The following is a 144179-nucleotide window of genomic DNA, read 5'->3' as shown; positions in this document are numbered from 1 at the left end:
GAGGAAAAATGCTCACGGTCTGGGCCGCCAGTCAGGTGTCCAGGAGAGGCGCCCAGCACAACCACCATCTTCCTGCGCTCTCTCTCCACTGCTTCCTACCAGAGGGCAGCCGCATCACACCACGGCCTCTCTTTAGAGGGCTTGTCAGCAGGGAACTAAACCGCATTACCTGTCTAGGGAGAGGCTTAGAAACGGAAGCTGTACGTGTCCCTGACTCTAACGCCCTTTGAAGCTTCAACTATCCAAAAGCCAACCGCAAACATGTATACACCCTGCAAAGATCTTTGACACTAATAACTCCCCCAGCCGGCCCTCCCCCTGATCAGCCCCCCCCCCCCCCGAACTAGGGGTGGGCGGCCGGACCCCATCCATGCACGAATTCATGCGCCGGGCCTCTAGTAATAATAATAATAACCCTGGCCTATGATAGCAGTGGTTAACATTATTGAGCATTGTTCCAGGTACTCTGCTAAGCAGTTTCCTGCATTAAACATATTTAATCCTTTCAACTGTCTAATATGATTCACATACCATACTTCTATTTGAGAAAAGTGGCTCTGAGCGACTAATTTGCCTAAAGTAACCCCCATTAACAAATGATACTGCCAGGATTTGAACCTGGGACTGACTGATGAATAAATGAGATATTGTGAGGACAAGCCTGGCCTGATGCCTGGCAGATAATAAGCCTTTGGAAGTGGCTTGTAATAAATGGTTTGTAATATCCTTATTGCGCTTAAAAAGTCAGGCCCACAGGAAGCTGTTATTGGGGTGGGTTACTATGAGGATGATTGAGTAGGGAAGTGAGCAGGGCTGGGTCCCTGAGCCCCTGGCACAAGCCAGAGGCAGGAAAGGACCCACCCTGTCAGCACCGCTGCTTGAACTCCTCTTGCATGCCACTTCCCAGACACAGGAGTCATCACCCCATACCTCCCACCCTGGGGAAACCTAGCATCTTAGGGTTAGAAAGGCCTCACAGGTCACCCAGTCAGGGTGCCCGTCTGGTGCATGCATCCTCCTACCTCATCTCTGCCAAGTGGCTGTCCCTACTTTCATCCTGGTCTTGACCATACTCCCCATCTGCACATACCTCTTCATTGCTCTTGAGCAGGGCGGGCAGGGGTGGTGCCCAAGCCCCAGGTGTCATCGCTGGACAACCCTTTCAGGATCATCTGAATCAGCCCCATGTATTCCTGCCAGGAGGGGGAGTAGCAGAGACATGACCTTGGGAGAGTGCTGGAGGCTAAAGAACAGTAGTTAGCATCATAAATGGGAGAAGTTCCTCAGAAGGCTGATGGACATCTTCAGCAGGGCTGAGGATCTGCACATTATTACCTGCTGCCAAACAGCTGAGGGCAATTTTCCCTAACCTGATAGTCCTTTATTGTTTACCAAATCTTACCTTTGATATGTATATCTGCTTTGCTAAAGGGCAAACTGTGTTAATAAAAAACCCGTGTGGGTCTCGAGACTGGAGATTCGAGGAGCTTAGTCACTAGAGCTAAGTCTCTGCCTGGCTTTCCCCCATGCCTTCCAAATGTGTATTTCTTGTCTAGTCTCTCTTCATTTATGCGTCAGCCCCTTCTCCAGATTCCTGAACCCTGGCTGCAAAAGGACTGCGGCAGGAGAGGCTGGAGCAGAATGAGTCACTGGTTCCCGTTCCCACTTCACTCCTGTGCCCCCAGAAGGCAAGGAGAGGCAGGCAAGTGTCTCATGTTTATGAGTCCAAATTAACACTGGCCCAGGCAAGAGAGGTCCTGAGTCCTGGGGAACTGGCGTGGTTGCACCACCACTGAGAGCTGGAAGGTGCTGTCAGCAGGGCGAGCTCAGCACTGGCATCCCGAAGGCGAGGGACACGCAAACTTGTGCCCACGGGGTCTGGACGCTATACTTCCCACACTTCCAGCTGGCACAGGCCCTCCTTACAGCTCCCTCCCGGCTACAGAGAGCTCACCAATGACTAATTTCAGCTCCAGGGCTGTTCTCGCCTTTCCTTTCACCAACATGAAGCTGGGGAGGGAGGTGTCAGCATAGCATTTCCTGCTGCCTGAACCCTCTAGTTGAGCTCGCAGCACAGAGGTCATCGGTGAGGGCAAGTGAATAAAATGCCGCTTCCTGCTGTATTCATACACGGGCTGTGTGTTGTCTTATTTCCCGTTTTCTCCCAGCACACAGCCGTCAAGACCTTCCCATCCCTGGACGAGCCAATCCATCGGTCTTCTTCATAGCGCAGGTGCCTCAGAATGAGGCAATCCTTCAGGCCCTCCAGCCCCAGCTCTCATGAAATAGACCACTTCCTGACATCCTGATGGTCGTACTCACGAACCTGTTACCGTTTGGTAGTTTGTGTCTTTAAAGGGGCTCGATGAAAGCAAAACTGAATTGAATGAGTGTGAGTCCATTCTCAAAACCCCTGCTATGCCCCACAAGGCCCTTCTCACCCAGGGCACCTCACCCCCCCTCTGCTCTCCCCTTCTGTTGAGGTCCAGCGGCTCCTGCAGGGCTTTGAATTTCAATTGTGAAAACCCTCCCCATCTCATCACCAGTTTTCCTAACATCCAATGTTTTCATTGCCTCTAAGACTTGTGCTTAGGCTATTTTTAACTGTCCTTTCTTTTTTAAAAAAAAATTACACTAAAGGAGTTTAATGAGCCCCACTTAGCATTTTCGAGAAAAAGAAATTTTGCAACCAAAAAGTGATGCAGAACACGGAGCTGGCTGGCACACCTCTCACGGCCAGCCCCCTCTTCCACGCAGTTTGGTTTATTTTTGGACAGCAGCCTCCACACAACAGCACAAACATGCCACGCCAGGGTTTATCGTTAACTTACAGGAAGGAGGAGACTTAGGTGAGAGGCTGGGAAAAAGAACTCGGGATTGCAGAGGGCAGGGTGGGGGAGGAGGGAAGAGTTCCTGTGTGATGGGAAATCCTAAACTGCTTTCGGCACCTCTCACCCACAGGGTTCTTTGCTTCTCACCAGCTGGTGGTATGATGATATCCACTCATGGGAGAAAGAGTGGGATTTCAGATCTTGGTCAGTTTGATGTAACTCTCTCTCTCTCTCTCTCTCTCTCTCTCTCTCTCTCTCTCACTCACACACACACACACACACACACACACACACACACACACTAGTAAACAACAACAACCACAACAAACAGCAAACCTAAAAGAGCATTCAAGTGTTGATGTGGAGGGTAAGATATTATGGCGATAAATATCTCAGCCATTCATCCCTCCCCCCCCACCAAACCCCAGAGTCCCTGGGGGTCAAGCGGATTCCAGGAAAATGTTCTCAGCTGTTCTGCAGGGCAAGAAGTCCAACTCGCACGTTATTGCACTGCCCCCAGCAGGGTCAAAGCAGCCAGGGCATGGCCATTTGCTCTCTGGACTTTGAAGCATCCTGGAGGCCTTCCAGGCGTGAAAGCACAGCCCCAGTCTCCCTGATGCTAACGCCCAGCCATGCGATTGTTCTAAAGTCCGCCCAGTCAGGGCACATGCATTCTCCACTGGGGCTTGGCCATGGCTGCACCTGGGGACTGGCAGGGAATGCTCCCTGGCCTGGAGTTTCTGCACGCGTGAGAGGCACATGCATACAGTCTGGAGCTGCCACTGGTGTGTCGAAGGTCTGAGGATAAGAGAAAGAGAAGCTTAGACTTCAGCAGCAGGAAAATGTCCTCCTTGGATAAATAGCCCACTCTCTCTGAAATGAGATCGTGTTACAATGTACCATTCTTTAGAACCCATGCTATTTCAAGCATTCCGTATCTTAAGGTAAGAGTGCTTGCTCAGAGCCAGATAGAATGCAGTTAGAACATCTTGGTTAAATGAAAAGATTTTCGGGATTCTGAGAAATAAAGCATAAATTTGCAGATAACAGGAATTCTTTTTAAATGTTTTATTGTAAAAAAAAAAAGAAGTGTTGGGCCCTGGCTAGATTGGCTCAGTGCTTGGAGCATCAGCCTGAGGACCAAAGGGTTTCGGGTTAATTTCCTGGTCAAGGGCACATACCTCAGTTGCAGGTTCCCCAGCCCCATGGGGGCACGTGTGGGAGGCAACCAATAAATGTGTCTTTCTCACCTTGATGTTTCTCTCTCTCTCTCTCTCTCTCTCTCCTCTTTCCCTTGCACTCTCTCTAGAAACCAATGAAAACAATATTCTTGGGTGAGGATTTAAAAAACGTTTTTTGGTCAAAATGAATGCAAAGTATTTACTCATGATGTATATAACTTCAATTAATTAATCAAAAGCAGACAAGAGGAGAAGAGGACCTTTTTTGAGTTGCCACTCAAGTCTGGTGCTTATAATGAAAAAGGTAAAGAATCTCGTGTTTAGACCCTTGATGAGAAATTAAAAACTCAACAGCCTCATCAAAAAAACCAATTGGCTGAGGTCTTTTCTCCCGTGTTTGCTAGTGAGACAAAAGAATAAAGCCAAGGCTTTCACTTTCTGCACAGTATAAACAGAAACTGTGTATTTGTCCTTATTCAACGACTCACTGGATTGAGGTGTAGAGAGGCCTTGTCCTTTGTCCTATGGCTACTGCCTCGAATGGAGATCAAGTTTCTAGCTCTGTGCTGTGCCTGTACTGTTCCCTCTGCCTTTAGGACTTTGGCTGCCCTCTCTACCAAGTAAACTCCTATTCATCCAGCACAAATTTCATCTCTTCTATGAAGCCTCTCTTTTTTTTTTTAGATTTTTTTTTTATTATTAGTTACGGTATTACAAATGTGTCCTCATCCCCCCCCCCATTAACCCCTAACCTCCCCCCTACCCTCGCCCCGCACACTCATGCTCCCATCCCCCTGTTGTCCATGTCCATTGGTTTGGCTTATATACATGTATACAAGTCCTTATGAAGCCTCCCTTGACACATCAGGCAGAGGATATGTTTTCTGTTTGATTTCTGTCTCTCCCCACCAGACTGAGCTCCTCAAGGACTGGGAGTATGGTTTACCGCTGAGTTTCAGTAATGAGCACAATGCTTGACTCACAGTTAATAAGTACTCAATCAATGTTAACATTACTTACAATGTATAAGAATAAATTCTTGCTGAATGCATGCATGTCTGGCGGTAGCAAGGAGAACAAATAGTAAAAGGATCGATGGTGGCAGACATTAATTCATAAGTTAATAACCACTGACTCATCACTGGGCAAGGCAATGGGAGAGACCGAAGAAACCTAAGACAGAATCGAGAGCCCAGCTGGGAGAGGCAAAATAATCACACATGAAACAGTAGGGGAAGCACAAACAATACAGACCATGTCTTATAGCGAATGGTTCAGAATAGTAGGCGGTGGGTGTCAGAGCTTGGCTCTTTGAGTCCTACCCACCCCTACAACCAAGAGAATGATCCTAAATTCATGCTTAAAAGTCAAATAGCTGTCAATACCCCCTTCTTTGAGTTGTTCCTGACCCCACTTTGCACCCATACCTTGTTCTACTTTGTCTGTTCTCTGAAAGGCCCACCCCCTTTCTCATCTCCTCAATCCCACACTCCTTCCTGCCTTTGTCCTTGGGTTCTCTGCGCTTCCAGCCCCAACCCCCTGGCCCTCCACTCCCAGCTTGTGACTTCTCTCCTCCTTCCTGGCTGCCCTCGTCAGGGACACCCAGCAGGTGTCCGTGCTACCTGGCATGACCTCAGAGCCCTCTTTCATGAGCCAGGGCAGACCTGGCATTCACCCTTTCCCTGCCATTCGAGGGTTTTCCATGAGGACTAGAGTAGGTATGAAAGATACTCAAAGGAGCTGCCTCACCCTGTCACGCCTCTAGGCTCCACAGAGAGAAATGATCTGCCTCGATCCCAGGGTTTGCAGAACTGGTGTCTCAACTGCTAAACCCCACCCACCTTGCACTTGTTCTCACCATTATTTTACCCTGTTCTAGTCAATGAGTCTGCCTCCGGTCTACAGCTTGATGCCAGTGTTGGCTTTCTGATGCCCAATTCCATTTCCCGTGGTGCACCTAGCCCTAGAGTACTTATGAGAGAGACAGTTACCTTGGGGTTTAGCCAGGCCCCTGGCACCACAGTGCTCTATCGTGCCACCTCGGCACTTGCCACCCTCTATCCAGGTGTCCTGAAAAGTGGGAGGCTTCATGATAAAGGCAAGTCTAGGGACTAGGTCAGATTCACAGAGGTGAATAGGAAAGGTTGGCAGGCAGTGAGAAAACAAAAAGTGAGCGTGAGGAAAACAAGTTCTTTATGAGATGGGACCTTTGGATCAGGCTTCTGGGGGTTTCTTCCTGGAGCGAGATCATATTTCAGTGCAGCCACTGCTGATGCTGTTATCCAAACTAAGGACACCACAGTACTCAAAGCAGCCACCGGGTCCACAGCTAGAGGTCAAGACGTCATAGAAATCACCCAACTTTGAGCAAATCACTGCTCACTTCTAAGAAAGAAGTTGTGGGTTCTGAAGCTTACTACCCCATATGTAATCTTGGATAGCTACTAGTAGACATTTAAGGGCACTGCTATGTTTGATCAGTGCACCAACTATTTGGTATGAAGGGTTGGGTTGTATGATCATTCCATTGTGTGCACTAACAGAAAATGTAAAAAGTTGTAGATTTCGTCTTGCCCTACCCTAGAGAACTTGGGTAGAGCCAGCGATCTCTAATTTGAACTCATCTTCTGGAACTGAGCTAATACCAAACAAAATGATAGGTCTAAGTTGAGTGGCTCTAATTCAGTGAGAAAAGCTGTGGGCAGCATATACCCCAGTACAGAGTCCAGGAACATAGTGTGTGGAATTGAGGAAAAAAACTATGGAGGCCGTACTAGTCAGCTTTCTCTGGGTTAATCTATGATAAACACCTTCAAACTCTCAGTGGCTATAACAGTAAAGGCTGGCTTCTCACTCATGGTATATATGTCATCTCCGATAAAGAGGCAAGTCTCCTCCCACAGGTTCGCATTGCCCTGGGATCAGCTTCACTGCTGGTTGTAACCCCGTTCCACATTTCCTTCATCCCAAGATCCAGGCTGAGGAACAGCTCTCACCGGGCACATTACCATTTTCCAGGGAAAGAGGAAAGACAGATGATGAGAACCCACAATGTCTCTTAGGCTCTTCCTGAGAAGTGGTCCATGTTGTTCACATTTCATTGGCCAAAGCAAGTCATACAGACAAGCCTGAGCTCACTGGTTGGGCAAGTATAATTCTCACACAGAGAAGAACAGCAGATATTGGGAACAATATCAGAGCTACAAGGACAGACTTTGAATGTCAGACCCAGTGGTTTATAGCTAACTAGAGGCCCAGTGCACGAAATTCATACACAGGTAGGGTCCCTAGGCCTGGCCAGAGATCAGGACTGATCTGTGGGGCGACTGGTGGGGTGATCCGGGCCTCCCCTCTCACTGGCCTTGGCCTGGTGCTGCCTGCTCAGTTGCTCCACCATCCCACCACAGTCCCGTCCTTGTCGGGGCCCATTGGGGTTGGCAGCACCTCCACTGCCGCCCACTGCCAGTGTGGTGTTGCTGATGCCCACCATGTTCTGCACTGCCCCCTGGTGGTCAGCACATGTCTAACTCCTGGTTGGTCGAACTCCTACCCATGGGGACAATTTGCATATTAGCCTTTTATTATATGGGATGTCTTCAGAAATCACTGCAAGTTTCTGAGACAAGCACTGGCACCATAAAGTTGTACTGCAAAACCATCTACTTTGCCTATAGATATAAGTTGGAGGGACAGAAAGTGTATGTAAGGGCCTCAGTTGGAGACCATTATACTAATTCAAGGGTGAGTCAATGGATTTGAGAGGAAGAGGTAATGGAGAGAAATATTTGGGTAAAATAGTTGTTTTAAAGAATAGATGGGCCCTGGCTGGTGTACTCAGTGGTCAGAGCATTGGCCCACATACCAAAGGGTCGCAGGTTCAATTCCCAGTCAAGGGTATGTATCTGGGTTGCAGGTTTGATAGAAAAAAATATCCTTGGCTGGGCTGGCATGGTTCAGTGATTGAGCGTCAATTTATGAAACAGGAGGTCACAGTTCTACTCTCGATCAGGATGTATGCCCAGGGTTGCAGCTCAACCCCAGTGTGGGGCATGCAGGAGGCAGCTGATCTCTCATCATTGATGTTTCTAACTCTCTATCCCTCTCCCTTCCTCTCTGAAATATATATATATATATATACACACACACACACACACACACACATATCCTCAGATGAGGATTAACAAACAAAGAAAAACAAATACATAGACAGAAGCATTCACCATAATAGATAGATAAGGAATGGTGCTGGAGGGGTAAGAGTCAAAGATGACTCCAAGATTTCTCTTCACTATCTGGTGTGAGTCATTGAAAAATGTTACCGAGAACATTCTAAAGATTTCTCAGCACACCGATTTTTAAAAATGATAATGCAGTAGCTTTGATGTGCCATAAAGAGCACTGAAGTTGGCCTCAAAAATCTGGGCTGGGATCCCAGGTCCACCCTCCATTACCTGGGTGGCCACGGGAAAATCCCTTCATTTCTCCGTGCCTTGGCTTTTGCATTTACAAAAATGGAGGTAATAATATATACCTCACAGGACTACATCAAGACTAATTTCTGTGACAATTATTTGTAATTACTTATAAGGTATCAATATCAGAGTCCTGGTTGGAAGGCCTTCCTCAGTCTAACCACCTGATAATAATTATATACTGCCCTGGGTTGTTTGGGGCTTACAGCATTCATATCCTATCTAATAAAAGAGAAACATGTTAATTAGCTGTACATCCACTACCCTTCCCATTGGCTAATCAGGGTGATATGCAAATTAACTGCCAGCCAAGATGGCGGCCGGCAGCCAGGCAGCTTGAAGCGAACATGAGGCTTGCTTGCTTCAGTGACAATATTCCCCGCTTGCCGCTGCCGGCCTCTGAGCTTGCAGTTTAAAACATGGTTACAAATATAGAAGCTAAACAAAACCCCAGAAACCTGCTTTCAGCCAGCTGGGATCTCACAGCTGGAGTTGAAACAGTGTTTCGATTATAGAACCCAAACAAACCAGATACCTGCTTTCAGCAGCAGAGGCCTCAGAGCTGGAGCCAGAGCTAAAGCTGGCCCAGAATAAAATAAAAAAATAAAAAAAGGAGCGATTGGGAGCTTCGGTCACCCGCCAGCCTGAAAACAGCCCTCAGCCCCTCACCCAGACTGGCCAGGCACCCCAGTGGGGACCCCCCCCCGAAGGGGGTGTGACCAGCTGCAAACAGCCATCATTCCCTCACCCAGGCTGGCCAGGCACCCCAGTGGGGACCCCCACCCTGATCCAGGACACCTTTCAGGGCAAACCAGCCAGCCCCCACCCATGCACCAGGCCTCTATCCTATATAGTAAAAGGGTAATATGCCTCCCAGCACCAGGATCAGCGGAGCCGCGAGGCCTCCCGGCACCAGGATCAGCGTGACAGGGGGCAGCGCCCAAACCCCCTGATCGCCCTGTGGCTCTGTGTGTGACAGGGGGCGGGGCCACAACCTCCCTATCTGCCCTGCTCTGTGTGTGACAGGGTGCGGCGCCCAACCCCCCTCCACGGGCCCTGCTCTGTGTGTGACAGGGTAGAGCCATAACCTCCCCATCGGCCCTGCCCTGAGTTTGATAGTGGCGGCACCCCAACCCCCTGATCAGCCCTGCTCTGTGGGTGATAGAGGGCGGCACCCCAACCGCCCCCCACAGTCCCTGCTCTGTTTGTGACAGGGTAGAGCCATAACCTCCCCATCGGCCCTGCCCTGAGTGTGACAGGGTGTGGTGCCGCGAGGCCTCCTGGCACTGGGATCAGTGTGACAGGGGGCAGCGCCCAACCCCCTGATCGCCCTGCAGGTCTGTGTGTGACAGGGGGCGGGGCCACAACCTCCCTATCTTCCCTGCTCTGTTTGTGACGGGGAAGGTGCCCCAACCCCCTGATCAGCCCTGCTCTGTGCCTGATAGAGGGGAGCTCCCTAACCCTCTGATCACCTTGCAGCTCTGTGTGTGACAGGCTGCGGTGCCCCAACCCCCTGATTAGCCCTGCTCTGTGTGTGACAGGGTGAGGTGCCTCAACGCCCCCCCTCCCCCGCCACAGGCCCTGCTCTGTGTGTGACGGGGTAGAGCCATAACCTCCCCATTGGCCCTTCCCTGAGTGTGACAGAGTGCAGCGCCCCAACCCCCTGATCCGCCCTGCTCTGTGAGTGACAGGGGGCAGCGCCCAACCCCCTGATTGGCCCTGCTCTGTGCATGACAGGGGGTGGCGCCCCAACTCCCCAATCAGCCCTGTTCTGAGCCCGACCAGGGGCTGTACCTAGGGATTGGGCCTGCCCTCTGCCACCCGGGAGCAGGCCTAAGCCAGCAGGTTGTTATCTCCCGAGGGGTTCCAGACTGCGAGAGGGCACAGGCCGGGCTGAGGGACACCCCCTCCCCCCTGAGTGCACAAATTTTTGTGCACCGGGCCTCTAGTATATATATATATATATATTTGATTTCAGAGAGGAAAGGAGAGGGAGAGAGAGAGAATCATCAATGATGAGAGAGAATCATTGATTGGCTGCCTCCTGCATGACCCGTACTGGGAATCAAGACCGCAACCCAGGCATGTGCCCTTGACAGGAATTGAACCAAGGACCCTTCAGTCCGAAGGCCGACGCTGTATCCACTGAGCCAAACCAGCTAGGGCAGACCACAACTTCACTTTTTTTTCTTTCTTTCTTTCTTCTTCTTCTATGTAGGAGAAATATACTACTACTCAACCTCTACTGTAAGGTTGGCAGCCCTGAGAACTCCTTTCATGTAGCATGTTATGGAGGTATTCCTGCTCCCAAAGGAATTTCACTTTTGAATTCTATTTAGATGTTTCCTTGTTGAAAACCTGATGGGCAGAGGCGGGGGGGGGGGGTGGGGGGGGGTGGGGAGGGCGGGGGCAGGGCAGATAACATAAAGCATGGATCACAACCTCAAACGTCTGGAGTCCCAGATAGGTGGATTCAATGTGGGCTGAGTTAAGGAAATGTAAAGCACGTTGTAGGAAACATGATGACATGGTACAAAGAAATATTTCTGTCAGAGGAAAAGACAATAGTGCACACAATGATGAAGGGCAGCTGCCCCGCCGCTTGGGACCAGGGAGTGGCTGGGGCCTGGTGCGCTTGCAGGGAGACCTGGCTCAAAGGCGGCGGCGGCCACTCAGCCCCAGCAGGATTTGGCTCTTCAGGTTTGCTAGATGTCCTTTCTGGTTATTAAAAGTGCTGGACGTCTGAATATTAATGTGACATTTACTAATTCTTAAGTATAGGCAGTGAACTGAAAATTTTTTTTTTTTTTCAGAAAACCCTCTGCAGTTAATTAAAACACATATAGGTTGTGGGTCTACAGGTTGTCACCCATGTGTCACACTAAAGAGAAAGGATATGAACACAGCTCACAAAACTCTTACTCCACTAGCAAGAGAGAAAGGAGTAGAGATGGTAGGAGCTGAGGCAAACATTAATGAGGAAGGTAGCAAGACGAGCTATGTATTAGTACGCTGGAGATCAATTGGGAGGGGACATCACAGAATCTCAGGAAGGGAAGGTTCCTGGTGACCCAGTTTCATGTATTCAGGTTTAGATTCAGATGCAGGCTCATTGCCTCAGCTCCCCCTGGGCTCCTGTTCCCTGCCTGGGCTGAGCAAGGGCACTGACTTCCAGAATGATCAGGAACCGGAGATGGGACTGCTGCCTCCTCTTATACATCTGCCTCGCCCAAGGAGCAGCTGGTGTTAAGACAACGCTGACTGCCCTAGTCGGTTTGGCTCAGTGGATAGAGTGTAGGCATGAGGACTAAAGGGGCCAGGGTTTGATTCCCATCAATGGCATGTACCTTGGTTGCAGGCTCCTCCCAGGCCTGGGCCCTGGTCGGGGCCCATGCAGGAGGCAATCAGTCGAAACACATCGCCAGTCGAAACACATCGATATTTCTGTCTTTCCCTCTCTCTAAAAGTCAATGGAAAAATATCCTCAGGTGAGGATTAAATTTAAAAAAAATTAAAAAAAGGAAACGCTGACTTGCAGTCCCATGATTACAATCTCTCTGTCTAAACTTATTTTCAAATCCTCCCCGGCCACACTGTTTTGAAGAGCTGTCAGAAGCTGCAGACAGGGCTCTAACACAATAGTCTTTCCAACCCAGAATGCTAGAATGTCACCCCTGAGTAAGAAAACCTCATAGGCTGGCTTCTCTCTTCCTGTCCTCTGCATTCCCCGCTCCGGCTCAGGCACTGCTCAGCCTCATGTTGACATTTAAGGTTTCTGGCTGTGCTCATCTTCTCTTCCCACAGGCCAGGCCTCGGAGGAGACATCCTAATGAGTGAGTTCCCTGTGGATGTTTAAATGTGCAATTCATCATTTGGAAATAGCAATTCCTCTTCCGTCCTCTTTGCAATTCCTCTTCTGTCCTCTTTTCAAATGACCAAACAAATCAGTTTGCTTTGGGGGCTGGTTTTGTTTTGTTTTAAAGTATTGCCTAATTGCTTTTATGGTGCTTGTTTTTGGGATTTTTGTATCATTTCAACTTGCATGTGCAAAACTATAATTAAAATTCCCACTTGCTATTTTATGTCACATCTATAGTCTTTCATTTCACTTAAGCCCTTTCTTTTAGCTAGATTACAATACATCGTAACTTTACAAAAGACAGTTTTAAAGTAATATGTTACGAAGAAGTGAATGTTTAATCTGCTCTAACTTATTTTCATTATTGTGTTACTTTGCTTAACTATTTCCTTAATAAGAATAAAATTTAAGACTTTGTATTATTATTTTGCAAATTTTTTGTTTGTTAACTCATATTGTTTTCCTTTTCTTGTTTGTTAGGGGACTAGCAAGAAGGTAATATTTTCCACTAAGTTTCTTATGTTACCAAATAAACTACTAGGTGCTGTTTTAGTAAATGGTCTGGGTTTGGAGACTCTGAATATGAATGCTTTTCTCAATTAAAAAATACGTAGAGAACAGCATGATATGAAAAAAAAAACCTCTTTCTGGGAAGTATTTTCCTGAGTTTATATTGATATCTGGAATAAATTCATTCATTCATGAAAACATAATAATTAAGTGCATACTATGTGCCAGACACTATTCTAAATACATCAGTGAGCAAGACAGGTAAAATCTCTTGTCTTTAAAAGGCTTATATTCTAGCAGGGAAAGATAGATATTAAACAAAAAATATTTAATAAGTAAATGATGAGTGCTCAAAGGAAAATAATAAAGCAAGGTAAGCAGAATGGGAGTGGGCAGGGCGTTTCAGTTGTAGCTATGGCTGTCAGAGTTTGCTGCCCTGAGTAAGTGAGATTTGTGGGTGGGGGATGCAAATCGTGTTCAAGAACCTTGCAAACCACTATGGGAACTTTGGCTTTTCTCTGAGTAAAGTGGGGAGTCATGACAGGGTTTGGAGACAGGAATGAGCTGATTAGATTTACATGTTAAATGAATCACTTTGGCGACTGTTGAGAATAGACTGCGGGGAGGGATGGCGCAGGAGTGGAAGCACATGAGACTAGTTAAATGGCTAATGAAGTAATTCAGGAGATGATAGATGATGGTGTAGCAGTGGAGATGGATATTTAGAAGGTAGAGCCAACGGGATTTCCTGACAGTTCCAATGTAGGTTGTTAGCAAAAGAGAGGTATCAAGGCTTTTAGCTCCAAACATTGAAAGAATGGGTCTGCCACTTACTGAGGGAGGAAAGCTGTGTGGGCTGCACTGGTTTGCAGGGGAGGAGAGGAGGGGAGAGAGCTGTTAAGTTTGATATATCTATTACATGTCTAAGTAGGAAAAGCAAGTAAGGTGTTAGAAATGCAAATTGGATGCCCTGACTGGTTTGGCTCATTGGATAGAGTGGCAGTCTGCAGACTGAAGGGTCCCAGGTTCGATTCCGGTCAAGGGCATGTACCTTGGTTTCGGGCACATCCCCAGTAGGGGGCATGCAGGAGGCAGCTGATCAATGTTTCTCTCTCATCGATGTTTCTGACTCTCTATCCCTCTCCCCTCCTCTCTGTGGAAAAATCAATAAAATATATCCTATCTAATAAAAGAGAAACATGGTAATTGGCGTACGACCGCTACCCTTCCCATTGGCTAATCAGGGCGATATGCAAATTAACTGCCAGCCAATATGGCGACCAGCAGCCAGGGAGCTTAAACTAAACATGAGGCTTGCTTGCTTCAGTGACGGAGGACTGCAACGTTCCCCGCCTGCCTTGCCGGCCTCTGAGCCTGCAGTTTGAAACATAGTTACAAATATAGAAGCTAAACAAAACCCCAGAAACCAGCTTTCAGCGAGCTGGGATCTCAGAGCTGGAGTTGATACAGAGTTTCAATTATAGAACCTAAACAAACCAGATACCTGCTTTCAGAGGCTGAGACCTCAGAGCTGGAGCCAGGCTAAAGCTGGCCCAAAATAAAAAAAAATAAAAAAGAAAAAAAGGAGCAGTTGGGAGCTTCAGTCCCAGCCTGAAAACAGCCCTCAGCCCCTCACCCAGACTGGCCAGGCACCCCAATGGGGACCCCCACCCTGATCCAGGACACCCTTCAGGGCAAACCAGCCAGCCCCACCCATGCACCAGGCCTCTATTCTATATAGTAAAAGGGTAATATGCCTCCCAGCACCGGGATCAGCAGAGCCGCGAGGCCTCCTGGTACCGGGATCAGCATGACAGGGGGCAGTGCCCAAACCCCCTGATCGCCCTGCGGCTCTGTGTGTGACAGGGGGCGAGGCCACAACCTCCCTATCGGCCCTGCTCTGTTCCTGACAGGGGAAGGCGCCCCAACCCCCTGATCAGCCCTGCTCTGTGCCTGATAGGGGGGGAGCTCCCCAACCCCCTGATTGCCCTGCGGCTCTGTGTTTGACAGGGGGCAGGCCCCAACCCCTCTGCCCGCCACGGGCCCTGCTCTGTGTGTGACAGGGTAGAGCCATAACCTCCCCATTGGCCCTGCCCTGAGTGTGAGAGTGGCGGCACCCCAACCCCCTGATTGGCCCTGCTCTGTGGGTGATAGAGGGCGGCGCTCCAACCCCCTGATCGGCCCTGCTCTGTGTGTGACAGGGGGCGGTGCCCCAACTCCCCTATTGGCCCTACTCTGTGAGTGACAGGGGGGAGCTCCTCAACCCCCTGATGGGCCCTGCTCTGTGAGTGACAGGGGGGAGCTCCCCAACCCCCTGATGGACCCTGCTCTGTGCGTGACAGGGGGGAGCTCCCCAACCCCCTGATGAGCCCTGCTCTGTGCGTGACAGGGGGCAGCGCCCCAACCCCCTGATTGGCCCTGTTCTGTGTGTGACAGGGTGTGGCGCCGCAACCTCCCCATCGACCCTGCCTTGAGTGTGACAGGGGGCGGTGCCCCAACTCCCCAATCGGCCCTGGTCTGAGCCCGACCAGGGGCTGCACCTAGGGATTAGGCCTGCCCTCTGCCACCTGGGAGTAGGCCTAAGCCAGCAGGTCATTATCTCCCGAGGGGTCCCAGACTGCGAGAGGGCACAGGCCGGGCTGAGGGACACCCCCTCTCCCCCGAGTGCACAAATTTTTGTGCACCGGGCCTCTAGTATATATATAAAAGAAATGCAAATTGGAGCCCTGGCTTATTGCTCAGTAGTTAGAGCTTCAGACCAAAGGGTCTCTGGTTTGATTCCTAGTCAAGCGCACATATCTGGGTTGCAGATTTGATCCCTGGTACTAGTTGGGGCCTGTGTGGGAAGCAACTGATCAATGTGTTTCTTTCACATCAATGTTTCTCTCTCTCTCTCTCTCTCTCTCTCTCTCTCTCTCTCTCTCTCTCCCTCCCTTCCACTCTCTCTAAAAATTAATTGGAAAGGAATTGTATGGTTTTGAAAATAGAAGGTATAAGGCATGAAGATATATCTTGGAGGAAAAAAGTGAGTTCTAACATTAGTTATTTCTGAGTGGGTAAAAACGTTTGTGAAAGTTGTAGGAAGGTTTGTAAGGGTTACAGGTTTATAAAGAGAAATGTTAAAAGGAAGTTATATAAATGATGCAGGCTAGTAAGCCAGGGCAAGGGGAATAGGGAAACTGAGACAGGTAAACAGCAGTTTGCAACCATCCAGTAAATCTTAGGAGTAAATGATTTGCACTATTCCTACCGTATTTACCCAGCCAGAGGGTAAATAGTTATTTTAGCCTCTGATAGCAGAGACTGATAGCAGAAATCCAAGTAGTGCCATTTGTCGACCACACCCAAGGACAAATGAAGTTAAGACAATAAACCTCATTTTGGTATATCAGCATAAAGCTAATTAATTCTTTTCTTAAAAACGTTTTTATTTATTTCAGAGAGGAAGGGGGAGGGAGAGAGAGAAACATCAATGATGAGAGAAAATCATTGATCGGCTGCCTCCTGCACGCCCCACACTAGAAACTGAGCCCACAACCCGGGCATGTGCCCTGACTGGGAATTGAACCATGACCTCCTGGTTCATAGGTTGACACTCAACCACTGAGCCATGCTGGCCAGGCAAAGCAGATTTTAAAAGAGCCCATACAATCAATTGCTATTTCTGATTGTGTTTCATACAAACAATCAGCCCAAATTGAAACTAGACTTAATGCAGTAAATAAATTGGTCTTAATTTGGCTCTTTAATAAAAATGAGGGTGATTTTAGGGGGGAAAATTGTTTCAGAAGACTCTGTAATACACAGTTGTGACTATTAGACTCTAATTCAATTAGTTGTCTTCAAAGTGTTATTTTTCACCTATGAGTTAAGTGGACCCTGAATTTTGCTAATGTTCTAAAATATTTGGCTACAACTCTCCAAACTAACGTTTCCATTTTCTCCTGTCCTTTTACTTGGAATTATTGGAACTAAAACTTTTTCCTTCCACTGGACCATTTGTCATAACTCCGCTGTTCTAGCTTGGCCCCAATAGTACTAGGATTGATAACAATTTGTCCCCACCAGGTTACAAGCCTCACTCATACTCAGTGAATACCACCTCTAGACACCATTGCCACCTCCTTCTGTGCCCAGGCCTCATTGTCCCTCTGACAGAGCAAGGACCTCTTGGCTCTGAAGAAAGATGTTGCCCCCTTTCAGCAGGAAGCAGCTACAGAAGAGACCCGGCACCCCTTTTCTCGGAAAGATTTCAGAGCCAAGATCCTGGAGGGGGGGGGGATGTTGTAGGCAGTGAGACAGACATGAGCAGAGCAAGGATGGTGGGCCAGGTACAGAAGGTCACCAGGGTGAAAAGACCCAGGTGCCTAGCAATGAACAATCAATTGTAGAGTGGGACCTTGCCCCCAGGGCAATTTTGCCACCCCTAGCATATGGCTGGTCTTTCCGTTTGGACCCCCTGACCTTTCCTCCTTAGAGATAACATCTAGGCCTCAGTTGTATTTCAGCTCTAGTCCCAGCTAAGCAACAAAACCAGCCACGGCTGACCTCAGGACCAGCTGCCTTGAATAATGCCCCCCTGCCCTGGTGCCATCCAATCAATCCGTGGAGACCACAATCCTGAAAGGACACACCTGGAAAACTGCTGAATATTCTATTGAGATCTTCCCCTGGGACCGACCCTAAAATCTCCGCCCTTAAATCCTTTAGGATGGAGAACCCAGTGCACGCTCCCTCCAAGAGACACGACCTTGCCTTTTTCTCCCTGCCCCTCTCCCTGGCCCAGGCACGTTACCGTTAGCTTCCTCACTCCCAGCTCCAAGGGCCCTTCCTTTGCCTCTGTACCTTGTTTCCCAAGCCCATTTCTTCTAGGAATTACTTCTTCGACCTCTATAATTCACCCAATAAATGTTCTTTTTACAAAACAAAGCAAAAACAGAGAAAGAAAGGAAAAATATCCTCAGTAGAGAATTAACAAAAGAAAAGAAGAAATGCAAATTGGAGCTCAGGAGAGAGAACTATGCTGGAGATATATATGTAGAGTTGTTGGCCTGGAGAGGAAAATCAAAACTATGTGACTGGAGGAGCTCCTTGAAGGGAGTGAGTGAGGTGTCTTGGGAGGCAAGAGATGGAAGTTTACCAAAGAGGAGGGAGTAGTCCATGGTGTCCGATGATGCTGAGAGTCAATTAAGAAAAAAGAATTGATCCCTGTATTTAGCAAAGTGGAAGCCATCACTGGAGTAGAAGAGGGAGGGGGTGTGTGACATATTCCATGAGGTGGAGCATATTTGGAGCCAAGTTTAGGGGGTCTGTCAGGGGCAGGGTGTTTGCGGGGGCAGGAGGATGAGAGAGAGAGAGAGAGAGAGAGAGAGAGAGAGAGAGAGAAGGCCCTCGGTTCAGTCCTGACTATGACTTTCTGGGGCACGCCACGCCAAGCCCGGTCGGTCGCCACCAGTGGGGTGGTTTGTGGTTTCCAGCAAGGTCAGTTTCAATCATGCACTGGGAGGCAAATCCCTGATTAAAGTGAGTTGAAGCCTTTTTATACTTGTTTTTAAAGATACAAACCTACAACTAGAGTTTAGGGGCGATTTGGTTAAGTTGTAGGTTAAAAAAAGAAAGATTAACCTAAGAAAGCTTTAGAATGTCTACTAAGACAACATAAGCCTGCCTTTATAACTGATACAGGACATGTAGCCCGTAAGTTACTTAAAAGGACCAGGGCATCCAGTTCTCGACAGTTTTCCAGTTCATCTTGGTGCCATTCAGGTCTCAAGTTGTTTACAGGAAACACAATTTCCTTAGCAAAATAATTCTTCCTTTTAAAAACTATTGACTTCAGCTTAAGATACACAATAAATATGCGTAGCTTGTCAAGCAGTATATATTTTCTGTATTAATGCAGTAGAAGGGGAATACCTGAAGCAAGAAGAAAACCACAAGACTGTCAGACCTAGAGCTTTAGACCGTGGCTTGAAAAAGTAGTAGGAAAGAACAAACCAGAACAAAGTTCTGTTTTTCTTGTTATAAGAAAATATTTTTCTTAGTGAAAATGGACAGTGCTTTGTGGTTTCAAAAACGTTCTTGGTCTGTTTGTCAGTATTTTTTTCAGTTAGTGCACCGCTGCCACCTGGGAGATGTGATATTGCCACTGTCGTTAAGATGCATTGATTTTTACTTATGAAGTGTATGATTTTAAACATCCGAATGCTGTATGAAATGGCTTGTTTTAAAGGAATAAATGAAGTGAAAAAATATATTTAAAAAAAAGTGAGTTGAAGAAAAATGGGAAGGAAGGAACTGGAGACAGTGAGTATAAACAATTCTTCTGAGATGTTTAGATGCGAAGGGCAGTAGAGAAGTGGAGTGGGAAGCAAGGTCAAGAGACACTTTATTCCTTAAGATGGGAGAAATAACAATTTTTAAAAATAGTGATGGCAATCATCCAGTAGAGAGTCAAAAAAATTAATGTATAGGAGATGGGAAACAATTGCTGGAGTTATCATTTGAAATTGGATCGGATTGGTACAAAAGTGAAAAGACTGGGTTTCCATAAGAGCATGGGTAATTCATCACTAGTAGTAGCAGGCAGGAAGGCAAAGGATATGGGTACAGATTCTCAAGTGGTTAAATATGATTCCTTTATGATTTTTAAAAATAAATTTCCCAAGTGAGGAAAACACTGGGTTCCAGGCTACCAATTAAGAAGCACTGGCTTACTTGGAGAGGCAACCCTATTTTTTTCAGGCTATGAATCCATTCTAGAAGGTATAGATCCACTTCTTTCTTTCTTTTTTAAAATATATTTTATTGATTTTTACAGAGAAGGGAGAGGAATAGAGAGTTAGAAACATAAATGAGAAACATGGATCAGCTGCCTCCTGCACGCCCCCTACTGGGGATCGAGCCCTCAACCAAGGTATATACCCTTGACCAGAATTGAAACCAGGACCCTTGAGTCCGCAGGTCGACACTCTATCCACTGAGCCAAACCGGTTAGGGCTAGATCGTCTTCTTTCTTCTCATTGTGGTTGATTAAGACATGTGCCCTTAGTTTTTCTGGTTTCAATTTCATCATATCGCTTCTAACTACAGCAGTCTGAAATTTCCCTTCCTCTTTGGAGCTTGTTACCTCAGTACTCATGGAGAATTACCCACACACTTCACCCAGTTTCATTTCCTCCACACTGTTCTCCCTCCACCTGCTCATTTCCAATCTAGTCTTCAGCATGTCAACTTCCTCAGCTATGAAGGAGGGAGAGAATTTGCTTCCTACCGCCAAGCTGAGGGTTTAAGTCTAAGAAGTGAAATGGTTTTAACCTTCTAAAGAAATAGAAGGGGAAAGTAGGAGGCAGTGCACCAGAAGAAATCAGGAGTTTGGTTTGGAACTTGTTAAGTGTGAGGTTACTGGAAACCAAGTAAGCAGTCAGAAATGTAAACTAGAGCTCAGGAGAGAGAACTATGGTGGAGATATAAATGTGAGTTGTTGGCATGGAAAGAGAATTCAAAGCTCCATGACTGGGTGAGGTCCTTGAAGGGAGTGAATGTACCATCTTGGAAAAGAAGAGAAAGCTGAAGATTACTTTTACTATTTGCTTAGGCTGAGCCTCTACTATATAATTTCAAAGCATTTTATGTATATGAGCTCCCAGCTGTTGTACATTATGTTAGCTGTGGTATTTATAGTCATAATACATTAAGAAATCAGGTCACACTTATAATAAGTGGACACATATAATAGATAACAGTTTCTGAGCAATACCTATGTTCTAGGTACTGGGTTAAGCCATTGCCATGTCATTTAATCCTTGGCATCACAATAACTGGAGATATATATTATTATTACCCCCATTTAAAAAACCAATAGAGGTGAAAGAAAGAGACGCTCAAATAATTTGAAATTATGTATCTCTTCAGCATTACTGCCACTTTCCAAGCAAGTATGTTCTACATTTATTTATGTATGGTTATGTAGGTGTGTCCAGATTTAGTCCTGCTTCCCAGGGCTATTCTTCACAAAAAATTCACCATGGTATTCATAAGCTATACCAGTGTATTTGGGATCAATTTATACTAGCAAAGCCTGATTTCTTTACAATTTTTCAACATCTTTAAATTATTGAGATTCATATTGCTTACCACATGTTGGACACTCTGATTAGGTGACGAGAAAAGGGAGAATGCAAAATTACTCCTCCAAGGAGCTCAGTTTCACCTTGGATAGAAAAGTCCTTAATTAATTCATTCAATGTGTATGGAGAGCCTTAGGGCATGGCACATGCTATCATTATATATAAAAGGCTAATATGCAAAGTGTCTCCTCAGGAGTTCAACAGGGAGACTGGGAGTTTGATCGCTCACTATGATGTGCACTGACCACTAGGGGGTGGCATGGAATGAAGGAAGGCCCTGGCCAGCAGCTAGAAGACCCCCCCCCCCCCCCCCCCCCCCCCCCCCGCGCCCGATCGACCCTGATCACCAGCCAGGCCTAGGGACCCTACCCATGCACGAATTTCGTGCATTGGGCATCTAGTAGTTTAGATAAGCACAAATCAACTTAGCATTTCAATTCTTGGTACAAAGAGATGCACATATAATGGCCTTTATCTTACTTGGCTCTTTAAACAGTGCCTCCAGTAAGTGTTTGAGCCAGGCTGCCTGACTTAAAAGTCTTGCTCTGCCACTTAAAGGCTGGGTGATTTTGAGCTACTTCTATGACCTCTCCAGGCCTTCATTTCCTGTCTGAAAAATGAGGATAGTGACAGTATCTATCTCATAGGGCTGTGAGGAGGACTGAAAGTGAATCTCTGTAACATACGGTAAAGAAGTGCCTGGCCCCTCATCAGCACTGTAGCTATTTTATTATTAGTGTGATACAGATTTACCATGTGCTGGAACAGTTGCCCTTCCTGAGCCTAACAACTTAGTAAAGGACAGTATGTGCTCTGTAAGTTTTTGTTGAGTAGAGCTTCCTTGACACATTATTGTGTTTCTGCCACCTCATTTCTGTAGACATGTCTAGTGTAGCCTCAGAATCCTTTTTTTATTGTATTTCTTAATTTTGAATCCAATGTCAAATCAGTTATTGTCCTTTGCTGCCTCCTTCCCATTTGTCTTCCTTGGGGAGTAGGAGAAGCTGACATCTTTTTATATCCTAGACCAGTGATGGCGAACCTATGACACGCGTGTCAGAGGTGACATGCGAACTCATTTTTTTGGTTGATTTTTCTTTGTTAAATGGCATTTAAATATATAAAATATCAAAAATATGTCTTTGTTTTACTATGGTTGCAAATATCAAAAAAATTCTATATGTGACACGGCACCAGAGTTAAGTTAGGGTTTTTCAAAATGCTGACAGGCCGAGCTCAAAAGGTTCGCCATCACTGTCCTAGACCTAGACCATTAGAGTGACCTTTCCTTATTTTGTCATTGGTAGAGCTCTTACCAATTTCACCTTCAAAATACTTCTATTATTTTTCTAATATGTGCTCAACATAAAAGCAATTCAAACATAAAGAACTTTGCAACAGAAAGTGGAACAGCCAGGATGTGGTAATCCCACATCCAGACATAACCACTGCTATCTACTTGTTACGCATACTTCCAAATATCTTACAAGCATACATTTAATAACATGAAATACAAATAAAAATGGCATCATAAAATTCATATTGTTCAACTTGCTTATTTCACTTACAGATTTTAGACATTCTTCCATGTTGGTACAAATAGATCTCTTATTTTTATTAATAGCTTTTTACGGTTTTTCTTCTACAGATCCAGCATAATTTGCTTAACTAGTTTCCCAACTGGAATTTTATTACTTTTACATGGTTACAAGTTTTCACTATTATAAACAGTGCTACAAAAAATATACCTATATACATATTTTTTTGTACATAGGTGCATTTCGGAAATACATAAATTTGGCATAAATGTGTTCAAAGTATAAATTCCTAGATGTCATATTGCCTGGTCAAAAAACACACATTTTATAAAACACTGCCAAATTGTCCTCCAAAGGAGTTCATCCAATTTATACCCACAATCCTAGTGGATGAGAATGCCTATTTGTCCACATTTGACTGTTTCCTGAGTGTTACTTTCCCTTTTCTCAATTTATAGCAATCTTTTTTTTAAATATATTTTTTTTATTGATTTCAGAGAGGAAGGGAGAGGGAGAGATAGAAGCATCAATGATGAGAGAGAATCATTGATCAGCTGCCTCCTGCATGACCCCCACTGGGGATCGGGCCCACAACCCAGGCATGTGCCCTTGACTGGAATTGAACCTGGGACCTTTCAGTTCGCAGGCCGATGCTCTACCCACTGAGCCAAACCGACTAGGGCAATTTATAGCAATCTTGAAAGCACATTTGTCTCACATCTAGAACCATAGTTTAAAACCCAAGGAGAACCAAAACATGGAACAAAGTGTTTTTACCGACCGCAAAGCATTCCAAATTAATTCTAATAGTGAGGTGTTTTTAATAAAAATATTACACCACTAGATGATAGTCTTCAAACTGCTCTAACCTCACAGTTCAGCAAATCTGGCGCTGTGATTAGATCACTTACCACACAGCTCCTGCCCACACACCTCCTTGGCTGGGCGTGTGGAATAGGAGAGGCTGCTGGCATGAGGGACAGGGCAAGGAAAGTGAGACAGCAAGAGGTCAGGAGGGCTCAAAATCTAGTGTCATCTCGTAACTGGTCTAGCACAGTCCCTTGAGTGTGCTCCGGACCTCTCTGTCCATACTCCTCCCAGTCGGGGCTGCCTCCTTCACTTCCAGCGCCTGAGGAACGAGGGCTCAGGACCCAAGGGTCAGTTCTATCACCCCCTTCTCTCCGAAGCTTTTCCGGAAACCCTAGAACACCACTCTCTTTAGTGGCTCACCATATCTGAACTCACACCTTCCCCAGGAGCTGTTCACATTTGGCGTAGAATGCCTCCGAACATTTTAGGTGCTGAATTAATGTTGATTGAACATTCGCTGACATGGAGAAATTTTGGTAGAAGAGGGGTGAGATTTCCCATTGTTCCCAGAAATGCGTGGCTTCAGATAAGGGGAGATATCGAGTATTGGGCTGGAACCATTTGTCTTGTTAAAACCCAACAATTCCAACCTCCCCCCGTCCCCCGCCACACACACTTTATTTCTTGACCCCTGCTCCTCCCACTCACGAAAATGACTGCAAATATGTGTACTTTGACCTCACAACAAAAACAAGAGGGAAAACTATCCGGTTGGAAAACACCTCTTAGCAGAGGTCAACCTTTCTTCATCTGCCTGCTTCAGATACAAGACATTTTTGGCAGAAAAGGAATGGGGGGGGGGGGGGGTAGAGAGTAGACTCAGAACACAAGAACTGACTCTCCAATATATCTTTATTAGAAGAGACAGAACAAACGAGGCTGGGAAGCTATTCGTGCCAGGACAAAGTTGAGTGTGCCCCAAATCCTAGGTAAGTACTTTCTCCTTAGGGTTGGAAGCCGCTTACAGGATTTTTATGCAAATTCCCCCCGATTTCATTGCATTTCTCCCCAAGTCTGAATATGAGAGGTTTAGGCAACGGCTGGATCTAGGAAGGGCGAAGGTTCCTGACCTTTCCTCGCTCCCCCTGATGACAGCGGCAGCCTGGAACCACGTCCTGCCCAGGTGGGCGTTCGGACAGTCTTTCGGCGACAACGGTCACGGCTGCCGCTCTGGCCCGCCCCGTGCACCTGCTCGGCGTCCAGCGGCCTCTCGCCGCCAGTCCCCGACCCTGGGCTCCCGCCTCGCCACACACCTAGCCCGGGCCAGCCGACCGGCGGGGCTGCGGAAGCGCCGGACCCTCGGAAGGCGCGACGGAGCCCCAGGGCCCAGCGCTCGCAATCACATGGAGGCCCGCGCCCGCCCCATTGGCTGCGGCCGAGCCAGTCGCGGCGCTCGCCGGCTGCGGTTGGCCCCGGAGCAGCAGCGCCTGCACGGACCCGGAGTCCATGTTACGCTTTGTCTAATTCCCCCCGTTACAGAGTCATGTGCTGCTGCTCCGCTCGCCGCCGCTGCCGCCGCCCGGGGTGCCCCGGCTCCTCCGCCGCGCTTCCAGGTGGCCGCCGCGGGCGCGGCCGCGGGAATAGGGTCCAGGGCGCCGCGCGCCTCCGCCGCGTCCCGGTGCAGCGCCCGCCGCAGGTGATGCCGCCGCCTCCCGCCTCCGCATAAGCCGGGCTCGGCGGCCGAGCTGCCCGGGCTGTCCCCCCAGGTGGGTGCGCACCTCTCCCGGGCCGGGGCCGGGCTGCGCAGGTGGGAGCCGCGCCCGAGCGCGCCGGCGCGACGCAGGCGTCCTGCCCCCCGACGCCGCGGCCCGAGCGGAGGCTGCGGCCGCGAACTGGCGGCGAGGGGGCGAAAAGGGGCGTAGCGGACAGCGCGCGGGCCCGGGCCGGGCTCCCGCCTCTGACCCCCCGCGGGCCCGGAAGCTTGTTCCGCTTTGGGCAATTGTAGTGACGGGCGCCGCGGGCGCCTGGGCCGCGGGCGGTGGGCCCTGCGGGGGAGAGGCCGTGCAGCCTCCCTCCGGCTCCTGGCGCGCGCTCCGCTCGCCTCCCTCCGCCCAGTCGGAAGGGCGGGGACACCCGGGTGCGGCTCCGCTGATTCCTCCCGGAGGTGGGTGTTTGGTGTCTGGCCTTGCTGGCCGGGTGCTCAGAAGGTGAGCCCTTGAACTTCTCCAGAAACGCCTCCCCGTTTTCTCCCCGCGCCGGGTGGGCTGGGAAGTGGGGCCGCGCCCCGCCCCCAGCGCGGGGCGGAGGGAGCTGGAGGCGCGCAGGTGCACCCAACCCGCTGCGGGCCATCTCCGGGTTGGGTACCGGTAAAATCCGCTTCTAGCTTGTTTTGCAGCGTGGGCACTTGGGAGCGGGACTTGTGCTGGAATCCTGTCCCGGGGCTTGGAAAGGAGGAGGGCTGGGGGATGGTTGCCCAGCGAGCCGTCACCTCCGCTTGCTGGAGGGTAGAGAGGGGCCTTTCTCTCTCTGGGGTCCTTTACTTGGAGTATCTCTTACGGATGAAGAAATAAGGTTTTGGTTTCTTAAAAAGTCGGCCGCAGTGAAGAAAAGCCGCTACAGGTCGAGGGAAGGAAGGTAGGTCCCTGTTGGAGAGGGGAGGTCGGGTGTGGGGGTCCCACCCGGTACACAGTTGGGTGTGTGTGTGTGGCAGTGGCAGAGGTGGGAAGGTAGGGTTTTCCGAAAGAAGAAGCACAAATATGAGAGGAAGGGATCTCTCAGGAGGTAAACAGAGAAGTAGGGAATAGGTGTTGGGAAGTCCTCGCCCATGGTGGGGCCCACTTGTTCTCATACATGGCTCCTTCAGCTTTGCAGATTCCTTCTTGAGTTTGAGAAATATTTCTTGTTGGGCAAGGAAAGCTATTAGGACATACTCTGAAAGAGACACAGTAGTAAGGAGATAGCTGACGCCTGGAAACTTTCCTCAGCGGCTTTGACAATAAAACGCCATTCAGTCAGCGTTTATTGAGCACCTACTATGTGTTCTGTGCTGGGCGTTGGAAGAGTCTGGGACCGGTAGGGGATTCCTGTCTGCAGAAATGGTGAGCGCTGTTTACCTCATAAACAACCAAAGGGCACTTCCAAGTGCCAAGAATGACTGTGATTCAGACCTTCCCCGCTAGCGCTTTTGGGGCCTCTGATTCTTACAAACTTGTGGGAAGAATCCTGGACCATACCCAGTAAATGGGGTCTTCAAAGAACATTTGTATATACAGTTTATAGGTACTTGACTAAACACCATCAGCTGGGACAGGATTAGAGTTGTCGCCTCTGTTTGACATTAAAAATGCAAGAGCAAGATAGGAAAGATCCTGAGGTGAAAGAGGTAGTTAAAATCTGGCAGAGTTTGATTTGGAGTGGTTGGTCTCGCTAGGTCAGCGGTTCTCAACCTGTGGGTCGCGACCCCTTTGGGGGTCGCCTAAGACCATCGGAAAACACATATATAATTACATATTGTTTTTGTGATTAATCACTATGCTTTACTTATGTTCAATTTGTAACGGTGAAATTGGGGGTCACCACACCATGAGGAACTGTATTAAAGGGTCGCGGCATGAGGAAGGTTGGGAACCATTGCTCTAGGTTGTTTGGGAGCCTCCCATAAGATGAGTAGGTAGTCCATGGAGCTGGAGGGGAAAAATTCACAATCATGAATTGACATGGTTTATTTATGTTCTTAAACATTTCACCTCAGATTTTTCTACTTTGCATTGAAGTGTGGGTGTGTGTATGTACTTTCTTGATTAAAACATAACACCTTAAGGCTGGAGAGGAAACTGACCTTAAGTGACCATTCCCCCAGTGTGTTCCATTATGATGAAACAGTAAAAGTATTGAGCCATATTCATATCTTTTTCGCCCCACCAAGGTTTCCAGAATTATATATATTAAAAAAAAAACACAAAAAACAACTTGGTCAAAACTTGGCCTTTTTTCTTTTATTTTGTGCAGAGCTTTTTTATTATTATTTTTAATTTTAGAAAATTTTGATGTTTGGTATATCGCCATAGCTAAATTGTTTTGGTAACTGTATTTTGGAAATTAGACTTGGTTCAGTCTCAGTAATGTAGGTAAATTGGCAGTGGTTATGAAAAAGTAGTTTCATCAAAACTGTACTCATGGCCTGGCTGGTGTGGCTCAGTGGTTGAGCATCGACCTATGAACCAGGAGGTCGTGGTTCCATTCCTGGTCAGGGCACATGTCCGGGTTGTGAGCTTGATCCCCAGTGGCGGGTGTGTAGGAGGCAGCCAATAAATGATTCTCTCTCATCATTCATGTTTCTGTCTCTCTCCCTCTCTTTTCCTCTCTGAAATCAATAAAAATATACTTAAAAAAAAACTGTACTCATGATCATATGTTCTTAAAATGGTATTTGGTAAGGGGTTTCACATATAATGGGAGCTGCTCTTTGACATCTAAGAAATGGCAGCCCATATTTATTTAGTACCAGCAGGAAGCAGAGAACCGGAGTAGGTGCTGCGATGCCTTAACGAGGAAGGAGAGGATTCTTGAACTAATAGAGGGCAGGTAAGAGGTGCATGTGAGGATGCCACCAGAAGGAAACGTTGCATTTGCCTAGAACAGTGGTTCTCAACCTTGGCTGCACATTAGAATCACCTGGGAATCTTTTTAAAATCCTGATTTCTGGGCCGCATCCTCCGGAAATTCTGTTTCTTTGTTACGGGGTGGGACCAAAACATTAGTAACAAAGAAACAGAATTTCTGGAGGATGAGGCCCAGAAGTCAGGATTTTAAAAAGATTCCCAGGTGATTCTAATGTGCAGCCAAGGTTGAGAATCACTGGTCTAGAAGGTCAAGGAATACTGTAAGTGGAAATGGTGTTTGGAGCCGGATGAAGTGCTGTGTGTGTTGGAGAAGCAGGAAGGAGAACACCCATTAGGGGAAGCTTTGAGATCTGTCATAGGTCAAAAATAGTAAGTAGGTTTGCTGGCTGGAGCTGAGAACATGACTAATGAAGGAAGGCAGAAAGAATCTAGTTAGTGGAAAACTTGAACCACAGGACAGTGGTGTTAATCATTTGCCTCAAGAAGAGTGGTTCTCAACGAGGGGTGGTTTCGCCTCCCAGCAGACATTTGGCAATGTCTGAAGACATTTTTTGCTTGTCAGAGCTGAGAGGCAGGTGCTACTGACATCTAGTGGGTAGAGGCCAGGGATCCTGCTAAACATCCTGCAATGCCCAGGTTATTGCCCTGCAACAAAGAATTATCCTGTCTAAAATGTCAGTAGTTCAGGGTTGAGAAACCCTGTGCAAGAGTGAACAGAAAGGCCACTGTGAAGTGAAGTTACATCTCAGAATAGGCCTTGAAGGGAAAGGCCTTGACATGTGGGGAAAACAAGGGTTAGAAAGCCAATCTAGGAGACTTCTGCCGTGCTGAGGCCTGATGTGATTAGGATCTAGGTCAGTGATGGCGAACCTTTTGAGCTCGGCGTGTCAGCATTTTGAAAAACCCTAACTTAACTCTGGTGCCGTGTCACACATAGAAATTTTTTGATATTTGCAACCATAGTAAAACAAAGACTTATATTTTTGATATTTATTTTATAGATTTAAATGCCATTTAACAAAGAGAAATCAACCAAAAAAAAAATGAGTTTGCGTGTCACCTCTGACACGCGTGTCATAGGTTCGCCATCACTGATCTAGGCAAATCCTAATAAGCAAAGGGCATTCTTGAGATCATGGCAGGTGAGCTAGCCGGGCAGTATATCTAATGTTGGGTAAGTGGGAACTGGAATTTTAGAGAGATCCTGATCTAACTATAGTACATTTTTTGAGGGGGGGGGGGAGAATGATGATTTTTATTTTTTTAATATATTTTATTGATTTTTTACAGAGAGGAAGGGAGAGGGATAGAGAGTTAGAAACATGAATGAGCCCTAACCGGTTTGGCTCAGTGGATAGAGCATCGGCCTGTGGACTAAAGGGTCCCAGGTTCGATTCCGGTCAAGGGCATGTACCTTGGTTGCAGGCATATCCCCAGTATGGGGTGTGGAGGCAGCTGATCGATGTTTCTCTCTCATCAATGTTTCAAACTCTCTATCCCTCTCCCTTCCTCTCTGTAAAAAATCAATAAAATATATTAAAAAAAAGAAAAGAAACATGAATGAGAGAGAAACATCCATCAGCTGCCTCCTCCACACTCCCCACTGGGGATGTGCCTGCTACCAAGGTACATGCCCTTGATCGGAATCGAACCTGGGACCCTTGAGTCTGCAGACTGACGCTCTATCCACTGAGCCAAACCGGTTAGAGCCTGTAGTACATTTTTACACTTGCTAGGCAGCCCCTGTTTAAACTCCCCAAGGAACAGGGAACTCTGTTAAGTGACCTCACTTAACATCTTCAATAGGTTCTGCAACTCTAAGTGAAACAATATATAATGAAGCTTGTTTTATCATAGGCTAATCAATATAAACAAGATTTTAAAGTTCCTACGGCATCTCATCAATGTTATAACAAAACGACTTTGAATGAAATGATGTTATTCGAGGTCCTGCTGTATTTTGAAGGCATGCCATTATATCTTTGGACTGTATAAGTTTATTATTTGAGCTGAAGACTGCCTCCTTGAAACTTCCATCCATTGATTCTATTCCTCTGGAACTACCCACTTCCACAGAACAAGGCTTTCAGTGCACAAAGACAGTATGATGTCTCCCTCCCCCTAATTAATTTTTCTCAATGCAAAATAGTCCCAACTCTTTTCACAGTCCTGGGTGGGACATGGTTTCTAGGTGTCTTCTCAGTCTGTCAGTGTCTCTTGGAGAGTAATGATTGTCTGGAATTGAATATGGTAATTGAGAAGGGATCTGGTCAGCCAAGAGTACAGTAGAACAGCTGTTTCCTGACACCAAAGCATAAGTACCTACTTAGTGCAGCTTAAGGTCAAAACACTGCCTTAAAAAAAACAAACAAACCAAAAAAACAACATAGTGTGTAGCACAGACTCATGTATAGGTTCTGGACAGTAAACACTGCAGATATTTGTTGCCAGAGTTGCTCCATCCTGTATTCATTGGGCAGATTCTTTGTGTGTAAAGTTGAGTGGAAGTCTTGGTTTGTTTGTTTTTGTTCCCTCTCGGTGTTTTCCTGTTTATTGTGGTCCGGTCTTCGGGTCTTTAGAGATTTTTAAAGTCTTGATTCTCTCTTCTAATCATGAGGTAGGGATAGAGGATGACTTTGTCAAAAGCTTTGTTGTCACTAATATCAATGCTACATGAAACCTAGTAGTTTGGTACTGCCAGTCCTATTTGAGAGCTGGGGTGCTGAGTGATAGAGGTGAATTCCAGGGGTTGGTAGTCCTTAGTTAACTTCTGAAAAATCTGTGTTTGTGGTCATGCTCCATTGCATTTAGTTCTTGCTCATGTTTGCACCTGAGGTGCCCTTTTGAAATTATTTGAGTCTGTTGCAAGCTTCTGAAATCTGTGCTCCATCCTCTGGGGTTTTTGTAATTCTGTTAAGAGAATTTTTAATGTTGTGTGCACATCTGAAGCTTGCCAGATCAGTTGCTTTTGAAATTTGTGAAGAAGCAAACAGGATAACTGGTACTGGCAACAACCATGCATGAATTTGGTTCCCACTCAGGCTAAGGTATGTGTTTTTTTCCCCCCCCTTTTCTTTTTGCTAGTATGCCCAAAATACTTAATTAGTGATAGCTTTACATTTGGAGAAGGAGAGAGGATTTGGGCTTAGAAACAAGCCATTTTTCAGAACTAGGCTTTAGCTTGTCATTGGTATAAATTTCATACTTATCAGATTTCATTGAGAAGATAATATGAAATTGCCATTCTCAGATGTCTTTGGAAGCAGGCAGGTCAGAAATCCTAGGTGACTCAGTGCCAAGTTCTTCAAATGTTCTAGATTTCTCCAACAAACTAGATTTAAATACACTTCTTGGTTCAGGTGGCAGCCATCCAAAATTTCAGATCTCATAGCCAATGTGTGCAATGTGTTGTCTGTCCAAATGGTACAGTGTGTCTACTCTCACCTCTGCACTGTATCTGTATTCTCTGGCCATGAAGGATATTATTATGAGAAGAAGGGGTGTTTTGTGACTATGTGAGACTTTTTTTGGGAGGAATATTTGAAAACTTTTAGATACTGTTCTTTTATACTTTCAGAGGTTGAGTCAGAGTTGAAGTCACCTTGGGATTAAGGATGCAGTGTATCATTTGGAATAAAAAGAATTTTATAGATGGGAGGGATCAACACTTGGATTTTATAGATGAGAAAATCGAGGCTCAGGGAGGTGATGTGATTAGGTACAGCTTACACATATAGTGACAGCATAAGCATTTGACTCCATCTACCTTAAAGACCACAAACAAAGATTTCTAAGGATAAAGATTTCCCTTCTGCTTAGACCTGTGTAAACAGTGGGGTCCCTCGGGTCTTATTTACATAATTGCTCCAAAAGAAGGAGTCCACAGTGGAATTCCTAGGCCTACAGATGACAACAGTAAGCTCTTGTGAATTATGAAATATCTAACCAATGGGGATTTATTCCAAGGAAACCAAACTGGGATATGTTAGTAATCAGATTTGCAGGTGAGTTTCTTTGTGGGCAAATATGAGGTCAGGTATTAAGGGGGAAATTATGGAACTGTCATAGGATGGTGTTTTGGTGGGCAAACCCAGGAAAAGGCTTCAAACATACTTTCAAAATGTTGGCCCACTTGCAATTACAAAGGATGAGAAATGCTAAGCTTCATTAAAAATATTTTGGAAACACAGTCTTAATTGAGTTTCCACTGTGCTTTGTTCAAAGCATGGGCACCTGGCTTTAGGAAAGACACCAGCACCAGAATGACCAATGTAATCGTTCCCAGGAAGCAGATATTCGGAATCTACAATCCATTCTAGGAGGCTCCATGAGACTAGGCCTTGCCCATTTGTGTTTCTGGTAAAAATATTAGGATTTCCAGCACCTGGAAAGAAGAGAGCTGGGAGGAGATGTTATCGAAGCCCATGAAACCACTAGGGTAGGGACAGAGGAAATGAGGATTATTTACCTTGTGGTATTTCAGTTGCCTGCTTCCTATCTGTGTTGTTCTCCACTGATTTCCTGGTGTCCTACCTATGGCATGCCCTCCTGCAAGGATGCATGAAGAGGTATAGCTTAAAGCTTTATAAGACATAAATTCAGGATGAATGCAAGAAAATATGGTACTAGTTTTCCTTTTCTAATTAAATTTATTAGGATGACATTGGTCAACATGAATGTATAGGTTTCAGGCATGGGTTTCTATGTTACAAAATCTGTATATTGCACTGTGTGCCCACCACTCAAAGTCAAATCTCCTGTCATCATATGGTACCAGTTTTTCTTAATGCTGATTGGCATCAGAATCAGTGCGGGGAATACATAGTTTCCGTCTGAAGTTGGGAACCCTCCAGTGTGGTAAGCCAATTTAAGTTACAGGTGGATTTTTGATTGCAGGGGTGACCGACACCCCTAATCCCTCTGTCATTCCAGGGTCAACTGTATTTTAAAGTTACATGAGCCCGGCCCCTATTGAATCAGAATGCCTGGGAGTGGAATTTCAGTCTGAAAGGAGCTTTCCCCACTCCTAAGCGATTCTGATGTGCAGCCAAAACTGAAAACCACTATCTTACATACTTGTACATAAAGGATAGGTACCAACTGAAGACACCTTTAAAAAGGTTTCGAAACATTAGTAGTTTTCAGTTGGTTATTAAGACAAACAAGGAGCTTTAAAGATACATCTGTATCCTTGGAAGGGATAACCAAGATAGAAGATGCTTCACAGTGTGGCCCTTGATGTCCCCATGAGACACTGCATACTGGTCTGGCTGCCATGATGGGCCCAACTCACAGTTCTTTTTTTTTTTTTTTTAAAGATTTTTTTATTGATTTCAGAGAGGAAGAGAGAGGGAGAGAGAGATAAAAACATCAATGATGAGAGAGAATCATGGATCGGCTGTCTCTTGCACGCCCCACACTGGGGATGGAGCCTGGAACCTGGGCATGTGCCTGACCAGAAATCAAGCCGTGACCTGGTTCATAGGTCAACACTCAACCACGGAGCCATGCCGCCAGGGCCACAGTTCGTTTTTGAGCAGCCGCTTCCGGAGTGGGTCCCTGATGACAGCTGCACCAGACTGTGCAAAAATAAAAATCAAGATAATATACAGCAAGCTTTTCCGTTTTTAGTGCTAAGTTTATTCAATATAAAGAAACAATCTTGGGTTGTCCTTTGTACTTTGAGGTGTTAATATGTATTTTTTTTTCCTTTTAAGAAAGGGTGGTGATAGTTTGCTCTTTGGCGTCATTCTTTAGTCACTTGAAACTTGGCAATTTTATGACATTCTTCCTTTTGAGGTTTTGCTAGTCAGTGAAATCAGAAGTATGGCCACTGCTCCTGCTCTGAGGTGCTCAAGATGTCGGAGTCCTCCTCTTGACACCTGCTGTTGGGGCAGGCTCACCAATATTGATGCTAGCCTCCACTAGGAACATTTCATTTCTTAAAGATGTTTTGACTCTCCTCCTCTGCTTCCTGGTAATAGTTAGGAACACTGCCAGAGAAGGCTTCCGTTCCCCAGCAACCCATAAATCCCATTGCCAAATCTCAGCATCGACAGATCACCAACACTGCAATGAATTCTGCAGAGCGGGGCGGAGAAGGAACGCGAGGAGGACCGCACTTCTCTCTCAGGGATGTTGACCACCAGAAGCTGCCTCTCCAGGTCTCACACAGGGAGACAGGACACATTCATGCCCATCGCCTTGAGTGGGAAAGCCATTAGTCAAAATTCTCTCACTAATTGTCCCCAGCCCAGCTCTGAGAAATGTTTGAAAATTCAAATTCTTTGGAAAATGGCCTCCATGATGCTTTCAATAGCACTCCACAGAATAAACTTTTATATTATAATTAGTTATCAGATATAAAAGTTAATGTAAAACTTAATTGGTCAAGATGTAATTGAACAATTTATGGAATAATCAAGGTTAATAATAATAACTACTTATTAGACATTTACTGATTCTCCAAACCTGTGCCCTAGAATTTAGTCCTCAAAACATTCCTGAGTGGAAGATGGGCTTATTCCCATTTTACAGATGAGGTTATTGAGGCTTGAGAGGTTATGTGATCGGAAAAACACACACACACACAAAAGGTAGGTTTTAAAACTAGTCTTGTTTATTTCAAAATCAATTCTAATCTGTATTCTCATTTAGATTTCTATGTATTCATTTTATAGTATCTATTAATATTTTTGTTAAAAATAAATAAGAGAATCAGACTTTGAGGTGTAAAGGGACCTCACAACTCATATAGTCTGTGCTCTTCACTTGTAGATCAGATCTGAAACATGGGGAAGAGAACTGTAGTGGCACCCAGATCTTTAAGCTTCAAGCTTGTGTTCTTGTCAGCACACATTGGTTTTAGAAAATACCAACCCGTTGGTAAAACCACTGGAGTGAAAGTTCACCCTAGAATTGAGAGGGTAATTTTAAATCACTTGTTTTGGTGTTTTCTCTGACCCTATTCTATTTTAACAGTAATTGGTGGTAGAATGCCAATAGTACCCTCCTCCTAATTAGGTTTGTCCTTATGAAAACTAGTGTACATAAATATATAAAGATGTAGCTAATAAGCAAATATTTGTTAGGGGTTATGTCCAAATGCTTCCTGAATAGATGCTATACCAAAGATAGGCATTCAAGACAATCATTCATATCCTCTAAGTAAAGAATGAATTAATAAATAGCCACATATCTATCTATCTTATATTTATAGTCTGTTGTATTTATAGATGTATTATGCTCAACTATTATTTCATTGAAGTGAATTCATTCTGTTACAGTTTTTTGGTTATGAAACATTTTTGTTTTTGCTTAGTTCTAAGTTGTTTTTCTTATAAATTATATTTGTACCTGGAAAATTCTGTACCAATCAAAAGCTTTATAATTACACCTGTAATTTTAGTACTAAGCAAAGACAGAGAAAGATAGAATTGGAAACTAGCTAATGGCTCCCGGGGGTCTCAGGCAAATACCACCACGCACTGCCTGAAGTGGGCCTCAGGTACGATGATTTGTGGCAGCTGGCACTCAACCTTAGGGTAGGGTGGTCAGGAGGGAATGGGGGTGGGCCTGTGCTGAACAGGTCCTGTCTAAAGAGGGTCCTTTTAGCAGATCTATTGTTACCATATAGGAATGTGGGTCAGTCTTACCAGATCTTTTGATTTTTTTAATATAACCCAGAAATCTGAATTATGACATAAACATCTGATTTTACAAGATTGGCTAACTCAACACTTAAAATCCTTCCTGCAGACCAAACAGAATAGCTTTGTGGGTTGGATACAGCCTGTGAGCTTTGGTCCTTAGAAATAGAGAGACCTTTAGTGGCCAGGCAAACAGAAGCATAGGATTTGAATAAAAGCACAATAGCAATTCTTAAAAATATATATATTTTATTGATTTTTCCACAGAGAGGAGGGGAGAGGGATAGAGAGTCAGAAACATCGATGAGAGAAACATCAATCAGCTGCCTCCTGCATGCCGCCTACTGGGTATGTGCCCGCAACCAATGTACATGCCCTTGACCGGAATCGAACCTGGGACCCTTGAGTCCACAGGCCAATGCTCTATCCACTGAGCCAAACCGGTTAGGGCACAGTAGCAATTTTTAAGTTGAAATGAATCAAAACTTGATTTTATTATTTCGTGTGCTCCTCTCACACCTGTACCTCGCCCAATCCTAAAGCCCCATACTTGTAATGGTAACAGTTTCTGCCCTTTACATTTGGTATGTTATGTCTGGAGTGGCTGCATTTGAAGGGGTTGTCTTGCCTGAGGAGTAATATTTTCCAGTGAAAATATGTAGAGTACTAGAGGCCCGGTACATGGATTCGTGCACTGGTGGGGTCCATTGGCCTGGCCTGCAGGGATTGGGCTGAAACCGGCTCTCCAACATCCCCTTGAGGGGTTCTTGATTGTGAGAGGGCGCAAGCCAGGCCGAGGGACCCCACCGGGCTTCTAGTATGCATATAAGATCTTTGGTTAATCTCTTCCTACCCCCTTTCCTCTTCCCTCTGAGATTCATCAGTTTGTTCCACGTTTCCATGCCTGTGCGTTGCACATCTGCCCCCTGGTGGTCAGTGCACGTCATGGCTACTGGTCGAACGGTTGCTTAGGCTTTTATATATATATAAATAAGAACAAAGCATCTAGCACAGCAGTTCTCAACCTGTGGGTTGTGACCCCTTTGGGAGTCGAACGACCCTTTCACAGGGGTTGCCTAAGACAGGGGTGGGCAAACTTTTTGACTCTGGGGCCACAATGGGTTCTTAAACTGGACCGGAAGGCCGGAACAAAAGCATGGATGGAGTGTTTGTATGAACTAATATAAATTCAAAGTAAACATCATTACATAAAAGGGTACGGTCTTTTTTTTTTTAGTTTTATTCATTTCAAACGGGCCGAATCCGGCCCGCGAGCCGTAGTTTGCCCACGGCTGGCCTAAGACCATCAGAAAACACATATATAATTACATATTGTTTTTGTGATTAATTACTATGCTTTAATTATGTTCAATTTGTAACAATGAAATTGGGGGTCACCACAACATGAGGAACTGTTATTAAAGGATTGCGATATTAGGAAGGTTGAGAACCATTGATCTAGCAGATTATAGGAGGGAAGGGGATAGGTGGGACTGGTGGTAGAGAATGAAGGGTAAGTGCCACTTGGAGGTGAAGAAAGAGATCACTTACCCAGAAGATAAGGGTAAAGGAAGATTTATTTGTATCTTAAAGTTGATTTGGGAGAGAACAAAGAGGAGTCCTTACATAGGGAAAATTGTGACCCAATAAATATTTAGAAATAGTGCAGAATCCATGTGGATAGGCAGAGCGCTATTATTTTGCCATTTCTAGTGCATGTATGATAATTTGTGTGTGGCTTCTGCAAAAGGAGAATTGGAATGAAAAGGAAGGGAGAGTTTAGATCAGAAAGGAGAATATAGAGTAAGGAAAAGAAGAGAGGACTGTAGAACACCTGATATGAAAATGAACCAAGAAAGCTGGAAAATGCTTGTAGAAAATTGGCCAACACTCATCTCATCCTCCTCCCCCAAACCACTGCATAGTCTGCAGGGGTATGCATGGCAGCCCCCCCCCCCACGCCCTCTGTCTTCCCCCCCCCCCCCCCCCCCCCCCGTGGTTCTGACACCAGCTAGTGGAGGGCTGGTGTGCTGAGTGCCACTGGGAGCAGCCCACACCCTCCCTTTGTGTCCCTTTGTGTGAGGTTAGTGGCAGCATGCTGCATCTGTCCTGCAGGGCACACTCTTGGAGAACAGTGCAGGCTGAGTTTGAGCCGCTCTCCATGGCTGGGTGCCCTGTGCAGGGCACAGCCTCACATCTGTAGCATTGTGATCCTGCTAGTGCTCCTGTCTTTAGTTATATCTACTCTTCTGTAGAAAATCCTTCCATCGTTTACATATAATTTGTTGTACATGCGAAGAGAAGAAAAAGGTGGTATCTTAGCAGATCTCTGTTACCGGCCGAGTCTAGACTCCTAGCCTGAGAGGGGATTTTTAAAAAGCATTTTTCTCTTAATTATCCCAAGTATAGCACACTGTTCCTGGAATTTCTGCATTTTCTGAGAAAGGAACCTTTTGATTCATCGGCAGGTTTTATTCCAGGCCTCAGGACTGTCATCCCTGCATGATCTGAACCCTGTCTTTCTCAGCTGGTGTAACTTTACATTGTTAACACTTTGGTTGCTTTCAGAATAAAAACTGCATTTTTAAAATGTGCCCCCGCGTTAGTTTAATGCAATAAGTGTCTTTGTTCTTTCTCATTATGGGAGCTGGTTTGTGGTAGTGAGAGAATGGGTACAGTTTTGCTTGCACTGTTGCTGGGAGGAAGAAAAATTCTTCAAATTCCACTGTTTGTTCTTCTAGGGACTCGAGTCCACAGATGGAAATCCTGGAAGATCCTTTCAGGAAGTGAACCTTGTAAATAATCTTTGTGCTGGTTTGGGGCACTGTGGATTAACACCTTGTACAAGAAGTCTTCTTTAACCTTCTTACAAAACGTACTTTAAAAAGAGCACACGTAGAGACTAATCTGGAAATAATCATAGGAAACACTTACGTAGCACTCACACGTGCCTGGCACTGTACGTGTTGGGAGCACTTTACACGTATTAGCTCATTTACTCCCCACAACAGCCTATTTTGTAGCCGAGGACACCGAGGCTCTGGCCCCCAGTCGGGCTGCACTTGCCCATCACCGTGAGCAGCCTAGGAACTCAAGGCTGTGGTTGGAACCCAAAGCTCAGAATCTGGACTTGAATCTGGACTTTTTAGGACTGGTTTACTGCCTCTTACACTCGCTCAGAACAAGAACCTTCTTTGCTTTCCACATCACCTCCGCTTGAAACTCAGGGTGAGGGTTTGATTTTTTTTTTAAAAAAGAGAAAATTATGCTCCTTTTCTAATGCCTCCTCCCCAAACCAAACAAACAAAATTGTCAGGAAACAATTTCCATCTAGGAACAGAAAGCTAGAGTATCTTTGTGGAACACCATACTAAAATGCTGGACTGAAAATTCTCAGGGCTGCGGTTGGGGTCTTGTTGCTGTGACAACCCTCACTCTTGGCACCAGAATTGTTTTTAAGAGCACCAGCACTCTGCTACCTTTACCTTTACAGCTAGTGGATGCACTGGGCTGCTGTGAGAATGCTTTAGAGATTGCTTTCCACAATGAAATACAGGACCGTGGGAAGGATCAAGGACTTGGAGCTCAGAGGACTTGAATTCTGGTCCGGGTGCTTTCTTCTGCTGACCTTGACCTTGGGTTTCATCCCCTGTAATAATGGCAACACGATGGGTTTGGTGAGGATAAGAAACTGTTCTCTATGACTGTACTTCATTGACAGTAGCCTGTGTGTGTGAGTGGGTGGGCCCACATGACCTGTGTGAGTCCTGGAAGTCATATTCTGTGGGTGAGTGGTAAGGGGGCTGCTTGGGAGGAGTCCGCATGGATCGGAACTTCTTCCCTTTCCTGTTCTCTCCTTACCTGTATTCTAGTGTGGATGATAGTGTGGGTGTTGACTCGGTTTCTGGCCCAGACTCCTCTTCCTTGGTTTTCCCCCCTCCTACTTTGGGCTTGCCTCCAGTTTGCCTACAAAGTGCTGTTTGTTGTAAGGGTGAAGCAGGCGATTCTCTGGGCAGCGACACTGTGGCTGCAGGCAGTTACTGTAGTTCAAAGCCAAGAGCATAGCTGGAGTAGGAGGGGCACTGACGAAGCTTGTTCCTTAGAATATTGTACATTGATTTTTGAAGGAAAGAAAGGGAGTAAGAGATGACTTTTCAATAGAAATATTATGAAAGGCCCTTCGAAACAGAACAAAGCTGGGTAAAGAGAAAGGGCTTTAAGAAATCACTGTTTATTACTTTGAAAGCAAATGTGCTTGCTCGCTCTCTTGTGAAAGCAAATGATTTTTGAGCACTTACTATGTCTTGCAATGCATTCTGGTAGGACAGGAAACAAAAGATAATAATAAATAATAACAGCAGCTACCATTTTGGTGCGTTGCAAAGGTGGTCTGCTTTGGGCCAAACACTTCTTGTGTTAGGTCTTCATGTCAGTCATGAAGGTAGGTATCATTTTTGGTCCCATTTCAAAGATTATAAAATTGAGGCTCTCAATATGTTCAAGTAACCTCACAGGGGTTACAAGGTCAGTAGCTGGAAGAACTAAACTTTGAACCCAGGCCTCCCTCTCGTCCACAGTATGGAAGATAAATGAGTTACACCCCTGCTTTCAGGGGGAGAATAGTGTGTAAACAGCTTAAGCATAATTCAGGGCAGCATGCAGCGTATGCTGTAATTTCTGCATAGCTCAATTTTTTGGACATGTGCTCAAAGGAAGAGGAGAATGGTTTTGACTGGAAAGATCAGAGAAGGTTTCACAAAGAAAAATAATTAGAGCAGGCCCTTAAAGTAGGAGAAAGATGGAGGCTGGTAGGGAAAGGTGAACGAGGTGAGGGAATGTTGGGTCAGGAAAGCATGGACCCATAAAAGATGCATGTAATGTGTTTGGGGAACTGTGGTGTGACAGAGTGAGGGATGTGGGAGGGAAGGAGGGCAGAAGAGTAGTTTGGGTCATATTACAGAGGGCCTGGAGTGTCCTGCTAAGGAATTTGGACTTCATTCCATTGCCTTTGAAGGTTATCCCATTAAAGGTTCTTGAGAAGAGAAATCATTTGCTCTCATCTCTGACTTCAGTAATTCTGGTGACAGTAAAGAAAGGAATAGAATGTCTGTAGTGGAGATACCTCAACTGGCCTGCACCTTAAGGTTGCTTGGGGGTTTCATAAATATACAGATTTTTAATCCCCCCCCCTCCCGCCCCCCCCCCAGTGTTTGTGACGCTTGTAGATCTGGGTGGGGTCTGAGAAACAGAGTTTATTTTATTTTATTTTTTTAAATGTTTTTATTGATTTCAGAGAGGAAGGGAGATGAAGACAGGGAGAGAGAAACATCAGTGGTGAGAGAGAATCATTGATTGGCTGCCTTCTGCAGGCCCCACATTGGGGATCAAACCCGAAAGCCCAGCATGTGCCCTGACCAGGAATCAACTGTGACTTCCTGGTTCATGCTCAATCACTGAGCCACGCCTGCCAGCGGAGAACCAGTGTTTAAAAGGCCCTGCAGGTAATTCTGAGCTCAGCCAGATGCAGGCATAGGTCTTTTAGGCATTAGGACATTGGGGCAAAAGGTCTGGGCTGAGGTTAATATGTGTTTGTCATTGTGTGGTTGTTTTTAAACCATGGAAAGGGACCAATAATCAAACCTTGGGGAAGGTCTGTCTAAGTTTTATGGTTTGCTTTTTATTCTCTATACATATTAATAATCTCAGAGCATAGTCGTTTTCACATAAACTTTCCCATTCATAATCTAGAATGTTGTATGGCTCTAGTTATTTATGCCTTTTTGCTAACTTTCCTTTTTTGTCATTACTGTTTATTTAGAAGGAAATGGACTATGTAGGATTCCCTTGGTGACTGTCACTTCATTGACAGTCTCTCTTGGAGCCTGGACTCTGGAGTTCACTGCCTGGGGCATGGTGGCTCCAGGGCTGCATAGTTCAGCTCTGGAGTCTCTTAGGAGTTGCATGAAATACTCACTTGTACATTTCCTGGGGCCCAGCATGAGTTTAGGGCATTTCTTGAGTTCTAAATCAGCTACTGACTTTATAAGTATAATTTTTGCTGGGAAGGCAAACAGTTCTACCAAGGGAGAAGTGATTTCTCAACATTAAAGAAATTAGAAATTATAATTTATGCTTAAAAAAATAATGTTAGTCAAAATTTTAGCTCTCTCTCCTCTCTTCCTTCTCCGCTGTTCTTTATCCTGTCGTGTGTTCCGAAACCATTCTCATGACCTTCTGCCTGTGCGGCATATTTGTAGTGGGGCCAGATTATACACACACGATTGACTCTTTCGTCTGACCTCTAGATTCAGCCTTTGAGCCCCCTCATTTCTTTGAGTTTTGCTAACAAAGTGTTCTTGTTGGAAGAAATATTATTTCCCATGGAACTTTACTAATGGCATGTAGAAAAATAATAGGGTCATGCTTTTTTTAATATGTAATTTTTATTGATTTCAGAGAGAAAAGGAGGAGAGAGAGGTAGAAACATCAAATGATGAGAGAGAATCATTGATCAACTGCCTCCTGCACATCCCCCACCGGGGATCGAGCCCACAACCCGGGCATGTGCCCTGGCCTGGAATCGAACCCTGGTTCATAGGTCAGTGCTCAACTACCAAGCCACACCGGATTGGCAGGATCATGCTTTTTGAAGTTCAGACCTAAGGTCCTAACATTTTCAATATATCCAATGTGCTGTTGCTTCCTTTACTTAGCCTTGGCATTTCAGGTCTAGAAGCAGTTACTACCCATTGGGCATCTTAGCTAGTCCCTCCCTGAAAATTAAAGGGAGCCAAAAATGAAACTGAATTTCTTGTTTTCCCTCACCTCTGTTAATTGAGGTTAGCTCTCCCTCATTTGCCCTTTTCATACCTCCCAAATTAATGTTTTGTGCAAATTTGATTATAACAGCATGAATAATTTCTAAGTTACTTTTTAATACAGATTGAATACTGATCTGTTCCTTGTGCTTTTCTTCACATCCTAGTAGATATAGCCGGTGTTTTTCTTTTTTATTTCTTATTTTTGTTAATCCTCACCTGAGGATATTTTTTCCAATGATTTTTTTAGAGAGAGTGAAGAGATGGGGAGAGACAGAGAGAGAAGCATCAATGTCAGAGAGACACATCCATTTGATTGCCTCCCACAGGCACCCAGATCCGGGCTGGGTATGGAGCCTGCAACCGAGGTATGTGCCCTTGACCAGAATTGAACCTGGGACCCTTCAATCAGAGGGCCAACACTGTAATCACTGAGCCAAACCGGCCAGCGCTAGCCAGTGTTTTTCTTTCCAGCCTGCTTAACTCCTGTGTGGTTCTTATAGTCATACTAGGGGCCCAGTGCACGAATTTGTGCACCTTAAAAGGAACTGTGGGCTGCAAGGCTGCAGTGGGCACAGGGACAGGTCTCGGCCCATCCTCCGTGCCCCCACTCGGCCCCTCCCACCATGGTTCCCCAGTGCCCTGTCTGCCAGCAGCCCTGCTCCTGCCACCTCTGTTTGCACCCACTGACGGTGTGGAGCAATTGGGGCTGGCGCTGTCAGCGGGTGCGAGCCGTGGCTGTTGCCCTGATCGCCCCTCAGGAGCAGGGGGAGGTGGAGAAGCCCTCAGGGGCAATTGGGGTGGGCAGCTGCTGCTCCCACCTGCTGATGGTGCCAAGGGATCGGGACTGGCGCTGGGCGCCGGCAGCGGGTGCGAGCAGGGCCATCACCGGCAGCAGGTGCAAGAGGCAGCTGCCTGCCCTTATCGCCCCTCAGGAGCAGGGGGAGGTGGAGAAGCCCTGAGGGGCGATTGGGGCCGGCAGCAGGTGCAAGTGGTGGTTCCAGCGCCAGCAGCGGGTGCAAGCACCAGGAGGGACTGTGGCATGCGGGAGCAAAGAAATTTCAGTAACCACCAGAGGCTCGCCCAATGACAGCGACTGACGCCCCAACTTGGTCTGGTGCCCCCGCTCAACTGCTCCACCATCCTGCTGTGGCCGACACCCACCATGTTCCGCACGTGCCCCCTGATGGTCAGCGCACATCATAGCGACTGGTTGTTTGGTTGTTCGGTTGTTCCGCCGTTTGGTCTCTTTGCATATTAGGGTTTTATATGTATAGATAAGCTTCAGTTGACTTAATAATAATCTCAACTTCATGAAAAACTGTATCGCCCTAACCGGTTTGGCTCAGTGGATAGAGTGTTGGTCTGTGGACTGAAGGGTCCCAGGTTCGATTCTGGTCAAGGGCATGTACCTTGGTTGCGGGCACATCCCCAGTAGGGGGTGTGCAGGAGGCAGCTGACTGATGTTTCTCTCATCAATGTTTCTAACTCTCTGTCCCTCTCCCTTCGTCTCTGTAAAAAATCAATAAAATATATATTTTTAAAAAAACTGTATCAAATGCTTCACCAAGATCAGAGTACATATGGTTCATTTCATTCCATTTCCTTGCTAATTCAGTTGCGTTGCAGCCAGATAGTCCTGTAGCCTTTCAGATACTGGTCAAGGTGAGGAAGCAGTTCTTTGTCCTGGCTTTTCCATTCTGCAAATATATTTTCCTTTCTTTTCAATATTTCTTTTTTTTTTTATAAATATATTTTATTGATTTTTCACAGAGAGGAAGGGAGAGAGATAGAGAGAATTAGAAACATCGATGAGAGAGAAACATCGATCAGCTGCCTCTTGCACATCCCCCACCGGGGATGTGCCCGCAACCCAGGTACATGCCCTTGACCGGAATCGAACCCGGGACCTCTCAGTCCGCAGGCTGACGCTCTATCCACTGAGCCAAACCGGTTTCGGCTCAATATTTCTTTACTAAGCAACATACAGCAGACTCTGCATCCCCGATTCCCTACAACCAGTGGTTACATTTTTGTTGCAAAAAAGAAATCCCAGGAGCCACTCTGCTCCTCTGTCATATCTATGGGTCTATTCCCCAGGACCTTCATGCTGGAGAAAGCAAGCCCAATCCAGTTGTGCATGAATGGTAGTAAAATGGATTGATCAAAAATATACTCTGTGGCCAGCCAGGCTGCTCAAGTTCAGATATTTGCTAGCAATGTTACTGTGGACAAATGACTTCATATCTCTGTGTCTTTTTCTGATCTGTACTATGGAGGTAATGATAATTTCTACCTCATAGGGTTGTCATCTGGAAAAATTGAGTTAATACACATCAAATGGTTGAGTTTGTTTCACTAGATTCAGTTTAAAAATTGATGAATATGATTACTAGAAAGGGTGGGGTGATTACATTGTAAGGAATAAAAATTTCGAGTCACTATATTATACACTTGAAACTAATATAACCAATATAATATTGTATACCAGCTGTACTTTAAAAAATTTGTAAATAATCTTTCACAAGTTTGTAATAACGTTTCTGGGTTTTGCAGGTACTTTGTTTCTCTTTCATGCTGTTTGTCTTAGCCATTTCACTGCAGGCAAATGAAAAATCAAATTATCTGATTTTTGCCACCGTAAATTATTCATAAATTGCTTTCTTCATTAAAATTCCATTACAGTTCAGAATAGATATATTCAGTTACAGTGATGTGTGGGACTTACTCCCTGGTAACTCCTGTTTTGCTACCTTAAGATGTGTAATTGTACAAATGTGTATACAGTGGGGCCTTGACTTACCAGTGTCCCGACTAAGGAGTTTTTTGAGATACCAGCTGTCTCTCCACCGATTTTTTGCATTGAGTTGATAGAGTAATTTGAGTTAACGAGCTCCTTAACGAGCTCGTAAGTCAAGGCCCCACTGTATATATATCTACACCTGAGGATATGTTTTAGAGAGGAGAGAGAGAGAAACATAGATGTGAGAGACATTGATTGGTTGCCTCCTGTACTCGTCTTGATTGAGCATCTAACCCGCAACCTTTTTCGGTTTATGGGACAATGCTCCAGTGAGCCAACTGACCAGGAAATATTTATATGTTTTTAAATCCTTTTAAAGAACATTATTATTATTATTATTATTATTTATTTATTTATTTATTTTTTAGTAATGAACATTATGTTTCTTTGACTTGTTAGGACCAATCCTTTTAAGTTGTTGGACTTTTAATATATTAATTTTAAATGAATGCCTAAAGAGAATTTTAAATATATTTTAATAAAGGAACAGGAATATCCACTACAAAAGATGACTAGACAAAACATGCCTTCCAAAGAGAAATGTGTTATAGGACAATGTTTAGTCTACACAACTCACATCACGAGCAACAGCCAGTAAATAGCCTGGGGCTGCTCGTTGCTAGCAGTCTATGCCAAGAACATTTTGAGTACTCTAAATCGTATACAGGTATTTGCATTTAGTCAAACGTTGGTGATTTCTTGCTATTCTTTCATAGTAATGCTTATGAAATCACAGTCCATTAGTCAGTATGGCCCACTTTGCATGTGTATTTGCATACTAACTGAAGAATGAGAGGGGAAACTTGGAGAACCTGTGTTAAGATTTTATCCTTCACAGTTGGATGGATTGATCAAATGGATTGCCTTAAAAGCCATGGCCCAGGTGTATCTGTCTTATTTATTATATAAAATAATATTCAGCTGCATATTTAACCCAATTTATATCAACTTATATTCCTAGAACTTAAAATAACTTGGCCTGTTGCAAAATTCATGTTTATAGTTTATACTGTCCCAAAATTTGGCAAGGTGATGAAGTAACATGCAGCAGTTAAAAAAGAGCATTCCAAGTTGTTTTTTGAAAGGGAGATTCTTCTGCGTAAAAGATGTGTGGCACAGCCAAAATGCACCCCCTCATCTCTCCAATTAAGAGGAGAAAGAACAGACCCAGGGTGAATTTGAGCTCCATTACCTACTGCTTTGAAAAAAGAAAACGACTTAACATCTGTGATCTCGGCTGCTGCCTCTGTCAGAGATGATGACTTCTCCCTGCAAAGGCAGTGCTGAGAATTCAGTGGGGCAGGGCCCATGTAGGTGAGGGGCCCATGTAGGTGCCACTAATTCTGTGCAGAATGGGTGAGTTTGGGTATTTGGGAGCTGAGGAAACCGAGGCACTGAGCTGAGGGATGTACAAGCACAGACCTGGTGCTACCCTGGCCCTGAGTTTCTACCTTGTGGTTTGGTCTTCCAAGCCCTGCTGTGGGGGTGCTCTAAGGAGTGCTTTCCTTCTCAACTTGCTCAACACCAAGAAACTCTGTTCCCAGAAAGAAGCTGAAACCATCCTGCCGGCAGATTTTTATAATAAGATGATTTGCACCCCTTGCTACATTTTTGCCTTGGGAAAGGACACTCTGGCTCCTTGAAGACGGTTAGACCCTCTGTGGGCACATGCCAGTCGAGCCAGCCAGTTGGCTCTGAGGACATCTTCCTTAAAAGCCATGGCCCAGGTTTAGCCGAGGCCAGAGTGGGGGGGGGGGGGGGGTGCCGGTGCCAGAGACCTCCATCACAGGAAAGCCTATTGCACGAGCTACCCTGGAAATGAAGACAGAGACAGGGACAGAGAGGCAGTTTCTTAGGTCACCGAACAGTTTGTCATTTTTCATTTTTGTAAAATCCAGCTATAGTAATGACCAAGAATCCTCATGCAGAGAAATGTTGAGGCAAACATTTTTAACCATTTTAAAGGAAGGTCTTTCTAAGATAAAGAAAGGTAAGCAGCAGCATTTCAGATATGAGTTTATCATCTCTTCTTCCGCACACGTTAGTCCTCAGGAAAGCTATCTCGTCACTTAATTTGGAGCCTCTAAAATTGGCTTTACAATGTTGCTGCCTTCATCCATGGACTATGGTACTTAGGGAATGGAGACTTTCAAAATGAACCTCCAATGTTCTTCCAGAATCACTTTTATCTGTTGTGTATCATTTGTGCTTGCTTGGGAGCATAATTTTTCTCTTCTTTCGTGGTGGTGAATTTAATGTTTTATTTTTCTGCTCAATGGTGGTAAGGATGAAATACTTTCCCGTGAAATACAGAAGGGGCAGGAGAATAGATGGGAAAGTTTGACATGATGGTCGGGCCTTATGGTTGTGAGGAAACATGCCAGGAACTGATGCAATCTTAGGAGTGATGTATTATCCTAACTGTGAACTTTGGAATTCATACAGGTGAATTTAAACACGCTACCTTTGCTTTTTAAAAGAGTCTCATTTGTCTTCAGAGGTTTTTTTCCTGGGCTCTTGGAGTTATAATGAGTAACAGAAATGAAGGCCAGAATACCAAAAGGTCTTTTAAAATAGAGTTGCATTTTTTGAAACGTAATTATTGACAACATTTATTAAATGAGAGAGATGAGAGAGAAGTTTTGAGTTAAATGCCCTCCTTGGGAAAAAATGGCAATGCTTTAGGAGAGGAAGCATTACTTTTTGAAGAAAGACAAAGAAAGGTGCAGGGTAAGCAAGGGAGTGTGAGAAGGATAAAGGAGGCAGCAGAGGCAGAGCTGGACCCTAAAAGGATGCTAAGAACCCACAGGAAGTTGTTAGAAATAAGCCCTCATTAGACTGTGAAGGTTGGGAATGCATCTCTGCCCCTGCCCAGTCCTTGCCCTTGCCTCTCACCTGCATGTCCTACAACTCCAGAGCCTGTGCTGCTCAGTGAGGCGATGGGGAAGGGCAAGTGCGGTGCAGCTCATCAGAAGACAAAACAAACGCACTCACCTCACTCTACAAGTGTCTGGGGTCTCCCCGTTGCCAAGAATTTTAATCATCTTTTAATATGTGCTCCGTTTCATGGCTTGTCGGGAGAATAGAAGCATGCTGCTGATAAGTGAGTGTAAACTAAGTGCTAAAGCAGAAAGAGATGGAAAATGAGAGAGTTTCGACAGTTTCAGTAAAAGTTGAGGGCAGCAGGCATTTGTCTCCCCCCCCCCCCCTTCTTCTTAAAAAGGCCCAGTTAGAGAAAAAGAATTCAAGAAACAAATATTAGTCAGCTGATTAGGTTCTAAATTGGACAGACTTTGTACCTTGGCACATGAGTAGCTATCCTAGAACCTTTTGAACTTTTGCCACCGAGTAATTCTGAAAAGGCTGACAGAGCCAGTAGCAGATAATGAGAAAGATCACACTGTCCTCTGCTCGAGTAATCAAGGTACACATTATTCATTCAGGTGGGTCAGGAACCTGACTCCTACAGAAGGAGAGCATGTAAATTTCAGGATCCTTCAGAGATAAAGGAATGGATGGTCACTGGGCTTGCTTTTTCTCCCAGAATTCACTGTTGTTTTGAGATTTAGCACAGGGTAGAGGAAATGGCCCAGATTCTATGCTTAGGAAAGACCTGTTATTTGACCACTTTGTAGCGGAGACGTCGGGACAGTTACTGAACTTCTCGGACCCTGTTTCCTCAGTTGGGAACATGGGGATAGGACTTTTCCAGATCTGTTGGGAAGTGTTTAGACCAGTGGTTCTCAACCTTCCTCATGCCGCGACCCTTTAATACAGTTCCTCATGTTGTGGTGACCCCGAACCATAAAGTTATTTTCGTTGCTACTTCATAACTGTAATTTTGCTACTGTTATGAATCGTAATGTAAATACCTGATATGCAGGATGTATTTTCATTGTTACAAATTGAACATAATTAAAGCATAGTGATTAATCACAAAAACAATATGTAATTATTATATATGTGTTTTCGCATGGTCTTAGGCGACCCCTGTGAAAGGGTTGTTCGACCCCCAAAGGGGTCGCGGCCCACAGGTTGAGAACCGCTTGTTTAGACTAAGAGGAGATTAAAACGAGGTGCCGTCTAGCACTGAGTAGGAGCTTTATGTCTATCAGTTTAATCACAATTTAGCTTTTTAATGTAGAATCATCCTTGCTGTTCTCTTCTCCGTGTTTAGTTTTGAGACATGAATAACTTTTATTTATGCCATCAGCTCGATGAGGAAAGGAGCTGTTTGTTGGAGACAGCCCTGTAACCTGATAAATGTGTGTGTAAGGCCAGGCAGGGTACCCATGAAGCCCTCCACACCTGTAGCCCAGAACCGGGCACTGAGCACATACAAACTTCTGACGCTGGCACACTCTGTATATGGCAGACTCGTAAACCATCTGTTTACTAATCTGTTTACTAATGTTTAAACACTACCCTGAAGTTCACCTAAGTCAGAGGTTAACAAAATGAACATAAACCCAGAACTTTGGAACTGCTCGGTGATTCATGCACAAAGAAATACTGAAAGAATGCACTACAGGATGGTCTTTTGTGTGAAACTGGTGTATGTAAGTGTTGGGGTTAGGATCCCAAGTGGAGAGATCCTAGGAACCCGGAATACATTCCCCCCTTAGTTCCTGGCAGCTGTGTGCACACTCTTTTGAGTCATCTCGGCACAAGACAAGTAGTTTCCCATCCTGAAGCTCTTAAAGCAGAGGGGCTGGAGGGGATATATTGGGATGTAGCTGTTAACTTTAAAATTTTGCATAAACCCAGCCTCCACTCCCCTGCGAAGGCTCAGTCTTGTCTTTACACCTTCCCTAAGGCGATTTTTTTTCCAAGGGCGGGGGTGGGGAGGAGAGGAACCGGTGAAAACGAAGGCAGACCGCGCTCAGAGCGCGGGGAGGAAGCCCGTAGCGGATTGACTTAGGTACATGTGGGGAGGGGAGACCTCGGCAGGGGCTGGAAACGGAAGGGCTCCATGCGCGCTAGGCTGGTGGCCAGGCGGCCGGCAGGGGGAGGCCCGGGCCCTGGGGAGCCAGCTCGCGGGGGTCGTGGTGTGGCGGGTCCCGGCGCTCGGTGCCCACCATGGCGAGGAGGGCAGAGGCGACGCCACCCGCAGCCCCCTCGGGCGCCCTCCCCGCCGGCCTGCGCCCCTCCCTCCACTCTGCCAACACTGGGTTCTCTCTCGCTCTTTCTCTCCCCTGTGTTTTCAAACAGGAAGTGCACGGCTGTCTGTAACGTGCTGCCGGGTCCCAGGATGGAGGAGTGAAGTCTCCGTGTCGCCGCGGGTTGCAGCCTGCGGAGCCCACCGGAAGCCGAGTCCTCGGAGAGCGCCCTGAGGGAGCAGGGTGGCCGCCTGGTCCAGGTGCGTGGGGCCGGGGCGGGAGCCTGCGGGCGGGCGCGGGGCTGTCACTGGCCGCCGCCCGGGCGCCGCTGAGCCGGATCTCCAGCTCCGAGCTGCAGCGGGACCTGCGTGCATTTTCTTGGTGGCGCCCCACGTCCTGCTTTCTCCCCCAAGGGTTTCTGTCAAACTCTGTCGCAGCGCCGCGCCGCTGACCCCGAGCGGGAGAGCGGGATCTACCCGAGGCAGGCGCTTTCCAGGCTGGGCGCCTGTGTCCAGGAGTCCCCAGCTGTCCTCTCTTCCTCCAGCTGCTTGAAGCAGCGGCTCTTTGTTCCTCACTCATTGGCCTGGCTTTTCATACATAAATGCCCTGGGAGGCTTGGGTATTACTCGGAGTGGTGCGCGTTGAGAGGTCGGGTGCCAGGAAGGAAAGGGATGAACTGTAGGTGAAGTGGAAGGTGGAAGGGTGAGCCAAGAGTGTAGGGGTCCAGGCTCAGAAACCCCACCTCTCCAGCCGGTGAAACAGGAGTTCCGCGCTCTCGGCTGCTTGTTTGGGGAGAGCCGGGACCTCAGGAGCTGAGGGCATTGGTGATGCAGACGCACAGCGGAAAGGTAGCCACCCAGAATGAGGGGCAGCTCGTTCTGAGGTGTGTTTAGTCTGGTGTCTGGCCTGTGAACTCCAGAGTGGTTTCTCGACCAGGCTCCCTTGCTGAGACAGAGGGCACTTTTAAAGGTAGGAGCCAGACATCTTTATTCATTCCATCCCATTTTGCCATCAGAGTAAAACTGAGGGTGACTTTGTGAGATTCACTCGGTGGATTGGAATTTCACATCCATAGCTTGCTCCATCTCCGATGTCCGTAGGTGGAAAGCAAAGCGCGAGGGGAGAAGGTTTTGCTGCTTCATTCCCCTGGCAGGTCCTGTCTCTGCAGACTAAGTCCAATGAAAGCCCAGCTTGTCCCCCACCACCTCTGTTTATCTACCTGGTGAAACTCTGTGGAGGGGCCCTGGGGAGGTGGGATGGCTGAGAAGAACCAGTTTGATGAGAAGATGGTATGGCCTCAGGTTAAATGTTGGAACAGAGTTAAAGCAAGTAGCATAGCATCTTCTTACTCTATTTTGGAGGAAGGGATGTGAACAAATGACTCGAAGGAAGGAAAGTGCGATTCTGCAAAGAAGGGTATCTTTCTGTAGCAGGGAGGGAAGTCATGACAGCACTACATGGTCTTAGCTCTTTGCGCTCATTGGGCCACCAGGCTTCTTCAGGAAGCAGGGTTAGCTGTGATATTTAAATTCATGATGTTGAATGCGGGCTGTACCATTCTAACTTGAAAATTTTATAATAAGACATATTTACTGCATAACTTTTGCTTTGAAAGGAGAATCTTTTGAAGCCAGGTAGGCTGATAAATTTGTACTGCTCCCTCCCTCCCTCCCTTTTCCTTTTTCCTATAAGCAGTATGGAGGTAATTTGAATGATAAGATCCCATTATTCCAATAGCCCTTCAGAACTTTAATCTCTTCTTAAAATGCAGCTGCTTTGAGCATTTATGATGCTATCAGTAATTGGCATAATTGTGTTAGTAAGTAGCCAAGATACACTATGAGAACTAAGCAATTAATCTCATCACTTTCTAGATACATAGACGTGGGCTCCTTAAATTTGAATTTAACTGTAAACTATCCATGTTTATCCCTCTTCTCTTGCCAAGTACATCATGAGATTAAAAGTGAAAACCAGTCATTAAGAGAGACCCTTGAAAGACCTGTACAACCATAGCACGTTGCCTCTGTTTTATACCCAGGTTCATTAATTTATTTGAGGACTACCTTCAGCATCTGTTACTCTGTTTCAAGATAAAATAGAACAGCTTTCGTAACCTTCCAAACCTGTCCTCTGTTTAGGAACAGGATTTGCTCCCACTCTAGCAGAATTTAATAATAACTACATAATAACCCAGGAATAATAATAGCTGGTCTTTAGATTCTCATTTTGTGTTTACAGAGCACATTTTCTATAGTTCATTTATAATGTGTTACTCCTTATAACAGTCTGGTGAAGTAGGATTTATTTGCTTCATTTTATGGAGAGAGGAAACCAAGGTTGATAAAACGTGACTTGTCAGTGGTCATATTAGTAAATGGAGACGCTGGGACTTGAACAAAAGTCTGATTATTTTTTTTCAGCTGCCAAAATTCTAATGTGACATTTTTTCATTTACAGATGATCTTATTCAGGCTTTAGTGAACAGTATCTTTTTGAAGGGTCAGATTAGCATATTTTAACTTTTTATAATAAAAAACACTACTCATCGCTTCTCGGCCTTTTGGCTAAGATCAAGTGTAGTAAAAAACACTACTGGTTTATCTGTAGGAAAATTTTTATCCCAGAAAAGAAATCACAAATTAATAAATGATGTGTATGATGTTCCCCATACCTGCCTATTATAATATTATACCACCACTAGACATAGCTTCCCTACTCCCACCCAAGTTCAGGATAACCCACTGAAAAGCTGATATTACAGAAAGACATGGGCAAGCCCATGTGCACTTAGAATTATATAATATTAAATATTTTTGTAATATTCCTCAAAGAAAAAGTTTATTTTTCCTATCTTTGTGGTGCTTCAAGTTAAGGCTCTCTTTATCTAGAGGCCTATATTGTACTGAGAAGACTATAAATAAAATTTGGGGTACATTTTCACTGGACCAGAAAGTGCTGGATAAAATATTTACTTTCTCTTCAACAATGGGAGTATTATAGTGATCTATAACTTCCCCTTTATGAAATAGTGTTAAAGCATCAGGAGAAGGAGGAGAACCTAGGGAGAAATATAGTGAGTGACCTTTGTTTTGTAAGTGAGGAACGAAATGATAATGTAATTTTCTTTTTTTTTATAATTTTTTTAAAAAATATATTTTATTGATTTTTTACAGAGAGGAAAGGAGAGAGATAGAGAGTTAGAAACATCGATGAGAGAGAAACATCAACCAGCTGCCTCCTGCACATCTCCTACTGGGGATGTGCCCGCAACCCAGGTACATGCCCCTGACCGGAATCGAACCTGGGACCCTTCAGTCCGCAGGCCGACGCTCTATCCACTGAGCCAAACCGGTTTCGGCTAATGTATATTTTCTTAATACACAGTGCACTACCTTTTCTGTCTGTTTTGGGCACTTGCAATGGCTTGTGAACTCACAAAGAAAGGGTAACTAGCTTTGATGTTAAATGCCAAGGTAAAGTTTATGGCCAAGAGAGGACTAGGGGTGGGGATAATATGTGTGGTAGGATTTTCATTTTTCAAATCCCTTCTTTTCTTTCATGTTTATTATAAAATAGAAATTATCTTTGGTTGGAAATTGTAAACTTTAAAGCCATGGTTCTCCATCATTACAAAAACCAGGAAGCTTTTATTTAATACTTGAAGATTTCAAAGTTTTTTACTTGTTTAAAGTCTTACTTTTTATTTATGATGATTGCTAATGTTTAATGACAAGGTGACTATTTCATATCACTCCACTGAATATTTATTGTAACTAATGACCACAGCATCTTCCTGTTTTTGTAAAATAGTAGTACATGTGTGTGTGAGACAGATTAAGTCTGTAGACCTCTGCCGGGACCCTGAAGTCCTCAGGTAGGACCACAGTAAAACAACTGCTTCCTGCTGAAACTACTGAACGGGTGATGTAAAATGTGCTGTGTGTTAGCCATCAGGTTATCAAGATTCCCAGGTGGAATTTTCCCTCCTTGGTGTACATTAAATACATGGTGCGTCAAGTCCTGACTTTGGATCTGCTCTGGTTTCTGGGTTACTTGCTTTTCATGGTCACTTTGGAGGTCTTGCAGTTACTCAGCCATGGGAACTGCGTTTCTTCTAAGAGCATGCTCCCTACAGCACTTCTGTGCACATGCCTGCCTTATGTTTGTAGAGTCAGGACTCTGACACTATTTGCAGAATAAAAGCTGTCACAACTACCACCAGCAGCAGCCTTATATTCATTTCCCAGAAGTTAAAAGACACTTCCCAACCATAACTTTTTCAGTTTTCAATAAATATATGGAAGGAGCGAGATTATTTATTCCCCTATTCTGTAGTGGAAAAAACTGACACGTCAGTTAATATTGAATCAATCAGTCTCTGGTTTCCATGCCTGTTGCCGTGGCTTGGGTGTTGGGGTAGGCAGAGCGCCAAAGTCTCTTAGGGTTAGTGAATGATGTTCTTTTTTCCTGGTTAAAAAAAAAAAAATCACTTCCTACTTATGGAGCACCTTGTTTGTGCTAGACAGTGTATATGAACTATCTCTGATCCTTCCAGTGTTGTGCAGGGTAGGTCATATCCCCATTTTATAGATGATGAAACTAAGGCAGGCAGAGATTGTAACATTTTTTTTTTATGGTTGTCTTTTCTTTTAAAAAAATGTTTCTTAATTTAAAAAATTTTGATTTACAATTGACATACAATATTACGTTAGTTTCTGGTGTACAACAGACTGATTAAACATTTATATGACTTACTAAGTGATCACCCCATAAGGAGATTAAAACTTATCCAAGTGGACTCGAATCCATGTTTGTCAGTCCCCATACTAAAACATTCCCCTCATTACATCGGCTGCTTTCTCTGTCCTTAAGCTCAACTATAAAGAGAAATGGGAATCTTTCGTTTAGTGTTACCTACCTTTTCAACAAAGGTTCAGTTAAAACCACATAGAATATGCAGACTTTAGGAATACAGATATATAGAGTCAACCTTTTAATATCTTTGGCTTTTATGCAGTATGTACTTGCTTCTCAAGCCTAGGTATATTAGCTCTATTGGTGAGAGTTTCTTGAGACAATTTTGTCCAAAGCGGTATTGCTGGATCTTAGGAGATGAGCATACTAATTGTACTAGGAACTGTGCAGGTGGTTGTCAGGTTTATGTCCCAGGTTTACTTAATTTTCCTTTTCTGTGAATTGGGTCTCTTGCCTTTTTCTTGTAAGAGGTTCCTTAAAAGAATTCTTTTGGAGTTCCCTGTATATTCTAGAAATTAATCTCTTACCTTAGTTATCAGGGATATTTTCTCCTAATATGTCGATTGCCTGATAACTTTGCCTATGCACATTTCATTAACTAACAACAACAAATAAATTTTCATGTAGTTGAACCCACCAATTTTCAATATTGCAGTCTATGCATTTTGAGTTATTTAAGAAATCCTTTTCTATTCTGGGCTCACAATATAGTCTCTCCTTACTTTATTAGCTTTATAGTCTTATTCGTATTTGTGTTTTTTAAACTATTTGGAATTTAAGCCATGAGGTAAAAACCTGTTTTTATTTTTTAAAAACTGCTTATATTCTGAGCCAGTTTCCCCACCACTACTTACCAAACAGTCCATTCTTCACAGATTTTTTGGTGCTACCTCCTGCATATACATGCACATTTAAACAGCTCTCTTTCTGAGATCTCTAGTTTGTTCACGTGACATATTTGTGTATTCCTGGGTCATTGATATACTTTTTAAGTGACTGTGGCTTTGAAATATTCTTACCTTGTTACATGTACATGTACATTATTATATTACTTGCTTTCATTAGCATGATTGATATAAATTTAAAAGTGCAAAAATATCTTAGGTAGATTTTTTTGCCCTTGTTTGCATCTGTGTTAACTCTTTATATCTGCACACATATTTTCTGGAAATGTGTTTACTTCTCTGGGAACATTCTTTAGCTTATTTAGTAACATAATTTAATCTTAACATTCCTAATATTACATTTCCTTCTCCATTTTATTGTTACTATTATTTCTTAGCAGTCATGGCTGCCTTTCATAGTTGGTCATCTGTGTAGCACAGTGGGTGTCTCACTTCAAAGGCCTCTCTTTCCTCTCCAGTTCTCTGCTTGTGCTTATCGAGCTGGCATGTGCTTTCCTGGTACGGCTTTTGGATGAATGTTTTATGAGGTGTGATGCTGTAATACATGGCTGAATACCCTTGAAAGCCTGTTAATTATAGATGTCTCTTTATTAATGGGAAAACATTGCTAGTTTCAACTTGGATTCTCCACGTTTACTTTTCTCCATGCTGTACTCGGTGCACTGGTGGGTCTCATTCCTCCTCCAGTTTCCAACTTATGTCACACTGAATGCTAGTCACCTTGTTTGATAAGTGGGCATTTACATCCCTATGCAGAATACAGTGCACTATTTCCTTAGTTTATGAAATGGGATGAAGTCATGCTACATATAACATGGCTTATAAGTAAATTTGAAATTATTGTGGGGACAAATAATGGTCTCAAAACATATATGGCATGACCTGGTTCCTCTAAAACCAAAGACGTTCCCCTTAGCCATAAGTTCCAGAATTATATTGGTGATAAGCTGGATTTTCTTTTGTTTGCGGTTCTTAAGGTACTTTATGAATATGAGAGGGTTGCAGTTGAACTACTAAAATTTACTAAGCTTGCACAAAGTCTGATAAAATTGTAATGTAGACTGTTCTAGAATCCAAACCTATTTAGACAGATGAAAGCAATGTCCTTGGACTGTTGGAAGGGTTTTCCTATTGTGCCTTAAACAGGATTTATTAGGTATTCACTGAGTTTGAGTATAACAGCCCCAGCTACTGGCCTGACTGAACTTACTCAGGAGAGGACTTCAAACGGGAGGATGCTTTCCATTTCTCATCCAGGTTCCTCTGTGCTCACCGCACAGCTGTCAGATCCACCTGTCTTACCTGCCTTCTCTCTTATTCAATTACTCTGACAGCCAAGCTACTTCATCCATTCAGCAGACATTTGCTGAGCCCTGAACTTAAATCCTCGTTCCCTTATCTCTCTTCCTCCTACCTGCTGTGTACCAGTCATTGTGCTAAGTTCTGAAGATACAATGTATCTATGACACAGTGCCTGACCTCCAAAGATAGACACATAAATCATTAACTGGATCTTAGAATGTGAGGCACTTTACAGCAGTACCTGTGGTAAATAATAATGGTGAGTGGGGTACAAAGGAGGGAGTGATTTGTTTTCTCGTTAGTAATGAAATCATATAGGAGGGGATTTTGGCGGTGAAGATTGAAGGGATAGGATAGTATTATTTACTGGGCTTAATCAGAGGGGGGTTAAAGCAGAAGAAACTGCCCACGTTCAGAGCCCAGAATTGCTCAGTGTGTGAGGAACACGGAATATGAGTGACCGGAGCAGAGAGGTCATGGTGCAGCGGGGAGAGGCTGGAGGTGCCTCGATGCACATTCTTGGTCCAGCTTACCCAGGGCCATACATGCTCCTTCTGGCAGTGCAGGCTTTTTCCTGAGAGAACTGTGGAACCGTCAAAGGTGAAATTAATGCTCAAATACCTGTCTTCAGATAATGTTACATAGTGGTGACTGGAGCTTATGTTTTGGTTGAGAATACTGGAGGGACTTAAGGTGGAAGGGAGGACAACTAATGGAGTGAGGTTCCTGAAAAGATAGGGCGGCCGGGGCCTGGTATACAAACGTGCTCAAAGGGGCTGTCTTGGGAGGGAATAGGGACATTCATTCTTTTGGGGCAGGAGAGGGCTCAGTAAAGCTCTGTCTGATGGTAGGTAAATGTGCACGTGGAGGGGAAGGAAGTCGACAAAGTTCATTCCTGATGGCTTGTGTTTCCTCAGTAAAGTAGGAGCAGGTGAAATCCACTGAGAGTGGGGAGGCCTGGAGAAGACATTTGAAAGTTAGTAACAATTAACTTGGAAAAAGGAGCTCATTGATTTAGGATGAGTAATAGTCCTGTGTCATCCGAGGGCCCTGTCGGGGTTTGGTCCGTGGGGATTCGGCGCTGGTGGGGTTGTTTTTTTTTGGTTTTTTTCTGATAAAGCTGAATACCATAAATGACCTTTTAAAATAAAACACAGGCCTTCCCTGAAATGTTAAGATGGTGATTTGAGGAAGCTTAAGGGTGTGGGGGGAAGGGAGAGAGAGCAGGACAAAAGGAAAACTGGTTCTTCCGTTAACTGAGGATGGCCTCAGGGAAGTCAGCTAATGTCTCTGAGCCTCAGTTTCCTCATCTTTCAGGGGAGGAAGTTACACTAAATGTCCTCTCAAGTCGCTTGTAATTTTCAGAACTTCTGTGAGGTTCGTACATCCTTAGACAAATATGAGTGGACAGAAGAGAATAAGAGTGGTTAGGTTCCCGTCATTTATCATTCATGAGTTCTTCTGAGAGCAACTGTCATGCCAGTGCCTTTGGGGATTTGACAACATGAGAGCAGGACAGCTGTCAGTTGGCCGCGCCCAAGTGTTCCGCTGCTCTGCTGCCCTGCCCCTGGCATTGGGAGAGAGGAGGTGTGGCAGGAAAGGGGAACGGGAACATGGGGCTGCGATGAGAGTTGTGCAAGGAAGGCATAGGGAGGGTGGGTTTGCTGTGTGCCCCGGCCCCCTGAGCCAGCAGCGGGTCATTTCATAAAGGTGGTGATGATGATGGTCTTTGCCTGTATGGTTGCATTTTATTTTCACTGGGTTTGTTTCTCCCTCTTGGTGAAACGTGTGGCATGTAGAAGAGAATTCAACAGTTGGGGAAGGCTAAGCATATGTACAGCATCTTACCTTAAGTTTTTCCTACCTCCCATCGCCTTCTCTACACTTTGGTTTTTCTTTGCCTATAGAAATCAGAAGTAGTTTGAAGCATTTCATCACTCTTCTCGATTGGGTATGTGCTTCCCCAGGAAGGTTTACTCTTCAAAGCCATTTAAGAAGAACAGGAATGACATCGTAAAGCCCTAGAGGTGTGGCTAGATTTGAAGGTGAATCCAGGTCACATGAGCGGCTCCAGAGATTGTTGTAATAATTGTAGCAAGCCCAGACAGGTGACAGGACACTCTTTTGAAAATTAAGCTTCTAATCTTTCTCTATACTGTTACATATTTGAGAGAAAATTGGGCATTTCTTTTTTTCCTCATTAAGCTATTACACAACTTAATGCTTGGAAAATTCTTCCCAGGAAGAAACAGGGTGTAACAGTGTGAGTGAGACATTTAAAAAAAATTTACCCTTTTAGCTGAAGTCTGGGAATACTAGTCTCTTCCCACCCCATGGCTGTAGTTTCTTTCTGAAAGTCTCAATTTCTCCGTATAATTAAATATTCTTCAAAGTGAAACATAGTTAAAAAGTTAAAGCCATTTAAACTGTAACATTACAACATAGTCTAAATTGTGTTCTTCCATTTCCTGAGAAGCAACAGGAAGGATTTGCTTTCTCAAAATAAACTGTGTAGCCTGACTGTGAAGTCAGTGGTGGAGATGAAAGATTCCCACACCATCTCAAAATGGGAAATTCTCAGTCATGTTTTCTACCTCAGAAAATCAAATGTAATAATGCTAGAAGAACAACAACACGAGGAGCCAGCATATGTGTGTACATTTTAGAAACACACCTTTAGTATATGTGAAATCGTCTGAGCCTAAATGTGAACTGTCTAGTATGTCTAGGAGAGGCCATTTCCAAGGTGTGTTTCATTAGTACGGGCGTGTTAGACATGCAGCAACGGAACGTGCCCTTCCGGGCATTAAATTTAGGAAGAATAGAGGAAAGCCATATAACAGCTACACATGAACTTGCTAGATCAGTAAATTATCTCATAGCTCTGCTAGTAAGAAAAGTTTAGCAGCTCCTGTTGAACGGTGAACTATATACATTCAAAAAGGAATCGGCTACAGTAATTTCATTTAAATGTATACCTATATACGTATATACACATACATTCTCAGGTAGGAATAAGCACATTTGTTAATGTTTCTCTGCGTCTAGAAACAAGGAGTGAGAGCCCCTTTTAGAGATAGGCAATCTGTTGTATTATGGCTGGTGGATTTGTTTGTGAGATGCAAACAAAAAAGGTTAGGGAGACTGTTAAGAATTCATCAATTAATTTGTGGGTTCAAATAATATACAATTCTATATTCCTCAAATAGTACAAAATGGGTCAACATTTTGAAATGTTGGACAGTATTTATGCATATTGGGAAAATTATATATACATTGAGACATTTATGGACTATATCTCAATAGATTAGTTTTTTATTGCACCTATCTTTTTAAACAGGTAGGAAAACATTTCAGTTCCTTCCTTTATTTTTAACCTATCTCTTTCTATCTAAACGGGTTTCTTGTAGATAACATATGTTTTGGTCTGTGTTGTTTTTTCTTTTTAAAATATTCTCTGAAAATCTATGTCTTTGAATTGTCGTGTTTGGATGATTCACATTTAATTTGATTATTGATATAGTTGAGCTAATATCTACCATGTTTGTAACTGTTTTCTATTTGCTGCATTTGCTCTTTATCTTTTCCCTTTTTAGAAATTTTTGTCTTCTGTGGGTTTAAGTGAACATTTTATATAATTCCATTTCATCTCCTCTTTTAGCCTACCAAGTTATACTTCCTTTACATTTTTAGTGGTTACCCTAAAAAATACCCAAACAAAAACATTGTGTGTGTAGCTATAGAAAAAAAAAATTGGTAGGATATATTCCACGATGTTAAGATTAGTTATCTTTGGGTGGTAGCATTATACATGACTTTTACTTTCTTTTTTATAGTTTTCTGTATTTACTTTTTTTTTTTTTTTTACTAGCAAGCAGATACTTCTTTTATAATCGGAAACAGCAAGGCTCTTTTCATTTTGAAGAAAAAGGAGGAGTTTAAACAAACTGAGAATCTCTCATGGTCCTACAGTTTATACCCTCTCTCTGTTTCCAGCTTGAGGTGAGCACATTGTCCGGCAACCACCAGCACCCCCTGGCAGGAAGAGGGCAGCGGTTTTACTGCTCCTCACCTTGCACTGGGAAGGTTGTCAGCTCCAGTCCTGTACCTGCTCTGCCTGCAAAGTGAGAATGAACCCGCAGAATGACTTAGGCTTCCACTTAATACAGAGTTAACCAAACCCCTCTCTTGCTGCATAATTAAGTTCTTGTCTACATAGAGTGTCTTTATGCCTTTCAACTGTTTTTCAGGAAGCAATGAATACACTAAGAACACCTGAAAACTAGTTTAAAGTATAGCTTTTTGCACAAAACTTGCAATAGTTCTTTGGTTTGTTGGTATGAAACCTGCTCTCTTTGGACAGCTGTTAGGGGTACTGTCTATGGTAATAAGTGAAGAGATTGTAACTAGTTGAGGCTGTTGGTCTGTCTGGATTTCAAGAAACTTGGTTCCCCTTGTGAGATTTTAGAGAAAATCAGCATTAATGTTATTTTGATGTTGCTTATATCTTCTGAATTTATTTGTGATTTCATGTAAACTAAATCCAATTTAAGGTTTAAGAAAGTGGCATGGCTCAGTGCAAATAGATGAAATGTAGGTATAGAAAATTGGTTTTATTATCAACTTATCTGTCATGTGTTTTTAAGAAAATCATCCTATATAACAGTAGTTCTCAACCTTCCTAATGCCGCAGCCCTTTAATACAGTTCCTCATGTTGTGGTGACCCCCAACCATAAAATTATTTTCGTTGCTACTTCATAACTGTAATTTTGAATGAATCGTACTGTAAATATCTGATATGCAGGATGTGTTTTCATTGTTACAAATTGAACATAATTAAAGCATAGTGATTAATCACAAAAACAATATGTAATTATATATGTGTTTTCTGATGGTCTTAGGCGACCCCTGTGAAAGGGTCATTCGGCCCCAAAGGGGTCGCAACCCACCGGTTAAGAACCACTGCTATATAATAAAACCCTAATATGCAAATTGACCAAACGTCGGAACGACTGGTCGCTATGACGTGCACTGACCACCAAGGGGCAAGATGCTCAATGCAGGAGCTGCCCCCTACCCACAGGCCCAAGGCCAGCCAAGGCGGGTGCCAGCAGGGGGACCCCCCCTACCCCCCCGATTGCCCCGCTGGTTGCCCTGCAAAGGGAGGCAACCAGTGGCAGCGGGCGGGGCTGGCGAGTGGGCAGCGCCAGGCCGGCCAAGGTGGGTGCCGGGGGGCGGGGGCTCCCCCGATCGCCCCACCAGTTGCCCAAAGATCAGCTCTGATCTCCGGCCAGGCCTAGGGACCCTACCTATGCACAAATGTCATGCATTGGGCCTCTAGTAAACTTTATAAAATACCATAGTTTGTTGGCCTGGAGAATTGGGGCAATTCTCTTCTGCCACTTACCTGCTTCATCCAAGTAAACAAAAGACAAGTGAAGTTTTTTGAGTCTTATGAAAGGAAAGTCTAGAAAAGCAAACAATATTTTTCTCTATTTCCAGGTGAAAAAATTGTAGTCTCGATTTTAATATATTTTATTAAAGTCAGGAGATATAATGTAAGGTAAGAAATGAAGTAGCAGTCACATTGTTTGAAGCTAATAGAATTAAACATTTTGCTATAAATAAAAACTTAGAAAAAATATGAAGTAATTGTAAAAAAAGAATTCATTCACAATACATTGATTGCTATAGTGGTTTTATAGTAGATACAAATTTTGATGGGAATGCAAAGATATAAACAAATTTAGTAAGTTTCATTTATAATATTTTAATGTTAGGTACTTTATAAGGAGTGGTTAGATATCAGTTTCTGGGATAGTTAAGTTTAAATGTTAATGAATGTATATTTGCAGTATAAATTATATTAGTGGAATAGAAGGTATCGGGAATAAGGGTAATTCGACTTTTTTTGTGTGTGTGCTAATATTTGAAGGAGAGACAATACATGAAAATAATAGTGATGAAACAATGATGAAGATTCTATGGGTTTGTTATTTTGTTAGCCCATTTATCTAAGCATTACCTGTGTTGGTCTTAGAGCTTTTAACTTGCTGCCATTGGTCCCTCACTCTGGTTTTAACTTGTCAAAGTCTACATTGTAGCTTTCTGTCTGCTTTTTCGGTCCTCCTGTGAAAATTACTTAAGTGAGATGTGATTTGGGGGTAAGAACTGTAAATGGAGGAAAGAAATAATCCTCTCATTATTTTAAATACAGGGAAAGAGGATTATCTGCAACCCTGAGATTTTGCCCCAAAAGAAATGATAGTATAATAGGTTATCTTTGCTTTTATACATGTAAACCATAATGCTCTAATAACTACTCTTAGGAAAAGGTCGGGAGCTACTAATTTCGATCTGCCTTTCGTCTCTTCATTTCATGTTGTTTCCTCTGTGTTTCTGGAATCATTTACTCTCTGAAAGAAGTAATGGGCTTGTGATCAGTTCAGGCCGAGAGCTGGATATCAGAGCAGTGTGCTAACAAAGAGGCTGAGCACCTTGTGTACTTTCAGGAGGTTGATTGTAAACAGTGAAGCAAAATTTAAAAACTGCAAATGTAAAAATACTGAGCATTAAAATCATATTTGTACAATTGCAAAATTAATGTACATTAAAAAAATACATATATTATATTAAATATAGTAAATATTTTATGTGTTTTTCTGCTCTTAGTGTTTAATTCTAGATGAGTAAATCATATATTTTAGGGGGCAGTAATAGTAAGGCCAAAAGACAACATATTTACAATAGTCTTCAAATACTATTTACCAAGTTAGTATTCCCACTTTATGGATGGAACCCAAAAGCTAAGTAGTTAAAGTTGAAGGCCACACATTAGAGGAGCTTTTCATTGCTAAGTGAGCTTTCATCAGTGCTGGGAAAGAAAGCTAACAAATCTACTTAAGGCAGGCTTTTATCTGAACCATTTCCAGATAAAGGACATGTACAATTTAAGCTTTTCTGGAAGAAATAAAAATGTCTGTACTCTCTGATATCTCTCAAATCAGTAATATTTTCAACTAAATCTTTTATGCTTAAAACTTTGATTTCTCACTTTTTTGGCTTGCCATTTCAAAGTGAAAATGATCTTTTAGGTTTTTGCTATTATAAAAGTAATGAATTCACATTTAAAGAAAATATAAATAAAAAAGGAGAAAATTAAAATAACCTTTATACTTATAGCTCCATAGTCAGATGATGGAGTGGTTCAAAGCTTCCGCTGTAGCACTTACTAGCTGTTTGACTTTGGGCAAATTCTAGAGTCCCCAGGTATAAAACAAGAATAATTATGGTGGCTGCATCATACAGTTGTTAAGAGGATTAAGTGGTTCTTATTTGTGAAGCATGAGGAACAATGCCTAGCACAATTGTTGTTTAAACAAAATAAATGACCACCCATGTACATGGTCTTACTGTCTGTGACCCCTGGAGAAGGGGGTAGAGGCAAACCCAGAGTGAGGATGGAGCAGTTCTGTGAGTGGGTGATGGGCTGAGCTATGTGGCAAGTCAGGGGAGGAGGGCCCCGAGGCCCTCTGCTTCCATTTGCCTCTGTAGTCATCCCGATAACCTGGAATATTAATCAAGTTCTGTCTCTCACTTTCAAGACATTTGAAATGATTGTGATTCTCCTTTTTGTACTTCTTGCTTTTAGGGAGCCCCCAGAAAGCACGCCTGTTTGAGATGTTTCTGTCGTAGGCTAGGCCAGACATGAATTTCAAGTCATGTTTTCCGTGGTCTGAAGTAGTTTAGTTCTTCCTTTGTTTTCTTGTGCTTTGGTGTGAAGAAGCTGCCCTGTGTATAAAGCTTTGGTGTCTTTCATGTCTCATGCATTCTTAAACTAATTCCAGTTGCTCTGACCCTTTGAGATTTTTAAATTGCTTTGTTCCAGTTTTTAAGCGTTTTGAAACATTAAAAGTGTGCACGAAGGGGGTGGGTTGTGGGAATATTTTTCCAGAGTTCTTTGTTTTTAGAAAATGGTGAAAGTTCAGGGAGAGGTTTAATGTGCGGTTAAATTCTGCCAGGTGCATTGGTCACTTGAACTCGAGTTCCCATTTCTTTTGAATTTAAATCCTTGTTTTTGAGGCATAAAATGTAGGGCTGCAGCCTCTTAAACCTGAGTACCTCTGTGGGGCTGTTTCCCATTGTCTCATCAGAGAAAGGTCTTAAGTAGTTCTTGGCTTTGCCCTGAAGTACCATGTCAATAGTAAGGATCAAAAGATTTGTCTGGCAGTCACTCTGAAGATCTTGACACCGCCCCCCCCCCCCAAAAAAAAAAAAAAGAGGAAAAAATCTGTCTGTTCTCTGATTTTTGTCTTTGAACCAAGACTTTCCAAAAAGAACACAGACTTGTTTTGAATATTGCCGCCTCTGGGTGTGAGTGATTATGCAAGTCAGTAGTATTTTTGTTTGTTTTTGTTTTGTTTTGTTTTAAAAAAAACTATTCATAATAGATGCAGAGGTATGAAATGGCAAGAAAAACAAAATACTTCTTCAACCAACTGAACAAAGCAGTCTTTGAATGCAGGTGGTCCTCAACTTGCAAGGATCTGCAATTCTTGTGAGAGACCATCCACCAGTCACTACTTGGGTATGTTCCATAGTATATCCTTCTCATTTAACTCCCACCATAAATGAGTGGCCAGGTTGTCTCAATTGTATCTTAAACTTAAATTGTTAAATTTTATCTGATCTCTCTTGCCCTCCCTGCCTCTGCCCTCCAGTGCTCCTAGGGCAAATTTCGGCTCTTTGCCCCTTGAGTGTGGCTCTTCCTAAGCCTTCGGAGTACCCTAATTAAGTTAATAACAGTGTACCTACCTATATAGTTTAAGTTTAAAAAATTTGGCTCTCAAAAGAAATTTCAATCGTTGTACTGTTGATATTTGGCTCTGTTGACTAATGAGTTTGCCGGCCACTGTCCTAGGGTGTTTTTGAGAACAAAACTCTATATCAGGACATACGAACATCTCATTGCCCTCCGAGCTCCTTCCTAAGCAGTGAAAAGCCACACTCCTTAAGAAGACTTACAGACCTTGCAAGAGGAAGGCCCTGCCTCCAGCTCCAGTCTACACCCAGTGCCTTACTCTCCCCAGTGTACTCAAGACCCACGCTTCGTTTACAGCCTCACAGAACTTTCTGTTCCTCTAATCTGTTGTTTTCATGACAACGAGCCTTTAGGGTGTGTCTATTGCCTACAGCACTCTCCCCCCCCCCCCAGCCCCCCTCTGTTGCTTCACTTTTGTCTGGCTAATTTCTTTGTCTTCTTTTTATCTTAAGTGTCATATCCTTCAAGAAACTCTCTTTAACCCTAAAGTCCCCCTGCTGTTTGTTTCCTTGTACCTCCCCCATATTTTACTTATTACATTTACTTGTCTTTTCTAATACACTCCAAGTCCCATGAGGTCATAGACATGTCTGCCTTGTTCCCTACTCTCTCCTAGTGTGTAGCACAGAGTAGAATCTGAAATGTTTTTTGACTGCATGAACAGCTTCCAAATAACTCCTATATTGTACTTACAGTAGTGCTTATCCAACAGCCATACATGTATCTCTTTAAGTTTTCAGCAAACTCCCTTTGTTGAAATAAATTAGCTTTGCCTAATTACATTAAACTAGAAGCCGGTGCATGACTTTTGCGGGGGGGGGGGGGGGGGGGGGGACAGGGACGTCCCTCAGCTCCCTCTCACAGTCCGGAAGCCCTCAGGGGATGTCCTGCTGAGGGCTTAGAGGTGACTGGCCAGGGGAAGGCACCACCCCCATGACCCCGCTGCTACTGCTGCTGCTACTGTCGGAGGCAGCCACCAAGGTGTTTTCATCAACATTGACTCCAGTCCCTTCACCATGAAAAAATCACAACTTTCCTTAGGCATTTTCAAGATGTCTTTTTGATAAGATATGACATTTCTTTTTTTTATTTTTTATCCTCACCTGAGGATATTTTTCCATTGATTTTTAGAGAGCATGGGAGAGAGAGGGAAAGACAGAGAGAAACATCAATGTGAGAGGGACACTTCTACTGGTTGCCTCCTGCATGAGCCCTGACCTGGGCCCTGGCCAGGGATGAGCCTGCAGCCTAGGTACATGCCCTTGATTAGAATCAAACCCGGACCCTGAGGTCAGCAGACTGAGGCTCTATCCACTGAGCCAAACTGGCTAGGGCAGGATATGACATTTCTTAGCCTCTCCAGCAGCAGGCCTTCGTTTTTTCCTCCAGGAGTTAGGTGTTAAAACCCTAGGTCACCTTCTTGGATTCTTAGTAGGCAAGTTACCAAGAACACTGCAAGTAGCATACGGGAGCTTAGCCAATGAGTGGTCAGAAAAGGTGTTTCCTCTGCAGCTCACGCGCAGAGGTGGGACTGCTGGCGCACTGAGTCTGGCCCCCCTGTCTGTGTCCGCTCCGCGGCTCGGGCAGGCCCCCCCGTCTGTGTCCACTCTGGGCCTGTCTGTGTCTGCTCTGGGCCTGTCTGTGTCCGCTCTGGGCCTGTCTGTGTCCTCTCCGCGGCTTGGGCAGGTCCCCCTGTCTGTGTCCGCGGCGGCTCAGGCAGGCCCCCCTGTCTCCGCTCCGTGGCTTGCCTCACCACGCACACAGTCCCCTCCCGCCCACCTGCGCGTGCAGCTTCTTCCTGAGCTGGTCGTGATTGTTATGGCGTCCCAGCTAATTTGTATATTACCTCTTTATATCTATAGATATAGATAATATAGATAGATATGTACAGACATGTAATAATCCGTATACTCCTTGCGCTTATTGCTCTTTTGTAACTATTAAAACACTTGAAAAATCACAAATAAATGCAAACAGTATTTTAAAAAGCATTACATTTACATGAAAAATATTGCTATTGTTCGCAGTGGGGAGCACTCGCCTTCTGTACCTGTTTCTTGGGGGGAGAGCCTTCTTGTGAGGTCACAAGAAACAGAATTTCCTGAGACACAGGAGAATGAGATATTGTAGAAAGCTTTATTTTTGTGGAATGAAACCCCTGAGTTTCCAGGGTCCCATATCCTTTCCTCCCGCCCAGGGAGAAGTCCAGCTGTACCTTTAGCAGGACTAGGATTAAAGCCTTTGCCCGGAGTTTCTGTTGGGGACACAGTCCAGTCCAGCATCGGGCTAGCTTAGTTTGTGTCTCCAGCTGTAGTCCATCCGTCCTGTGCATGTAGTGCCTGCGGGGCCACAAGCCTATGGAGGGAACACCGGCAATAGTAAGAGAACCACAAGAGCCAAGAGAGCAAACTCCTTTGTTCTAGGGATTGTATTCCGAGATTTCTGTGGGTTTGCAGTGGCTCTGTGCCCTCTGGCCATTGATCTCTGTTCCCAGGTTTGACTGACAAGGCACCTCCCTACGTCACCCTAACTTTACTCTGCCTGCATCCATCTCCCCTTTGTCCAGTCCCGTCCCCCAGTGGTCTGCAGGGAATGGACTGGTGGTTCCCTGGGGAGTGTAAAGTTGCAGCTTCTTGGTGAAGCTGCCCAAATAACATGCCTATAATGTTTGGCTTTCCTTTTGCTTCTTCCCTATCATGAAGAGCTAGCTAATTACAGCGGCATCACTACAATGAATGAATGTTCTTTTGCTGAAACTAAATCACCTATGTCGATTTTTTAAAACACATAAAGTTGTTGCCTTGGATCCTAATATATACTTAATGCATATGAGTCTTTTGATTTTGATAATAGTAATTCAAGGAATACTTGTTTACAATAAACATGTTATTGAGAAGAACATTATAGACTTGAAGACCTTGCTTGCTATCTCAGGACCACCAGACCACAAATCTGCCAGTCATTGAATTACAGATGTAATGCTTTCTAAATTTCTTGCTAATGCTGTAAATATCTTTCTTGTACATTCAAAGATAAGGTTAGCATTCTAGAGTTACTTAAGTCAATATCAAACATATATGTAATTCAACTATTGCTATAATCAGAAACAAATATGTTCATTAACTTTAGTTCTTAGAGATATGGAAAAATTTTTACATTTCAGCAAGCAGCTAAGTGTCCAACTGCTGAAGGAAATCAGTTGATAGTAGAAATGACTCGTTCACATTATTTTTGGAAAACATAACTTTTTCTTGTCATTGCCTCCTCTCTGTAATTTTTGAGTCACTAAAATAAAACCTCTTTCTGTATGACCTCCATGCCGTTATGAAGATATTATTATGAATGTCTTACCATCACTTGACCTTTGCTTGGTGTGACTATATTGATTATGTATCAGGTTTGCCAATGTCCTTTCCTTATTAGCCTGTAGCAATAAATATCATACAGTACTCCACTGCCTATCATTTCATGGTGTCATGATAGCAAGGTCTTACTTGATAAATGTTTATAATTGACCTTTCTCATTGGCACGTGTGCTTGCCAGCACATCGAAAGTGCTGTTGCTGGTGAGGACTGCTTGGTGCCCCTGCAGTCATACATGCAAATGTCAGTGCTGTATTGGCAAGGGGTCATTCAGATGATTCGGTGTGTATTTGTATCACTGTCTTTTAGAGTAACACTGAAATGAAAACACGAAATGGAGAGATTATTTTGGAGAAGTCTCAGATTCTTGAATGTATCTGTGGTTCTCTAGGGATGCTTAGACCGCCGTTTGAGAACACTTGCTCATAATGCTCACAGTCAAACACAGACCATGCACAAACAGACAGCCAGATCATTGTGTTTCCGGCTCAGTGGGCCAGTCCCTTGGTTTTCTACCTCTCTCTAGCCTCCTAGCCTATCCTTGCATCTTATAAAGCCCCTTCTCTGTGAGAGGGATGGGGAAGCCTTGTTTTCTGGGCTCACTGAGGCCTTGCAGTTTCTTTGTTAAGGAGTCTCTGGCTGTTTGTGGTCACCCTGTAGGTCTGGAGCATGAAAACCTGTTGAGGGAGTATGGTTAGAGAATAGCAAGAGTGGCTAGGGGAGAAGGGAGGATTTTAAGTATGTAAGGTCCTTATACTTAATTTAAAAGGAAGATTTGTGCTAATCGTGCCGAGTTAGAGCCCAAAGTTGAGCCAAACGTAACAACATGGCTTACTTTTTGCATATATGATTTTAATAGCTTTATTGAGATATTATTCACATACTATACAGTTGATTCATTTAAAGTGTATGATTCAGTGGTGTTTAGTACATACACAGAGTTTGCAGCCATTACCACAACCAATTTTAGAATATTTTATCACCCAGAAAGAAACTCTATCCCCCATTCTTCCCAATCTCCCTGTCCCTGGGCAATCATTAATCTATCTGTTGCTGTAGATTTGCTTATTCTAGACATTTAATATAAATAGGATCATGTATCTGTGGTCCTTTGTGCCTGGCTTCTTTCACTGAGCATAGTGTTGTCAGGGTCAGCATGTTGAAGCATGTGTCAGTATTTCGGTTCTTTTTATTGCCAAATAATATTCTATTGTATAGATGAACCAAAACATTTTAATTATACTGTTCAGCAGTGTTAAATTCACATTATTGTGAAACAGTTCTTAAGAACATTTTTATCTTGCAAAACTGAAACTAGATATACCAAATTTTATTTATCTGTTCTCATTGGTTGGTGGACATTTGGGTTCTTTTCCACTTTTTTAGCAGTTGTGTGTAATGTTCCTGTGGACATTTGTGTATTAGTTTTTGTGTGGACATACGTTTTCATTTTTCTTGGTATATACCTCTGAGTAGAATTGGTAGGTCATATGGTAAATCTATATTTAACATTTTAAAGAACTGCCAAACTTTTCCAAAGTAGCTTCATGACTTTACATTCTATTCATCAATGGATGAGAGTTTCAATTTCTCTCGATTCTGGCCAACCCGTGTTATTATCTTTTTTAGTATAGCCATCTTAGTAGGGGTGAAGTGGTATCTCATTGTGTTTTTTGATTTACGTTTATCTAATGATTATGTAGAGCATCTTTTCATGTGAAGATATTTAATTTAGAATTTTTTTCTTTCCTGAAAATGAAGTTTTATTAGACTCTCAGGATTACAGTTTAAGAAGAAATTATACCCTGTGGGAATCTTGAAAGATACAAATTGTGACTCGGATTACTAAGATTTCAAGGACTGAATAATTGAGAGAATATAGCTGCCTTCTATAATAAGGACTGATATTAGCAGGTCAAAATTTAAGTAGAAGCAGTTGAACAATCTCTGATTTTCAGGAACCTACTAAATGGAGTCCTTGTCTCTGATAAGCAAAGGAAGGAAGAGAAGGTGGAAGATGAGCCCAAATGTAAGAGATTTCTTTTCAGTGTGCTAAGCTACCACACAACCAAGCCAAAAAATGGCCTTTGGTGTCTCGGACAAAGTATTTATTATTTTGAAGAAAATGTAACCTTGAATGCAGCTGACAAATCAAGAGTTTAAAAATTACTTTTAAAAGGGTTTGCAAAATAAAGCATCCCTAAATTAAGTTCTTAAAAGCTACCAGGCCTCCTCAGATTATGCAGGTGTCTTTTAAAATATCTGCCTAATTTCTCTAGTACAGTGATGGCGAACCTTTTGAGCTCGGCGTGTCAGCATTTTGAAAAACCCTAACTTAACTCTGGTGCCGTGTCACATATAGAAATATTTTGATATTTGCAACCATAGTAAAACAAAGGCATATTTTTGATATTTATTTTATATATTTAAATGCCATCTAACAAAGAAAAATAAACCAAAAAACGAGTTCGCGTGTCACCTCTGACACGCGTGTCACAGGTTCACCATCACTGCTCTAGTAGCTACCACCATACACACATGAAAGGTATTAAGCCATAGTGCCAACAAGGTTCATTTATGTAAATAGCCTCACCTAAATCCCTGCCAAACAAGGCAAATTAACTCTCAGAGTATTAAAGAGCTAATTGTTGAGCTCTGTACGCTAGGGACTGTGCTAAGAAGTGTATACTGTGTCCTTTATTGACACAGCATTTCGGCGAGGTCTGTCCTATTATTCTGATATTATAGAAGAGGAAATTTAGGCTCAGCATGATTAAGTTCCTTGCCTAGTATCATACCAGCTCTAAAGGGGCAGGCTAGGAGGATTCCAGGCTCCGGGCAATGCTCTAAACCAGTGGCCGGCAAACTCATTATCAACAGAGCCAAATATCAACCGTACAACGATTGAAATTTCTTTTGAGAGCCAAATTTTTTTAAACTTAAACTCTATAGGTAGGTACATTGTTATTAACTTAATTAGGGGCCTCCTAAGGCTTAGGAAGAGCCACACTCAAGGGGCCAAAGATCTGCATGTGGCTCTCGAGCCTCAGTTTGCCGACCACTGCTCTAAACCACTGTGCTCAGTTTAAAGCAAGCATGTCAAGCTCAAAGGCTAACACGGGCCAAATAAACAAGGTTTAAGTTTATGTGGGCTGCAAAAAAAACAAAAGCTTCAATTTTCATAGAAGCATAGGTTTATTTTCATAGAGACATGCTGAATACCAAGGGCTGAAAGAAATGAGTAATCGTTAACATAAAATAATAGAACATTTTAATAAAAATTAATATTTTTCTTGAGCATTAACTTACCAGACACTGAATAACTGCACAAATTAATAAGCGTAATGCAAATAAACCTATTTTTCTTGTGCTCCGAAAGCGAACTATTTCCTGTTGCGCACACGAAACAAGTCAGTCCAAGACTGACGTGGCAATCGGCTGTTAAAACATTCGCTGCTCGTATTAGTGGAGAGAAATGGTGTGCCTGTGCGTAAGGCGCGTAAGGGAAATGAATGCAACATGATTCTAGTAATCAGTCATTAGCGAACGTTGTAGTTCGTTATTAATAATTATGTATAACAGGATGTTGTAAAAATTAAGTTACAACATTTTTATTAAGACGTTTCTTACATACCATTATATTGGCTGAGCCGCAAAAATAATCGTTTTTGGCCGCAAGTGGTCTGCGGGCTGGAGTAGAGCATTGCTCTGAGTCTTTGCAGCGGGAATTGGGAAATGTATACATGTTGACTCAGTATTACTTTGACGGAGGTTTTGTCATTGCCCGCTTGGCCTGCTCACTGCAGGTGCCATCGAGTGTGGCAGGGACCTCACAGGGTGCGTGTGGCCATGGCTGCGCCTGAAGTGGTTATTGCAACTTTGTGCACACCTGGGAAAGTTGGATTTTAACTTGGGGAAATGGGGGATCATGATTAGATTTTCTTTTTCTAAATAAATGTAACTGGTACTATTGTGGAGGATAGGCCCAATAGGTGCAGATGGGTGGTGGTGGGGTTCAGTTGGGTTAAAGCCTAGATTTAGTCAGAGGGGAGGAGAGGACCAATGCAAAAGATTTTGGGGGTGGAACCATTGGGACTTGGCAACCTTTTGGATGTGGGAGTTGAGAGACAGAAAACTTGAAGATAGCTTTAAAAGTTCTAGTGCAGGAGACCTGGAAAAGGTGCCATTTTGATGCAGACTTGTGGGCGTGGGATTGGAAACAGATGGGAAGAGGGAGATAGAAGCCAGTGGCAGACTTAGGCTCAAGGCTCTGCTCTGATGGTCTGAGAACTTTTGTTGTTCTCTTGATCTTGGATGCTTTAGTCCAGCGGTCGCCATCCGGTGGTCCGTGAGGTCCGAAAAATTGGCCACCGCTGCTTTAGTCAGTTAAATTAGAAGATAGAAGCTACATTGTGTTTGCCTGTCCCTTAGTTTTTTCTAGAAAATTGATGAACACTGAAGTTTCTCCTGGCCTCAGATAGTTGTGTAAGGCAGGAAAAGTTTTTGCTTCAACTATTAGCATTTTTAGTAAAGTTTTCCTATTTTGTAAAATTGTAAGTTGTTTACAGATAAAAGGGGAGCGAAGAAAAGTTCACTTGCCACTGCTAGAGTACAGACCCCAAGCATTTAGTATAATGGATCTCTTTGGTCTTTTCTTGCAGCTGTCTTATGTTTACAGAACCAGATTATCTATGTATATCTAGGGTTAAGTGTCACAGTCTCCTGGGCAGTATAATGTAACAAAGTTTTTTTGTGTGTTTTTTTGGTTTTGTTTTTTTTGTACTTTGTTAAAGAAAGTGAGTAGATGATTACCTGAGGTTGAATTGGTATTTGGAGCCTCATTAATGATTAATAAAAAACACAGAAATGCTTTTCTAAGTGCATAACGGTCTTTTAGGGTTCAGATATTCAAGAGATATCCTCTTACCACTCCTAAAAACTATATTTACTCTTAGACTTAAAATATATTTGAACAGAATTCAAAGCTGAGATTGTTTGCATTTACATTGATTTACATAAGGCATAATTACTTTTAGGTTTCTGATAGCAATAGAGTTCCATTTTTTTCATGAACACTTTTTTTCCCCCTGTTGCTTACATGAATACTAACAAGATAACCTTAACCATCATCTCTACAGTTATAATGATTTATGTCAGTGAATTATTATAAAACTTGCTGATGATCTGCAGTTTGAAAGTGTTGGCAACTCATAGTATCTGGTACAGAGGGTAGACGGATATATTTTAATACTTTCAGTGGCTCTTGTCTGTAGTAAAATTCCACTGACTATATTATGAGGCACCTGTTTGTATTTTTGTTTTATCATCTTTATATATGTTTGTTTGCCTTCAGATGCTGTCTCATATTTCTCTAATTTGGGCACCTGTGGCTTTTACCTTCATTAGACATTAGGGCCATTATATTTCTGTTGACTTAGTAAAGCTCAGTTCCTTAAATGATCTCTTTCTCAGTAGCTGGCAATCTTTTGCAGTTTCAAATTTATATTTTATAAATTGGAATGTGGCTTAGGTCTATACATCATCACTTTACTGAGAATATATCAGGTCTCCAACTTAAATGCAAGTTTTTTGGGGACAAGTACTATGGTTTCCATGTAAATTATCTACCGACAATAGTTAGCATGCTGCTAACCTACATGGTGCTTTCCAGGTGAGTGAGTGCTCATCGAACTGAGTTGCCCTGGGTGCATGATGGACAGTCTTGTTATGTAGACAGTGCTCTGCTAGATGCTTTCAGAGATGTTGCATATCCATTCTCGATCATACTACTCCTTGCCAAGACATGAGGCCTGCCTATTGGGCAGTTAGTTAGCTATTGATGCTTTCTTTGCTCTTTATGTGGATCCTCTTCCTGTAGTGACCAGGACTTCATTTTATTCCTTTTTTTTTAGTGACCAGGACTTTATTCTGTTGTTTGGGAGAGAAGAGGCAAGACATGAGCCAACCCAGTCATAGTCTATACCAGACACCTTAGCAGTCTGTTCTGCTTTCCCCAGCTTTGGTTTCTTCATTCCACATCTCTGAGAGAATTTTCATAATGATAGCCATCTTATGAGAAATATATCCAGTTATATCAAAGGGCTATCTCTGTAATGTCCTTTGGAGACACCAAATAGTATTTGTAGTTAGCTCTTCAACTTCCTCTGGGAGCTGCCTGCTTCCTTAATGCAACTGCATATCCCTGAAGTGAATGCTGGTCTGTTTTTCTTATCTTCCCCAACTGTGCCTCTCTCCCCTCTTAGACCAGTATGCATACACAGGCCACGTACCTACCTCCTGCTATGCCAGGTATATAGTAAGTGCTTATGATGTTTGGGCAAAGCTTGCATGAATGAATGGTGTCACTCTTAATTAATAATATTTTGCTTTCCACACGTTTGGGGAGAGGATTAGTGTACAGTTGAAATTGCGATTGAATTTTGGGAATTGCGGGTGGAAATAGTTTGTGACCTGAGATGAATAAACAGATTTTTAAGCCATTTTGCAACCAGGCTTCTAGATTTACTTATTCTACCCAGATTGTGAACAGTTGTTTTGTTCTCACCAAAGGCAATTTTGTTGAAATATTCTTAGAATCAGGGTGGACAGGGTTCTGTAATCGTACAGGGGAGAGATCGTAGAAATCCAGGGAACATCAAGATACTAATTCAACCTGTTCTCTTTGAAAAATATTTGACACCCTTCCCTTTAACTCAACAACACCTCAAAGGTGTCAACATGAAATTGCAAAATAGAAAAGAGGTCGAAACCAGTTTCTGTGTTGCAGTCTTCTGGAAAGAGGATGCTAGGAGAAAAAGAAATATTTCTAAATGTATAATTGCATATATACCTTCTTAGGTTCCTCTTATATTTTTACAGACTTAATGCCTTGAACATTTTTTATAGCTTCTTTTAGCTATACTGAACTACCTCCCACAAAATGTTGCAGTGCAAGATTAGGTGATTGTTGAACATAAATACTTCATGTTTATGTTCAGAATGGACTGACAAAATTGTTACGTTCCAAATATATGCTGGGTATAGTAGGGGAGGGGTGTCACTATCTTATAAAACAGGACCCTTCTGTAAAGCTGAAACTAACTGTTGAAGAAATAAAATGTGAACTATATCTTTATCATTATGTAGGATTGAAAACTATCTTGATTTAAACTACTGAATGAAATTTATGGCATGGTCTTACAATCCTAGATTTCATAATTCTGTCAGATTTATTTAAAAAGCTCAAATATTTAGCCTTATGTTCCTCAAGCAAATTAATAAGGACAGAGTATCAGCTATAGTATAGCAAACTGAGCGTGCTTTCAATGCTGAATGACCTAATCGGTTATTAATCTTTCTATGGGGAATGCTTTTTCCTCATCAGCTGTCTAAAATATTTGGAAAATTATATCTTGTGGGAGTTGCCATTCATCAGGAAATGCTTGTTCATAGATGTAAGTCAGACCACATGTAGCAGTAAATGTTATTTATCACTATGGAAACCAAAATTCACAAATGGGTTAAGACTGAAGTATTAAGCATTTGCTTCTCATGAGGATAAGTCATATCCAGATTTGGTTCAGTTCACTCAAATATTTATGGAGCACTTAACAATCAAAAGGTCTGTGGGCACTTTGTTTAATGACTAATTTTCCTCTACACAAAACCAAAAAGATCACTAAAGGGAAAAAGTAGGAGGAAAAGGCCCCAGTTTACATGGATTATCAAGCTTGTAAATATAGAACTCTGAGTTGGGAGACAGGAGAATAGGGCTTTTGTTCTGGCCCTCCCAAAAACTAACTGTGGCTTTGGGGAAATCTCTTGATTTCTTTGGGTCTCAATGTTCTCATCTGTAATAAGATGGGAGTAGGATTATATATGACCCCTAGGTGATGAATCTGGTTTTTTTTCACTTCTCCTAGAAGTATGAAACTATTTTTTGTTTATTGAGAGAGGTATTATACTTGTAAGTGTCTCATTAAGAATAATAAGGATTATTGTTATGCTGCAACAACTTTATCACCTAACAAAAATAATCTGTGCCCAGTAAGGATTGGGCCACATGTCTAGATGTTGCCATCTGTTTGTAATCCTCCCCACTCAGGATGTATTGACCTGAATGCCAATATCATCTAGGAGTGATGAAGTATGCAATAATATGAATTGCTGATGTTTAGTTTGACTTGTAGCCAAAAGTTGGCATTTAAAGAGTGTCACTGCTGTTCCTAGGTAAATGTAAGGATAATGCCTTAAACCAACGATTTTCAGCTGGTGGGTCTAAGTATGTTTGAAACATGCAATACCTGACTATTTATTTAAATGGGGGCACTGACCTCTTTTCCCTTAGATGTCAAATAAAAAAATGACAGCAGCCAATACAACAATAGCCATCGGGTATGAATGAATCAAAATTATACCAGATAAGCAAAAATATATTTTTGGGTATGCCTTAGAACAGCGGTTCTCAACCTGTGGGTCGCGACCCCTTTGGCGGTCAAAGGACCCCTTCACAGGGGTTGCCTAAGAACATCCTGCATATCAGATATTTACATTAAGATTCATAACAGTAGCAACATTACAGTTATGAAGTAGCAACAAAAATAATTTTATGGTTGGGTCACAACATGAGAACTGTATTTAAAGGGCCAGAAGGTTGAGAACCACTGCCTTAGAATTTTAGTAATTAGTTTATGAAAATCGCTGCCTTTTGTAGTAGTTTAAAGATGTTAAGAGGTTGGTCGAAGAGGAGGTTAGCTGAATTGGTTAGTGAGAATATTTATTCACATATCCATTTCATTCTTCGTTCTCCTGAGACTTGGCTGTGACTGTCATTTCAGTAGTTTCTATAATAGGAATATCTCACAAGTGGAATTTGAATAATTTGGCCCTAAAGATTCAGCAGAACTGTGAGGGGGGAGGGTGCATGTATTTTCAGCTTTGTTTGCTGATCTGAGTATGTGTGGACAAGGCAGCTTCTTTTGACTGATTTCTCATTATTAAATGGGGAAATACACATTCTATTCTTATCCTTCAAGAGCATTATAAGGCTAACAGGATACCTAAATAAAACTATCAACAATGTTATTTTATATATTAAGTAGCCAAGTAGAATCTTTGGACTTGACTTAAAATACAAATGTCCCTTTTTTCTTCTTTTTTTGCCTTAGAGAGAGGAAAGGGGCAGGGGAGAGAGAAACATCAATGTGAGAGAGAAACAGTAATCAGTTGCCTCCCATACGTGCCTTGACTGGGGATTAAACCTGGAACCTGGGTATGTGCCCTGACTGAAATTGAACCTGCCACTTCCTGGTGTATGGGATATCACTCCAACCAACTGAGCCACACCAGCCAGGGCACAAATGTCCTTTTGATGGTCAGATATTGCTGTTTGATTTTTCTTTAATATGGGATTTTACTAGATTATAAGTTTTAAAATATGATTGTGATTAAAAGTGAGAAGCTCCAAAATAGCTGACTACCTTTACAAAATACCATAATATAACGTGGCTTTGTTACATGTTCTTCATCCACTCATTAGGTCATGTCATAAGTAGTTTTCGATCATTTGCTCTATGCCAGGCACAGCTTCAGGAGCTAGAGATACAGTAGTGAACCTAACAGAGTCCTTCTCCTCAAGGAGGCCATATAGTGGATGGGGCTGGTAAGCATACGTTCGATGGATATCGATTAGCTATCCTGGAGTAAGTGCAGGATAGGCAGACAGAGCAACAGAAGGGGTATTTGTGGTCAGGGAAGGCCGTTCTCACTAGGTGACACTTGAGCAGAGAGACCTGAAGGAAGAGCAGGTACAAGCCAGATGGAATACCAAGGGAAAAATCATTCTTGGCAGAGGCAACCTAAGTGCAAATGCCTTATGGCAGTTTTGTGGTTGAGGAAGGACATGCTGACGATATGGAGTGAGCCATGGGCAGAGCAGAGACCAGAGGAGGGAGCAGGGAGGTGGGTCTTCTGGACCACAGAACACACTCTCCATTTAGGTCTTTTTTGTTGTTTGTTTAGAATAGTGATAAAAATTTTATTTCTCAATAACATGACAAATTCTCATTCTAGGAAGATAACACCACAAATCACAAAACACACCAACCACATAAACACATCAATCCACGATGAAAGCGTTACTGAAGGGTCATCATGAAACCCATGGAAGCAAAGTAACTTACAAAGGGAGAGCCAGTCAGCCAGCTTCCTTTAAAGAATAAAAAAATTGATGCCCGGAGCTCTTTTTCTGCTGGACCCCTTTGAGAACTCTCACCTACTCAGTTGACACTTGCACTTTCCTGGGGCTGTTGGGTTCAGTGATAGCTTCTTTCCGTGGCTTGGGGGTTACCGCTTCTAGAGCGGGATTTACTACCGAACTCTCCATCTCTTCTTACACCTCGTGCTTAAAAGGCTAGCAGTCTTTTCATACTGTGGTCCACAGACTACCAGGATTAAAATCACTCAAGGGAAAGAGATGAAATAGAAGAATTTTGTGACACAGGTTTCTCTTCACAGAGAGCACAGGGAGATTCTGTAATCCTACCACACAGTTCTTTTTTTTTTTTTTTTTAATATATTTTATTGATTTTTTTACAGAGAGGAAGGGAGAGGGACAGAGAGTTAGAAACATCAATGAGAGAGAAACATCGGTCAGTTGCCTCCTGCACAACCCCTACTGGGGACGTGCCTGCAACCAAGGTACATGCCTTTGACCGGAATCGAACCCGGGACCCTTCAGTCCACAGGCCAACGCTCCATCCACTGAGCCAAACTGGTCAGGGCTACAGTTCTTTGCTGCTTAAGGAAGGGAAGTTCAGGATAGTCGGAGATCAGAAATTAAGGGGAAATTTGGGTGAAAACTCCAATCATCTAGAACAGCCGTGGGCAAACTACGGCCCCGCGGGCCGGATCCGGCCAGTTTGAAATGAATAAAACTAAAAAAAAAAAGACCGTACCCTTTTATGTAATGATGTTTACTTTGAATTTATATTAGTTCACACAAACACTCCATCCATGCTTTTGTTCCGGCCCTCCGGTCCAGTTTAAGAACCCATTGTGGCCCTCGAGTCAAAAAGTTTGCCCACCCCTGGTCTAGAATAAGGGTCCATAAACTGGCCTGTGGGACAGCTGCCTGTTTTTGTGTTGTTGTTTTTTAGAACAATGCCACATTCATATGTTTATGGGTTGTCTGTGGCTGTGTTGCACTACAATGGTAGAGTTGAGTAATTGCTACAAAGATTATGTAGCCTGCAAAGCCTAAAATTTTACTGTTTGGCCATGTGCAGGAAAAGGCTGTCAGACAGCTGAGCTATGCAATAGAACTTTGTGTAAAGATGGAAATATTTCTATCCACTCTCTCTAATGCTAGTCATGGACACTGGAAGTTGGGGTATTGGACACTTACGAGTGCATAATGTGACCGAGTAACTAAAATTTTCATTTTATCTAGTTTTAGTTCGTTTAAAAAATAATTTTAATTTAAATAGTCACATTTGGCTAGCAGCCACAGTATCAGGTTGTACTGGACTAGAGCAATTTTCAGATTAGGGTTGGCTGTGGGTGTCAGTTAAGTACTGATGGACAGGTTTGCTTCAGGCCGCAGCAAAGAGGGCGACTAGGGAAGGGAACATCTACAAAGAATGCATTTTTAGAATAATTTTTCTGTGACTTTCTTAAAGAGTTACTTGTGTTAGGATCCAGCTCTATCATTTAATTAGCTCTTTGACCTTGATCACTTAGCTTCTCTCTGCCTCAGTTTCCTTATTTGTAAAACAGAGAGGGTAATAGTACCTACTTTATACCATTGTTATGCAGTTTAAGTATAACTGCCTAACAGTACCTTGCAAATAGTAAATACTTTGTGTTTGCTGCTCTTACTATGATTGTTTCATAAGTTTTTTGTGGCCTAGTGTAAGAAAATAACTCTTAAAAGTTACCCCTGTGCTTAAAAAATATTTTATTTTTACAAAAATTTTTAAAGGAAAGTGGATTCTAAATTCCAGGATAATTTGTGCATTAATCTGGCTAATATAGTCTGTTCCTAATTTGGAGACCAGCTATACTTCATATCTTTCCATGCAGGTTCATTACAGTTAACCCAGTGGGGTCCAGCATGTGACATTTGCGACATGGTATTGTCTGGGTCTTACTGACGGTCACTGTGAACATTGATAGATGGCTAGGTTATTTTGCAATAACTCTTGACAAATAACCTAGGTCTATTTAATTAGAAACAGAACATTTCTTAGTGCTTGCTCCTAAGCTGAAGAAGTCTTGGTAATATATGAAAGGAAGGAAGGATGTTTCTATTTTATCTTGAGACACGGCTGAATCTCCTAACATGAGTAAGCTTGGTGTCTTTTATAGAAGTGTGAGCAGGGCTGGCAGGAACATATTGGGAGGTGGGAGTTGCAATTGTTTGTGTAAATGATAACAGAAATAGACATCCAAAAGTGAAAAAATAATTCCGAATGGTGATCACTATAGCTTTTTTAAATTGAGTGGTGGTTAACTTTCTTATCTTCAGTATTATGTACTAATAATCCAATGCTATATACTTGCCATAGCTAACAGTATCACTTTTAAAGGAGTTAATGAATGTGGTCTCCTGAAAATCTACTTTTAGGTTTTCTGAGACAGTAATGATGTAATAATGCTCAACAGTCCTTAGATCTGTTCTCCAAGGCTGGAAAAACAGAATGTTCAGCAGATATTACGGGCTGAACAGTTACTCTCCAAGGCTGCCTTTTTGATCTGTAGGACCGTGTTGCAACACTCCTTGACAAGCAAATAATATAAGAAGAAAGCCTTGCCCAGATGGCAGGGGCTGCTTCATTATGCAAGTAGTGATTCCATCCTTTAGGTCATAGTGTTCTGTTTGTTTTCTGTTTTCAAATTCTAGATTATGTTTGGATCTCTCTGCGATGCATTGAACCTGCTGCAAGTTTTCATGGGCTCATTTTACATAGAGCAGAGAGAATGGGAAAATGGTCAACTATTAATATCTCTAGCTTGAAACCATGTTCGGCCTGAAACTGAGAAGAGAGGATACGGAAGTATCGAAGTCTCTGATGTGGTGTGGCCCGTGAGGGGTTAGGTTGTCCAATAAGCGCACCTGTTTGACTGCAGGCTCTGTTTGCATGTGCGCTTCTCTGAACCTCCTTGCTCCACATCTGCCCACGGCATTTGGCTGCTGGACTTCATGTTCTGCTGTTCTTCCACGTTTATCTACCGCCCATTGACATCCATCTGCATCACTTTAGCTAAAAGAAAGTAAACAGTAAAACCTTTTCTCCTCCTATAAATTCCATTTCCCCTTCATCTTTGGTTTTAACTGTAGAGAGAGGATGCAGCTTGCAATTTAGAAGAATGTGGTTCCCATTATAAATTTCCTTGGAGTAGAAACTTTATAAATTGCAAAGTAAGAATTAATGAGTAGACATTATAAAATGACTGACTTAAGCTCAATATAGGGAAACATTTGTTAAGCACTACGGCTGGCCCGCAGTCAGTGGACCCCTGCACATGCTTGATCAGACGATTCAGCTAGGGATGTGGAAATGGTTAAGAAGCTGGATGAGGTGATATTGTACACTTGCAAGATAATAAAACAAAAAATAATATTTTCTTAGCAAGCCTGTGACGTTACCTTATGAATAGTGTTGCGTATAAGGAATTACTTATTTTTTTCCTAAATCATTGGTGAATCAGACTAGCTTATCAAGTGTAGTTCTGTGGTACATTCATTTACTCTAGTGATGTGTGTCGCATGATCTTCTTCCCAGCAAATTTACTTTAAAATAGTGATTTACTGATTAGAATATATATGCGTGAATTCAGTAGTTATTTATTGGGATCTGCTATATCCATCACACTATGCTAGCCTCATGGAGGATGAAAATATAAATATACTTCCTTTACATTCTAATTGGAGGTATAGACATGTGTAACTTTAGTCAGGACATACACAGCACTATGAAAAATATAAAAATCAAATTACAAAATGTGAGAAAGCCATGTAATTCTTCCTGGAGCAATCCAGGGAGCTGATGTGGACTCACTTTAAAAGACAAGATTGGAAGGGCAGGTATAATAATGAACATTTATTTGGAATCTGCTGTATGAGAGACATTTTTCTCTGTGGTTTGCATGTCTCTGTGAGGCCTGGCACTGTTATCCTCATTCTGCAGACAAGGAGTTGGTTTAGGCCAGTGATGGCGAACCTTTTGAGCTCGGCGTGTCAGCATTTTGAAAAACCCTAACTTAACTCTGGTGCCGTGTCACATATAGAAATTTTTTGATATTTGCAACCATAGTAAAACAAAGACTTATATTTTTGATATTTATTCTATATACTTAAATGCCATTTAACAAAGAAAAATCAACCAAAAAAATGAGTTTGTGTGTCACCTCTGACATGCGTGTCATAGGTTCACCATCCCTGGTTTAGATATAAGGAGAGCACGTGCTCACGATGTGTGACGGAGGGAATGTTGAGTAGTCAGTGTGTGGATTTGTTGATAAGAGATGGGAATGATATAGTAGAGTCAAGTTATCTACTCTAAATGAAAAACTTGATTTTCCAGAGTCACTTCCAGAACCATCAGAAGCAAAGTATTTCATGCAAATTATATTGGCATTGGAGTGATGAAATCTTGATTCCAGTTCTAGGCTGTAATACAGAGGAATCTCATTAGGTTGAACATTTGTTATAAACCAGAAAGTATACTGGATTAGTAGTTGAGAGACCTGGGTTTTATTTTTTATTTTTTTCCTACCATTTGTTGAGTGTCTCTTCACCCATAACCTGAGGGGCAGTAATACTGCCCCATGAGTATACGACAGTTCAGGCTTGGTGCCATATGTATATGTAAAATTTAAAATATCCTTTGAATCTAAATCAGAAAAATGGAATTTACAGCAGCAGCTCTTGCCCAGCCCACCTGATACCATAAATAGTCCCTTTCTATCCCCCTTCAACCTCTATTTCCTCTTAAGTGGACTATTGCAATAGTTTCTGAACTGAATTCCACACTTGCTATTCTAAATGTAGAATGTCTGACTAATTTTTTTTTTGTAAGAATAACATATATCATGTTACTGCTCTGTTTAAAGCTCTTCAATGGCACTCCTTCTCACATGAAAGGAAATGTAGGTTCTTACCTGCTGCTGGCTCCAACTGTTCCAGTATAAATCTCTCCTTCTCACCTGCCCATCTTGGGCCCCCTCTGGTTTCTAACTTCATTTCCATCTCTAATCCTCCTGGCCCAAATGGATTTCTCCTTCCTTTATTGCTCTTTATATCTCTCGTGACATTTTTCATCCACTCATCTATTCAGCCAATATTTATTGAGCAGCTGTATGTGTCACATACCCTACCAGATGGTGAGAACACATAAGTCAATAAGATGGAGGCACTTGCCCAGGTGACTCACCTAGTGATATTTACAATACACAGATCTTACCACTGCTGCTCGACCACAGCTTCCTGAGAACTGGAACTATGTATTTATACATTTCTGTGTAACTCTAGATGCCTTCCTTTAGTAACATCGAAATATTTGTATAATAAGTGGTTGAATTTATGTTAGTTTAACATTATTCAAACTTTTTATATAAAATTCTAGGTATACTGTAAAATTTTAAATGAGACAATGACCTTTCACTCAGTTTCTCAGTCTTTGCATTTGCAAAATGAGTATATTATTCTTTTATAATTAAAAACATGATTTAAACGAAATAGATATTCTTTGGACTTCTCACATTTAAAAAAAGTGATATTGATAGGTATTTACATATAATTTAACCTGTTGAAAGAGGTAACATTTTAAGGTGTTACCTTTTGTATATATTTTTAAGTTGTAAATTAAAGGTATCTAAACTACTTGACAGTGAAAATAGGACGATCAAGTAGAGAAGATTGAAGATTGTTGGAAACTAAAGAGGAAGTTAGGAATGACTGGAGACTTGGGATAGGATGTGGAATCAAATCTTCAGACCTAGTCATTCACAAGATAGATGTAGAGTTGAGCCTTTTTGTGTTAATGTATATTGTGTCAAAATTGTCTATATTTTCTTAATTTTAAAATGTAGTTATACATTTAAATTATAAAAGCAACATGATACATTTTGGAAAATAGAGAAAAGAAAATACCTTAACACAATATCTAATAACATCTTGATCTCTTTGTGTTTCTTAACATGTAGGGTTGTGATACACAGATCATTTGAGATGTTGCATTTTTCATATTAATATATGACCATCACTGTTACAGGACCATGTAACATTCCATTCAGTGGGCACACCATTGTTATCCTGTGGTTGCAAAATCATGTTGTTTGGCCCTGACCAGTGTGACTCGGTTGAATGTCGTACGGTACACCAGAGGTTGATGGTTCAAGGTTGATGGTTCAATTTCTGGTCAGGACACATGCCCAGGTTTCAGGTTCTCTCTCTCTCTCTCTCTCTCTCTCTCTCTCTCTCTCTCTCAAATAAAAATAATTTTTTTAGAAATTGCTCTGTTTCAGTGCTTTGCTATAATGCGAAATACTATCACCTATAATGCTGATTTTCATGTGCCTGTGTTTTTTGCAAAGTTTTAGCATATTTTCTTAGATAAGATTTCCAAAATGCTATTTTTTTCTTTCTAATGTTAAACATACACATGCACACCCCCTCCACCCCCTCCAACCCCCCAATAACAGCAGCAGAACCATTTGCTAGAATAGTTTTTTCAAAATACAGTACTTGTTTTACTTATTTCCTTCCTGGACAATTGATGAAGAAATGATGGCATCATTTTAACTAAACAGTAGTTTGAATATAATACACTGACCACAGCTTTGAGTGATCTGAAAGAAAGAAATTTTGTGTCTCTGTCTGCAAGTGACTTGAGCATCTGAATGATTATGGAATGATTTTGAAAACATTGTTAACAAGCATCTGATTGAATAGAGTTTTGTGCTCAGCACCTTCTGTGATGAGCTGGTTAGTGGCAGGTTCATGTATGTGTAATCCACTGCATAGGGTGTCTGAGACCTGTACTGATTTTACTGTGTTGAAATGATGAATCTAACCTGCTTCCTACCAGTCTCTCCAGCCACCCGTTTGAGAGCTGTGGACATGTCTCCCTACAGAACGGACACCGCTAAACAGTGCACATTATCTATTTTGGATTATTAGCCTCTGGATAATCCAGGGAGTATTCTGTGATCACGGACTACCCACAGGTCAGCGAGAATAAAAGTCTACACACATTATCATATTGAAAACTAAAGAATGAGAAAGCCAGTGAGCAGAGGGATGGATAACCACCAAATTTAGAGGATATAATTTGGTAATAAGGGCTACAGAGACAAATAAAGCACAGGAAGGGGACTGAGGAGTGTCAGGATGTGTGTGTGAGAGCAGGATGGTCGGGGCAGCCCCGTGGACGTGATGGCAGGAGCCCTGTAATATATTTCAGGGAAGATTACAGTGTGCAGTTTGTTGACCAGTACAACCCAGCGGTGAGGGGAAGACAGTGATATAGGAGAGAAAGAGACAGTTGGAGGAGTGATGGTGGGGATGCTAGACAAATTGGGGTCTAGTGTACAAATGCAGGAGTTGCTTTGGTGTAGGGGTGGATAGTTCATTCACAGAAGCAGAAGGAAAGAGACTGTGGATATCAATGCAGGAAGGTTGGTAACAGCAGACGTGCGAGTGTGTGGACATTCTCCCTCGATTGCTTCTGTTTACCCAGCGAAATACACAGCAAAAGGTTTTTCAGTTGTGGGTGAGGAGGAGATTTCTAAAGAGAAGAGAACATAGGAAGGGGAAGAGTGACGGACAAGGGAAACAATGGGCTTGCCAGGCTCACGAAGACCCACCTGAGATCAGTGGTCATGAATATAAATGGAACTTGTTTGTCCCCATGATTATGTGTTTTTCTTCAGCCACGTTCAGCAGCCCGGGTTCAGGTGCAGAATAGTCAGAGATTGAGATTTACATCAACCACAGCTTGCCAAATGAGTAGGACAAAGAAAGAGAGGCAAGATGTGCTGAAGAAGTAGTAAGAAAGGAAGTGTTTGTAATAACAGGCACGTGGAAAGAGAGGACGTGCGTGGTCTGAGTGACGAGGGAAAAGTGTAGGATCGGTGGAATTTTGTCTTCGTAGGATTAAGAGGTTATTCGGAGTGAATACCCAAAGGAGTGATTTGAAAAATTAAGAGTTTCAGAAATATTTTAAAGATAAGTAAAACGTTCTGTTGATTAGATGTGGGGGAAAGTGTGAAGTCAGGGATGAGGCTCAGGGTTTACTTTGGGTTGACTACATAAATGTGGCTACCAAGCTCAGGTAGTCATAAGGCCAGGCAGGTAAGAGTATCGGAAAATTAAGAGTGGATGGGCACCGTGGCCTACTCTCCGCATGTGGTCCTGAAAGGGGCAGCGCAGCTGTAGCTGTTACTGCCAAAGGGTCTGTAGGTCCCAGGCTGCTAGGTCTTCCGGCTTAAAGAGACAGGATATTAATGTGAAATCTCCCAATTTATAAATGCTGACTACTTTTTTTTTTAAATTAAACACAGTGGCAAATTGTTTTTAGACCGCAGACCACCACGTTTCTCTTGAGAACATTTCTGTCAGGGAAATAAGATTTATGGACATGAAATTGCACCTGCATCTCCCCTTATTCAAGGAAGAACTTGAAGCCGCACGAGGCGGAGGCATCTGAAGTAGTGAATTGTGTCCCCCGGGACACAGATACCAGCGCAGTTCTGAGAAGGGGCACGGCGGGAGGTTGCAGAGTGCTGACCAGTGTGGCGCTGATTGTGCGCTATCGCTCAGAACCATGGGCCTTGCTCTCCGGCTTGAGTCCTTTGTGGTTTCCATCCCATTAACCTTGAACAGTTGCGCTGAACTTTATTTTTAGCTTCTGCTTTTCACTTCCAAGTTGATAACTGAACGAAGTTGCCATTGGCCTGTTCAGCCTTGGCTCCGAGCAGCAAGGCCATGCCGAGGGGTCCCCCTGTCCGTGAACTGTGGGATGGAGTTGGCCCTGCTAACTCTAAGCCTTTCTTTGAGCTGTTCACGAGCCTCCGTCTGGAAGCAGTTTACCCACGTCCCTGCCCAGGTGATGAAGTAATGTCTTGGGAGGTCCAGTGCTAAGGCTCTACCCACCAGGGCAGCTGCCAGGGAGCGTGACGTGAAGCTAAGGTCTCCTTTCTATCAGTTGAAACCTGGACTTCCGTTTCTTGTTGTAATCCTGCCCACAAAGCTTCCTTTGGCTGTGTGCTGGGAGATGAGACCAGAAGCCTGACCGTTGAGACAAGTTCCTTAAGGACAAGGTCTGTGGCCATTTACTAAATGTTTGTGAAGGCCCCGTTCTGGGCCAAGCCCTGTGCTGAGCCTCAGGGACACAGAGATAAAGGAGGGAGACATCCCTGCTGTCGTGGTGGTTTGCTTCTTAACCTCCATTCTTCCATTTATTCATTCATTCCTCTGATTGATTGAGTGACAACTACGCGCCATGTTCTGGACTGGGTTGTTGGGAATATAAAAAAATGTAAGGATAAGCAGATAAATTACAATACATTCACATTTATTCTGTAATGGGGATCGCTTGAGCATTCTGTGGGCCCACAGGTATAGTAAGTGAGTAGGAAGATACTGAAGAAAAGGGCTCATTCCCTGTCCTCAGGGAGTGCACAGTCCTCTTGGAAGAAGCGAAGGCACAGCGCCTCCGACACCACACGCCGCTACTTAAAATGTTCACTGATCCTTTGTACTTCCGACTCTAAGTGTCCTTGTGTTTCCAGCACAGTACTTGGTGTCCACGTGTTTAACAAATGTTGGTTGAATTCATAAATGTCAGTGTGTGGTGCAAGACAGAAAGGGCTGTCTTGCTATGATAGCAGTTCTTTCAGGAAGAGTGACATCGAGCCAGCCTGGGAAGATAGTTCCATGGGAGCAGAGGGAGGATGTCCAAGGTGTTCTCGGCACCAGCACTGGCAAGAGCCCCGCATTGAGCCCAGGAAACAACATGGGGCTCTGTTTGGTGATGAGCTCAGGGCAGATGAGATGTGGAGAGATGAGAAAGGATAGAGGCAGAGAAGGGAGGGGCTTCCACTGCCAGTCCAGTGACTTTCAGCTTTATTTAGCAGGCAGTGGAGTTTGTAAAGGGTTGGTCCAGAAGGTACTTTCAGAAACTACCTTTGATGGCAGTGTGATGGGTAGATTAGAGAGGTTGCGGGATCAAGCTTAGGATTTACATTTTTGTTTTACTGAGATACGAGTTTTATTTTTATTTTTTTAGAATAGGGGGAGACCCAAACGTGAGTGGGGACTAAGAGGAAGGGACCTGTGGGAGCAGGAGGGTGTTTCTGAGGTACAGGGTCACCCTGAGATGGGAAGAGGGTCAGATGGACAGCATGGCTTTGGGAGGTGGGGTGGAACCCCGTCAGCACAGGTGCAGGAAGGCCTCAGCACAGCCTTCGCTGGAGGTGCTCCTGCAGGAGCTGGCCTGGGTGGCGCGTTCTGGGCCTTTGGCGGCCACTGTTAAAAAGGCTAACCATGAGGTTTCAGCTGGGCAGGGGGACAAGAAAGGAAAGCCAGAAGAGGCTCGCGCGGCAGCCGTTGTATACTTCACAACATCAAACAGTAGCAGTGGTGTAGCTGGAATATTGATGACTGGGCAGAAAATGCAGAATGCTGAGCGCCCGTCTCTTAGGGCCTTAATTACCTCCTTTGTCGAATAGCCCTTCAGATCCGTTCAGCAGCAGCAGTCTGTGAGTCTGTCAGCAGAGACAGAAGCCACTTGAGAAAAGCTGCTTGCTTTCTGAAAGGCCAGCCAGGCACCCCTGCCAGCTCCGGCTCAGGGAGGGCATCCCAGCCTGGCAGAGTGTGGCTACTTTGATCCCTTTCTTGCTTACTCATTCTTACTAGTACTTTGTAGGTAGCGTTTATAGGAAAACAAACCAGCTAATTGAGAGTGTGTTTCGTGTTAACCTTTCTTTCCTTTGCCGTTGCTGGAGAAAGTAGGGCACGTTGCTGGAACAGCATCTGCCGCGCTGCAGCCTGCACCTAAAACTGCAGGCGGGCCTTTCTGCAAGAATCCCAAACGCATGAACACAGAGGCTTCGCTTGTTCTGTGTATCTTGGTATAAAGGAGAATGATCTCACCGTAAGCCTCAACACGTTCCTCTGTAGGGTGGGCTGTAGGTGGGGTAGACCTTGCGTAATGGGGTTTCTATTTCCTGGCATTAGTCCCTGAAGGAAAACGCCCACGTAATAATACAAATAATACCTAACACGTGTTCATCAGAAATCATATATGTGATGTTATACTGTAAACTGATGGAAGCGAGGATAGGTTGGTGTCGGGCGTAGAGGACACTGTGTTCGTTTAGGTAAGGATTTGTGGGGAAGAGCAGGCTGCTTCTGTTTCTTCAAGCCTTGACTCGGAGAAAGCAATCATGGGACTAAGAGCCGTGGAGTTAGACAAACCTACCTGGGTTCAAGTCTGAGCTTGTGGAGTTAGACAGACGTGGCCTCCAGCAGGCTATTTAATGTTTCGAAGCCCCAGCTTCCTCGTTGTAAACCAGAATGGTCCGAGTTTATGTGACAGTAGGAAGATGTTAGGTTTACGAAACTTCGCAGGCACAGCTTGAGCCCGAGAAGTGCACAGTGACTGATAATTAATAACAAGGATCACCTACTTAGGTCGGGTGCTGTCAGAGCTGGGCGTAGCTGAGCTTGCCTCACCTTTGCCTCCCACATGCAGACTACCACAGTTCCCACCTGGGTTTCGCCTTCGAAACACTGCCTTTGCCCTTTCTGCCGCAGCGCCATTGATGCCATGCTTGGCCTTATCGCCAGCTGAATGATGGCAACAACCTCCGAGCCATTCTCTCGTGCCTCTCCTTCTCCCATAGCCCCACCCTGTGTTGTCCCCACCGCAGATGTCATAAATCATGGTGTGACTCTGCTTTCTAAAGCTGTTTCATGTGAGTGTGGATTTTCACTCTCTCTCTGTTGTCTGCTAAAGAAAGCCAAACTCTCTTTGGTATCCAGTGCTCTCTGACTGAACCTTAACCCTTCGACTTTATTTTATGTGACGACTCAGTACGAAGTCTTTGCTACCATCACACCAGGCAGCTTAACCTTAAGCATACAGCGAGCTTGGTCTGCTTGGTGCCTTTGCTCATGCTGTTCCTCCTGCCTAACGTGCTGCACACAGCATTGTTTATATTTTAAAATGTGCATGTGTGTCTGCATGAATCATTAGTCCTGAAGGAACATCAGGGCCCAGAAACGCACCTTTCTTCTGAAAAATGATGAGGAATTTTATAACTTGACACATATGTCCCTCGGCTTCCCGTTTTATTTTTGTCTTGATAATTGACTTGCTGACTGTGTTGAGATACATTACCTTCAGAATGGCATTGCTGCGTTCTAGTAAGGATAGTACCAGAGTGTTAAAGAGCGTGGAGGAAGGTGTTTTGGAGGTAGGGGACTTGGAAAGGGCAAGAAAGCAGTGTTTCCTATACATGCACCCTAAGAAACATTTTTCTAGACCCCCAGGGAATCCTTGTTTTGCTATTGCTGGTTTTTACTGTTTCTTCTTAACCCTTTACTTAGCAGGAATACGTGAAGGCACTTGTGAAGGCCTCGTGTGTGTGGGCCTCTGTCTGCCTCTGCCAGGAACCTCAACATCTCAAACTGGCTTCAGCCCACAGGCTGTGGAGGCAGATCAGGAAAAAAGGCATTTAAGTTCATTCTCCAGGTTCCTTCTCGTCAGCGTTCTGTAGGCATAGCCTGATGGCTTCTTGACCCTAGAGACAAAGGCTATTTATTTTGCTTGCTCTTCACAATTTAAAATCGTCCTGGTTTGTTGAGATGCTTTCCCTCACTGACTTGGGTTTTTCCTTCTCTGCCTGTGTCTCCGTAAGGAGAAGTTGAGAGGATACTGAGGAGAGCATCTGCTCCGTGTCATACCTCACCCACGATGAATTCGTTCATCTTTAAAATTCTTCCATTTTCTAGGAGTTACAGTTGCCTCATCTGGTGCCTCATCTGTGGCAGGTAGAAGGAACTTAAATATCCTAAGATTTCTTTTTTTTGCCAATTCATTTAATCTCCGAAGAGTGGGAGAGACTGCCTTAAACCAGGAAGTGCTCTTCTCAAGAGATCCAGACAGGGTAGTTGTTTGTAACTGCCTATGAGGTGGCAGTCACATTTAGGATGTTTTTTATTTTTGTTTTTGTTTTGGTCCAAGTTTCTTCTTAAAGGTTTAAGTAGTGGAAAGGGGATTGGATAGCTCTTGTAATCTAGGGCACTCAGTAAAATCTCTCCTCATCCAATCAGATAAGTACTCCTTACATCATAGGAGCAATTAAGAGGCTGTTTCTCTTGTATTGGCATTCCAGTCACAGGACAAGGGCATCTTTTTAGAAACCGTAAAGCACTTAGCAGTAAGTGATTTAGAATGTGCAGAGGAGGAAACATTTTTCTTGTTTTTTATCTTAACACATTTGGTATGGTCACAGTCCATAAATTCACAGTAACACAGCCTATTGAATAAGTGGGGGAAATGGTTATCAGGTTTAACCAGGTCAAATTCAGATATTGCATATGTAGTATGATAACTTCAGTGTGAAATGAAAACCACAAATTTATTCATAGAAAATGAACCCCATAAATGCTCACAAATTAGCTGATTTGTTTCACTTCTTTGCTCTCTGTGTATCTATATTCTTCAGTTTTTCTTTTTTAAGTGTTATTCTTTTCATAATCAAAAAGTCACTTTAAAAAGTCACTTTTTAAAAAGTTAGGCCAAATAATGATGAGTGTGTACCAATTAGGTATTTATTTAAATTCTGTTTTAGAAAAATGAGGGGAAACATGGTATAACACGTGGGAGAACAAGTTATTAATTATGACCTGTTGACTATAGTGATTGTTCACTTGGGCAGAAATCTGGAACTCTCAGATATCTGGACAAGTCACCAAGAAGCAAAGTAAATGATCTGGTTAAATTAATTAAATTATGAAAAGTGCTTTGAACGATGTTTGGGATGTGATACGCTCATTGTTTTCATCATTATCACCTCTGGATGCTAGCACATTTTATAATACCTTATCCAAATCATACTACTCTCAAAATGCTTGTTGAGTTCATTTTTCTAGCCCCTATGCAGCCCTGGTTCACCTGGTAGTTGTGTCACACTTGGGCTTTGAGGACCAGAGCTATACTGAATGCAGAAGAGCAGACATGATCTGATAATTGCAAAGATGAGTGGGACCATCTCCTCCCCTGTCCCAGTAATGTTTGTTTGGTGGCCAAGTCTCATCTTTGCCACGTATCAAGGTCTGAGCTATGAAAACATTGAAGTCTTTCTCATAGATGCAGTAATTGTTAGGCCAGCTCTACCCTGATGTGTCCTCATGAATTTTTTTGAATGAAATTGTTTAATGTGACCCCTGCTCAGTCTAATCTATGTTTGTTTGGTCCATCGTTCATTCTCTTGAGATGTTTTTATTGCTCATTCTCCTTCTATCCCATTTTCTCTACTCTTAAGCTTTGTACAGTCAAAACCTTTCTGTAACATCGTTGGTTTAAAATGTGGAGCAGGGCAGAGAGCCTTGTGCAGTGGCATATAAGGCTTTCCCATAGGGAACGTGGGTAGACATTCCAGGGCTTCATTATCTGCTTGTTCTTATTTTATCTATAATGCTAACAAAACTCATCTAGTTAGTTTTTTTGGCTAATGACAGATTAGGAGCCACAAATTGGCGAGGAAGAGAGACTCCTTAGAGATGATTGGACTAACTAGATCCTGGAGATGATGGTCTGATGACTCAGGAGGAGACACAAAGATGTAAAAATTGCCCCCAGGGGATACATGACATTTAGGGGGTTGGAGGATTCCCGGGATGGAGTTCCAACTATGACTAAAGAAATCTGCTTCTCGAGTGTATGAAATGCACTCACTGAAGGGAGTGGACAAAAGGGTACTGACCTAAGCAACTGGAAATGAGTGGAGACTAAAAGGCTAAAGGCAAAGGAACTCACATAAGCACTTTACCAACTCTAGTTGAAAAGGTTGTTTTCCATGAGGATGAGGGTTCAGGTTCATGATTCTGAAACCAGTAAATGTATGTATACTGCATTGAGTAATTAAGTAAATGGATAGTGGAGGGTGGGAGACAGGTTTCTCACTGTGGAGTGGGAAGTTAATAGGTTAGCAAGGGAAGGAAGATCCATGTAGTAATTAATGAGTTACAGTTGGAATTATCCGCATGAAGTCATGTTTAGCTTAACATAGATACAGATGGACCCACGTAGAAATATTAATCGATATGTGTGCACACACAGGTTGGAATACACACATATAATCCTTTGCTCTGTCAACTGAGAGGGCCTGGGAGCAGCAACACCCGAGTAGCAACAAGAATACTTAGTTTCCAGTAAATAACCTTTCTCTAAAAGAAGGAACCAGGACTCCTTGCAGGAATGGCTGATTCTAGAGCTGGGGCAAGGGTATAAAAGATAAACCTGAGCATCTGGTAGTGCTGGAGAGTAAGGAAGTGCTCACAAAACTCCACAACAATGGAGTTACATGAAAGGTACCCAGGAAGGAGCTAACTGAAATAGCTCCCAGTAGCCAAAGCTGAGAGAATTAGAGCAACAAAATAAAATAGGAATGAATTGTAACCCAAATTATAAAATAAATACTGTTGTACCTATACTGATAGAAGTAAATCCATGAGGGAGAACAAATAAATCTGTGCAGTAAAATTGCAAATGGTTTACGTAGCTATTCCATCCTAAATGAGATGGATCATGGCCTGCCACTCCGCCAGTGTGGGGTTTGCATAGGGACTTCTCTCCAGAGAGGAAGGTATGGAAAAGGGGAAACTTGATAAATACCACCTCTGCCAGGTGATCCAGGTTAACATCAACACTGGTAAGTCATGGTGGTTTTTCTCCTTCATGTGACCTGATGAAAATGGCACTGTACCTCTGGGGGTCTTCCATAATTCCAGACAGGACTGATAGTGTAATGTGGTATCATGACCTAGAAAAAAACAAAAAAACAAAACACTGGGCGAAAAATCAGGACATCTGCATAGAGCATGGACTATAGTGTATTAACCATGGTTCTTAAATTGTGACAAATGTAATACTAATGTAAGATGTTAATAATGGGAAAGGGAGAGTGAGATATATTTTAGCTCTTGGTAATAGCTTCACAACTTTTCTGTAAACCTAAAACTATTAAAAATAATAACAAGTTTAGCCCTAGCTGGTTTGGCTCAGTGGATAGAGCATTGGCCTGCGAACTGAAGGGTCCCGGGTTTGATTCCAGTTGAGGGCACATGCCCAGCTTGCGGGCTTAATTCCCAGTAGGGGGCATGCAGGAGGCAGCCAATCAGTGATTCTCTCTCATTATTGATGTTTCTATCTCTCTCTCCCTCTCCTTTCTTCTCTGAAATCAATAAAAATATATTAAAAAATAAATAAAATAAAATAAAAATAAAAAGTTTATTATAGATATAAAAGGCACCAGGACACCAGGAGCATTGCGATAAATAGTCCTGCACACCACACCCTAGAGCCTGGGGCCTCCATGTTACAAAACAGTGTTTTCGTTGATGCTCTTGATGTTAGAGCTGAGTCAGAGAGAGCAGGCTCTGCTGTTCCCCACAGCCCTTCAGCTCAGAGTAGTCCTCACGACACTTTCCTGGTCACAACCAATTTCTCGTACTTCTGGCCACAGGCTCTGTGTATTCAGTCTTTTTGATGCAGTTTGGCTTAGGAGTCTCAGTATCCAAATTTCAGGTCTGAGGCAGCCTCTCCTCACTCTTTTTACTTCCTGGCAGAATCTCAGGCTCCTGGCTCAGGTACATCTACTTTTTTAACATTTTATTTTGAAATATTATTAGACTTAAGGAAAAATCACACACAAAAATAGAGTTCTCAAATACACTTCACCCAGCTTTCCCTAATGTTAATGTCTAACATAACAGAACAGTTATAGAAACGAGGAAATTAACATTTATACAATACAATTAACTAATCGGCAGGCCTGATTTGAATTTTACCAGGTGTTGTTTTGTTTTTTGCTAATGTTCTTTTTCTGGGTCAGGATCCAATCCTGGATCCTCTGTGGCACTTCATCTCCTCCATTCTGTGGTAGTTCCTCGGTTTTTGTCCTTTATGACCCTGGCACCGTTGAAGTATATTGGCCAGTTATTTTGTACACTGTCTTTCAGTTGGGTTCTCTGGTATCTTCTCATGATTAGACTGGGGTTACATGTTTTTGGCAAGGATACCACAGAAGTAGCATGCTCTCCCCAGTTCATCAAATCAAGAGGTACATGATGTTAATAAGTCTTATTGTCCCTGGTGGTATTAATTTTGATCTCTTGGTCAGGGTGGTGTGTCTGCCAGGTTTCTCCACTGTAAAGTTGCTAGTTTTCCCTTTGTAATAAAAATCTTGTGAAGAGATACTTTGAGATGATGCAAATATCCTGTTTCTCATCACACTTGGCCTACTAATTTTAGCATCCATCAAATGATTCTTGGCTATAACAACTATTATGTAGTGTTTGTGTTCCCATTATTCTTTCTACATATGTTAATTGGAATTCTGCTCTAAGGAAGAGCTCTCAAGGTGGATTTATTTTTAATAATAACCATAAAACAACAATAATGCAGATTCTTTTAATAATAGGAGTACCCAGCACTGCTCTTGTCACTTGCTATGTGTCTAGCACTGTGCTAAGCTTTGTCCCTGTAACTTGCCCTTCTGCCATTATCCTTCCTGCCCTCTGTGGTAATTCTGGGTTTTCTCTTTCCCCCCTGGACGTGCGGTGTGCTATCCCTGCATCTCCAGTTCTGTGTAATGCCTGCCACATCCGAAGTGCTCAGAAACTCCCTGATCATGCTGCATGGTTCTGTTCCACATTCTTGTAGTGGCTCTTGGGTAGCCAAGCCATGTGTTTGCCCCGATGAAGCTCATGGTCAGTGATAAAAACTGGACCTTTTTCACAGGTACTATTATGCCAGGTGTCCTGAACTCTTTCTTTCTCCTCTTGAGGTGTGTGTGTGTGTGTGTGTGTGTGTGTGTGTGTGTGTGTGTGTGTCTGTGTGTTGTTACTTTTAAAACAGTAACTAATAATTTTCACTAATATGTGTTTTAGGCTTTGTGCTGACCCCTATTAAATATCATTTTGTTTGTTATACTGTTCCTTAAACCAGTGGAGATCTTTGTGATACCTCATCCTGTTCTTCAACCCATTTGCTCTCCTTGCAGCTGTGTGCAGTCTAAACATCTTTCTCCTTCCAAACCATGGATAGCAGTGTAGGACAAGACAGGACCAGGTACACAAAGAAACCCTGCTGGCATTCCTCAGCTCTCTTTAGGTGCAGTGATTCAACCTGTAAGAATCTGCACAACTGTCACTGGATTGATATTACTACCAGTTTTACAATTATTGTGTTCATCTTTGTTAAGGACTTCTAGAATCTGGTATTCCTTACACCACAGAAAGATAAGATTCAGTGAGAAAGTTCTTTTGAAATTATATGTTCTTTGTGACCTTTCATTGCCATCTGGTTAATTTTTTCTTTCATTCATTTATTAAACATGTAATTATTGAATACCTACTATATGACAGACACTGTTCTAGATGTAAGAATATATAGTGTGTGTGTACAAAATAGACAAGGCCCTGGCTTATGAATAACTAAGCAAACAAGCCCTGGCAGGGTGGCTCAGTTGGTTGGAGCGTGGTGTCCTGTACACCAAAAGGGTTGCAGATTCAGTTCCCAGTCAGGGCACATATCTAGGTTGCACGTTCAATCCCCAGTCAGGGTGTATACTGGAGGCAACCCATCGATGCTTCTCTTTCACATCAGTGTGTCCCTCTCTCTTAAAAAAAAAATCAATAAAAGACTGCAAGCAAGCAAAAACATGAACAAGATCATTTTAAATAGTTATAAAAGCTGTGAAGACAATAGAGTGGGACTAATGGGAAAGGCCTCAGTGAAGAGGTGATAGTTGAGCTAGGGCCTAAATGATCAGAATAAAGGAACCATGAGATCTGGGGGAAGAATAGTCCTGCAGAGGCAAGAGCAGGTGCAATGGTCCTGAGGCATGTGTGAGCTTGGCATATTCAGGCTGTAGTTAGTGAGCTAGAACATGGTTATAATTTCCAGTTATTTGGCAGATGCAGTTATTGCTTTCTGCCCCCCTAGAAAACATCTAATTTTATGCTTAAAATTTGGCCTTGTTTGCTCAGATAGCTAACAACAACAAAAGAAAGGTAGAATGGGATTGTAAGAAGAGAGTTAGCTCATTGCCCTAAGAACAAAATACAGTATCATCCTATATAATAAAAGGCTAATATGCAAATTGACTGAACAGCAGAACAACTGGTCGTTATGACGTGCACTGACCACCAGGGGGCAGATGCTCAATGCAGGAGCTGCCCCTAGTGTTCAGTGCGCTCCCACAGGGAGAGTACTGCTCAGCCAGAAGCCAGGCTCACGGCTGGCAAGCGCAGCGGTGGTGGCAAAAGCCTCTCCCGCCTCCGCAGCAGCACTAAGGCTGTCCGACTGACGGCTTAGGCCCGCTCCCTATGGGCCCTATGGGGAGCAGGCCTAAGCCATCAGTCGGACATCCCCTGAGGTCTCCAGGACTATGAGAGGGCACAGGCTGGGCTAGGGGACCCCTGCCCCAAGTGCACGAATTTCGTGCACCAGGCCTCTAGTCTCAAAATGAAACAAAACAAAATACTGGAAATTATGCATGCTCCAGGGTTGGGTAAGAATGCTCCTGTCTTTCCAAGTGTATAATTCTTCCCTAGAGTAGATACAATGATGTTTCATAAGAGAAAAACCCATCTGTACTATAATAGGTTATTGTTTTGGATACATTAATAGCTACTATACAATACTGCCTTGAAACATGCACTTGATTTTTAGACTGAAGACCTTTTGATGACTGCAGACTTGGCATAAATCAGATTATATAAGTTGTTTCCTTAGTCTTTTCAGGAAAGCATAGTAGAAAATAAGAGTTTTGTTAGATCTCTATCTGGAGTACTTTAATTATTAATTTGTATTGTTGTGTTCTAGTATTTTCAAATAATTGGTTTATTGAGTTTTTGACTGATTCTTTCCAAATGTACTTAAAGTAAAAATTTACTAACCCCTTCCCTCATAATTCTCATTAGAGCAGTACGTGCCAAAAGCAGAATGCTCCATCTCTCCATGTCATCTCTCACTTTTTTGCTCTTTGTCTCAGCGTCAGCCCAGTGCATAGCATTCTTGGCATCAAGAGGACAAGAGTTGAAAGAAAATGCGTAGAAGATGCCTGGAATGTCCAGTAGAAGTATCTGATTCTTGTTTATCTCTGCGTTAAATTTCAAAACAAGAAATTCAGATGGTCCTTTAAACATTATTTTAGATAGAAATTCAGAAAGAGGTAAATTAAATTCTATTAATAATCCAGGCAGAGTCATATTTTTTTTAGGTTCAGAATTAGATAGTATAACCAAGTGTGGTGGCATAAATTGGCTGAAAGCGAATTGAGATCAGGGTAAGCCAAGAACATAAAGTTCGTGTATATTGTCAGCACACTATTAAGTAAGCTGAATCATAGAAAAATAAGTTGTATTTATCATTATTTAGATATGAGTGACATAAATATATTTTTATAGAGGCGATATGAGTATCGTTGTCAGGATGCAGGTGAGGAAACTCTTGGCTGTCATCTTATAGAAAGTCAAGTTCAGAAAGAGCATGCAACTGAAAAAGGAAGAAGGTATATTTTCTGCAATATGTTCACGTTCTTTCATTGTTAACCCCAGGACCCAAAGGTGTCCTCTGCCTCACCCCCCGCCCCCCCCCCCCCCCAATCACTCAGTGCGAAACAGGCTGGTGTTCCAGTGGCTACAGTGAGCACTGTTAACTGAATCATGTACTGCTCATTTGAGTAGTACGTGTGCTGGATAATTAACAATGTGTATGATAATGATAATATAGAAAAGCAAAATTATTATGTATTTCTAAAAATATAACTGATAATACTGGGAGCATATACAGGACTTTTATATTACTACCCAAAAAAAGATAAGCCTATTAATATTCAGAGGATATATTATGAAGTCTGTTAGATGGTGTTTAAATTTGCTTGTTTTTCTAATCTGATGAGAGTTTTCATTTTCTATGTATTTACAGTCTTGGCAGACTTGGCATGTTTTCTTCAAGCTATTGTTGTAAACAGCAGATAGCTTAGAAAAATTCACAGCGAGGTAATTTTATCCCCAATATGTGCTTAAATTTATAAGGCAACTTGAGTTAGTCCTGAGCAACCTCATATAAATATGTGTAGAATGACATTTTTTTCTACGGAGCACATGTATCTTCTAAGTATTATATATAATGATTTGAAAGATGTATATAAAGATATATCTGTTTGTGTTGTGTTTTTTCTTCTTACCTGTAGTTTCTGATTTTCTATATGAGCAGGTTTGACTTATGTAATTTTTCAATGCATTAAAAAGATCTTCATATCTATAAGTTTCTCTTCATATGTGGCATATTTCATTTTACACAGCAATTGAGCTTCTGAAAAGTTGAGACCTTGAACTTTTATAAGCTAAATTATTTTTAGATGTCCTAAAAGAGCTCTTAAGAAAATGAAGAATCACCCTAATGTGTGTGGTTGTTTTTTTTTTTAAATTTCAGTGATCTCTTTATCTTGTTTTCTTAAAGCAGTTTACATCTTTGTATAATGTGTAAGGCCCAGGATAGACTATTCCTGAGTCTGATACTCCAGAGCATCATCCCGGCTCTAATGGTATAGCGTTTCCATGGGAAACCCCAGGAGAAGAAATCTATGCCAGAAAATGTTTATTAAGCATCTCATATCGTGTATGTATTACATTTTCTCCTAACAGTTAATTGTTGAAGTCATTAGTCGACATTATAGTCTTAATATAATCTCATTGTAGTTTACAAATATATTTTCTAATAGACACAATATACGTGAATTTTAGGTTTCTAAACTAGCCTCCAAAAATCTATGTCAAAGTAGCTTCTTATAAATACTTGGCCTCTAGTAGTATGTTTCCAGGGTTTGGGCAGAAGTCAGTGTGGAGCGGGGGTCGGTACTAGAGGGCTCCACTTGATGAGTGGGAGGGCAGAGGGGCACGTTGAGAGTGATAAAGGATAGCTAGGAAGAGGCCAGGAGGTATGTGTGTTGCGGGGGGCGGGGGGGGGGCGTGGACGTAAGACTGGGTGAGGAAGAGCCCTTCAAGATCATGTTGTCTAATGCCATCATCTCACAGAAGTGGAAACAGCTAGTGGCCAAGCAGGACCTGGAATGCAGGTCTCCTGTTAGGAGCTGAGAAGTCATAGCCTGGGGCTTAGAGCGAGGCTGTGCGGAATGGCAGGGGTGGGGGCAGCTTCCGTGTGAGGATCAGGTTTACCTCCCCTGGAGGACAGAGATGGCAAGACCTAGGCAGACAGGTCAGGACCCTAGCCAAGTGGATGCGCATTCAGGACAGAGCCCAGTCTAAGCACGGGACCTTGCCCTCCCACAGGGGTGATGATAGTAACTGCTCTTCTACTTTTTGCATACCATTTATGCACTAGGATTGGACTATGCATTTTATTGTGCATATCACTTCATTTTCCTGAAAAGGTACTGCATTTCCATTTTCACAGCTTGCTCTGAGAAGGAGCACGGTGATTTGAACCTGTCTGCCTTAACCAGAACTCTTGTATTTCTGCAGTTTTGTGCTGCCCGGCCAGAATCAGGGGTGAAAAGGGCTGGGCGAATGTGACAGAGGTTAGAGGTGGGGTTAAGGGGCAGCCTGGTATGTGCCTGGTTCTGGAGGCTTACTGTGAAGGGACAGCATTGTCCTCCTGGTGTCATAAATTGGAGGCCACCTCTCCTGGGACAGCAGAGAGCAGAAGGCATCACCACCTATCGTACTTGCTTCTGAGGAACAGAATAAAGATGAGTCACACTCCCTGCAATGTGCCTGGATCTCCATATATGGTTTAGTGCCGACAGGCACCTGATATTGGTAGGGAAAATCTTGAATCCTAAATGCTTAAAACATTTAATCTGAACCAGTAAGCAGTCGATGGTATACCACATTCATTATAGCAGAATCCACCAATGCTGTGGAAGAGAGGCCACCACAAACATCTGTCAAAATTAAGGAATTCAGGGGATGTGAACTGGATGGTAAAGAAGGAAAAACCACAACCTGCAGAGCAATCATTAAGTATCTGTGGATTGCTAAAAACATCATGGATGTTTAGCCTAAAAAAAGGAAGGGAAGGAAAGCATTATTGTTATTTTTTAAAATATATTTTTATTGATTTCAGAGAGGGAGAGAGAGAAAGAAACATCAATGATAAGAGAGAATCATTGATTGGCTGCCTCCTGCACGCCCCCACTGGGGATTGAGCCCACAACCCGGGCATATGCCCTTGGACGGAATCGAACCCAGGACCCTTCAGGCCGATGCTCTATCCACTGAGCCAAACCAGCTAGGACAGGAAAGCATTATTCAGTGAGCATCGGGTAGTGTTCCAGATTTTAGGTGCTTTCTAATGTTCAGAAACCCTACAAGGAAATACTCTCACTTCCTATGGACCAGAAGATTGAAGCTTAGAGAGACATCCTTTTCTGTGGGTCACTTAGCTAGTAAGTGGATTAAACCTGGGTATGCCTGAATCCAAAGTCAAGCGGGAGAGGAAATAGACGTCATTTTGAGGGCCCAGTAGCAAAGCTGGAACCAGTAGGTGTGATGTACAGTGAGGCTAATTTCACAGATTAATCCAAAAGCACTTTCTTGTAATCAGCGCCGTTCCCAAAATGAAACAAAGTGCCTTTTAGAAAAACATGCACAAGACAGCTTTACTGAGGTGTAATTTGTAGACGATAACATTCACCTGTTCTCAGTGTGCAATTCCAAAGTGCCTTTTTAGGTAGCAAGTTTCCTGTCATTGGCAATGTTTAAACATCTCTCGGTCAAGAATCTGTACAGTCGAGGAATGTTCTGCTTCCATCTCTAGAAAAGTTGATGTGAAGCAACTCAAAAGCAGTTGCAACACCCCCCAGATTGCTGAGCGGCTATTCACATGTTTTAACTTTGATGGGCACAGTGGTAAGGAAGGGCCCAGAAGATATTCCAGTTGTGCTTGTCATCTTAACTCTTCTGCACTCTAATTCTGCATCCATTTCATATGCAGAAGGGAGGGCCACCCTGGGGCAGCTAAGTCAGCGCCCCTGGGGGCCAGGCCCAGCACGGGATGCCTTTAGAGGCTGCTCCATGTTACTCTGGGGTACAGCTGTGCTGGAAATGGCTTTTCTCAGCTGAGGAGAGGCTCAAATGCTCTGAGGGTCATGAAGGGTCAGAGACCCAAGCCAACCCCATCCTGCCGGCTGCCCTAATTCCTCCCTGCTCTTGCTTCTCTAAGCCTAATGGTGAGTCTGCACTTCCGAGGCACTGCTGGCTTGCCAGCCACTGCAGCTGTCCTGGGTCCAGCCCTGATGTCTGAGGCAGTGTTGGCAGTTAAACCGGAGATAGTTCGTTTCATGACCTGTTTAACCAGATGAACTTTTGTTTGTATCTAACTCAGGTCCACTAGACATTTCTGCAGAGCTTTAGATGGCAAGGTCCTTGGGAAAAGAATTAGTATGAACTCCATCTCCATATCTGAACAGTGTTCCTCCTTTCAGAACAATGATTCTACCCATACTTGTAAGTTTGTATATTTTCCATTTGGTTGTGCAAGTCACTGAGGATCTGTGCTTTCTCTTATATTCTATGTGGAACTTGTATAGTTAACTAATTATAATGTGGTCTAGTGAAAATCTAGCCTCGGAGCCAGAAAGTGCCAGAGCTGGTGGCCTTGGGGAGCCTATAAACCTCTTCTGAATCTCAGTTTCTTTGTAAAATGAGATCATCAAATCCAGCCTATGGGTCACTTTAAGAATCCAGCCCCCAAAAATGTATGTGATGATGCTTTATAACTATACCCCCTCTATCTGTCAGGTGCTTTATTTGTTTCCCTGGGGGAACAAACATGAATAAGTTATGATCCCAACCCTGGAGAATCTTACAGCTTAATGAAGGAGATAAACTCAAAACCAGGTCATTGTAAAAGGGTGTGGAGGGGCAGAAATGCAAAGGTTACCCAGGGAGCATCAGGAGGCTTGCTGAGCGGGACTTGGCATAGAGGTTTCAGGGAAGCCTTCCTGCAGGTGCTGATGGCAGACAAAGGGGAAGTTAACAGGGTAAATCAGAGAGTGCTGGATATTCCAGGCAGAGGGAACAGAATGGGCAAAGACTTGTAGGCGAGAACCTGGAAGGAGGGATATTGTAATGCTAATAGGTGTTTTATTCAATGATCACTTGCTTCCCTGGAGAGAAACGACTTTTTATTGACTAGGATTCATTGGAGAGGATTCAAAGGAGGAAAGAAGTCAAGAGTTACAGGTTAAAAGTGTCATCATCTGTTTCCCCCTTCATTTGTCTGATTTTGTGTAGGTGTTTGGGATATGGAACAGCAATGAGGCTGAGTGGCTTATGCACAATATCAAAACCCCCTGATCAAAAAGAACTTACAGTTTCTTTCAGAGAAAGGAGGCTGATTTTTTATAAAGAAAGCCTTTTTAGCTCAGGAAGTCTGAATTGTAGTTAAACCGAGAAATGGTCCATGAACTACACAAATCTTGGAGCGGGAGCATGTCTGTTGTGATTTTACAGCCAGTAAAACCACAGCAGCATCCCTTCAAGGCTGTTCTTATCCTCACCCTGTGTTCTTCACAATTGTACACTTTTAGTAATGAAGAAATTACAAAGCCAGGTATCCAGTGGTTATTTTACATTTTCTGCAGTGGCCAGCGGAAGCAGGGCATGGGCATGGAGTATAAGGGGTGCATAATTCTTGTGCTGTACACTTTCATGCCATGAACTGCCAATCCTGAGCCTGATCGAGCCCAACTGCCTCATGGCTGGGAAACTGACTGTGACCATACATTTCTAGTCCAGCAAATCCTATCAGAAGGCCAAATGGCTTCATCAAAAACAGTGAGACGACCAGGGGCCTCATCTCCCTTGCCTCTTCTGTTGACTCTGTCAACATATGGTGCTGAGGTCTGGGCGGGCAACTGCAGGGCTTTCCATGGCCGCTTGTGTCCTGAGCTATTGGTCTGAGCCTTTGTCACCCATGCCCTGGAGGTGTCAAGAAGAGATGTGCTGAATGGAAAGAGCAATAGGAGGTAGCTGGGAGACCTGACCTCGGTTCCAGCTCTGCCTCACACCGCAGCTTTGGCCTTGAGTAGGTCATCATCAGTGGGTTATAATTTCTCGACTGTGAAGAGAAGATTAGGCTTCGCTCATCTCTGAGGTTCTCTCTAAATTTAAGCTGGCAGGACTCTAACTGCGCCATTGCCTGATCGCTAACACCTCATCTGCCCCCCACCTTTGGTTCCCACTGAGGCCTTCCTTCTCCCCTCTCCTCCTTCCTGCCCTTGCCTGACTCCATTTTTTTCGTGCCTGCCTCTCTGTATCTTGAGGGAGCCCTTTGGTGCCCTGGGAGAGCTAGATTACCAGATAGGCAAACTAAGCATGTGTTTAGGGCATCTGCAAAGCAAAGGCACTACTAGAAATGTTTGGAAAAGAATTTGATATTCTCTACTTAGAATTAAAAAAAAAATCAAAGCCAATCATCATGGGGAAAAAAGCAGACTTTTGCTGGACGTCTTTATACTTATTTACGGTTTGTTATTTTTAATTGAATTTCTATTTGGAGGCATACTCTAATCTGTTCAGTAGGGAAGACCGCTGAGAGCTTAATCTTCTACCTCTAAACTACTTGGACCCAGCCTTTTCACTAAAGACTCAAAGAGGTAGAGACAAGATGTTGCTTTGCTGTGTGCCCTTTTCTCTGCACCAGCCATGTGTGTGCTTGTTCGGTGCATGACGTGTATTTCTAGAACACTGGCTCAAAGCCATCCATTTTATGGTGTACTCTCCAGGTGAACATTTCCATGGTGGGGTTAGGCCCTCCGGCACAGGGAGGTCAGGAGGAGAGACACCAGGGTGTAGGACACACCCATGTCCACCCTCCAGAATTTACCATCCAATGGAGACATAGTTATTCTCCAGAACAATTCAGTGCCGAAAGTGGCCGTAAATATTTGAAGAAACGCTGTAGGAACTCTGAGAAAGCTCTTTCTGGAGGGTGCTCCTGCTACGGAGACCTTGACAGAAAGGTGGTAAAGTTTTACCACATGAACAAAATGCGCATGTCTGAGTAGCCTGTTACTTTATCTCTAAGTTCTAATCCTCCTGATTGTGGATTGTTGGCTGCTACCCATTCTCAGAGCTGCCCCAAACTGGTCTCTCCCGGTCTCGGGCACTCTGTCTGTTCATCCGGGATCTCCCCTGCCTGGTTTTGATCCTCTGAGCCTGCTCCTCCTGATAAGCCGCTGTAGCCACTCAGAAGAAAAACCAAGTTGAAACTTGGACACAGAAGAAGAGGGCATTTTTCCAGTGGACGTTGACTGTGTGGTTGCTATGGGGAACATATGGCTTTTGCATAGTCCCTGAGTAGTCCCCAGTTCCTCATTTTCACCACAGTCTGGTTAAGCCCATGTCATCACCATTGTCATCATCATCATCATCATCATCATCATCATCATCAAAGTTCAATGTACTGGGTGTTTATTATGTGACAGGCACTGTGCTTAATGCCGTCCATGCGTAGATTTAGTGAATCCTTACCAGCGCCTCTGAGGTGAAAGCTATTTTTTCCTTCTTATTGATGAGGAAATTGGGAGGCAGAGGGGACAGATGTTAAGCAATCCGCCTGGAGGCCATCCAGCTAATACACGGCAGAGCCAACATTTTCACCCCAGCAATGGGATTTCTGAGCCCTGCTCTTAACCATTACGCTCCGCTACATGTTCCAAGGAGGAGGGGCTGGGCTGTGTGGTGGCCTGGGGACAGTGAAGGGGAGGTCGTACCATTTTGTGTTTGAGGAGAGGAAGAACTGATTTGAGCTGCTTTTTCCATCAAGAAGAAAAGTTGCTTGAATTGTTAACAAGAAGAAATTCCAGAAAGTACTTCCTCTCAAGAATATTTCCCTGTAAGGCCATCTTTTTTGTTTGTTTTTGTTTTTGTTTGTTAATCCTCACCCAAGGACATTTTCTCCATTGATTCTTAGAGAGAGTGGAAGGAGGGCAGGGAGGGAGACACACACACACACACACACACACACACACACACACTCACACACTCTTGGTTGCCTCCCGCTTGTGCCCCTACTGGTGCTAGGGATCAAACTTGCAACCCAGGTAAAGCCCTTGACCAGGAATCAAAACGGAAACACTTCAGTGTGTGGGCCGGCACTCCAACCAGTGAACCACACTGGTCAGGGCTTTAAGGCCATCTCTTTAATTCTCTTCCTCACTCTTTATGCCCTATGTTTGATCAGAATAAAAGGTGCCTGATATGGACGTCGTTTCAGTAATGTGCACAGTATCACATTGCCAGGTGTAATTTCTACTCAGGTGGCATTGTTCTCACCCCTGAGAGAGAGGGCAGGATTAGCCAGGAAGGATGCTATCAGGTGTCTTATCTCCTCTCACTCTACAAGCAGACACAGTTACATGCATTGAAATGTGTCTTTTCAGGATTCTGATGTTGTTGGTTGGTTGGTTGGTTATAAGAAGGACAGTTTCCTGGGAAAAGTTTAACATTTCCTCTGCTGCTTTTGTGTGTGTGTGTGTGTGTGTGTGTGTGTGTTGGGGGGGGGCGGGGGGGTTGTTTGCTGATGTTCATAACTGTGGTAATAACCATGATTCATAAAAAGTTGTCCCTTATTTTATGAACATTTCCCATGGATGGAGTTTTTGAGACTAATTTGATGCCTTGAGTTGAACCCAGAAATTTTTGCAGTGAGCTCAGAATTGATATCTTCCAAAATATAAGTATACTCTTAATAACTCTGGTATCTAACATCCACTTGTCTTTGTATTTAATGATTCTAGTGCCTTGGGAGGCTCCGATAGCTCTTTGATTTTGGCCCTACAAATACTTATCATCATGGAATTCCCAGTTTAACCTGAGACCACCCAACCTTCCCCTACTCAGACTTCAAGCCTCTTGCTGTTACTCCAAGGATAAACCAGAAAAGAATTAGAGAGGGCAGGATGAAAACTGGACAGTAGAGATCTCTTTCTGAGCACTCTGAAAGGATCTCTCTTATACTTATTTCAAAGCCAAAGGCATTTTACCTTTAGCTTCTTTCTTCAAGAGTCCCCAGGCTCAGCTGTGGTTTTTGTCGCAGCTGTAAATGACTATCTGAACACTGGGGGATTCTAGAAAGTTGGCCCTTCAGGCTCTCTTTGGAGTTAATGGAGCATCCTATAGTTTAATAGATATGAGACTGTTTTAGAGATATCAGCTGCCCACTGGTCTGGTTCCTAGGCTGTCTTTATAGGTCAGGTCAGGAAGGAAGGGAGGGGAGGAAGGAAGAGAGGGAGGGAGGGGGGGAGGGAGGGAGGGAGGGAGGAAGGAAGGAAGGAAGGAAGGAAGGAAGGAAGGAAGGAAGGAAGGAAGGAAGGAAGGAAGGAAAAAAGGAAAATGAGTTCACTCACTTTTCTTCCTTAAAAAGACTGCAGGAATACAAAATGTAGGTCAGGGGCATCTAAAGTCAGTAAGCCAGGTTGTTCTACCTGGAACTGTATTTACCCCCCTACAGGCCCAGGTCTCTGTAAGGCTGCAGGAAGGATATGGATACCTTGGCTTCCCTGTTCCGCAATCATGATTTCATGGGAAGCACTTAGGTTTTATTACCAGAAGACCTGGGGTTGAGTCCCAGTGCTGTCACTATTAATTAACTCAGTAATCTTGGGCCAGGAGTTGAAACTCTTGGACAGTTTTCTCCCCTAATTTCAGGTGGATGATAGCACTTTCTTCCCAGGGTAGTTGTGAGGATGAATGAAAATGATGACACATTTAAGTCAACTGTTAGCCAGCTATCCGATATCCTATGGTTCTACCCATAGGATATCAGTTGCAGCACGTGGCTAGCTACCTGAGTCTTTACATGGGGACACTTCATTTTGAAGGGATTTAATAACTCTTTTAGAAAGGATTTATAGTATAATATATTTGGCTGTAAAAATGGGGGAAGAACTTGTGAAGAAATCTCATGGTGCCCTTTATGTTTATGTTAGCACACACAAAGGAATCATCCGAAGAGTTAAGTTTTCACCTGTGTCATTTGGCTTCTGAAATATTTGGGAAAACGTTCCAGGTGGTTAATGATCCTCATAGGTCAAAAACCTATTCCCATGTGCTAAGCCACCAATAATATTTTTGATAACGCTGTTTCTCTTTTGAATATATTTTAGGTGAATTGTTGCCCTCTAAAAATTCACACAGACATTAGATACCACGTTTTGAACTATTTTCCAAGGATTTGGCGGGATGAGATATGGTCACATACCCACCCATGAATAATTAAGACCTGGTTATTTTCATTTCCTTCTCACCGCATTTTTGCATATGTATCTTCAGTAAATAGTTGCTAAGACTGTAAGATATACAAGGCAAAGAAACCCCCCCCCACTCTAGTAGTTTAAGGGGGGCCCGTAAATAATCCTGCCTCCATGCCCAGATTCAGAAAGCAGTTGAGAGATAAAGGAGTCAGGCTGGTGGACAGCCATATATCACCGGTATTACTGAACATGCTTTTTTGGAGAATGTGGCCTTGGGTCTGCCGCCAAATGGGCCTTCTGAAATTTCATCCTTGAATCAGATAGTGTCAACCACTCTTTCCCTGGCATAGCAGGGCAGCGGAAGCTGGCAAGCAGCAGGGAAAGCCTCCTACCACCCAGCAGGGGCGGAGTCCAGAATTCACCGTCGCTAGAGGCTGGCAGACCCCAAAGAGAAGAAGGAGGAAAGAGGTGGAGAGAGGCCAGGTCCATTACTGTGGGAATTCTCTCCAGATCATAACATGAGGAGAGGGAATAAAAGTCCTCTTGCAGCACCTGCTGTGGGGTCTTCAAAGGTGGCTCCCACCTGGCCCTGCTCACCAGGGACATTCAGTGAGGAAGGGGCATGAGGCATCCGTGCACTAGGATTGCCCTTCTTCGCCCTTCACCACGGCCTTAGCTGATGCTTTAAATGTGGCGTAGGAGCATATTCTATGTGGCTGCCACACTTTCCTCTGGTGTTCTAACTGGTGCCATCCTTTTCACTGCAGGCTCCCTTTCTACATCTGGGGCTTCTTTTAAGCACCACTCTTAGGCTTTAAAATATTAATCCTGATTTTACTTTAAAAATGATGAGAGCCCTAGCTGGTTTGGTTTGGTGGATGGAGCGTCAGCCTGCGGACTGAAGGGCTCCAGGTTCAATTCCAGCCAAGGGCACATGCCTGGGTTGCGGGCTTTATCCCCAGTGGGAGATGTGCAGGAGGCAGCCAATCAATGATTCTTTCTCATCATTGATGTTTCTCTCTCTTTCCCTCTCCCTTCCTCTCTGAAATCAATAAAGATATATTTAAAAAATGATGAGGAACAATTCCTCTTTATAGAAAAATGCCAAATGCTACTGCCTTCCAAATATCTGGTGGTGTATTTAACTTAGCCCAAAAGTGAATTTTTACCCCGAGTTTAAGCAGGATACAGAATATATATTGCATGGCAACACTCAGCTCAAACAGAAGCCAACGCATTGCAGCTGCTGAAAAGGAGAAAAAAAGTCAAATCACTGTCACCACTGATGGGAATTTATTATTATTACTCTGAGTAGTTTCGTAGCTTTGGAATTGAATTGTAGAACTTAATTGACAGAGCTCCGCAATCCCACCCACCACCCATCTTCTCTCATCTACTTTCCCCAACTTCTGTGCCCTTTCTAGAATACAGAATTTTATAGAATTTGAGACAGAATTTTACAGACTATGACATGCTTATGGGTGTTCTCAGCCATTCTTTGGGGAATTGGTTGTTGACCAGAACCTGGGCGGGGGCAGGGGGGAATGGGGGTGCGGGAAGGGGGGGCTTTCTTCAGAAAAACCTGCCCACGCATCCGGCCAAGTTCTGATAGCCACTCCATGTTGTTCCCAAGGGCTTTGGAGAAAGACCAATCCATGCATGAGCATTTGTAGTAGCCACTGGATAAGAACCGGAATAATGACTCCAGAAGGAAAGGGTCACGGCTCTAATCAGCTGAGTCATCCCAGCTCAGCCTTGCTGGCAAGGGCTCCCAAGCTGCATTTAGTTTGCTTTGCTGCTCATTGCATTACGGCCTGTCCCAGGCTCTTTCGCAAACCTGGGGGCTCATGTAGAAAGGGTAGGTCTGGGTGGAGACCAGGAATCTGGATTTGTAATATGTACACCCAGCTCATCTTGATTAAGGTGTTACTTGAGAAAAAACACAAAAGAGTGGGTAACTCAAGCTCCTCCATACCAGCCTGTCAGCATTTATTCCTGCAGAGAGGCTCTTGTCATCTGTCACATTCAGAACACACAGCGTCCCAAAGGGCCTCTTGGCCATCCTTCAGGTGCCAGACTTCCTGTCTTCTACACTGTCTTTCTGCACAAATGCCAACAGCCTTCACTCCCTTTGTTCCTAACTGTCAGGGATGTGCATGAACAAGAAAAATAAATATCAAGGACCAGACAAGTTCTACAATGAAATTTTGTTTTGGAACATGAAAGCTAAACACTTTGAGGCCAAAAAACATATCTTTTTCTTGACCTGGCCTGATGTAACCTCACTCTTAACACCAACCATGAAAATTTTGGGTTAGCCTTTCCTAACGTTTTTTCTCTTGCTTATCTTCAAGTGTTTTGGTCTTCTCCAGCTCTGAATCATCTCTACTCTTTGAGATCACTTTTTATCCCAAACAGTTGAATTATTAAAAATAAGCATGAAACAGATTTATGACCATAATAGAGAGAAGGATTAAAGGAGAAAAAAAATGGTAAGGCTCTGCAAGGAAGGTCACAAAATGTTAAAGCATTCAAGGATCTCAGAGATCTTCAAGTCCAAGAGCATATTTTTTTCCTATAGACTATAACTCACTTAAACTTACAACTCAAAAATGTATAAACTTGTATTAATCATCATACATACATGATTGCCCTTCTTGTAAATTTCAAATACTTTATGGGAGGGAACTTTGATAACTCCAGAATGTGGTCTTAGGACCCAAAGGAGGTACCAAATGAATGCTTGATAGGATAGTTTGAAGAATTTATTCTACAAACATTTGTTACATATTCTTTGTATATCAGGCAATTAGAATCTGACTGTTAGATGACAAGTATACAAAAGATCAATAAGGCACAGTCTCTTCTCTGGAATGGCTTACAGTCTGTTGGGTAAATAAGTAATTATACCCAAATGCTTACCCTAGTGAACTGTAAATCAAGTAATATGGGGACTCGGGGACTCTGAGCAGCTAGCTCTCTGCCTTGGGGTGGGGATGGGAGGCAAATGGCTTTCTTTGAAGAATATACAGGTTGTGGCAAAAGTAGGTTTACAGTTTCTCATGAAGAATAATACAGTAATTAATAAATAACAATACAAGAATAAACTTTCACATACAATTGTAAACCCACTTTTGCCCCACACTGTATTTGAGTTTAGGTTTTCAATCAGAACTGAATCTTAGAATTTTACATCAGGAAGGAAGGCACAATCTAATACAGCCTTCTCATTGTACAGGTAAGGAACCTGAGATCTGAAGATTTTAATTGCCATTGCTAGGATCCAATCATTAGTCAATGTCAAAACTAGAGTTCTACTCAAACTTTATTATTTCTTCTAGAAATAGACCTTTGGGTACCCAAAGAAGTAATTGTTTTGGGAAAATGGGATTGACTCTGCATATACTTGTTCCTGGAACAATCTAATGTTTTTAAAGCTATCTACACTAATAAAAGACAAAAATGCTAATTGACCATACCTTTGCTATGCCCTAAACCACACCCACCAGCCAATCAGAATGACTATACGCAAATTAACCCAACCAAGATGGCAGCCGGCAGCCACAGAGCTGGAGCAAGCAGGAGGCTTGGTTGCCCTGGCGATGGAGGAAGCCAAGCTTCCCACCAGCTCTAAGCCGGCTGTGGCCTCCACTAAAGGCAACAAAGTTTCAATTATAAAAGATAAACAAATCCCAGATACCTGCTTCCAGCCAGCCTCCACTGGGAGCTTGGGTGGCTAGAGGTTGTGGCCAGCCTGCCAACATCCATCAGCCCCTCACCCAGGCTGGCCAGGCACTCCAGGGGGTGCCCCTACCCTGAAGGGGCTGTGGCCAGCCAGCAAACAGCCATCAGCCCTTCACCCAGGCTGGCCAGGGGCCCCCACCCTGAAGGAGCTATGGCCAGCCTACAAACAGCCATCAGCCCCTCATCCAGGCTGGCCAGGCACTCCTATATAATAAAAGGGTAATATGCAAATTGACCCTAACAACAGAACAACTGGGAATGACTGGTCACTATGACACACACAGACCACCAGGGCGGAGATGCTCAATGCAGGAGCTGCCCCCTGGTGGTCAGTGCGCTCCCACATGGGGAGCTCTGCTCAGCCACAAGCCAGGCTGATGGCTGCCAGTACAGTGGTGGTGGGAGCCTCTCCCGCCTCCTCAGCAGTGCTAAGGATGTCCGACTGCAGCTTAGGCCTGCTCCCTGCTGGCAAGTGGACACCCCCCAAGGGCTCCCGGGCTGCCAGAGGGATGTCTGACTGCCAGCTTAGGCCTGATCCCCCCAGGGAGCAGGCCTAAGCCAGCAGGTGGTCATCCCCCGAGGGGTCCCAGACTGCGAGAGGGCACAGACCAGGCTGAGGGACCCCCCACCATGAGTGCACAAATTTTTGTGCACTGGGCCTCTAGTCTATATATATATAACCCTAATATGCAAATAAACCGAACATCGGAACAATCGAACAACTGGTCACTATAACATGCGCTGACCACTAAGGGGCTTGCACAGAACATGGTGGGCATCGGCTGTGGCAGGGTGGTGGAGCAGGTGAGCAGGGGTGTCAGACCGAGGCAGGGCGCCAGTTGCTGTCATTGGGGTGAGCTTCTGGTAGTTACTAAGAATTCTTTCCTCTTGTGCGCCACAGTCCCACCAGGTGCTCGCACCTGCTGCCAGCGCTGGACCCACTTGCACCTGCTGCTGGTGCCGGAGCCACCTCTTGTACCCACTGCCAGCGCCTTGGTTTTTAAAACTGGCGTTAAAGATCTGCAGTATGGCAGTACAAGTTGGTGAACTACGGAAATATTTCTCCTCCGGTTGATAAATAGCAGCTGCCCCAAACCCTGTGAATGCCCCAGCACCCCTGGCAACCTCAGCCCACCCAGAGACCCTCCCGCCGCTGTAAATAATTCTAGAAAGGATACCCCTGTTGTTCTATTTCCTTTGGACAAATACCTGGAATTGAGTTACTGAGTCAAAAGGATACCCACTTAAAGGCTTTAGGTTGCTGCTGGCCCCAATTGACCCTCAGGGATTCTCCACCTCCCCCTGTTCCTGAGGGGCAATTGGGGCCAGCAGTCACTTCTCGCACCCGCTGCTGGTGACAGCCCCACTGCTGGCACTGGCCCTGCTCGCACCCGACACTGGAGCGCCACTCGCACCCACTGCAGACGCCTGGTGCTGGTCCTGATCCCTCAGCGCCATCAGCAGGTGCAAGCTCAGCAGGTGCAAGTGGCGGCTGCCAGCCCCAATCGCCCCTGAAGGCTTCTCCACCTTCCACTGCTCTGGAGGGACGACCAGGGCAGCAGCCGCCACTCGTGCCCCCTGACAGCACAGGCCCCGCTCCCACCCGCTGCTGGCGCTGGCCCCAATCATTCCGCACCATCAGCGGGTGCGAGTGGGGCCAGTGCTGTCAGTGTGTGGGAGGTGTAGGAGCGGTGGCTGCGGGAGCAGGGCTGCTGGCAGATGGGATCGGGGGCCGTGGTGAGAGGGGTCAGGCGGGGGTGCAGAGGATGGGCCAAGACCTACCCCTGTGCCCACTGTAGTCTTGCGGCCCACAGTTTCTTTCAAGGTGTACAAATTTGTGCACTGGGCCCCTGGTGTTTATCATAAAGCTGTCTTAGAAGGATTTCTTGACTGTTAAGGATTTCTCTTTTGTATGAGCCTAAAGTAATAGCTCTCCTGGTACATGGACTAGCTACATTATTTTAGATCTTATTACAAAATGGTAAAAGACAGGGCCATCTAGACCCTTGCTCATTGGAATTGCTTGTGACCTCCAGGTAATCTAAGAGATAGAAATCATTACACTAAATATACCAGCTCATATAACATAATTAGGCAGAAAAGAAGGGATAAAAGAATCTTCTTCGCCTATTTTCTGCGCATAGTTTCTAGTATGTAATAGAACATAAATGGCAATGAGTTGTTTGAGTATTGAACCCTATCTTAAATAAATCTTTTCTGTAAAATTACTAAAATGGTTCTATACTTTATGTTTTTAATTCTGATTATATGCTTAGATGAGAGAGTTGTACCTAAAATATCTGTTTTCTATAAAATTTATTCTTTTTTTTTATTGCTTAAAGTATTACAAAGGGTATTACATATGTATCCATTTTATCCCCCCGCCCTAGACAGTCCCCTAGCCTCCCCTATCACCCAGTGTCTTATGTCCATTGGTTATGCTTATATGCATGCATACAAGTCCTTTAGTTGATCTCTTACCCCCCTACCTCCTGCCCCCCAACCCTCCCCGGCCTTCCCGCTGCAGTTTGACAATCTGTTTGAGGTAGCTCTGCCTCTGTATCTATTATTGTTCAAAAGTTTATAATGGTCTCTATTGTCCATGAATGAGTGAGATCATGTGCTATTTTTCCTTTATTGACTGGCTTAATTTCACTTAGCATAATGCTCTCCAGTTCCATCCATGACGTTGCAAATGGTAAGAGTTCCTTCCTTTTTACAGCAGCATAGTATTCCATCGTGTAGATGTACCACAGTTTTCTAATCCATTCATCTACTGATGGGCACTTAGGCTGTTTCCAGATCTTAGCTATGGTGAATTGTGCTGCTATGAACATAGGGGTGCATATATCCTTTCTGATTGGTGTTTCTGGTTTCTTGGGATATATTCCTAGAAGTGGGATCACAGGGTCAAATGGGAGTTCCATTTTCAGTTTTTTAAGGAAACTCCATACTGTCTTCCATAGTGGCTGCACCAGTCTGCATTCCCACCAGCAGTGCACAAGTGTTCCTGGACATACAGTCAAACATTTAAAAATTTATTCTTAAATGTTTGACTGTATGTCCACAAAGCACTTACAGGTTTGTTTGTAATTCCTGATTAGTAGAATTGAGTAGACTAATCTAATATGCTGATCAAGAAACATTTGAATGCCTTCCTTCCTTACATTTCTCTAAAGTTATTATCTGGACAACATGCAGAACTTGTGTGTGTGTGTGTGTGTGTGTGTGTGTGTGTGTGTGTGTGTGTGTGTGTGTGTTAGTTTTGTTTCCTGGTGTACGAGATTTTAGCTCTGTGACATTATGAGGACGTGGCCTAACATTTCTGAGATTTTATTTTCACCTGTAAAATTAGGAAAATAATTTACCTCAAGGAAATAGTCCTTGTAAACATTCCCAATGTGCCTGGTACATACTTGAATCACAGTAAATTACAGCTTTAATTATTTTGCTGCATTTCCTGTGGATATATTATAAAGCAATAAGAATAGTCACACAGAAAACCTGTTTGTTATTAAGGAAAATTACCCCATTCTTTCCAGAACATAATATGAATATGATAAATATCCTGACTCTCTCTTTATTCTTTTGGGGTTCTGGTGAACACTTTTTGCAGCAGCAGGTTTTAATGATTAATTCTGAGGCCTGAACCTAAGCATTATTGACTAACATAAAAACCACAGGCCCCAAGAGTCAGTAAGTATGGATGTTGGTTGAGAGCCAATGGATGAATGATGTTGAATATATTAAATATTAAATGCAAAATCTTTTGGTTTGGTTAGTGTTGCTAACACTGCCAATTAAAATATTCAATTTGATTTACAGAAGCTCACTTTTATCTGGATACAATCTGTTTCACCTTACAGTTACTGTTTAATAATTATAAAATCCTGTTAACGGTCCAAATAATTTGCTAAAATTCTGTATTAATCTAATGAGAAAAATGAAAACGACTTTGTTATTTAAATGCTTATAGTTTCTGCTGAATGTCTAAATTTGCATCTTTAATATTACCTTGAATGCTTATAATCTTAAAAGTACTACAAATTAGGTTTAAATATAAAATTAAAACAATAGAAATTTTGTGGGAATCTGGTATCTCTCCCCTTCGTTTTTCTGCTTTTCTGTAATTTCCAAAATAGCATTCAAAACACCCACTGTAAAAGCCTACAGTTTTCTAAAATGCAAACATTTTTTATCCTATCGCCTGTGTTAGTTTTGTATCTGCCACTGGCAATAAGTTTTTTAAAATCATATGTAGTGTATTACATTTTCCAAAATTCTGCTGAAGTGCATTTTTGAAGCAGACAAACCTACATTTCATCACTTCCCATACATTTCTAAAAAGTGAAAATTGTGGAATGAGACCAAATCAGAAACTTTCAAGCTTAAGAAAATATTTTTAGAAAAGCCATCCACAAATTACAATTATTACACTTTCACAGGTCACAAAATCAGCCTTTATTTTAGGCTAGGAACTGTCCTGAGTGCTTGTATATATTAGTTCATTTAATCCTCCCAAAAACCCTATGAGGTGGGTGGTGGCATTATTACTACTATTACTACTACTGCTGCTGCTACTACCACCACCCCCATTTCATAGAGAGATCAAGAAACTTGCCTAGCAACACAGCTAGTAACTGGTAGAGTCGAGACTTGAACCCAGACAGCCTGGCTCTAGGACAGGGGTGGGCAAACTTTCTGACTCGAGGGCCACAATGGGTTCTTAAACTGGACCGGAGGGCCGGAACAAAAGCATGGATGGAGTGTTTGTGTGAACTAATATAAATTCAAAGTAAACATCATTACATAAAAGGGTACGGTCTTTTTTTTTTTTTTTTTTAGTTTTATTCATTTCAAATGGTCCGGATCGGGCCCGCGGGCCGTAGTTTGCCCACGGCTGCTCTAGGATCTGCTCTCGTAATTACTACACATAGGGTTAACTCTAGACTCAACTTCCAGAAACGTCCATAGATTTACAAGTATGACTTGTATTTGAATAATATTCTGAAAAATCACAGATTTTTCAGAGTTTTCTAAAATACAGTTTTCTAGCACTTAAGAGATCTAAATTATTTTAAATCCTGTACTGGCTATAAGCAGCTATGTAAAAGCAGTTGTCTCTGTAAGCCTCGTTTTCTCTAAGTTTTAGCTTCCAGAGGAATGTTGATAAATATGTATTCTGATTTCCTTCCCCCCACCCCCAGTTTACAAATGAGAGGATTCTTCCATGAGTCCCCCAAAGTTAGTCATTTCCTGCTTTGTGATCTCAGGGCACTTTGTTCATACTCTGCATTTTAAGTAAATACTTTTTTTGTAATTAATCTGTTTATATGTCACTTCTTTCCACCACCCCCTTCCCCCTTTGCCTCCAAGTGAGCTCTTCAAGAGCTGGAACCAGGTCTAGCTTATTTTTGTCTCCCACCAGCCTGGTGACAAACGGATGAATCATATTGCCTGGAGAGGTTAAGGGACTTGCCCAGATCAGCAGACCTGAAATGAGAACAGATTTTCAGCTCCCAGTCTAGTACTTCCCACTCATGTGCTGCCAGAGATGTTGTCAAATGATTTGGATGCTTGCTAAGGACTTCGGACGCAGTTTTCATGTTATGTTCCTCTAGACTAGCTTATTTATAAAATGATACCAATAATAGTGTTGATGATGGTGGTGACGGCGCCACCATCATCACCTATCCTGCATCCATTTGAGGATCAAATGAAACGATAGTATTTGTGAAACCTTTGGAACTGCTGAAACTCCTTCTCTATACAAGGGCATATATTGCTGTTACTCTAGTCCATCATTATCTATGTGTGGTTTACAAAGTATTTTCACATTCAGTATCTCACTATTTATCACACCCCTGTGAAGTAGATGGTCTCATTGCCATTTCACAGGTGAGAGAACTGAGGCTGAAAAAAGATGAAGCGCATCAGCTATGAGCACAAGTGGCTGGAGGAAGCCTGATCTCTTCCCTCTTTCCAGCACAGCCTCCAGAATGAGGCTGCAGGGTCCCTCGGGGTGTGTCATCGTCATCCTGGGAAGCCTACGGATGAGTCCGGGAGGGAGACAGGGAGTTGACATCCAGACTCTTCGAACAGCAGGGCTATTCTATGTGTGTTTTAAATTCTGGCCAGATTTTTCATTTTATCACAATGCAGGGTCTTGGCACAGAAAGCCTTATAAAATAAAGTGAGCAATTTCATTCTAAAGTGGCCAACCAGCATTGTAATAGTCAGCAATAGCACATGGGCTGTGTGGGCCCAGGCAGGAGGAGGCTAGCCCCTCCATTGCTTTTGTTTCGATGGGGAGTTCCTTACTGCGACTCTCAGAGGAAATGAAGGATGATAAATCCAGCTGCCGCTTCCTGTTTCTAGAATTTTGGGATTTTTTTTTTTAAGGGTAGAATGCTTTATTTTTAAACCAGTGGAAAATACCCTCAACCTGATCCTGGTTAGTATTTCCTTAAAAACTAGATGTACTCACTTGAGCTGTGTGTGTGTGTGTGTGTGTGTGTGTGTGTGTGTGTGTGTGTGTGTGTGTGAGCATGTGAGCGTGTGAGCGTGTGAGTGAAATTCCCATGATGCTGCCTGGGCTAGCTCATTCCCTGTGTTTTTCAACAACAACAGAGAGAAACCAATTAGAGCAGATTTTACTGGGCAGGAAGTGCTATATGAGATTGATGACCGTCTCTGATTGAGGGGAAGCCTGTATTATATCGGTGGGATTGCTGTCTCAGTTCTGCTTCTTGTGCAATTCAGTTCTGGTTTTACTTCTGCTTGTAACTGTGTTATTAGTGAATAAAATCCCGAGTCATTTAAGCAACACATTCTCTCCTCACATGCCATAGTTTATGGAAGGTAGCCATGAGATGTAGGATACTAGGATGCAACATCGGAGGGTTTGATTCTATTACCAATGGCTTTATAATTTAAAATAACGCATTTTCTCTAATGCCAATTAGTTTCATTCCTAATTTAGAGGCAGCGAATGTGTATGGAAGTGTCCATGGTGGTAAGTAGAATTGTGAGAGTAAATACAGCCCACCCCCTCACTGAGCAGGAATCTTAGCTCTGATTTAAGTCCCTTAGCCCCTCCTTGATTCCTAAAGTAGCTATGGCACTACTCTGTCCGCAGTGGGTACTCAGTACATATTGTGCGCTTATAAACTGGCTGGCCCAGTTCATTTACTCTGTAAGAATTACAGTTACAGTTTATAATGAATGAATTCAGAACAAACAGGAAATGTTCACCACCTAAGTTTAAAGAAGAGTTTATACTGAATATTTGGTCAGTCTTCATTAACAACTCCTTCTGAAATAAGTGACATGGTGAGACTGTAGCACACTTGGTGTTATACAGTAATCCAGTTCTAATCTCAGCTGTGCCGTTTCCTTGTCGCATCAGTTCCTTGGTTTAAAAAAAAAGAAGTTGATACTTTTTTTTTTCCCTCTCAGCAGTTTGTAGGGATCGGGTTAGTTGGAATCCGTGCAAGTGCTTTTAAAACTGAGCTGATGATAAAGGCATTAGGTAATCCTGTTATTAAATGGTAGTCAGGTTGTAAATTGATTTCACTTTTAGACTTTGCTCCTTGTGTCCTGAGGCGCAGCTTTTAAACACCAAGGTTTTATCTCCTTCGCCTAAGGGTTTTTTCTAATAATTCATAATATTTGGTGGGGGGAAATTCAATTTAACTTGAACTAATCTTTAAAACAAGCTGAACAGAGCAGGCATGGGCTTGGAAGGTCAGTCAGTTCTGGGTTTGAATCCTGGGTTACCGTATTTTAACTGCACGATCTTGGTCAAACTCATACTTTCTAAACTTCTCTCAATAAAACCAGGACAGCAAGCCCAGCTGCCTGGCTCAGTTGGAGTGTTGTCCAGAACACCAAAAAGGTTGTGGGTTCAATCCCCGGGCAGGGCACATACCCAGGTTGTGGGTTTGATCCTCCATCAGGGTACATACGGAGGCATCCGATTGATGTCACATCGATGTTTCTTTTTCTCCCCCCACCTCTCTCTAAAATCAATAAACATATCCTCGGATGAGGATTAAAAAAACAGAACCGTAATGCCGCTGCTCAGGGAGGATGTGACAATTTAATGAGCTCCAGTATGTGAGTGCTTGGTTACTCAATGAGGGATAGTTTTCTTCCTGTCTCCTTCTGTGTATTTGCAGTAGTCTGTGTTGAATGATGAGATACAGGCTGAAGTTACCAGTTAAAGACACCAGCAACACATGTCACCTCTCCTCCCTACCTCATCTTTTCCCCTCCATACTACACCAAGGAAATGAGCAGTCAATTAAGCTGCTTCAGGTCACCAACACTCTCCTTAGGAATAATAAACATTTCTTTTCCCACCGTCTTCCTCTCAGTTCTTTCATTTATTATTTTTTAAAATATATTTTTATCGATTTCAGAGAGGAAGGGAGAGGGGAAAGAGAGATAGAAACATCAATATAAGAGAGAATCATTGATTGGCTGCCTCCTGCACACTCCCTACTGGGGATCGAGCCCGAAACTCAGGCATGTGCCCTTGACTGGAATCGAACACAGAACCCTTCAGTCCTCAGGCTGACCCTCTATCCACTGAGCCAAACCGGCTAAGGCACCTCTCAGTTATTTTAATGCTTTACCTACAAGGGGGCGATTCAGTGGGTGAGAGAGCCTGACACTGTGTGGATTACTTGAACATACACTCACATGTCCAATGTGCTGTGTTTCCTTTTCACGGTTATATGCGCTGTAGGGTTATTTTTGCAAGGCACCTTTAAAAAAAAACTTATTTAGACTTTCTCCCAAAAAAAGGACCCTTTAAAGTTTTATGACCGGATAAGTACTATGGTGGTTAGCAAGGTTAATATTTACCAACTTACTGAAGGGAAAAAGCAAACAATATATATCCAACCTCTGTTTAAGAATTTCTGTAGGATTATGAGTTCTTTCATCTCGGTACCTTTAGTAATAACAGCGTGCCACATACTTGAGCTAGTAGAACTGTGTTTGCTGTATTGAACTTCATGCTCAAAATAAGAAACAGTCACATGAAAAATACCTCTTTCTCACCCTGCTGTTTTCAACTTCCACCTCCCCACTCCTTTCCCACCCTGAAGCATACCCTGCCACCAAACCTGCCTCTCCTCCTTGCTTTTGCTTCGTTTTTCTCCCCAGCCAAGTTTCAGGAAATGGACATTCCCTTTGCCGCTTAGTCTTGGCCCACAGCACGCCACGCTTTTCCTCTCGGTGTTTGGGCTGAAGTCTTGAGTGACATAGCTGCCCTTGCTCTACGCCTTCTCTTCCTTGACTAGCTTGTGATACTGCGCACCACTCTTCCTTAAGTGTTGGCCTCTGGTTTCCAGGACAGAGTTCTCTTTCTCCTCCTTGGACCCTTTCTTTCTTCTCTCTTTTCTTTCCTGAATTCTTTTCTTCTTTCCTGTTCCCTGAGAATCCCCAGGATTCTTTGACCTTTCTCTCTGTAGGTCTCTCCTTGGATAATCTCATCTTCCTTCCCTATCCTGAGTAGGCATAAATGTGTCATTCCAGCCTAGACCCTCCCTCTTCAGATTCAACTGACTACTGGGCATCTTTACTTAAATTTATTATAGCTATTCTAATCTTTCAAGCTGAAAAATTGAACTTACCTGGAAGTCATCTTGATTGATGTACCTTTCTCATTCATTTCCCTTCCTCTGGTCTTTCCTGTCCCCAGTCCCTCTTCCATATTCTGGATAGAATTCTTCCTACATTAGAACACTGAACTCATTGCCCCCCCTCCTTCAAACCATCCAGAGGTTCCTTATTACCCCATTCTTAACTGGATCTGACAGTGTGGCACTTTTCTTGACCCCTACCCGTTTGTGTTCTGGGAAACCAGCTAGTAGTACCTTGCTCTCAGACATTCTGAGATAAGACCCATGTCCATCCTTCCTGACTCCCATAAGCCTCTCAGATGAACCCCTTGTTTACTTGCCCCTATGAAAGTCCAGGCCCCTTCCTTGTCTTTGACACAGCCCTCATTAATGAATTTTCTTGTGGTAACAGTCTGAATAAGATCATCTCCTTAATTGTCAGTCGTATTTTGTCTGTCACAGGTGTTACCTTTAAGTTTTTTTAAGAGTTATTATATCACTTTTACTTATGTTACTGATAATAAAATACAAGTACATTAATTTATTATCTGTAGTAATAAACTATGATGTATTGTTTTGATTAATGTATTTGTTAATATTAGGTATTTATTTTATGTTTATATTTTTCATTATAAGTCCTCAGTAGTGATGAATATTCTTGCATTATAGGTTAGGATTGACAAAATGAGTCTATCCAAATCCATAACAGGCATTTTTTTAAAATATATTTTTATTGATTTCAGAGAGGAAGGGAGAGGGAGAGAGAGAGATAGAAACAGCTTGATGAGAGAATCATTGATCAGTTGCTTCCTGCACACCCCACACAGGGGATTGAGCTTGCAACCCGGGCCTGTGTCCTGACCAGGCATCAAACTGTGACCTCCTGGTTCATAGGTCGACACTCAACCACTGAGCTATGCCAGCCAGGATAGGCATTGTTTTTCTTTTGTATTAGTTTTAGGCAGCATAGTGATTAGACGGTCATATACTTTATAAAGTGTTCCCCTTGATATTTCCAGTACTCAGCTGGCACCATACATAGTTATTATAATACTAGAGGCCCGGTGTACAAATTCATGCACAGGTGGGGTCCCTCAGCCTGGCTGGCGATTGAGGCTGATCGGGGCTGGCCAGCTCGGGGGAAGTAATGCAGGAGGTTGGCCCGCCACGAGAAGTTGGCTGTGGGGGCGCACTGAACACCAGAGGGCAGCTCCTGCATTGAGTGTCTGCCCCCTGGTGGTCAGTGCACATCATAGCTACCGGCTGGTTCTAACGGCCGCTTAGGCTTTTATATATATACACCATTGACTGTATTCACTATGCTGTACTTAACATCCTCATGACTTTTTTATAACTACCAATCTGTACTTCTCAATCCCTTCACCTTTTTCACCCAGTTCTCTAAACCCCCTTCAACTCTAGCAACCATAAGGCTGTTCTTTGTATCTATGAGCCTGTTTCAATTTTGTTTGTTTGTTTATATTGTTCTTCAGATTCTTCATATAGGTTAAATCACATGGTATTGTCTTTCTCTGAATGAAAGAGGCATTTTTACTTCAAACTTTTATTAATGATGTACCAGTTACACTGCTGTAACAGAAACTCCCAAATAAAATGGATTAAATAAGATCAATATTTCTTTCTCATATAAAAGTCCAGAAGGGAGCAGCCACAGACTGGCAGGCCTCACATGTAGTTTCTAAGGTTGTGCCTGCTTCCCCATTTTTGCCAGCAGGAAAAAAAAAGAAAAGAAGCCAGATCAAGTAGCCTGAGCTTACAAAGGTTGCCAGGCATGAACAGTCACTTCTTCTCACATCCTGTTGGCCCAGCTTAGTTACTTGGCCATACCTGGTGGCAATGAGGCTGGGAAATGTTATCTCTAGTTGGGCAGCAGGGCTCCCATATAAAATGGGTGGTGATGGTAGCAGGTGTCTATTCCCCAAAAGGGGAATGGTTTCTGGGGGAAACTAAATAGTCTTTATCACAGGAACAAAAAACTCTGTTGATTACAAAGTGATATTGGGAAAAAATGAGTGGTGTTTTTTTAACCCATCTGGACCTACTCCTGAAGGTTTCAGCAGTTGCCCTATGTAGGTAATAGGATTCAACATCTCCTACTTTTTTTCCTTCCCAGAGTATGCCACCCAGGGCAATTTATAGCTCTTATCCTCAACTAATTTATTTGTGGTAAACATTGGTGGCCACCGGATACCTGAGCACATCTCTAGACTAATGTTTGTAGAATGGAATTTGCCCCTATGCCAGCGGTTCTCAACCTGTGAGTCGTGACCCCTTTGGCGGTCGAATGACCCTTTCACAGGGGTCGCCTAAGACCATCCTGCATGTCAGATATTTACATTACGATTCATAACATTAGCAACATTACAGTTATGAAGTAGCAACGAAAATAATTTTATGGTTGGGCCACAACATGAGGAACTGTATTTGAAGGGCCAGAAGGTTGAGAACCACTGCCCTATGCTTTCTTGTCATTTATATATTTTCACATTCAGTACAACTTTTGGTATCGTTTTGTCGCCATCTTTGAAAGGCAGTGTTGACCTATTCTCTCTCTCAGGGGAATTATTTACTTCCTGCCATCTCGTGTTCTTCACTCTTAAATGTGTAAACAAACACACTCGGCTGTGAGCAGCTCAGCAGTTTCCCACTTTGTACAGTGCTGATATTACCGTTTCCTCCTGATGTGGAAAGGTGTGGGAAATGGTTTTGTTGCTTTTAATTCTAAATTTCTTATTAAAAAATAATTGTAAGATGCATGCATGATCAAAGGTCAGCCCCAGTCAGAAAATAGAAAAGACTGTCTATACTGCCCTAGCTGGTTTGGCTTAGTGGATAGAGAGTCAGCCTGCAGACCAAAAGTTCCCAGATTCAATTCCAGTCAAGGGCACATACCTTGGTTGTAGGCTCCTCTCTGGTCCGGGCCCTAGTTGGGGCATGTGCAGGAGGCAACCAATCAATGTGTATCTCTCACATTGATGTTTCTCTCTGTCTTTCCTTCTCCCACTCTAAAAAAAAAATAATCAATGAAAAAATATCCTTGAATGAAGATTAACCAGAAAAAAAGAAAAAAGGATGTCTTTACTGAGACATCATCTACTTTGAACCAATTATAGCTGTGAAATAGCTAAGATAGAATGTGTCTGCATATTACTTGCCTTAAAAAATTATAGACTTGTGTTTATATATCAATCTTATACAATGGCATCAGAAAGTTCTAGCTCATGTGGCCTATACTTAGGGTGATGTTACCTCCCAGTTTTCCTAGAAGAGTCCCAGTTATACCTTACCCTGGCGTTCCACCTCATTTAGCATTTGTCACTCTCTAAAGTTTTTCAGCTCAGAAATTGAATTTTATGTTTGCTTTTATTACATATTGCTCATCTCAGCTATCACAGTGTTCTTGGCATTCATACACCTACTTTGCTGTCACTTTAGATTAGGATGTATTAGGACTATTTACCCTAAGTAATTCTGGGCAGAATAGTGGTTCATGTCCCACCCTTTCCAGAATACTTAAGATAAGCATGGGAAGATCTTTATGCCCTGGTAAGGGTAAGGACTGTATCTTTCTCGCTCTCCTATGTATATATTTTCAGTCCCTATTATATTACCTAAGCAAAATATTTGTTGAAAAGCTTGATGGCTTCATAGCAAAGGTTTGGTGAAGTCTATGATGGGCAAGATAAGTTATCTTCAATTATGCATCCCTAATAACTAACACAATGTGTGGTGCAGGGCCCTGAAGGGGGCCTTTGCAAGAGAAAGGTCCTGAAGTTGAATCTTCTTCCATTGCACAGCTAATCTGCCTCTGCCCATCCCTCTTCTTGGTACCTCTTCTCAGTTGATTATTTTATATATTCAGTTCATGAATATTTCCTACACTGTGCAGTCTGTGAGAAAGGAAATGCGTCTCAGTTTGCTCATCAGGTTTTCTCCAGGAAGTTGCATCGTGTTTACACTTGAGTATACGGTATATATTTTATGGATGGAGGGATGAGTAAGTGAATAACTAAATGAAGGCTCAGGCTAAGGGTTAGGCTTATAATGTCTGCATAAAATTTAGTTGAATGTCTTGGAAGCCAAAAGTAAGTGGAGAACATCTGGATTCCATGGCTCTTTATAACAGTACATCACAAAAGACAAACTTCTCTTAGCACCAAGTGGTCAAGAAGAGTTTCTATCCGGTTCTTGCATATAAAACGGCTTCTTCAACGCAATGAATAATAGCAGCAGCCAAATTTATTGAGCACTTACCAGGTTCTGGGCACTTGCTCAACACTTGGATACGGTATTCTGATTTAAGTGTTTATTGACTCCAATAAACTGTGCACACAGAGCTAGATACGGTCAGAACTTTTGCGAAAGGGCAAGAAACTCCGTGAGGACAAGGAGAAGGAAGGCCCGAGGCTCTGGCAGCTTCCCCGTTGCAGGGAGTCTGCCTCTCTGAAGCGCCCCTTCCCCCGCCCCCCCACCCCCCCCACCCCCACACACACAATCACCTGGCTGTGTGCTAGAATGGTGCTGGTTAGATCGTGGTCTTATCTTCTTGTGAGGGTGTGCCCAAACTTACCTTTGTCTTTTTGTTTTCTGGTAGAATGTTTCATTGTGAGCCAAACTGCATGCAGATGGTCTATCAGAATGAGTTTCCTTCAGAATAACCTATTTCAAAGAGTTGTATAGCATTGTCCGTCTGGACATTGAAGAATGCCTGTCAGAGGTGATCATTTTGGCTTTGGCATAATTAATAGTGACCTTATATGTCACTGTAATTGATAGTGACAGTATTTGGCTCACAAGTTCAGTGCCTTCTGCACATTCTCCTAGAATGCTGTTATAGGTCTGGGAGATTTATTCTCTTACAGACCTTTATAAAGTGCTTGTCCTTTGCCAGGCCCTGGGACATGCAGATGCAGATAAAAGAAACTCTCCTCCCTTTAGGTTAGAAATTTAGACCCAGGTGGAGGGAGAAAGGGAGATAGGCAGATGGGGGGCTCAGTTCAGCAAGGCTCTGGACTGAGGCTAGGATCAGTCCTAGGCTAGGATCTCCTAACATCTGCCAGGTATTAGGAGACTTTTTAACGAAATTTGCTACTTATCCAAGGTATGTTGTTTCGATATCTGAGTATCTCTTACTAACTCTGAGAAGTTTTTTGAGGGTTAGGAAGATGAGCGCCAGGGCAAGGTACTCAGGTGCTTCCTAGCAATCTTTACAAACCAGGAATAAGGACTGCGGGGCTCTAGGTGGTACGTATGCAGAGCAGATGTATATCCACGGGAAGAGAATGTGGCAAACTCCCCGGGACCATGGGAAGTTGCTTAGGATGTCAGGGAGCTCCATTCCGGTTCACTTTTTTTAGCCCAATTTCAGACCTGTGCTAGTCATACTCTAGAGAAACCATATTAAAGGTACGAAAACTTAAAAAGGAAAATGGTCTAAGTTTTGATCTAAGATGTTTATCATACAGATGGAAAGAAGCAGGGAATTTAGAAATGCAAAGCTCCTCTTAGAAGTTCCACTAGCTGCCTCGAAAACTGGTTGAAGATAGTTGGGATTGTAAAGGGCTGACCCAAGGCTTCCCTGTGAATTTGGGGTGGCGTCTCTGAAGCCTTGTTTGTTTTTTGGCTGTTGTTGTTTTTTTTAACCCTCACCTGAGGATATTTTCTCATTGATCTTTTAGAGAGAGTGGAAGAGAGAGAAACATCGATGTAAGAGAAACACATCAATTGGTTGCCTCCTGCACGTGCCCTGACCAGGGCCCTAGCTAGAACCCGGGACCCTTTGGTCTGTAGGCCAAGGCTCTATCCACTGAGCCAAACCAGCTAGGGCTTCTCTGAAGCCTTGAATAAGGTCCGTTAGCTGCCAGCTCTCTTTTTAGGGGCTAATCAGACCATTGCCTATTATCTCCGTCTGAATATTTCCTCTAGGTTGCTTCCCAGTAAGGACAGCTATGATTTATTATTATTATTATTATTATTATTATTATTATTATTATTATTATTATTTCTCTTATTTCTAGAACCTGTATCTAGCACATAGAGGATACTCAGTAAATATTTGTGGAAGGAAATGAAGTTTCTAGCAGGGGTTACACTAAATGAGATATGTAGGTACTGAAGCATTTGTGAAATTTTGTTGGCCAGAGTTCATGGTAAGAGAATGCTAGTATAACTTATACAAGAAACTTTGGTATGTGGAATAAAACGTGGAAGCCATTGATTTAGAGGCTCTTTTGTATTGTTTCATGAACAGGGTATCATTTTCTAGTTCTGAAATGTGGGCCATCACTGTTAGAATTCAGAAGAAAAAGCAAGAACATTCGCAACAGTGTATTAACACATTTTTATTAATTCCCAAGCTGTTCTGTCTTAGTTCTACTGAAATGTATTTACAGTTCTATTCCTTAGCTTTGAGGTAAATTTGCTCCATGAATAGCAATAATCTAGGGGAGAACCCCCAAATAGGTACTAAAATACAAACACTAAAATATACTTTTGTGTAAAGCTATTTTTACATTTCACAAGTTCTGAATTTGCTATAGTCCTCTACTTTCGGGTATTGAATGGATTTATAAAAAGCTTTTAAAGATTAGCAAAATGGGTGCATTTTGCCCAACGTGAAATCTGCTTTTGGTAGATTTTATGAGAAGTGCTTTGTAAAATCTGGAGTGTTTTTCTCTAACCATTTTTTCCATTATTTTTGAGGTATCTAAACCAGAGTAGTTTTAGAAGAAAGCTATTTTTAAAGTACAATTTTTTATCATAATCTTTCAAAAGGAATAATACTAGTGAATTATTTCATGTGTATATAGAATTATATCAGCTATAGAACACCTTGCATAATTGTAATATCCATAACTGCTAATACTTATATAATACCAGTAATACAGAGCTCTTTTGGAAAAAGCTGAATCATTCTTTCTAATTTTGCATCTGAAGCATTTATTTTTTTACCATATGAATATTAGTATCTGAATTGACTATGGTGGGTGTGTATGTGTGTGTGTGTGTGTGTGTGTGTGTAATGTGTTTATGCTTATGTGTATATTGAATGTTGAGAAAGGGTTATTTATAGGGATGATGTAATTTATTACCTTTTTATGAGTTTCTTCTCCTTTGGCTTACTCAGTGAAGGATTTGAGAATTTGATCCTCACCAATCTCTTGGGTCTTCTCCCATTTGCTCAGTTTGTCCTTAAAGGCCGATTTTAGAAAGTGGAAATTGATTGAGTAGGGAACACATACCTATGTGGAAAAATTTATGTATTAGATTGTTTAATCAAGCTATTTGCTTCTTTATACCCTAAACTCTTCTCTTTAAATAACATTTGAAAGCCATTTTTCACTTCCTTTTTAAAATTGGGTTATTAAAAGCAACCTCCTAGTGCAGCTGGGACTAATTTTTTTTTTAAGTTTTAAAATAAGTGATCATATTTTTCTGTTTAGATGCTAGAATTTTGCTGCATCTCAATAAACTCAGTATGTTTTCTAATGGACACTAAGTTACCCAGATTTATACTGCTAGTAAACGTGAGCAAAGAGATTTGAATCCAAGTCTCTTTGGCATCAGAAGTTCTCTCCTCTTTCTAGTATAATTTGCCACATCCTGAAAAACCGTAATTTTAACTGAAATATTTTTGAAAGAATTAATGAAATTGAATACACAGTTTCATTGTCAACCATTTATTTCAGGATTACTTCTATGAACATAGTGCTACATGTTAGTTGAAAATTCAAGAAATTGGCCTATTCATCAGTTAAAGACTGATTAAAATGGCTTGCTTTTCTCCTCAGAGATTCTTTTTCTGCCATCAGAATTCAGCAAACACCTTGAGGGGGGTCTACTTTGTGTCAGAGCATGAACTAGGTGTTCTCAATACATGACCTTGTAAGGTGAGTGTTGTCAAGATTTTATAGATGAGGAATGCATACTCAGTGAGGATAAGTAAAATGCTAAAAAAAATCTTTCAGAACCGGTTCAATATAATTATAACAACAAAGCAATCATTTAAAAACATATTAAAATTTAGCATGTAGTCTGGCATGAATATCTACAAGCCCTATCTACTTTCACTATCCTATTTCTGTTGAAAAGGCAGTTTAAGCAGTAAAATAAAGATTAACATCTAGCTTTTAAACTTTTAACAGCTTCATTTGGATAATGGATATACCATAAAAGTGTGTTCTTAGTATATTCATGGGGTTATCCAACCATCATAGCATCAGATTTTGAACTTGGCTGTTGGTTATTGGTTTATTCCATTATTAATGGCCATACTTTGTGATAAGAAAACAGAATTATATATCATAAAAGAATTTAGATTCAATCTCTGATCTTCTGATTCATCCTTGGCCAGCCAAAGTCCAGTAACTTCCCCCTTTCAGGTCTAGTATAAAAAGCATCCTTGACTTCCTTGAAAAATGTTTGCTTGCAAGAAAATTAAACTGGTTTTCACATGTGCCATAGAATGTGAAATCTACTTCCTGGTATCATAATTCTTTAAGTTCTCTGCAACAGACATATTATAAAGGAGAACCCAAAGAATGTCTGCAGCTAATATATACTAAGTGTGCCTTCCTCAAGTTAACAAAATAAATAAAAAGATACCCAGATAACCATTTATAGTCATTGTGGGGCCTGATTCACGAAAGAGGTCCAACCTTAAGATACAGGATTTGGAAAGCTAAATACTGGTCTGCTCTCCCCTTGACTTTCATGTTAGAAAGTCACTTGAGGATCATAACGTACTTAATATACTATGGTATATGGATATATTTAATATACTTCGTACACGCACTCATACAAAAGCAACTTTTATTTTCAAAGTGCTACTGTATTTTTAATTCCGCTGATGGTTGAAACACGCCCTGGGAGGTAGGAAGTTTTTACCCAGCTTTTGGGTAACACACATTAATTGAAGTCCCTTGTTAGAGATAAGAGCTTGTCAGTGGCTGACATTGCAGAAAAGTACCGGTTTCCTGCCTTAGGGCCCCCCCGCCCCCCAGCACTTCCTTAAGACTGCAGGTAAATCATCCATGCCTTAGTTTCTATCTGTTGATGTACCCACAAAATGTGTTATCTGTACAAGGACATACTACACTATATAGTGTGGCAACATTAGAACACACATTGGATGACTGTGTGATAGAGAGAAAGACTGGGAGGTGAAAGGTTCTGTTCACGCTCTCAGTTAATTAGCTTAGGGGGGGTCATTTAAGCTGTTTGTGCCTCAGGTCTCTTCATCCTACTGGGCAACAGTAAAGCCTAATTCACTCAGTTTCTATAACACATAATTTCTTTCCTGACTCTATGTCTTGGCACTTGCCATTTTTTTCTGCCAAAATTGTATTCCTTACCTTCCCCATGACCCCATAAAGATCCCCCTCCTTCAGGTGTCAGCTTAGAAACCATCTCTCTGTGAAACCCTCCCAGTTACCAAATGCAGACATTGGTTTGCCCAGTCCTATGCCTCTCGTGCGCTTTGTATTAACCAGGTCAGAGCGACTTTCTTACCATGTTGGAATAGCACGCTGAACTGCTTTTCACCTCCCATTAGACTGGGGGGCCCGCTGAGGGCAAGGGCTAGGCTACATCATTTCTGTATTCCCCACCGTGGCAACCAGCTCATGGTTTTCTTGATTTCTGAGTGAATATCATGAAAGGTTGTCCTGGGGAAGGTGATGATTATATAACTTAATTTCCTTGTGTCCTCAAAGCTAAGCATTACATGAGAAGGTCAGTCCTTCAACAGCCAGCCTTTAATCAACAGAACAGCCACTGTATGACTGTGTGGTAGAGAAAAAGACTGGGAGACGAAAGGTTCTGTTCACTCTCTCACTTAATTAGCTCAGGAAGGTCATTTAAGCTGTTTCGTGCCTCAGGTCTCCTCATACTATTGGGCAATGATAATGCCTCATTCGTTCAGCTATTGTGAGAATGCGTTGAGATATTTTGTAGGAAAGTAATTTGCAAACTTAAAGCACTGCTAACGTGACAAGTAAAGAAGAGACTCAGTATAGTCTGGTAGAAAGAACATGTCGTTTGGCCTTAAATGAGATTTTAAGTCCAGACCCCACCACTAAGTATTTGACTTCCACAGCTTAACTCCAGCAAGCCTATTTCTTTATCTGTCAAGGGAAGGTAATAACACCGTGGCAGCTTCGAGTAATGTTGTGAAGGTCAGATGGAATTCAGGCAGAGTTCCACTTGCGTTCCACCTGAATATATTCACCTGTGAGCAGCTGGAGCTTTTCAACCTTGTCCATGCATACCTCCGCGCCTCGTTCTGCGTCAGCTTCAGTTCCTTGTCCTCCAGAGAGAGCGGGCCTCTTCTCTCAGGCTGGAGAGATAGACAGCAGAGGGAGGCCACCAGAGGACGAGCACAGACTCCCTGACCTGTGACCCCAGCCAGCCTGGGTGTACCTGGGGATGGGGGTGAGGCAAAGGTATTTTATAAAAGGAACACATCCATGTGCATGTAACCAGATCATTGAGTCTCATTGCTGCCCCATATTCCATTTTGTGAATATTCCACATTTTATTTTCTATTCTACTGTTGATGGGCATTTGGATAGCTTCCAGTTTAGGGCTGTAGCAAACGGTGTTACTGGGAACGCTTGATTAGTATATGTATTTCTCATGGGTCTATACTTTACAGTAGAACTGCTGGGTCATAGAATATGCATACGTGCAATTTTAGTAGATACTGACACCAAAGTTTCCCGATATGGTTACACCAGTTCACACTCTCACCATCAGTGTTTAAACAGTGGTTCTCAACCTGTGGGTCACGACCCCTTTGAGGGTCGAACAACCCTTTCACAGGGGTCGCCTAAGACCATCAGAAAACACATATCTAATTACATTACGATTCATAACAGTAGCAAAATTACATTATGAAGTAGCAATGAAAATAATTTTATGGTTGGGGGTCACCACAACATGAGGAACTGTATTAAAGGGTCGTGGCATTTAAGAATTTAAGAGTTCTGGTTTAAGAGTTCTGATTGCTCTGCAGCCTGGCCAGCACTTGGTATTATCTGTCCTTTTAATTTTAGGAGTTCTGGTGGATTTTATAATATTGCATGGCGTTTGGGAAATAGGACCACTCCCTCAGCCCCCAAACCTAAAATTAACCTTTAATACATTCATTTTCAGAAATGCAGAATGCACAAAAGCAGGAGATTATATTAGATGTAAAGTTCCTTTTACAGTGGTTGTTACATAGAAGGAAGATGATAAATGATAGCTGCTTTTTTTCCTTTGTGTCCTCAGAGCTAAGCATTACAGCAGATCACCATCACTAAACGCCCTCTCTGTTTTCCAGGGGAGAGTAGAGTAGAGCATGGTGTATACAAAGGCAATAAGACATAGTGCCTGCTCCCGGGGGCTCCAGATCTCACTGAGGAGACAACATTGGAACAGGTTATCACTGGATAGATTGATAGGAGCTTGGAGAAGGAGGCAGTGCTTGAGCTGGAACTTGAAGAATAAGTAAGAGTTGGGCAGAAAGAAGAAAGGGATTGGGCTGGAGGAGTTGGCAGGGGCACGCACCCTTGGTGGGGAGTGCAGAGTAGACAGCGTGCTGGAAGAGGGGCCCCCCTAAGGCCGAGGTCTTCAGAAGCTGGACTCCGTTGTTCGGCTCTTGACACCTTTGGGAAGTGGGGGGCTGAGCTGGCAACCGTTGGGGGTTTGGTGTGAAGTTACAGTACTCTCCTACGGTGTTCTCTGCCCCCGCCTTTTACCTCTTTCTTCTTCCTCTGGGAAAGTGGTCGGCCCTCCTCTCTCCTGGAAACAAAGCCTGTCCCGAATGTGAAGTGTTTGAAAACCACCCAAAGCTTTGACAGCCGTGCCGTGTCCCTGGCTACAGGGACCCCGCAATGTCTCTGCGGTGGGGTCCTGTAGCTAGTTGTTTTTATTCTGAGGCCTAGCTCGGAGTTTTTATTCTTGTGTGGGCCCAGGTTGCTTTGTGGTGGCAATGAGGTTTAAGAAAATGCTCTTCTGCCCAATACCCTATGGAGATAGTTAATGAATGTTCTTGAGGAATGTTGATAATGATGATGATAATGCTGAATATGATTGCCAGGAGTTCATGCATTCCTTCATCAGTTGTGTCAGGCATTGCTACATAGCAATAAAGAAGAGGAACATGCATAGCAGCACAATTCACCATAGCTAAGATCTGGAAACAGCCTAAGTGCCCATCAGTAGATGAATGGATTAGAAAACTGTGGTACATCTACACGATGGAATACTATGCTGCTGTAAAAAGGAAGGAACTCTTAACATTTGCAATGTCATGGATGGAACTGGAGAGCATTATGCTAAGTGAAATAAGCCAGTCAATAAAGGAAAAATACCACATGATCTCACTCATTCATGGTCAATAGAGACCATTATAAACTTTTGAACAATAATAGATACAGAGGCAGAGCTGCCTCAAACAGATTGTCAAACTGCAGCGGGAAGGCCGGGGAGGGTTGGGGGGCAGGAGGTAGGGGGGTAAGAGATCAACTAAAGGACTTGTATGCATGCATATAAGCATAACCAATGGACATAAGACACTGGGTGATAGGGGAGGCTAGGGGACTGTCTAGGGCGGGGGTATAAAATGGATACATATGTAATACCCTTTGTAATACTTTAAGCAATAAAAAAAAATAAAAAAATAAAATAAAATAAAAAGAAGAGGAACATGGTCCCTGCCCTCACTGAATTTGTCATCTAGTAGGGGTCAGACAGGTACACAGTTGGTTCTACCACAGAGTGATAAGGGCTGTGATGGGTGGAGGTGCAGAGAAGCACCTCACCCAGACAGGGGGTCAGGGAGGGCTTCCTGGGAGAAGCGACAGAAATCTGGTAGCCTCAGAGAGGAGAGAGGAAAGGGAGTGTTCCAGGTAGAGGAAACAATGTGTAGGAAGAATGGCTGGTTGGAAAAACTAGAAGAAGTTACCAACCTAGAGCAGAGTCTGGAGAGGAGAGGGGTTTTCATCAAAGGACCAGCAGCAGGTGGAAGGTGGGTTCAAGGCTGGAGGCAGAGAAACTAGTTGTAATAATCAAGGCTTAATAAATAAGTAACCAACATTCTCAGTACAGTGACTTTGAAAATCCCCTGCTCCCTCAGCCTCCAACCCAAACACCTTGGCTTCTCTAGAGTCCAGTACAGCTATTTGAAGAGTGAAGAAAAATCCCATTAGAAAGAAATATGTGCCCCCACCCCCCCAATCTATTTTTTCCAGCATCCATATTGACGGACCTTTAAAACTGTGGTTCCTGGTGTGACCATATGAAATGTTCTTTTTTGCAAGGAATACACCAGTGTGAGGTGTGTTCTCCAGTTTCTGTACATGAAGCAAGAAACCATTCTGTAACCTCTGGCTGAGTGCAGTGTTGTACTTCTAGATAGGGACTAACGAGCTCACATGGCATGTGGTAGAACTGTTCCTCATTTAAATTGGCCCACCGTGCATTCTAATAGCCTTGCTTCCTGCTTAAGTTCCCAACCCACTCATAAGCAAGATTCCTGTGGGGATGTTATCTGCCACTTACTCCACTGAGGTACACGTATTTCTTTTCTTTGTTCCACCTCTATAGTAATTTCATACAAAGACTGGGTGCCAGGCATTTCACACATAAGCCCTGAAGTCTAGAAATGAAATTCCTAGCAATTTTCAGAAAATGTAAGTACAACTCAGTAGTTGAGATGTGTTCAGAGTTCTTGGGTTTGTGTTTACCTGAGTACATAAAAGATATTTCACTTAAAAAAAATAACATCAGAATTTCTATTATAATGGAAAAGATGTTTGTTGTCTTTTATTAAGAAACTAGTAGCCCATCGCGTGATATCACGCGCAGTAGGGCACCCACCGCTTCCGCAGGAGCTGGTGGGAACCGCAGCGCATTGCCAGGAGCCACGCTGCTTCCACGGGAGCCGTGTGGCTTCCGCAGGAGGCAGAAGCGAGCCACCGGCAACCACGGGAAACGGGAGGGAGCTGCACTGCTTCCACAAGAGGCAGGCCCACCGTCTCTTCTCTGGGTCTGCGCTCAGCCATGGAGGCTGTGGAACGGCACTGTTAGCCGCTGTGCCCCAGCTTGGGCCGCCCCCCTCCCACCCCCCCCCTCCGTCCCTGTCCCTGTCCGTGTATGCTCTGTCTGGGCGGGGGGGGGGGGGGGGGCGGCCCAAGCTGGGGCACAGCGGCTCACCGGCCCCCCTGTCTCTGTCTCCGCTCCAGGCCTCACCAGCACACGCAACCTCCTCCTGTCTGGTCTTGACCCATTACTGCGTCCTGGCCTAATTTGCATATTTCCTCTTTATATATATATATATATATATATATATATATATATATATATAGATAGATATAGATATAGATATAGATATAGATATAGATATAGATATAGATATAGATATAGATATAGATACTATGCACCTGCTCTGCAAAGTACTAGTTGTATGGGAAAGTTTCAGAGAAAATAAGGCATAATATAAAATAGAACAAGCAGAATAAAAGTGCTAATGCCACCACTCTCCATTTTGTCATTCCAGGAGAGACACCAGTAATCAGTCATAATGCTGTTTCCCATTGAAGCCAGCGTCAGCCTCAGAATTCTTTTCTACGTGGCACTTGGGGCAACATTTTCATGCATAGATAATAATCTATCTTCTGTCCTTTATTCAAAAAATAAGTGCATTCCCAGAATCTTGGGTACTCTCCTTGCTTTTTAACTTTTTGTTTTATATTAGTTATATACTAGTACATCCTTTTTTATATGATTATTGGAACCTGAGAACTTCCTGAGAAAGCAGAATGGGGTAATGTTGCTGTTCAAGAAGTTGAAATTTTCAAATTCAAGAAGATATAATTTGTTTTCCATCCATGATTACAGAAGCCCAGTCCCATTACTTGTCACTATAAGCATTATGTTTTTCTTGGTTACTTCCTGAATGATTGTCCCTGTACCATGTTATTTGTATAACCAGTTTCAGGACTGTAATGCTGGCAGCCGTTAGTAAATGGCGCCCACATTTTTTAGTGTCCTGGCACCAGGATTCTCTTCCTTACTACTGGGGTCATCAGCTTTGGCAGAGATTAAAGGTCTCATTAGTCCTGACTTAGTGCCATCACTGATTGTTCCTGCCCACCTGTGTTTTTGGCCCTCTTCTCATTCCACATGTTTTCCATTGGTGCTATAAGGGCCAGAGTTTCAGCTGCATATATTGATAAATCTCAAGTATATAGACTAAGACTCCTCTTACACTCCCTTAATTTCAGCCATCCGTGGGACATTTCCACCAGGGTGGTAGGAGCTAATGTAAAGAGCTGACAAATACTTGTGGCCAGAGGTTGTGCTAAGAGCTTTACAATCATGTCTTGATTTAAGCTTTCCAGCAACCCTTTGCAGTTATCATCCCCTTGTTACAGATGAAAAAGATAAGGCTTAGAGAATCACACCATTTGTATGTGGTAGGTCTGGGACTGGTACACGGGCTATCCAGAGTTTACTGGTATCTACAGACAATTCATTTTGGCTTGTACAGTAGAAATCATCCCACGCCTCTACCTAAGAACTTCAGTCTCAACCTTAAATCAGTCCAGTCCACAACAGATACAGTCCTGTTCTCATATCCTTCTCCAAGGTCCAGTAAGTTACAGGTCTTCCAATTCTGTCTCCTAAAAAAAAAAATAGCTCTCCAATTTCTACCCCCTGCTTTCTACTGTAACCACCGTAGACCTTGAGCAGACTATCATTATTTCTTACCTAGAAGGCAGTTTACTCTCCCCCCACCCTTTTTTTATCCTTGTGGACTAGGAGAAAAGAACTGGTACAACAAACCACTATTTTTCTCAGTGATCTTCCTTTTTTTTAAAAAAATATATATTTTATTGACTTTTTATAGAGAAGAAGGGAGAGGGATACAGAGCCAGAAACATCAATGAGAGAGAAACATCAATCAGCTGCCTCCTGCATGCCCTTGACCGGAATCGAACCTAGGACCCTTGAGTCCACAGGCCGACGCTCTATCCACTGAGCCAAACTGGTCAGGGCAGTGATCTTCCTTTTAAGTTCATTTTCTACCATACCTGTCGTGGATAAAAGGATAAGAAAACTTAGTTTGGAGCAAGTGAAAGGTTTTTCTCACATGCATCGCTGTAATCATGCCTTTTGTTTGCTTGTCTTCTAGGAATGTTTACCCTTGCGGAAGTTGCTTCGCTTAATGACATTCAACCAACTTACCGAATCCTGAAACCATGGTGGGACGTGTTTATGGATTACCTGGCTGTCGTTATGCTGATGGTAGCCATCTTTGCAGGAACCATGCAACTTACCAAAGATCAGGTGGTCTGCTTGCCAGTATTGCCATCTCCTGTAAATTCAAAGGCACAGACACCACCAGGAAATGTCGACGTTACCACCAATATCCCGAAGATGGAAGCAACCACTGACCTAGACCAACATGAGCTGGTGACAAGTGACATTTCCTTTGACACATCTGCTGTGACACCTGACATACCTCTCAGAGCCAGATATCCTCACCCAGATTCCACAGCTCCAAATCAGGAGGCGAAGAAAGAGAAGAGAGATCCAACAGGCCGGAAAACAAACCTGGATTTTCAGCAATATGTATTTATTAATCAAATGTGTTACCATCTGGCCCTTCCGTGGTATTCTAAGTACTTTCCATACCTTGCTCTTATACATACTATTATTCTCATGGTCAGTAGCAACTTTTGGTTCAAATATCCCAAAACATGCTCGAAAGTAGAACATTTTGTTTCAATATTAGGAAAGTGCTTTGAATCTCCTTGGACTACAAAAGCGTTGTCTGAGACGGCGTGTGAAGACTCGGAGGAGAACAAGCAGAGAATAACAGGTGCCCAGACTCTACCAAAGCATGTGTCCACCAGCAGCGATGAAGGGAGCCCCAGCGCCAGTACCCCGATGATCAACAAAACTGGCTTCAAATTTTCGGCCGAGAAGCCCGTGGTTGAAGTCCCCAGCATGACCATCCTGGATAAAAAAGATGGAGAACAGGCCAAGGCCCTGTTTGAGAAAGTGAGGAAGTTCCGTGCCCACGTGGAAGACAGTGACTTGATCTATAAACTCTATGTGGTCCAAACAGTTATCAAAACTGCCAAGTTCATTTTTATCCTCTGCTATACAGCAAACTTCGTCAATGCTATCAGCTTTGAACACGTCTGCAAGCCGAAAGTTGAGCACCTGACCGGTTATGAGGTTTTTGAGTGCACCCACAACATGGCTTATATGCTGAAAAAGCTTCTCATCAGTTACATATCCATTATTTGTGTGTATGGTTTTATCTGCCTCTACACTCTCTTCTGGTTATTCAGGATACCTTTGAAGGAATATTCTTTTGAAAAAGTCCGAGAAGAGAGCAGTTTCAGCGACATTCCAGATGTCAAAAACGATTTCGCGTTCCTTCTGCACATGGTAGACCAGTACGACCAGCTGTATTCCAAGCGTTTCGGTGTGTTCTTGTCAGAAGTCAGTGAAAATAAACTTAGGGAAATTAGTTTGAACCATGAGTGGACATTTGAAAAACTCAGGCAGCATGTGTCACGCAACGCCCAGGACAAGCAGGAGCTGCATCTGTTTATGCTGTCGGGAGTGCCCGATGCTGTCTTTGACCTCACAGACCTAGATGTACTCAAACTTGAACTGATTCCAGAAGCTAAAATTCCTGCTAAGATTTCTCAAATGACTAATCTCCAAGAACTTCACCTCTGCCACTGCCCTGCAAAAGTGGAACAGACTGCGTTTAGCTTTCTCCGAGATCACTTGAGATGCCTTCATGTGAAGTTCACCGATGTGGCTGAAATTCCTGCCTGGGTCTATTTGCTCAAAAACCTTCGAGAGTTGTACTTGATAGGCAATTTGAACTCTGAAAACAATAAGATGATAGGACTTGAATCTCTCCGAGAGTTGCGGCACCTTAAGATTCTCAACGTGAAGAGCAATTTGACCAAAGTTCCCTCCAACATCACAGATGTGGCTCCACATCTTACAAAGCTAGTCATTCATAATGACGGCACTAAACTCTTGGTACTGAACAGCCTTAAGAAAATGATGAATGTCGCCGAGCTCGAGCTCCAGAACTGTGAGCTAGAGAGAATTCCACATGCAATTTTCAGCCTTTCTAATTTACAGGAACTGGATTTAAAATCAAACAACATACGCACAATTGAAGAAATCATCAGTTTCCAGCATCTAAAACGACTGACTTGTTTGAAATTATGGCATAATAAAATTGTTACCATTCCTCCCTCCATTACCCATGTCAAAAACTTGGAGTCACTTTATTTCTCCAACAACAAGCTCGAATCCTTACCAGTGGCAGTGTTTAGTTTACAGAAACTCAGATGCTTAGATGTAAGCTACAACAACATTTCCATGATTCCAATAGAAATAGGATTGCTTCAGAACCTGCAGCATTTGCATATCACTGGGAACAAAGTGGACCTCCTGCCAAAACAATTGTTTAAATGTGTGAAGTTGAGGACTTTGAATCTGGGGCAAAATTGCATCTCCTCCCTCCCAGACAAAATTGGTCAGCTCTCCCAGCTCACCCAGCTGGAGCTGAAGGGCAACTGCTTGGACCGCCTGCCAGCCCAGCTGGGCCAGTGTCGCCTGCTCAAGAAAAGCGGGCTTGTTGTGGAAGATCACCTTTTTGACACCCTGCCACTCGAAGTCAAAGAAGCATTGAATCAAGACACAAATGTTCCTTTTGCAAATGGGATTTAAACTGAGATAATACGTGCACATCCATGTGCAGGAACAACTTCCTAGATTGCAAATGCTCACGTACAAGTTATTGCAAAATAATGCGTTTTAGGAGTAGACACATCTTTAAAAATAAAACACAGAGAGGATGCATAGAAGGCTGATAGAAGACATAACTGAATGTTCAATGTTTGTAGTGTTTTAAGTCATTCATTTCCAAATCTTTTTTTTTTCTTTTGGGGAAAGGGAAACAAAAACTATAATCACTAATCTTGGTTTCTTTTTAAATTGTTTGTAACTTGGATGCTGCCGCTACTGAATGTTTACAAATTGCTTGCCTGCTAAAGTAAATGATTAAATTGACATTTTCTTACTATATCACCTTTATTGAGGTGTCTTGATTTACTTTGCTTTAACTCAGATCACTAAAGACATATCAAGTCCAAGCTTTTAAATATAGATTTGCTGAAATATTGATTCTTTCCTGTTATAATTTAAAGCACCCCAAATAAGCACTTCTTATAATATTTGGCTGGTACAACTGTTTCTGAGAATCCCATTTTATAGATTTTACGCTCTCAAAAGTCTAGCATACAGTAAAGGTGTGTAGCTTTGTTTATTTTTAAAGACTAAATAATGACAAAAAATAATAGAAAATAGCATTCCTCTTAGTAATAGCTGTTTTTCCTTAGGCTGGAGTTATGATTATATGGTGCATTTTTCTTCCAATAATATAGGGTTACCAATAAACAGAAAATGTTTTTAAAAAATAAATTTATCTGATTACAACCAACATAGAATTTTTAATGGCTCAATGATTAACAACCTTCCACTGTCTATCACCTTTCGGAAGATAACACAGAATCAAAATAAGTCTTATTTAATTTTCTGCCCTGTTTTCGCTGTTGGGGAGGGGCGGGAAGGACTTGTACTTCATTGGGTTGGAAAACTCCTAACTTTCCATATTCAATTTTAGTGACAGGCTGTATTTCCTGTGTTTGTCTGCTGGTAGGAGGGGTCATACCCAGGGAAATGCTGGCAGAATGTCCATTTTAATTTATAGCTTTCCTTCTTTATTTAACTTACAAAGTGTCTAAATCCATTTCGGAAAATCAAAAACTTCCCTGCCACCTGTTCAGGTCTTGGTCGGCAAGCATTTCATAGGCCTTTCTGTGGGAGTGTTTTCCCAGGAGGTAAGTGTCTGGCACTCGATGGCAAAGCAGTACCCTCTCTACATAAGACTCAAGTCGCCTAACGAAACACCGGTCGTTCTCTTGTCACCCCCTGTGATGGCTTGAAGGGTGTTGCAGAGAATATGAAAAGATGGACTCACAACCCTGCCCTTCTCCCAAAGAACTGAACTCTGGGGGCACTGGCCTGTTGCAAGTGGTGGTGAACCTTTACCTGCTGTACAGCTTGTAAGTACTTGGAGAAGTATCCTCTCCCGTCGAAAAGCCTGTGGCCACTGTGGCTCAATTAGAAACTGATCCCAGCTCCAGCATCCTAACCACTCCCTCTCCTGAAAGACTTGAGATAGAGGGAGAGAGTCTAAAAGTCCAAGTTTAGACAGAAGGCAATGGTAAATGTGGGGGATGAACAAATTCTCTCCCGTGTACACACCTTTTCTATCAGCATTCATTAATATAATCACTAGTATTGATTATGCGCCTACTCTGTGCCTAGCTAGTTCAAGGAACTAGGGATTCAGTGCAAATAGTACAAATGATTGATTATGATTGTAGCACGGAAGGTTTATAGAACCTGCATGAATGAATAACGGCTGGGATGGGAGCAAAGTTAGTTAAAGAGGAGCTTCAGGGAAGTGTTGCACTTACAAACTCTGGACATTGCCCTCCCACAGCCGTACACAGTGTTCGCCCTGCTTAGTAATGCCACCACCAGAAATTGGAAGAGCATTTTCAGAAGGATGTCACACCGTCTGGCTTGTGAGATCACGAGGCCAGATCTTATGATCCTTGCTTTACAGAGTAGGAGGCTTGTCTTCCTTTCTTAAAACAAGAGCATGTTGTATTGGAAGGGTACAAGTGG

The 144179-nt window shown here is 43.0% G+C and overlaps 1 protein-coding gene and 2 pseudogenes across 6 annotated transcripts; 2 read left to right on the top strand and 1 right to left on the bottom strand.

The window, feature by feature from the left end:
• Positions 1-10694: 10694 nt before the first annotated feature.
• Positions 10695-10812, bottom strand: LOC132232259 (small nucleolar RNA U109; annotated as a pseudogene).
• Positions 10813-24194: 13382 nt separating this feature from the next.
• Positions 24195-142511, top strand: LRRC8D (leucine rich repeat containing 8 VRAC subunit D). Of its 6 annotated transcripts, none has more exons than XM_059688895.1 (3): positions 24195-24319; positions 50434-50581; positions 139573-142511. In XM_059688895.1, exon 3 carries the CDS (start codon positions 139575-139577, stop codon positions 142149-142151), a length of 2577 nt encoding a protein of 858 aa, XP_059544878.1. In that variant the 5' UTR covers positions 24195-24319; positions 50434-50581; positions 139573-139574; the 3' UTR covers positions 142152-142511. The 6 variants fall into 6 exon arrangements, with proteins under 6 accessions (XP_059544878.1, XP_059544873.1, XP_059544876.1 ...); XM_059688890.1 differs by lacking the exon at positions 24195-24319 and adding an exon at positions 24957-25096; XM_059688893.1 differs by lacking the exon at positions 24195-24319 and adding an exon at positions 25405-25537.
• LOC132231968 (U2 spliceosomal RNA) lies at positions 52869-53041 on the top strand (annotated as a pseudogene).
• Positions 142512-144179: the final 1668 nt, after the last annotated feature.

The sequence above is a fragment of the Myotis daubentonii genome, chromosome 3 (assembly GCF_963259705.1).
Source record: "Myotis daubentonii chromosome 3, mMyoDau2.1, whole genome shotgun sequence".
Lineage (NCBI taxonomy): Eukaryota > Metazoa > Chordata > Mammalia > Chiroptera > Vespertilionidae > Myotis > Myotis daubentonii.
Note: the sequence above shows the minus strand (reverse complement) of the source record. Positions and strands in the feature narration are given on the sequence as shown.

Coding starts and splice junctions, on each gene's coding strand:
- LRRC8D (XM_059688895.1), top strand. CDS start 139,575: ATGTTTACCCTTGCGGAAGTTGCTTCGCTTAATGACATTCAACCAACT.